The sequence below is a fragment of the Thermobia domestica genome, chromosome 10 (genome assembly GCF_964235325.1).
Source record: "Thermobia domestica chromosome 10, izTheDome1.hap1.1, whole genome shotgun sequence".
Classification (NCBI taxonomy): Eukaryota; Metazoa; Arthropoda; class Insecta; order Zygentoma; family Lepismatidae; genus Thermobia; species Thermobia domestica.
Window position 1 is genome coordinate 97,083,992 of NC_137463.1, and position 144,179 is coordinate 97,228,170.

The following is a 144,179-nucleotide window of genomic DNA, read 5'->3' on the forward strand; positions in this document are numbered from 1 at the left end:
GTTTTTTACTGGTTTCTTTTGTTAGATTGTACCACTGATTATACACGTCATATCTTATGTTCTACATGACAGGTTGAGACTGAATATTGCACTCACTTCATATAGTGCTCTTTGCAAAACATGTACTTTTCATTGCAGTTGGCAACACTGTTATCCCCACTGATGGCTTTCATTTGTTCCCTATTGTGGCAAGTCTCTATACATCACTTGTCAGCATTGTATTTTGCCGTGCCCCCCTTTTTTGCGGAATTTGCACTTTCCCCCCTTTGTTTAACCTTGCTGTTTCCCGAACTTCCACCCCTTATATTTCTTGAACTTATTGCTATGGGCAGCTAATTTTTTGTGAATGCTCATCTCTGTTACAGCTCTTTCAATTGGCATAGGCCACGTCTTTCACTGCAACTATCATTTTTGGAAGGTTCCCTTGTCAGTTGATTTTATACTTCTTACGACTCCTGAAATCTTGCTTCCGATAAGAGATATCTCTCATTATTCGTTGTCAATTTTATATTATATTCTAGTACGTAATGCCAGGTATTCTTGGCACTTTCTGTCTGCATGTGATGTTGGACGTTGTTTTATGCAGTCACAGTTTAGGGGGTCATTCTGCAATGGTTTGCGTGAACGCAACGGAAGATCTGGGTTTAAGTTTGCGACAATAGAGCTAGCAGTTACAGTTGATTTTTTGTATGTTTTGCATTGCGCTACGATCCGTAAGTTTAACGAAGACTGGTATGGAATAAGACTGTCGGTCTTCGAAGAATTATAGTTATGCTTTTCCTTGTCATGTTATGATTATCCAAGAGACTGAGGTTGGAAGTATTTCATGAAAAGATTACCATTCTGGGCAAGAATGTGTGTGATCAGCCCTTCTTATCTATTTGCATAAGATTCTACGGTGGAAAAGAAATTTCCAGTTTTCATGAGCAGGAAGTTATGGTAGATGACTAACCCGGTCGTTCCAGTTGTATACATCATCGAATAAACTTAGCGGGGAGGTTTCTTTCTGTTTAGTTTCTAGACACAATTTGTAAATCTATTCGATCACATCATTTTTAGTGGATCAGCGTTACTAATCATTACTCAACATAGAGATCATGCATTTCACCGACATTTTAAACAACAGCGTTTAGAAATATCGAATTTGTATATGAAATGAGGTTTCTATGAAAATATTTTTATGAGAGCTACTTTTCTTCAAGCCTCGCTGAAATAATAATAATGGAGTCCTGCCAACATTATAATACATACCTTTAGAATATGATTGCCTCAGATATTAGTTATTTTGCAAAAGTAAAGAGTATATTATTTAGGTCTGGAATATGAGTGTTTCATATTACGTATTTTGCAGACAATGCTGTATATCTGCTTGTATTAGCGGTGACAGACACAGACGGCATACTGAGCTACTGACAACGAGGAAGAAATGTGGGAACGATCGATAGTACATGACCCGTACTTTTCAGAAGAAATGAAACTACGGTGAAGAATCGTAAGTATAAAGTATATTTATTCCGTTCTTGACTGGACATCCAATTTACAATAATATAGAAAAAAAGTATCTATAGGATAAATGTTAAGTTTAAAAGCGCTTGTTGTTAATAAGCATAATATATTTGAAAGGGGATAATGTATTGAAGCACCAAATGGTTTGTACTATCGTTTAGTTTCGCAACTTTGATCAGACATTTGGGATTTCTATTTGGAGGCTTTATACTGCGGACAATTATTATTTTAGGTAATGTATTTACGCAGTCAGAGACAACGGAGATGCCAATGCATCTTTAAATATCACTTGAACTTGTATTTCTACCTCAAAAGGATTATACCTTTAGATAAATAAAAAGTGGTATATGAACAATTGAGACTGCTGAAGCACCAAGGATAAGTCCATTACAATTCCAATCTATTATCTTCTTGAGTCGTGTTGCTCTCTCCATTTTGTATTAAATTCTTTCCTGCCTCACGTAGTGGTAGAGATTCCCAGAACTTCTTAGCTTCTGTTATTAAACCTGTTTTCATTTCCACATCCTCATTGGAAGCAATGCTTAAGTATCTCAAATTGCCGCTTGTACGCACCGGTTCCCAAGTAAAATTTCTTAAAGCTGATGGGTTTCTGAAATGAAAAATAAAACCTCAATTAAATATGTAGAGTCGTCTTCAAACAATATCGGTTGTGCACTTGTTGTTGTAAAACAATATTTGCATGCATGCATAGGAGGAGTTACACCAAATAAATTTGGTCCTTCGTTGACAGATACAGTATAACCCCACTACTTGGACCTTCATTGAAATTGGACACGTTTCCTCGAAACAGGACATATCCTTATTTATTTGTATATACACTGTATTCAATCTCTATAATCTGTACACTCAGCTATCTTTGACCTTAGATATCAATTTCCCTATTCTAAGAGCATGAGAAAAGAATTAAGTAAAACATCGAACATCGGATACTAGAAACTGGAAACATAGAACAAAAAAAGTGAGAGAAAAAAGCGCTCTATTTCTTTGTTTTTGTTGTGCAAGAAAATGTTCTTCTAAGCGGAATATTACTTCAAGAAGCTTTAAAATTGCTGTTGGTTTTAATATTAGTGATTTCACGGTGTTGTATAATGAATGGTTCATTATACAACATTCTTACATAAAAACCTAGTAATATTAGTAAAGATGTGTTTAAATGAAACTCAAAGTAAAGTTCAAGTAGGAAAAAGCTTGACCACGAGCTTTCACGTTGAGAGTACCCTGAAACAAGGAGATGTGTAATCGCCATTATTCAATTTTGTTCCGGAACGATAGGTAAATCTTCAGTTAAATGTGTAAAGAAAATTAAAGATAGGTCCAGGGCCGAGAGCTGAATTGCACTAACCAGGTTATGACTTATGCTGATGATGTCAATGTGATAGGAGATATAAGGAAAATCCAGAAGTTTTATTAACTCCCCTGCCGCTCTTGGCGAATAAACACATGCGCCTACGTTACACGAAAATTGAGTTTACACACACGCTTTGCTTTATCTATACAAAGTTGTTCATGACACGGAAACACGCTTATTCGCTTTATTTTAATGCCGAGTTCATAATCCTGCGATCAAAACAGTGACAGCTGATTGTAGAGCTGTCAATCATTGTAATGTTAATCATATTGTTTTCATATTTGCTAGTTTGTATCGTGTTTGTTCTTGAGTGTATTGATATGTAAGGATCATACATCATCATCCATTTCCTTATGTTCTTGAAAAGAGCTATCAAATAGAATAAAATGCGATGATATCTCGTACACTTCAAATTTCGGAAAAATAATGCAAAGAATTGGCATGGAACGCTGAAAAAAAATGCAACGGTAGAAGAGGTTAAACGCCTGCAGGGGTTTAAAAATAAATGCAAAGAAAATTAAATACATGGAAATTCATAGTGATCATAGTACTACAAATTATAGATACGTCAAATTATCAAGTAACACTTTTGACAAAGAGAACACTTTCAAATACCTAGGCTCGACATTAACAGATGAAAACCATATCCACAAAGAAATTAAATGTCGACTGAAAGCGAAGAATTTGTCTTATCATTCGGTCCAAAAACTCTTTTGTGTTCGCTAATTCTGTCCAATGTTTCAAACCTTAAAATACGTAAAACGATAATTATGTCTGTATGCTATATGGTTGCAAAACATGTTTACTTTGGGAGAAGAACTCAGACTGAAAATATTTGAAAATAAAATCCTTAGGCGAGTTTCTCGAAATACGAAATTTGAATCCAATCCAACAGTTTTAAATTACCTACAGTACGGCGTACAAATGAGTTCTCTTCTCTGCTCTGTGTGAAGCAAATTTTACTATAATATTACTTTATTACTATATTTTACTATATTACTATATTTCATATTTTCACTCTTAAATCATTGTGTATTTCTTTTCTCAGGTACTCAAAATTCTTCTTAAATCTTTTGGCTTTCGGAACTAAAAACTCTGTACCGAAAGAAAGTGTTCTATATTAACTTTTTTTTTTTTTAATGTGGAACCAATTTAATGTGAGAATTGAGAATAAATCTATCATAGTGTCACTGAAAACAGTAACGAGTTACCGCAAAGAGCGATTTTGTCTACCACAGCAAGCAGTCAACGAGAATGTGCAAATGAAAATGCGGAGACTCAGCAATCATAACAAGTTGGAATTTTACCGTCCAGCTGAGCGGTAACACGGCCCCTGCGTAGGCGCTCCGCCGTTATATTTGAGACCCACGTCAGTCATAGAATGGCAAGGTTGAGGAGTCAATATCCACTATCGCGTTTGTTGTCTCACTTCTCCTCGCCAGTAACAAAATTCTTCATTTACTGACATACCAATCCATTCAACAAGAACAAGCGGAAATACTGATCACATTAATATTCTTTTAAAATATCGTTATGAATTGTTTAAATTATTATAAATTTCGATTATTTGATTTTTACTTCTTCTTTTACTTCTTTTGTAGTTACTCTACTTCTAATTACTTCTTTTTTAGTGTTACCACTGATAATACTGGTTACATGAATCTGTTGGTCCGGTTCTGATTTATTTATAGATTGTCAAAGTGAAACTGAGATACCATTTTGAATATCAGACCGAGATAGACATCCTTAAATCAAAAGTTTACCAAGACCACATGGAATACCATCTCGTCTGGATTCCATTCTGCTAAAAATATAGTGATTTTTACCAACAAAATAAAGATCATAAAGAAAAACTAGAATAGTGTAATGAGATTAATACTAAGTTTATATTGTGCTCTAAAGCACACCTAGGCTCAAAGTAATTGATTTATATTCCTTCTGCGTTTTTAATAATTCATTTTTCACATATAAAATGTCTTAATTTGTGTTTTACATTTTAAAACAAACACCTAGTATTATGACTATTAAACTGTTGTTACTTACCCAGTTGTTGCAAATCCAATCCACAAGTCAACTAATAATCTAGAAACTTCTTTGTCTGGGCCTTCATCATCAATGTCCTCCATTACACTGACATCGAGAAAGTAGTTTATGTCGTCAGTGTGTGAAACTCCTAATTAAAACACATTTTAAAATGTATTAGAAACTTTTCTTTACACAAGTTATACATAGCTTATATACATATCATAAAACACCTTAAATCATAACGGACCTACGCCACTAGCATTGCCACCTTTTGGTAAGCCTATTACGGGATACATCGAACATATGTAGGCGGATCTTTCATCACAAAATTTGTACATCGAACAATTCATTAAGAATAATAGAAACGAATACGTGTATTCTTGGAAGAAAATTGAAATGAAAATTTAAACGAAAGCTTTAGCTTATTGACAGCTAATTAAACAGAAATTATGAACCATTGAACAAGTGAAACTATGATTTCACTGCTGCTCCTACGTTATTTTTTTTTACCACCATATCGATATCCAGCGGCGCAAATCTGTCTTCAATATTGGGGGGGGGGGGACAAGTTTTTTTCTTTTTCTAAGCAATGCTCAAAATATTTGAGAAGTTGAAAAATCGTGGAGAATCAGGGAGCAAAGTTGTCTTCAACATTGGAAGGCGGGCAGATTTGAGGCTTATTCTGGGGGGGGGGGCATCAATTTTGTCTCACTTTCTTTTGTGGCAATAGGACACAAATCATCACATTTTTCCCAAAGAGCACATTTCAAATCGGATTATTGGGGAGGGACAGTCCTAGGGTTACCACCGGCCCGGGTTTGACCCGGACATTCCGGGAAATAAATAGTTCGTCCGGAGTTCGGAGCAACATCTACTCCGGACGCCAAATGTCCGGGAATATGAAAATTTATAAATCTCCATTTTATATATATATATCATAATACGCAATTCAAGTATAAGCAAACTTAAATGGAAGTTAACTTTATAAGTACTACAAGTAATATGAGCTTTGACATCATATTTGAAGTTACTTCGTAAGCATTTTAGTAATGTTCATATAGTGTGTATGTCTAACGTAACTGAATTTTATCCTATGTACATCTTTAATTTCGATAAACTGGAGTCACAAAGTAAAAGAGAATACGCAAAAAAAAAAAAAAAAAAAAAAAAAAAAAAAAAATTAAAGAGAGGAAATCTGAGGTCGCATTCTTAAAGGGGAATAAGTTTTTTTTTTTAAAAAAGTATTTATTTTCAAGAAAGAAATAGTTGCTGTTTTGAAAAGAAGCATTTTTATTTTCCTTTTGCAATGCAACTCAAGGATTGCTCTCTTTGAAAGTACAATTTCTCACTTATCCTCTTTTTACCTTGTTCCGCTAATATCAAATAAAAACATTTTTTAATATTAAGAGTCTACCCATGCATGCAGGTGTGTAACAGGGATGCATTATGACTTGTTTTGCATGTCTATCTTTTAACTTGACTCCAATTCTCGATATGTCCGGAATTTCTCCAGATGAAAGATGGCAACCCTAGACAGTCCCCCCAGTTCCAAGATTGGAGGGGACATGTCCCCCTCATCCCCCCGGGATTTGCGGCAATGTCGATATCTCTAAAATAATCATAGGTAAACGTCGTGGGTCTAATTACACAAATATCATTAAGAATTTCTACCGCATATTTTATAATTGCCTTCCCGTCATATAACGTATCCCTTTTACGTTTAATACGTAGCTAATTAAAAAAAAAATGTCGGGATGTCCGACCTAATTCGAGACAAGTGGCACTTATGTCAAGTTTGTTATCACTATGATTCCAAACCTAGCAACAAAAAATAACCAAATCGACTCAACAAGAATTTTATAATCGTACTAGCCTTCTTATTTATCAGAGATTTTAGGGAACTATATTCTGTCTATAAGTTGCATTACTCGAAAGTAATAATAATAATAAAACTATGGTAATAATAAAACTATGGGCCGCGGATAGAAACATATTTGTTACTAAAACCACAAACATATCATGAATATATACAGCGAAAATGTTTTCATTCCTACTATAGAATTTAGCCACTTCAGAACAAAGTGTTGGGAAACAATAGGAGATAGAAAACGACACTCACGTGGGCTTCATACATAATTTCCATAGTGACAATTTGATTTAACAATAGCAAAGCATTATTATATTTAGTTACATAAGTTAATATATAACCCACGAGAAGTGTTCAACAATTGTTGCCCTCGATATAAAAGGAGTTCAACAAAACTATTATGCTTGCAATATGTTCTACTGTAATTCTTTGGAAGTATGCATATCACAGTACGGGGCAATGTCGTTGATACTGGTCGTTTCCTCTGTATTTTGCAGGTAGCAAATGCGTCCAGATTATCGAAATGGGAAATACGAACTGCATCCCGTGATTTTAGAAAAAGGTACACCGAGGTGCACACAAAAGGTGCGTGCCGTTTAGTTCTGAAGTCCACACTATTTTGTCACTTTAGGAAAGCAACTGTCTCTATCTTTCGTCTCTAAGCAGTGCAGGTTTCGTTACTAGGTGGCAACAGTCGAGTCATAGTGCCTGAGCAAGCAAGAGGTGTTTCTGATACTGCCCGGGGATTTGGAATTTTCAATTGAAGAGCAAATTCTTTACTGCAGCTGGACCTTGAGCAGCCGATATTTATCGCCAATTGGAAAATGTGTGTAGATAGTGCTCTTGCAGAAAATACTGTTAGGAAGTGGGTACGTGAGTTCAAACATGGTGAACAGCGTGAAAGTTGAACAGACGTCTGGACATCCAAACACTGCATGAACTGACGCCAACATTGCCTATGTTCAAAATTTCATCATGCAAAACAGGCATTCCACCATGAAAGAGATTTGTGATACACTGGGGCTAACAATGGGAACAGCAAGGGCGCCGATCCTGGGGGGCCCGGGCCCCCCCAAAGCTCATGAGGGCTCCCTACTGTATTTGTGAATATACAATATTTGGCATAATTTGAGTGCAATTTGTCTTTAAAATCTATATACCTTCTGCATCTGAATGGGCCCCCCAAATTTACAGAGAAATCGGCGCCCTTGGGGAACAGTAGAACGAATGATTACGAACGAACTGGGCCTAAGGGAAGTTTCTTTTCACTAGGAGCCACGAATGCTTAATAACAGTCAAAAAGAAGCAAAGATTCGATTAAGTGTGGCAAACTTGACACATTTCAGGAAAGAGGGACGCAAATTCTTGGGAAGTGTTGTGACAGATGCATCACGGATTCCATTATTCAACGCACAAACAAAGAAGAAAGGAAGTCGATATAGTGAAAACACAGGTTCACCATTCTAGAAAATTTCGCCAGGTGGCATCCAATAAGAAGGTACTGTATGATATCTTCCGGGGTTCCAAGGAAGTGATATTGTCCCATCTTGTTCCGAAAGGTCATACAATTACGGATGAGTATTTTCGTACAATTTTGTATACAGAATGTTTGCAAAACTTGACTAAGAAACGACCACAAGTGGCAATTTCAGCTTCCACATGAACAATGCACTGAGAGATTGTGCTAATGTTGTGATCTCATTCTTGGCTGACCACGGTATTGAACTTGTGCCACACTCACAATATTCATCAGATTTAGTCCCGAGTAACTTCTAGTTGTTCCGAAACCTCAAGACTTTCTTCGTGGATGACATTTACCAGTAGATATTGCTGGGAAGTGCTATTATCCACTATCTGAAACATACTCTCAAAAAGACTATGCCATATTCTGTACAAGATGGACGGAACGGTGGCAACTTTGTACCAATAAAGATTGAGAGTTTGTTGAGAAATACACACAGGTTAGTTTCCCGTGTTTCTTCACTCTTGGAAATTAGAACAAAACGATCCGTACTTTTAGTGTACACGTCGTAATTTCAGATCAAAGGTCTAACAGGTAACACAGACGGAGATACTGGCTGATGTGTTTACTGTGTTACAATGATGTGATGTTAGAATTTTCGGTAAATATACGTTCAACATTTTCAGCTCTATATGCACCCGTAAATTTAAGGTGTATGAGCTGGACTGTAAAAATGTTACTATAGCTATACGCCGTATACGTCCCATTACATCCCTATGTATTGGGTGATATTACTCCATTCTATTATATGATCAGAAACTGGTCATAGGAATTCCGTTATGGCTTTGAAAACTGTGAACATTCAAATAGTGCTGGTGTTACAACAAATGTGTGTTCGAAAGGAAATATTGATGTTGTGCATGATCTAGTAATGAATAGCAGAACGATAACAGTGCGCAAAGTAACCGAGACCACTTGTATGTACAGTATGGTGTCCTATATCATGTCATGATGTCATTGTCCCTTACTTTTTTGAACGTGAGGATGGGATTGCAAGAACAGTAACATTCGCTCGGTATGTTGGTGTGTTTGAAACATTCTTAATTTTAACCCGGACTCCACAATCTTAATTTTAACATCAAAAACATGTGGTTTCAACAGAATGGAGCCAAGTCACATACGCTTGACGATCGACAGAAGTTCACCAATTGTTTGAAAGGCGCGTCATTTCACGTAACGGTGACATTTCATGGCCTGAGACATCTCCTGATCTTAGTGTGTATGATTTCTTCCGGTGGGGACATCTTAAAGACAACATGTACCGAACACGCACTGCAATTATCCATGCAATGAAACATTCTTTATGGTAGACGAAATAGTTGAAAACTGCCATTCTATGAGACATGCTACACCGAGCATTCCGGAGTTTTCACCAGTTTCCCGTTTCCCTGCGTCACCCTTAATATCTTGTAAACAGATGAAATCCTTTTCTCCTATAATATAGTATCAACTTGATATTTTGCCAGGTTTATTTTATGTAACACAATGCAACAAATTGCAAGGTCACAAAAACTTTTTTTAAGAAAATGCGGGAGTTCTTTATGAATTTCGACCGCCTGAATTCGAAAATGATGCTTAAAATATCTTATCACCCACAGTTTTGGCAGAAATCGCTTACATTTGCAATTGATGACAATGGAATATAATGATATTATAATATATACGAAAACACCATATGAAGCTCAGAAGCGACGCATCGCTTTCAACTGTTCAATAGTGGCTCCTCTAGCGGCACACAGCATACTGTCACATTGGAAATGGCGCTTTCTGTTTGTAGCTGTGCTGTTTGAGGGAGGAAGTACGTGTTAGTGTTGGTGTACAATGTCTACCCGAGGCTGTATAAACTCTCCTAACAGTTTTTGTTATATTTGTGGTGAACTTGTGGTGAAAAAGGACCGAAGAAACATTATTGATTTTGTTAAAAAAGTATACCATACCTATTTCGGAGTGAAACTAGGCGACATCAACAAGTCATGGGCTCCACAGGTTTTGTGTGTAGAAGATTTACGACGGTGCGCGTCAGGAAAGAAGTCATTACGATTTGGCATCCCTAGGTCTGGCGGGAGCAACAGAATCATACCGACGACTGCTAATTCTGCTCTTGTAAGGTTACTGCTTTCAACAAGAAAAACAAAAGACTATTGAGTATCCGAACAACATTCGCTCAGCGATTCGTCCTGTTCCATATGGCCCGGATATACCTATACCACAGTCTCCGCAGACATTAGATACGGACGACAGTGATGACATTAATACTGTGCAGGAAACGGATGATACTGAATTTGAAGTAGGCATAGATGAGGGCCCTATTCTATTCACTCAGTCAGATCTAAATAATTTAGTCCGTGATCTGGGACTGACAAAAGACAAAGCAGAGTTCCTAGGGTCAAGGCTGCGTGAAAAACAGTTGTTAGCACCCGGTACGTCCGTTACATTTTACAAACAAAGGGACGTGATATTCACACAATATTTTGCTCGAAAGGACTTGTTACTGTACTGCATGATGTACAAGGTTTGGTGGGTCAGTGTAACATTCCGTACGCACCAGGTGTCTGGAGACTGTTTATTGACTCATCTAAAAGAAGCCTGAAGGCAGTTCTGCTGCACAATGCCAATGGTAATATGTATGCCTCAATACCTGTCGGCCATTCTGTTCACATGAAAGAAACATATGACAATATGAAGGTGCTTCTTACTACCATACATTATGAAAATCGCAAGTGGATGGTGTGTGGTGATTTGAAAGTGTTGAGTATGCTTCTAGGACAACACTCAGGATGTAGCAAGTTCTCTTGATTCATCTGTGAATGGGACAGTCGTGCTCGTGACAAGCATTGGGAGCAAAAACAGTGGCTCCGAAGGTTGGAATTAGTTCCAGAGAACAAAAATATCATATGTGACACTCTAGTGGAAAGAGAATACTCTTGCTACCTCTGTACATTAAATTAGGTATAATGAAGCAGTTTGTCAACGCACACGTAAGTATGGCAACTATTTCAAATAGCTATGTAACAAGTTCCCAATCTGTCAGATGCTAAGTTGAAAGAAGGTCCCGATATTCGCATACTAATGTTAGATGAAGGTTTCCTTCATTTAATGAATGCCCTGGAGCGAGAAGCCTGGACGACCTTTAGGTGTGTGGTTTAAAAGTTCCTGGGAAACAATCGTAGCCCAGATTATGTCGACATAGTTGAGAACATGCTGACGAAATTCAAAATGAATTTGAATCCTCAATGACTTTGAAGTTACATTTTTTACATTCGTATCTTGACTTTTCCCTCCAAATCTGAGTGCTGTAAGTGAGGAACAAGGTGAAAGATTCCATCAGGATATTAAGGACATGGAACAACGATACCAGGCCACTTGGGATGTTCGGATGATGGGCGGCTACGTCTGGATGCTTCACCGTGAGCACCCGGAAATGCCACATAAGAGGAAAAGCAGGACACGCCATAACCACTAAGAAAGCACGGAATGAATTAGCTTAATGCATGTTTTGTACCACATTCTCTGTATGCATCTGTTCACTGTGTGCATATCTCAATATTTTGTTGTTTTAAATTTATATTCTACTTCAGCATGATTCGTGTTTCATATATATGAATATGTAATACTTCAACATGTGTTATAAACATTGGTAAAAGTATACGAGTTGTGCCAAAACAGTGGGTGATAGGATATTTTGAATGTCATTTTCGAATTCAGGAGATCGAAATACATAAAGAACACCTACTTTTGCGGGAAAAGCTTTTTAACTGTTGCACTGGGTATTATATAGTACTATCAAGGATGTATATTATTCACTGTTTTAAAACAAAATTGTTCTAAATTTATCATGTCCTCGATTTCCATCTTAGTTTTATATAGAATACAGATCAGTTTCAGTTACCTTCCTTGCGGGAGATTCGTCACTATATTTGTTTTAATTATAGATTGTTTGAAATAAGAATATGTACTAAAATGGTACCGAATTTGCCTGTTTTAAATATAATTGTTTATTACACTATTAATGTAATAAAGAAGGGTTTTAATTATAGATTGTTTGAAATAAGAATATGTACTAAAATGGTACCGAATTTGCCTGTTTTAAATATAATTGTTTATTACACTATTAATGTAATAAAGAAGGATAATCGATGTATGAACATATTGAAAATGAAAAACAGTATATGAAGATGGTAACAAATAATAAAATTGTCCAAAGCAATGAATTGTAAATAGTAAAACTTGAGTAAAAAATGAGAGCAAAGCTCCAAAATACTTAGTGTTTACAGCGCCATCTCTTCCAATACAGATCATATAGCATAACGGTGTAGATACAGAATACAAACAATATTTTTTCATCTTCTTCATGAATTGAACTAAAATGGAGTTAAATCGTGAAACAATCTCCCTAACTTTGTGTACAATGATGAAATAGGAGTAATAATAAAACAAAATGGGGAAACAAATAAATGCAAATAAAATGGTTGACATTTGAATAAGATATTTAAACAGACATAAATGACATTGTTAAATCAAAACATAACTTGATAAATCAAAAGACTTTTTAAATTGTTGTACTGTACATTTGTAGTACTGTTTGTATACTTGTAACAAAACGCTTACAGCAGTTAATAACAGAGTTTGCGGTGTATTTCATGAAGTCAGCACTGCAACGTTAATTTTTGATGGTTTCACCTCACCTGAGAAAGACGAGATGGATTACTCGTATCATGGACCACCATAGCAGCAACAACACCTTCTGAGGAGAGAGTTGTTTAAGAAACTATTCTTGAGTTGATGACAATCCAAAAAGGGATAAAAGTGGATCTGAAAAGATAGGGGGACGTTTGATATCACGCCGTCTCCGTGCCTATCTTTGCCTATTGTAATTTTTAGAAAGTGGGAGGACGCCAAAGATTTTGGGGATCGACGTCTGCCCGCGTTCCCTCTCACTTTTAGCCCTGAATCCAACAATTCTTCTGACCTCTTACAATTATCATAGTACCCACATGCTAAAATAAAAAAAATTGCAGGTATAGTAGAACTCACGATTTTTCGCATTTATTCCATTTTCCTTTTGTTTATGCATAAAATTCAGCTATTAGTAACTAGAGATAATAGAAAGCAACCCATCTAAGGAGATGTTTTGAAAAAATGTAATAAAATAATAAAAATATAAGCAATAAACAATATTATGCTCCATTTTGTGTGTACTGGCAATCATGCTTTCGAGGGATTTTTGCAGTAACAGAGCACGATTGCGGAGGAAATTTCAGAATTTCGTAGGAAAGTTGCATCAAGAAACTGGAAAGTGGAGTCAAATATAGCATTTATTGGTTTAAACCTAGTTTCTAGATTGTCTGCCAAATTTAAATTAGCTTCTGTAACCAAGATGTCGTACGAAAATATAGAAACAAACAGGAAAACTCTTGTCTTGAGGTTGGAAGTGACACGCACCATGGCTATGGCGTCGATTTATTTCTTAAGAAAAAGAAAGCAAGAAAAATGTAGTTTCCATGGTTAGGTGGGTAGAGTGATGGTAGTGGTTTTTATACTGTTTTGACACCAGATTGAATTCCATCCCATCCCATCGTTTATTTTTTACAAAACATTACAGGAAGTGTATAATTTTCATATTAATAAGAATAAAAACAACGTAAGGAAATATCGATGACATTTTTCCTTAATGACGTATTTATTCAGAATTAGAGTACTATTGGTAACTGCGATTGTTTCCAGTTTATTGTCTTGAAAAATACATAAGATGTAATTTACTGTATGGGATGCATTCTTTTCGCACAATTTTTCGCAATCACATTTCATAAGTAAACTTATCATTAATAACCTAACTATTTCTTCATATATACATTCATAAGTAGTTTACTCTCAGTGTGAGCTTTTCCCGGACGATTTCCCATCAACGTCTCCGACAATTTTGTTCATATTTCATAAAGAAATGTTTCATTAATAACCTAACATACTGCATAACTCGTTTGTCCCGAAAACATCCAAAAGGAGTGTTTTTCTCAAGGAGTGAATTTTTATGGCAATTTTCTTAGTAATGACTTAGACGAATTTGTCCTAATTTCAGTAATAAATATTTCAGTAGTAACCCTACAATATGGTATAACTCGTTTGTCCCGAAAAGAAAAATCTAAAAGAGGTAATTTAGTTTGACGGTGAAATTTTTCCCGACGATTTGCTTAAAAATAACTCGAGTTACTTGGTCCAGATTTCATAAATAATTTACAAATTACAATAAAGTATAAATCGTTTATCCTCAAAATTACAGATAGAGTAGTTTACCTTTGGTTGGAAGTTTTTTTCCGATGATCTCGCAAAAACAACTGAGGAGATGATTGTTGTTCATATTTCTTGTATAAATGTTACATAAATAACCGAACTATATGTAGCGATTTTGTTCAATTTCATAAAGAAATGTTTTATAAAAACACTAACAACATAGCATAGCTCGTTTGTCCTGAAAATATCCACAAGGGATAGTTTATTCTTGGAGGGACTTTTTTGACAATTTTGTCAGAAATTACTCAGACGCTTTTGCTCATAGTTCACACAATTATTTATTTAATAATTCTAATATATGGCATAAGTTATTTATAACGGAAATATGATGAATGGGTACTTTACTTTTGGGCTTAAAGTTTCTTTGAACAAAGTTTTCCAAAACACATTATTTTATTCGCATTTCCCAAATAAATGTTTCAGTAATAGCCGCACACTAACACGAGTCTGTTTAAGAAATTCAAGCTAGAAAATTCAGTGCGTTTGTTTCGTGCTCTTTCTTAAATATATTTCTAAATTATGCGCCTAATCACAATTTTCCTAACAAAATCGAAACACCTTTTTAAATGTGTCGTGTTGTTGCCAAATGGTTCAAATGCATTGGTTCTTGATTTGATTCCCGGTGAGATCTAGTGTATTTTCATCCAACGTTAAGGTATAGCTGATACGTCGGTGCAAAGAAATAAGAGTTTAAATAATCTAACCAAGCTAATCAATAACACAAAGAAATAATACAATGCCATGAAATTATCAAAGAAACGTTGTTAATATTAGGTAGATGCGATTGAAATGTCCATCCGGTGATTGTCAATTCCAAAGGTAACAACGTGGAAAATGCAATACCAGATTAATCAGTGGTCTCTAGGTAAAGCTATCCTACTAAGAAGTGATTGAGATATCAACAAATGCTGTAATCGCTAGGAGATATGTTAGGAGAATACACTGCTTGAGAGAGATTTTCATACTGCAAATCATGGGTAGTATGCACCTTCGTTTGAGGGCTAGAATTGAAGTCCGTATATAGGTCTGCATTGAAATGAACATTAGAACACAATATCTGTTGACCATTTCTGGGGGCTTGCGGACATGTTTGCAGTGCATTTCACGGGGTTCGATACTGTAACAATCCTAGAGAACTCGTGAGCCTTCCCCACTGTACACTGTAAGTTAAATTTGCGCTTAATTAAAACTATTTGTTGAAATTTAAAACTGTTCATCGTTATAATCTGTAAACCACGTGCGACAATCCGCCAATAATTCTTTGTTTTCGCCTATGTTTTAGCCCCTTAAATGTCTTTGTGTATGGTTTTGCATATATATGACGTGGGCATTAAATTTTGACTTCTACCCGATATGTATCTAATTACATACACACCTATTGAACGAACACAACAGACTTGGAATATATTGTTTGTGTATACACGCGGCGCTGCACGGGAGAGCCGTGTATATGGAATTCCATACAAATAGTAGTCAACGTGTTAAAAAAATGTATAATAGGAAGAATTAATAATAATAATAATAATAATAATAATAATAATAATAATAATAATAATAATAATAATAATAATAATAATAATAATAATAAACAGAAAACAAAATGATCTTTACGTAACTTATAAACATATGTTAACACTCATTAAAGCATGTGAGGGCAAGGGATTTAAATCATTTCTCTCTCTCTCTCTCTCTCTCTCTCTCTCTCTCTCTCTCTCTCTCTCTCTGAACACAATAGCCCTTAGGTTGCTAAGGCGTAGAAGAGGACTTGTGGCACTCACGACTTTGGGGTGGTGTATGGTCAGCACAGCGGGTCTTTTTGTTGTTAGTCCTAGTTTTCTAGATGGGATGCAGTTATTCCCGGTAGAAATACAAGAAAATAGGAGTTTCTATTACTATTAAAGTAAATAATTATAGTCATTCCCTCAATGTGATATTTGTGTCTACTTAACTGTACACAGACAGCTGATCCGTGGAAAAATCGTTGATCATAATAATAAATAAAAGAAAGAAACTCGACAAATATTTCTGTAAATAATAGTTAAAAGTTTGCGTCACATTGTTCACTTTGTTGGGCACACCAGTGTGCCGCATTATACTGATTGTGGCACACTGGAATATAGGGTATTGCTTTTTTCCCAACTATTTCAATTGCTTCAATTGAAATGGATTTATAATGATAAGAGAGTGAATTTAATCTTCTTATCCTTCGATTTAGAAATAATGTTCGCGAGAATTTTATTTTAAAAGTACTCAGACTTTTATAGAGTAGTTTGTTTATTCGAAACTACTTCCTGAAATTGTTTGAAGTTGAAATTATTTGAAATGAAATCTTAAATGAAATGAAGGCTTCGGAAGAAAGCCATAATTATTTCAGAAAGTTTATTGAAAGCACGCCACGACGGCTTCATGCCGTAATTGATGCAGAAGGACGTTGACTTCCTACTGAACTCTTCGTGACAATTAATCAGTCCTTTTAAGGGCTACATTTTAAATTCCAAAGTGATTAATTAAAACACCAATTAATGTGAATCCGTTATTCTAGATAATGATTAAGTTTAAAAAAAAATGAAAAATTTCTGGGTGGATTGGAACCACTGACCTTAAGTTTAAAAAATTCGTATCTTTTCATTGCTTCACACCCCGTTCTCTATAGAAATCACTTGAAGGAGCAGATTAAGGAGCACAAACTTAAGTATAATAATTCCTGTGTTTTAACATTGTAGATAAACGATAGTACTGTAATAGGATTATTCTATTCTCATTTTAGAAAAGTAAACGCAGGGAGGGGCAGATTTAAGGAAAAAATGCACGGAATTGTGTAATATTAAATATAGTTCTGATTAATGAAGCAAGACACTGTAAATAGTTGATTGTTTCAAATATACTGGAAGTGACAGACCCATTACCTGATAAAAATATCGAAAAAGATGTTAATGGTGTTAGTTGCAAACTGCTGTAGAAGTGAAAAATTTAAGGAAATCTCTAAAATACTGAAATCACAGATTCAAATTGATTGATTGTTAAGTAAAACTCCAAAATCTAAAGGAAAAAATGTATTAATCTGTGTTATAGTTTCAGGCATATCATTCTCATATCAAAACTACGATAGAAGTAAATCATGAATATAGGTGAATTTACAGTTCTGGAATACCAACAATTGATGTTGCTAGATGTAAATTTTGGAAAAAAAAAATTATAAGGCTTTAGATTCATTTATTAGTTTGTTTGTTCATTAGCTTTTCCTCTCACACGTGAGGCAGACTGTAATCGGCCAAGGTTGTTTTGAAAAAATGGGGAACATTTTCCGACTTCGACTTCTAAATAATCTGCTTAGGATCAAGTCGAATCAAGACTGTCCCACGTTAAGGTAGGAAAAGTAAGGCAATCATTGCTCCAAGCACAAGGCTCGAGAGACTCCGTCTCATTTAAGACTCAGACTCTTCAGGAAAAGTAACAAGTTTATTACTTATAAGTTATTCTTTGGGTTCAAAATATTTTGCGATAAACCATCGTTTTGTGAGATATTTTTACGATTGTATACTATTAATTTCGAAAATTGTACTCATAATGTAATATCTCATCATGGATTAGAAAAAAATCACAGTTCGAACAAAGAAGGTCTTTAGACGATTGATAAGGAAGTCTCATCTTCATTATTGACCCCCAATTTATTTTAGTCCTAGGCAACGCGAATCGACGGGATGGCTCTAAGTGAAAACAATCATTTAGATAATTAAGTAATCAAGAAATGGCTGCTGCTATTTTCTGCGGGAAACATTTATTTCGTTGAGAAATTTTATACCCCTTCACCAAGCGATGATGGTCTTCAAGATTTTGAAATAACATTGAACATTACACCTACGTTTTGTTATCATTTAATGGAAACATGCTAGATGTCTGGTCGCCAGTGGATAGTTGGTAATCGCAGCAACGAATAGTCAGCGATCAGTTGGTCGTGCTGTGCTAGACCAAACTCTGTACTACGAGAGAAGCAATAAAATGTCATTGTACAGTGAACTAAGCAGACGATGATACTGTGAAATAGGTGACCTCTGTGATTTCGAAAGGTATTGTTGCGGTCGGTTTTGTAGTTCAAGCGTGACAAAGGTGGCAAGTATATTGGGTGTGTGGCGAAAGACAGTGTCAAAGGGATGAAGAGCTACAAACACAACACAACCACATTAGCCAAGAGGAACGGAGTTCGAAGAAACCTCTCACAAGGTACATTCGCGAAGTGTCCCCTCGGGATACATGTAAAACTGATTTAAATGCAAAGTTCTCCTCGGCCCAAAGTGTATTGTACTAATTTTAGCGGCCCATATGGGTAATTTGCATATTTATGAGCCTTCATATACCCGGAATCAATCATATACTACTATAACGCTCGGTCACAAAATTGCTTTTAGTTTCTTTAGATGTAACTGAACATGAATGTGGGCATATGCAAAACAAATTGGATCAAGTATTGCTTCTCTGACACGTGTTATCCCCACCGGCCGCCATCTTGGATCCGCCATATTGGATTCAACTTTCGGCTTTTCAAATGGGAATAGGTGCATGTGATACATCATATAAGATTTCCTCGGAAATTCATTGGTAAAGTGAGTTTTACGGTAGCTTGTACCATTTGCGAGATATTACATGTTAGGCACTTCGCGAATAGACATTGCAGAGTAATATCAGTTACGCTTACGGTTTTGATGTTGACAAATCAAAACAATTTCTAACTGGAAAAGTACTGTAGGTATAAACAAACTCTCTACAACATTGGTGTCAAAATCTTACAACATTTGTGAGTGATTGTTATTACTTCCATGTTATACTATAAGAAGGAAGTATTGTATTACGAACAAAATGCCTAATGTAAATCTAGATACGACCAGATTTTGGTGAAGATCTACCATATCCTATTTACGTCCGTGTGTCTGTATGTATGTACGTTCAGAAAAAAATTCGTCAACAATAAATCACGTAAAAGATCACATATATTTGGTCTAGGAATTAATTCGTGCGGTTGGTACGTACACATTGAAGCTGTAGTACAAACACAAAATACATAAATACCTTAAGAAAAATATTGTCCATCGCTAGCCACCACTTTCGCCCATCTGTCAGGCAATGTACGGATTCCGTGGCGAAAGAAGTCCTCATCCTTGGAAGCGATCCAGTCAGAGACCTATGTTTCGATATCTTCTGAAGAAGTAAACCGCTGCCCAATCAAATCGTTGTTCATGCAATCGAACAAGTAGTAGTCCGAAGGAGCAACGTCTGGTAAATACGGCGGGTGGGGTAAAACTTCCCATCCGACATTTTCTAAATAGGTTTTGACCGGTTTTGCGACATGTGGGCGAGCGTTATCATGTTGAACAATAAGTTTATCATGTCTGTTCTCCCATTCTGGTCGTGTTCTGGCCAGAGCTTGCTTCAAACGCTTTAATTGTCGTCGATAACGTTCTCCATTCATAGTTTCACCCGGTTGCAGCAGCTCATAGTACACCACACCTTTCATATCCCACCATATGCACAGCATAACCTTTGCACAGTGAATATCTCGTTTTGGTTGTGATGGACCTGGTTCACCTGGTTTCACCCAGGCCTTTTTTCGTTTAGGGTTCTCGTAATGGATCCACTTCTCATCACCCGTAATAATTCGATGCAGAAACCCCTTTCTGCTCTGTTGTTGAAGCAGCAATTCGCAAATGGTTTTCCGTCTTTCAACGTCTCTGTCTTTCAATTCATGTGGAACCCAATGTGACATCTTTTGAATCATTCCCATGGCTTTCAAGCGTTTGGAGACTGTTGTTTGATCAACGCCTAATGCTGCTGCAAGTTGTTCCTGCGTTTGACACGAATCCTGCTCGAGCAATGCTGTCAATTCTTCGTCTTGAAATTTTTTTGGCTGTCCAGCTCGCTCTTGGTCTGCCAAGCCGAAATCACCACTTCTAAACCGTGCAAACCACTTCTGACACGTTCGCTCAGCTAGAGCATGGTCACCATACACTTCCACCAAAATACGATGACTTTCAGTCGCACTTTTCTGCATGTTAAAGTAATGCAGCAGGACACCCCGCAAAAACACTTTATCAGGCACAAATTGCGCCATGTTCACTTAACTACAAACTGGTGTTGTTGACGCTTTAATCCACTGCCCTATACTACGAACGATACGCGATGACAGGGGTTTGCAACACATGTGTGGATACACGGAACTGTGGGACGCTCCGTTCGTTGCGCCATCTCTTGTCCACCCGCACGAATTAATTCTTAGACCAAATACATACGGGGCCCTGCACGACTGGTTGAATTTGTGAAGTGCCTCATATTTAACATGCAATATCTTGCAAATGGTACAAGCTACCGTAAAACTCACTACACCAATGAGTTTCCGAGAAAATTTTGTATGAATTTGATGTATCACATGCGTCTATTCCCATTTTAAAAACCGAAAGTTGAATCCAATATGGCGGATTCAAGATGGCTGCCGGTGTAGATAACACGTATCAGAGAAGCAGTACTTGATCCAATTTCTTTTGCATGTGCCCACATTCATGTTTAGTTACATCTAAAGAAACTAAAAGCAATTTTGTGACCAAGCGTTATCGTAGTGTATGAATTCCGGATATATGAAGGCTCATAAATATGCAAATTATCCGTATGGGCCGCTAAAATTAGTACAATGCACTTTGGGCCGCGGAGAACTTTGCATTTAAATCAATTTTAGACGAATCCCGAGGGGACACTTCGCGAAGGTCTCTCACAGCATTAAAGGAGATCATCACTCTGAACCGTCATGTGACTTGGGTATAAGAGACGGAAGACCTCGAAAAGCACCTCCCAAAACATGTCTTCATAATCACAGTCCGCTACGAGTTACCTGGACATGGAAATACGGAGTCGGGTTGCATTGGCGAAACTGTTGATAAAGGACAATAGTGGCTTACCAAAACGTTATTGGCGCTGCGAACACGCAACATAGACTGCTGATGACTGGAAACGTGTAATATTGTGTAATGAGTCATCCCTCACTTTATTTCAAAGCACGGAAAGTGTTTATTTGTGGCGGATGTCCAATGAAACGTATGATCCGTAGTGTCTCTGCCCAAAGGTGAAACGACTCTGTGATACTGTGGGATTATTATATCGAGGTTTTCAGAAAATTCTATGCTGACACTTATTGATGACGTCACTGCCCGTGATTTTGTCGCCATTTTAGGGGACCATGTGTATCATATGAACCAGATATTGTTGTTGCAATAAAGCCATATTTTAAGATGATAATGGGCCTATTCACACAGCGCAAGCTGTTGATGCGTGGTTTGAAGAACATCAGGATGAAGTTGGACACCTGTCCGATCACCGGATCTTAACATAATTGAATATTTGTATTCCATTTAGGATACACGAATCCGGTGCGGATTTCCACCTACATCCTCTCTCAAGGAACGTAGTGATGCACTGCGAGCGAGGCGGTGTGATATTTTACTTGCTACCATTTACGATCTTCAAGACTCCATTTTGCCTCATATTAGATCTGTTCTGAGGGATAGTCCAACGCCTGTTAATCCATTACGATGCACTTTTTTCAATGTGTTTCTATCAAATTAATATCGATTTGAATGTATTATGCATGGGTGTCCATAGGTTGAAATAATTTGTAGGGATTTGGGCGTCTGGCCCCCCATGACCCACCTTTAACTACATTCCTGGCGTTTAGCCCCATTAACAATTTATTTATTTATACAAAATCCAAGTTTAAGCTACGAGGAAGAAAATCGTCCTGGATTTATGAAACCGCAAGAACATCGCCATTGCATCCAAGCGTGTTCCAAAAGACGCACTATACCCCGCAAGCCTACTCGCTAAGAAACTCTTTTTATGACTACCAATCAATTGTGATAAGGCATTATGCATTCAAGTTTTTTTTATTTTCACCCAGCAAATCGGGAAACCAACGCTAGTGTAGAAATAATCATTTCTGATCGTAAAAGATTCTGTTGCTGCTATGGTGATCTATGGTGTTGGTAATTCATATCTTTCTGCATCGGTGTGAAACCAACACTGCGAACCACTGCAATATTGAACGCTGTGAAAAGTTCAAGCCTGTCCGTAAGCATCCATCAATGATCAACAGACATTGTGTTCTAATGCTCACTTCAATCCACTCCTACATATCATCATTATAACTTTAAAAAAAACGCTGTCTAAAATTTAAAATTTTAAAGGAGAGATAAAAAACTGCTGCAGGCGGCAGGAAGAAACTCTGATATGTGCAACTGCTGGACGCGCATTATTGCTATCTTCAAACATAAAATCAGCTAGGTGTCTTTGCGAAGAGCAGAAAATGATAGGAGCAGTTTGACTGCAGAATCACATAGCAGGGATTGTTTTGTGACGTAACAGCCCGTTAAATGAACGATATCACATAACGGTTGTAGGTATATGCTCAATACCAAACTGCACTTACATCTATAAAATCATACTTTGAGCAAAATCTGCATATAAAACTTTTTAATGGCTCAGCAACGATATGCACTTTAATGTAACTCCTGAAACGATGATCTATATTATCTACGATTTGAAGTATAAAACCCTACTCACAATATTATCCTAATCTTTCCCATCGATTACTATGTTTTCTGGTATTTCAGTAACTTCTTGGCAGGGTAACTTTAGCCAGAGTCGGCTGACTAAACTTGGTATTGTAGTTTTCATTTCCTTACCTTTGAAAGTGACTCATATAAGATGGACATTTCAGTCGCTCCAAACTTATTTAAATAACATATCCTTAATATCTTCATAATATTGTAGGGCTTTGTTTGAGTGATTGATTTATTTCATTTGGTTTATTAAACACTCCTTTTATGTACCGATTTGTTATACCTTATCGTGGGAATCGGATTTCGGACCATGCACTTAAGCCACTTTGCCACGAGAGGCACATGAGAGTTTTACTTTCGATTTCCTTAGGAATATTGCGAATGGTACTACTTTTAAAACTATGTTTAAAAAAGAATACACAACGACCCACAAGATGATAATCTGAAACCTAGGAAATATATTGAATTGTTTTAAATTTGTTTTCACGCTACCATAACAATACTTATGTTTTTTTTATTCCAGCCTTTTAATATGAGCATTTCACACTCGCGCTAATGTTTATTCTATGATGATACAATTCTAGTTCATGAATATGCTATCTTTGGAAATATAGTAGAGTTTCGCTTATCCGACATCAGATAGGCACAACGCCGGATAATATGGATGTGTTAAAAAAAGACCTATTAAAAGTCAAACTATGATATAATTTTACACAATAATCATGTTTTATAACAAATAAATGTACTGCACTGAATCAGGGACTTATCCGGCGTGGGGTCCTGGCAAGGGCGCCGATTTCTCTCTATTTTAGGGGGGCACATTCAGATGTGTGTTTGGTTGCAAAAGGCATATATGAGAATTTTAAGAGAAATTGAATTCAATTTATGCCAAATATTGTATATTCATAAATACAATGCGGGGACCCATATGAGCAATGGGGTCCCGGGCACTTCAGGATCGGAACCCTTGGGTCCTGCGGCGGTCCCCCTCCGAAACTCAAGCACTTTTTAATAAACCTGCTTTTACCCTTTTGAGGTTCTTTTATATCAGATTACTGTGAGTAAGTGTCCAACTTTGGACAATGTTTTGCTGTAATGTTACACTCTAAGAAAATACCGTAATGCAATTGATCCTAGGTGGAATTTAAGAACACTTTTAAATATGATTAAAATTTCGTTTCCGCTCTCTTTATAACTTTCATGTATTAGTACGATATGTATTAGCCTTCTTGCTATTTTTGTTATGTGATATACATAGCAAACAGTTTTCCTTAGTTACATGTCTCCCGAAAATATTTTTAATTTTGTTTCTGCTACAAATGCAGTTTATTCAAAGCAAGCCGATTCATAAATGCAAAGTAAGAAAAAAGTTTAAGAGAAATACAGAAATGTTGAATTATTATTATTATTATTATTATTATTATTATTATTATTATTATTATTATTATTATTATTATTGATATTTTATTGATTTTTTAAAACATTAGAATTATGTGCTTAGGAGAATTCGTGTTATGCCTCCTCCGAAAAGAAAACGTGGATACATGCCTGCACTGAATGATAAACATGAGTCATGGTGTAGACGGCCGCGCTAGGCGATAGAGTTCAGAGCATCAAAAAATAGACTAAGACCACAACTTGCAGTTCTTGCCGATTGATTCAAATTTTTACCTGCAATGATATGTCGGATAATGCGGTATGTGAAATAAACAAAGGGCGGACAAGTGAGACCATGGTGTATTAGTGTTTCACGCACATAAACCTGTAAAATATTTGAGCAAAAAAATAATCTTTCACTTCCTTGCTAACTTTTTGGGTATGATCGCACACCTTGCCTTGTCAAGTATAGTCTTATAAAGAAAAAATATTTTTACATGCTGGAAAGTTAAAAAAAAACTTTAATAATTTGCTGTAGCTTTCTTTTTTTAACAATGACAAACTTGTCCATTTCATCACAATAAATCACGTTTCGTACTGAGATGTATATTTCTGTCTGTATATCTTTCACACTTTGTTGAAGACAAAATTGTTCTTTTTCCAAGAAAAGAGGATGAGAGAAGAAGCTATGCAAGAGCATAAACTGAAAACAATCACTAAAATCAAAAGTACTCGAATTCTGAATAAATACGTCATTAAAGGAAAATATCAATAAGTTATTTCCTTATTATATTTTTCGGTTCTTATTAACATGAAAATTATACACTTGCTATAATATTTTGTAAAAGAAATAATATAGGATGGGATGGGATTGGAACTGGTATGAAAACAGTATAAAAATTTCTAGTCAATAACTCTACCTACTAACCACGGAAATTACTTTTTGCTTGCTTTCTTTTTCTTAACAATAATGCTCATAGACATGATGCGTGTCACTTCTAACCTCAAGACAAGAGTTTTCCTGTTTGTTTCTATATTTTCGTACATCTTGGTTACAGAAGCTAATTTATATTTGGCAGAAATCTAGAAACTAGATTTAAACCAATAAATGCTATATTTTACTCCACTTTCCAGTTCCTTGATCCAACTCTCCTACGAAATTCTGAAATTTCCTCCGCAATCGTGCTCTGTTACTGCAAAAATCCCTCGAAAGCATGATTGCCAGTATACACAAAACCGAGCATAATATTATTTTTGCTTATATTTTTTATTATTTTATTATATTTTTTGGAAATATCTCCTTAGATGGATTGCTTTCTATTATCTCCACTTACTAATAGCGGAATTTCATGCTTAAACGTAAGGTAAATGGAATAAATGCGAAAAATTGTGAGTTACAGTATACGCGCAATTTTTTGAGCATGGGGATACATTCATTTCTTCATAAGAAGTGGCAACTTGATACAGGAAATATTCTCTAGTATTCTTTACATTCAGAGAATCCCACACATTTAGGCATATCCAGTGTCAACTCATGTAGCACCTTCGAGTCCAGTTTTTTTTCTTTTTCTTTCTTTTTTTTTTTACCTTACTAATTGCACAAACCGCCAAACGACAATGGTATTGTTTGTACTTACTCCGATGCCACGAACACTTTTCCGAGAGTCGCTTACACGTTACTGTTGAATAGCTTATCTGCACATGAACCCACTGGGTCATTTACCATAACAGCTGTTACTGGAAGGAAATTTGACAAACTAAAGGAGAATGGCGTGTCCATTCGCCATTATTCTCGCCCAAAATGTTTTGTTGATTTTTTTCACCATTGTTGTACAGAATATTTCAGTTTGAATTCGTAAATAAAAATGTTCTTAATTGTACAATTTTATATGATTCTGGTCATTATATCTTGACTCTGTTGCACCCCGGCCTGTTTTCTGGGCATGTACAGAATTTTTGACGTGGCTTTAGTCCATCGCTGTTACGTGTTGCTTTAGTACATAGCTGTCAAGTGAGCTTCCCAACAGATGTCAAAGTGAACATTTCATTCGGACCAACCTAATATATACGGGAAAGATTCAAGTGAAAACCCTAGAAATGCAATACATTTCCGAAAAGTTTTATGATGGTAGAAGTTGACAGCAGTTTTCATCGTGACTGAAGGAAACTGGTAAGTGTCAGTTTGTTGCAGGGATGCTGAAAGCAACATGCAAGGACGCTGAACAAGGAAGCGGCGTCAGTGCAAAAATAATTTTTCCGACTGGCGACTTTTTTGGTGATTTTGGAATGATGATTTGGCGACTTACTTACAAATCTAGCGACTTTTGTGCTGCGAACAACTTGTCCTAAAATAAGTACTATTAGCTCGAATCAGTTCAGATATATGTTTATTTTCCTTTTGCTTATTTGACTCAGTGTAGATGTTGACGAGTGGGCAAAGTACATAACATTTATCTCTATATTCCAGCTTTGATTGCTGTTATCTCTTACCTTCTAACGAGAACCAACTCCAGCTTTTAATGTCCTTTAGTTTACAGAGCTTTCGTTTAGAGGCACAAATAATACATTACCGGCAGCAAACAGATTATATGTAGAAGCGTGAGTAGAAGTGAAGTAAGATTTTTTCTAGACCTTTAATTTTGTTCGTTTTTCTAAACTCATCTTTGATTTCGTTGAAGCAAAATTGATCATCAAGTTAAAAATATATAAAAAGGAAATTATTGTTAGTTATGTATGAGTCTTTCATATACGTTCTTGTAGCGCAGATAGTACTATGGCTTGAATTGACCACACGTACAGTATATTACGCACACATACACTTTATTTATATATATAAGAAGCAAAATTCCACGAATTTTTTTAAAACGACTTTTCACCCAAAATTGGAGTCATTTCATCTCCTATTTAGCGACTTTTTGTATCAATTTGTTGGCAACACTGCCAATTGAAACTCGTCGCAGTATGTAAACCAATTGAAACTCGTCGCAGTATGAAAGTGCAGTCAGTGTTGGGTAAGTTACTTGTAAAAATGTAACGCGTTACAAGTTACTTTACTTTCTCTTAAAATGTAACGCGTTAGTAACGCGTTACTTGCCCCCCAAAAGTAACTGTTACTTTACTTCGAAAGTAACGCGTTACTAATGCGTTACTTTTAGGTCCGAAACTTTAAAAATGTGAAAAAAAATTATGTCTTCAATTTTCCGTACTACTATTACTACCGCTATTATTATTATTATTGTTATTATTATTATTATTATTATTATTATTATTATTATTATTATTATTATTATTATTATTATTATTATTATTATTATTATTATTATTATGATTGCACGTTCTGAATCGCTTTATGTAAATGCAAGGACAAATTTTTACTTTATATATGAACATTTTCACATAATGTAACATTGACAAAATGCCATACTGCGTTCCTCGTAGGGATGGACACGAGCGAGTTCGAGCGAGTTTTGTTTGACACTTGATTCGACTAGAAACAGACATCTGAGCTCGACCCGAGAACTCGACTCGAAAAATTTCCTCCAACTCAACTCGAACTGGGGTCGAATTTCGAGTCGACTCGAGCCAAATCCGGTGTGTAGTTTCGAGTACATTCTTTAAGTATATTACATAGACAGTATAATTATTATCAATGACACCACTACTACTACAACTTTTATTATTATTATTATTATTATTATTATTATTATTATTATTATTATTATTATTATTATTATTATTATTATTATTATTATTATTATTATTACAACGCTGTATATAAAAATGAAAGATAGGCGGTTTGTATTTGAATACTAAAAAACTAGTTGATTGCTAACCTCGGTAGTCGTGAAGTCTAGGAGTCAAGGACATTGTTCACTCTGAATTTGGGTTGAGGGTCTAGGTTGAGTATTCGGGCTCGAGCTAAACACTGTTAAAAGTTCTAGGGCACTGACCAGATATCTCCAAAACTGCTCGGCCTGGGTTTAGAATTGTCAACGACTCGAGCAGCTCGGCTCACAGCTCATTCACTATCGACCCGAACCGAGAAGTGAGCCGAGCCAACAGCTCACCCAACCGACTCGGCTAGAGCCCTCGGCTCAGTTGAGCCGAAGCAAGCAAATGGCTCATTCCTACCAAGCCAACTCGAGCCGATGGTTCACCCCAGGTAAGCCGGCTCGAGCCATCTTCTCAGTTGAGCCGAGCTGAGCTGAGCTTGTTATGAAAAATCTCTTGTGGTCTCGCTATTGAGACGAGACGAAATGCGAGCAGTGTCCCCTCTCTTGAGCAACACTAAAAGATTCCATATTACTGTTTAGCTTACATTTCTCATGGTTTTCATTTTCCAGTGTAATCAGGCCATGATTTCAAGACGACTTAAAACGAACAAGCTATTTATCAAACTCGACGCGAAAAACTAAATCGGCTCGGAACTCGACTCGAGGATATTACCCCTGAATTGATTCGAAACTCGACTTGAATTCGAGTTGAGTCGAGTTTTAGCTTGACTCGTGCTCATCCCTATGCGTTAGAAAAAATGGTTGCTTATTATTATTCTGCTAAACTAATTATATAATAATAATAATGTTATGTAAAATTAAAAATACAGAATATAGAGAAACATTACACTACTCTATAATCAACGGGACTCTAGGATAAGCAAACTGATCTGAAAGAACTCCAATATTACAAATTATCAGCAAACTATTTTCTAGTAATAAAGTAGGCCTGCTCATCAGAACAGAGTTTATTCATATTAACCCCTTACTGTAAATCGTTAATTATGGCACCCTAGTTGTTGATAAATATTTTACGCCGGGACAATTCAGACACTTTACTTTTAAATTCTGTCCACCATCGTCCTCAGCTCTTAAGAAAAAAGTATTCTTTCAAATGTTCGAATGGCAAAATATTTTCGTTCTCCATCTTTATAAAAACAACACCAATCAAAGTAAAATAGACTACCGGTATCATTGCACTCCTAGTTCACTCACTGAATGTATTGATTTGGAGCTGTCAAAATCTACGACAAAATCTTCCAGGTGCTTGCGATCAGTACACGTGATTTCTCTAAAGCTGTCCTCATCTTCAAAAAACAGCAAGTGGCACTACGAACATATCTGTTTCTCTGTGTGTCGGTGACTGTCGGTCACTGACATATGTAGTTCATGCTCGGTTGTCTCATTCTGAGAAATTCACTTACAGGAAAGAAAAATTTGTTTCCAAAAAAAAATATACGTATATTGTAGTTACTCATCCGAAATGTAACGCAAAAAAAAGAACGCAAACTAGGTACGTTACTTAAAAATTTGTAACGCGTTACCGTTACAGTTACTTTGGAAAAAATGTTCAGTGGTAGAGCGTTCACCTCTGGTGCTAGGGGTCTCGGGTTCAAACCCTGCTCCCGCCAAGTGAACTTTGTGGTGGACAAACACCGTGTGCGTGGGTTTTCTCGGGGTTCTCCCGTTTCCTCCCACTTACTTCATTCCACCATTTCATTCATTTCTCATAATCACCGTCTCCTTTAGCCTAACCGGCATAACCGTGGGACGTTAAACTCAAAGATTTCATTTTGGAAAAAATGTAACGCGTTACTAGGAAACGTTACTTAAAAAGTAACGCGTTACAAGTAACGCGTTACTTGCGTTACGTTACTTCCCAACACTGAGTGCAGTACGGTGATTCTTGTGTGCCCCTGTCCTTGCAGCGAGAATAAGTCTGGATACTTACCGAACACTTACTATATGATGCTATTCAAGCCTCAAACAAGAGCTAGTAAAGTAACAGAGGTACCGGTACTCTATAATCTGTTATTAGATGGCGCGAAAGTTTTTATGTTTTACTTCAGTAGTTTCAGGTAATCCTACAGAAATTGGAAATAGACACTGAAGGGCATAATTGCTCAGCTACGTGACCAACTCATTTTTACAAAGCATTTAAAAGATAGCAAGAGGAACAAAACGATAAAGTTAATTACCAAACTTTCTAGGTGGATCTGTCAACCAATCTGTACGACTATATTTCCCACTGTAACAGAACTCGTAGAAGTAGACGGGAGCAGGACTAACTGCAGCTGTAAGCTGAGCGGCGTATATGGCATCAATGATGAAATGTCTATCAGACATCATCTGAAATACAAGAAACAAGTACACCGATACAAGTATGTACAAATTTATTAGTACGGATAATACTATTTAGAATTACTATTATTTATTAGTACTGTATATTTAGAATAACTACTATTCTTTGTTACAGTAATAGAGTGACGCAACTCTGTTACTGTAACAAAGGCTATTAAACGCAACATTTTTATTATTTCTATGAACAAACATGATGATACTTGTTCGGTGGAGTCCATAATATATTTTGATTAACATAAAGCTATAATTTCCATCCCAAAAGAAGCTGACTCAATGAATACAACAATCGAGCGTTACTACAAATCCATACATCATTAAAGCGAAAAGGCAGAAACGTTAAATTCTATAAAACTTCTTATTTTGAGTTAAAAGGCATTTACCACGATTTCGTTAATGTTTGTTCACTATTGTATAAACAAGAACACAATAATATTTTAAATGTTCAGCTCGCGTCGCTAAACAATGCCATCCTTTTTAAATTCCATTAATTTCTTTTGATTTCTATTCATCTGATGTATTCCTTTTTTCAACGAAGTGCATAGCAATTTTAATGCTACAATTACGCTAATAATTCTATATAGCTTAAATGTCCCTTACTTATAAATTTAATTTCTACACAAATGTAATAGTATGCACATTGAAATGATTAAATTTACATACAGGTATTCTAAAGAAATGAATATTAAAGGAATTTCGAAATCCAAATTTATCATATCACTTCCTTGCGAGAAGAAAAGAAAGAAATAAAAAGAAGAGGAAAAGTACATGGCTGTAAAATCCAATTTCAATGTTTACTTCTGACAACAATGAGCAGAAGCACTGATCAAAATACCGAGCTGCGGGACAGCCCCGATTTTGGGCTCGAGTGTCTCGCATTTCCATAAATGTAGTTAGGACATGCAAATGTCCCGTATTTTAATCCTGTCCCATTTCTGCTATAAATATCAGCTTATTCAAAAAGTGAAAAATAAAAAATTCTGACATTGGCTGGGAATTCTGTAATTAGTAAATGAACAATCTGTAACATGTGACAACTTCGAGAAAGTTACCACACCACCCTCTCCGATTTGATAGCAAGCAAGCCAATAAATAGACTTGCAATGCAGAGTTGCAGTTGTCCGTCAGCAGTCAAGGGGATCTGCAATCTATAGGTAAAATGTACGAGCTGAGCTGTCGGCAATACATTACAAGTGAAGTGTTCCAATTTTGTATTAACAAGAATGCCTAAATTTGCAGGTTTGTTTCAATTTGAAGGAGAAGCACCTGTTTCTGGAAGCGACAAAGTTGAACGATGAAGTTGACTGCAAAATTTGAATGCTACATTTTCCATTGCACCTGGTGGAAACTCGAACACTCTCCAACACCAAAAAACAAACGAACATAAAATGGCTTCGAGTGCTTCTAGATCTACAAGCACAGGGAAAATAAGTGGCTTTTTTCTCCAGCAAGACATTGGATAAGTTAACAAGAATTATAAATAATCTCTTTGAGAGGCTAGGGGCACAGAATTGTGCTTTGGTCTAGGGCTTAGAATTATGTAAATCCGGCCCTGAAATTACACACGACGCAAGAAGAAAAATCAGCTAAGTTTTCATCAGATTAAACTGACAAACGTAATTTTGGCAAATACAGTCATGTAAACGTATTGCTAAACGCATGAAGAATATTGAAAGAGATTGTATCATTGATTTAAATAAAACGAGATTTGTTACATATTGTTTTTTCATAAAGCATTTTCATAAGATGTCATCTAAAGTTTTAAGGCGATTCTTTTCTAGCTGGATTGTAAATATCTTCACTCCGTACAGGGCCGTAACTTGAGGGGGGCAAGGGGGAAACTGCCTCCCCAGGAAGCTACCCCTGTTCGAGAGGGACACAATTTAAGACAAAATTTTCTTACTCCATATACAATACGAACAGGAAATTATAAGTGAAGCATCAGAGAGGTTCACTACATTACATAAACAAAACATAACACGAAAGGTAAATAAAACGAGAATGAGTCCTGGGCTCATTTCAGTAAAAAAATGTCTACTATTAGGGAACCTAGAAATGGCTTTGAGGTTTGTCAATATTGTCCCCTTAATTGATTTGTCATGTAAGGAACGGGCCCAGGGGCGTGCGGGAAGTCCCATAGGCTCCGGGGGGCACAAAGAGTAAGAGAAAGATGGAAAGAACAGGCCTATTTTCAAATTTTGCAGGAGGGCCCGAAACAACTTTTTCTAGGGAGCCCAAATATTAATGCTTGCCCCCACAGAAAAAAATCCGAGTACGGCACTGATTTCGTACAATAAATTACCGAACAGATAGGCGTATACAACCAATAAAAGATGTAAATGTATGATCAGGTAATGTTTCTCTTGTAACTTATTAAACCGTAGATCTATATATTATATAAGGTAACCTATGTGTTGTAACAGATAAAAATCTCTTGTAGTATGTAATCACACACAAAGCGATTTTCTGAATGACTAATAGAAATGAAAATGAAATGAAATAATTAAGTTTTACGTCCCACGGTTATGCCGGTTAGGCTAAAGGAGACGGTGATAATGAGATATGAGTGAAATGATGGAATGAAGAAAGTGGGAGGAAACGGGAGAACCCCGAGAAAACCCACGAACACGGTGTTTGTCCACCACAATGAATGACTAATAGAGAGATACGTAGTGTATGTTCTACGTAAAAATATCAATGGAAAAGATATGTATATCTCCCGTACCAGTGATGGAATGAGTCAAAATCACCGGGTTATTTGAATCACGACTTTTGTCAGGACTGGTTCCCGCTTTTCAGTTACGGTATGATTCGGTGACCTGAGCTGACCCGGCGATTTAGAAGTAGCCAAACTATAATTTCTGCAGCATTAGTGAAGAATCTTGTAGTTGATTAATAATGTTCACTACTCGAACTCGAACACTCATTTGCTTGATTCTCAGCGTGACATTTCTTAAAGATGCCATGTTTTGAATATTTCAAAAATAATTTTATGTGTATTCGTTTTCCCATGCTCGGTTTTCGAACATAGCCTCTGCGAAAAGAATTAACAAAGCATTGTTTTGGGTTCAGTGGTATCTTTTATATTCTAAACGACAAATTTTCTAAACACATACTCTCCACGTGTACGACGATATTTCGTCTCGGGTTCGTATCTGGCCACTGGATCACTCTGGGTCATGGCGCATCCCATCACTGTCCAGTACAAATATAATTGGGTTATTTATACGTGTACTAACCTGCATACCACATCCATACTTTGAAACTGTATGCTTTTTTCATATTCATCTTACAGACACTAAATAGTAATAATAATAATAATAATAATAATAATAATAATAATAATAATAATAATAATAATAATAATAATAATAATGAGAGCGGTCCCGGGTTCGATTCTCGGTGGGGTTACTCGGTCGAAGAAGTGTAACACGCTTTCTCAGGCCAGCCACCCTAAATGAGGTTTTCCTGGGGTTTCCTCATTCACACCAGGCAAATGCCGGGGTGGTACCTAACTTATAGGTGCCAGGCCGCTTCCTTCCCTTTCTCCAGATTGTGTGCTCGCCGAGGGACGTCATCCCTCAAATCGTGACGGGCTAAATGGCCTTAGATGCTGAAAGCCCAGATATCTAAATCCTAAATAGTAATAATGAAATATTGTCCACACACGATTAAAGTAAGAAAACTGCACTGGGAAAGAAAAAGAGAAACCCAAGCAAGAAGAAACTGTTCTTACGTTACAACTGAGGCTATAGAGACATAGACCTACAGTTTAACATGGGATCTGTATCTTTCGCATCAAAGACCCAGCACTAAAATTACGAACAAGCAGAATCATTCTGACTTTTCCAATTTCAGTGTGGTTGTCTCCTCGTTAAAATCCCTAATTTCCTTGTTACACAAATAAAATTATACATTAAAACTAATAACTTGCAAGAAAATTCAACTAAAAATTCAAAATATTGCTGAAAATATAATCTATAATTAAATTTTTATTTTATTGTATTAATATTACTGACCTTGTAATATTTCACATCTTGTTAGTATAGCAGACTCTTTTTAATACGCAGAAGACGAAAACAATCGAATTATTCAAAATTTAAAAAACTCAACGTATTTTTAAGAAGCTAAAATCAAGCGAGCAAACAAAATTACTATGAAAAATTAAATACTACTACTACTACTACTACTACTACTACTACTACTACTACTACTACTACTACTACTAATAACAATAATAATAATAATAATAATAATAATAAAGTCACTCCATGTTATTTAAGACAGCATGATCCAATACCACAGATAAACAAACGTTATTAAATTGTGCATACATGAAGCAACACGTGCCATAGAAAACACATATAAATACAGTACCATATACACTGAATTAACACATAAAACCATATAACAACCTTGATTATCCCTTAGTTTACTTTGATTCGATTTTACATGGCAACAAGTATTTTTTGTGTGACATACATTATTAGTAGCATTTGGTTGACATTTGATAAATCCTCATAAATTTTCAAACATTTCAGACATACGCATACGCTCTTTCTTTACTTCATTGCCTACCTAGTCTTTCATATTTATCACCATTAGATTGATTGTGTTTCTGTGTTAACTCTTCTTTACAGCTGGCTCTGGATAACTAAAAAACCAAACGAAATGACTTTCTTCTATTTGCAATCTGCCCAACACTTAAATTTTGTACCGTTAATAACATATTTACTTTGAATTATTCAAACAGGGGCCCATTTCTCAAAGCAACAAATCTTGTAATATGTTTTTGGCAAATAAAACATAAAGTAGAAATTCTAGAATAACAGTAAAAGTCAGTTCTAAATACTAGTGCTAATTCCTCTAATTTGCCATGACTTCATGGTACGCACAATTGTACAATACTTTATTTTGAAAACTTTAACAGTAGTATTACAGGACTAGTAATTTTGAGAAACAGGCTCCAGGAAGTTCAAAACTTCGATTTACTCACGATATTGATTTAAATATAGTTTCCAAGGGGGAATAAACTTTTGTTCGAATTACTCAAGCCTAAATTAAGGAGAGCCCACTATATTTGGAAAATGAAAGCTGGCACTTTTTGCAATACTTACTCTTATCACATTTGGAATAGTGTTCTCCCCTAATTCTTTATCTCCAAAGTAAAATTTCTTGATTTTATGAGTGATATATTTCATATTTTCTTGAGATGCTGTGAAGTTATAATCCAAGAGATGAGGAACCAGTTCATCAAATCGTTCGTTCAACGTCTGAAGATGAGCAGCTGATGCGACGATAGCTATTCGAAAACATTATAATTATATTAGGTAATTCTCAAAATTTTTAGTAGAAATCAATTCTATATACAAAGGTAACCAAAAAAGTTCTTTTGCTTTTTCATCCACATCTTCGAACATGGATATGTCACCTAAGCCGTACATGGAAGATCAAAAATAGTTCCTATCAGCATCAATGTCCTACCAACGTTCTGGAAGGCCATGGGTTTCATCGCGGTAGAACTTGGTGGACCGTGAAGCAAAGAAGGTATCAAGTGCATTTTGCATCTCTACTAGGGATTTGAACTAGCGTCCTCTAAGGTGATTGTCCAAGGAATGAACAGATGATAATGGGACGGTGCAATGTCCGCGGAGTATGGCAGATGCAATAGCGTTTCCCGTACAAGGCGTAGAATGGTGTTCCGGATCATCCTAACCACATGGGACATAGCGTTACTCTGTAACAGGAGGATCGCTTTGCGATTCAGAGTTTTGACTTTTGCCGAACAGGGCTCAACTGCGGACAATACTTAATTGCATTGATGCTCTGACCAGCTGGTAGCAGTTCCCGATGCACGATGCCACAAGCGGTCCACTAAACACACAGCAGGACCTTCTAGTGCAGTGTTGGTTTTGGCTGATTTGGAACCGGTTCATGAAATGGTAACCAATGATGACGGCTTCGTGGAGCTTCGTACAGGACTCACTTCTGATCACATGTCAACACCCGTTCAGAAATGGCTCCTTCCTCAGACGAGACAGCAAATAAACACGGGTGTCTGTTCGCGTTGCCTTCTGGTCCTTAGTCAAATCATATGGGACCCATTGGCCCAAGTTGATAGAACTGCTGCTGCATGGTTTCTCCACTCACACAGAATTGTAGTCCAAGTTCCTCACATATCTGGCCACTGTGCGCCTCAATTGCTTCTGAAGATCTTTATTTTGTACATGTGTTAGTCTTCCGGCACGTGGTGCGTCTTCGAGTGTTTCGTCAAAGTCCTTAAACTTGTTAAACCATCGGTGCACTATCCACACAGTCAGGAAACCCTCACCAAAGGTCTGACATATCTTAAGCCCCGCTGCAGCGGCGTTTGATCCCAGTTTGAATTCGTGCAGTATAATTGTCCTTATGACGCACTGTGGAAGTCCCATATTAACTGTCCTTATGCAAGTTCACGGTGTAACTGAACTGCCACAGCCAGCTAGTATGTTGGATATACCCATACCAATAACTGACCTTCGCCTTATCTCCATTTGCATACCTCTACAAAAAGCGACAGAACTTTCTTGGTTTCCTTTATAAAGTAAAATTATAAAATTGTTTATAAGTGACGAAATCCGTAACAAATAAATCTCCAAATGCCTAAACTCAACAATTTATTTGGTAAAAAAAAGTTTCAGAAGACACACCAAACAGATATAAATAGCAGTGGCATGGTAATTTAAACTTTAAGTGTTGGAACTGCCAGATGACTTCGTGGTCCTCTTACCCGGAATGTATTTGAACCTGGATCCACAAAGTGGGGGTAATGTATATATTTCCTGAAAGCTTGGGTCAAGATAAGATCAAAACCGGTTGCCAATATTGGGAATGTCTCATGCATTCCGCTTGGAGGCAACACTTTTCTCATTTTTATTAACATTTTTAAGCATGTCTATAAAGTCCGTTGCAATCCCGAAAAATCTGAAATGGTGCGACAGATTCGATAACAGAAAAAAAAACATGTCTTTCATCATTTCAAAAGTATAACATATCAAAGCAAAATGAATTATCCCAGGGTCCTCGCAGAATCCCAGACGGGGTCCAACTCAAAATTTTTAAATAGAAAGGGGGGTCAACTTGCATATCGTATAAAATTTGGTGTTAAATGAAAGAAGATAAATCAAGTCTCGACTCTTCATGATAAGCCTATACAAAATGGCGGTGGGTCAAAATGTCAACACACGCGTCATTGAAAAGTCTATGCCCATTCCTATTAATCTGAAATGGCGAGACAGGTGTAAAAATAAAATAAAATTAAAAAAAACGAATGTTTCAACACGCTTGTATTGACATTTTGACGCACCGCCATTTTGCACAGGCTTATCATGAAGAGTCGAGACTTGATTTATCTTCTTTCACTTAACATCAGTTTTCATACGATACTCAACTTAGACCCTTTTCCCATTTGAACATTTTGAGTTGGACCCCGTCTGGGACCCTGCGAGGGACCCTGGAACATCTTTTTTTTTTTTTTTAACTTTGAATCATTTTACTTTTGAAATAATGACATATCTGTCTTTTTGTTTTTACACCTATTCCACTGTTTCAGATTTATACGAGGGACCATAGACTTTTCAATGAAGATTGTCTTGATATTTTGACCCATCGCTATTTTGCACAGGTTTATCGGAGAGTCGATACTTGATTTATCTTCTTTCATTTAACACCAACTTTTATACGATATGCAAGTTCACCCTCCCTCTTTTCCATTCAAAACTTTTGAGTTTTTCCCGTTTGGAACCCTGCGGAGGACCCTGGGACAATTTATTTTATTTTGATGCGCTGTACTTTTGAAATGATGAAAGACATGTTTATCTGTTTTCATATGTTTCACCATTTCAGATTTTTCGGGGTTGCAACAGACTTTATCGACACGCTTAAAGATTTTAATAAAAATGAGTAAAGTGCTGCTCCCAAGCGGAATTCATGAGACCCACCCAATTTTGGTAACTAGTTTTGATCTTACCTGACCCAAGCTTTCAGTAAATGTATATATACATCACCCCCACTTTGTGAGTCCAGGTTCAAATACATCCCTAGTTAGTCATTCGTAACAGTTGTCGCTCTCGTCGCTCGGGATAGATACATATAGTAGGTAGGCCTATTTTAGGCGCTAATATTACAATGGGAAGCAGGTAAACCAGTATCATTATTATTGTGTGTGTGTGTGTGGGGGGGGTGTATGTGTATGTAAGTGAGTGAGTGAGTGAGTGTCGGTGGTCGTGAAAGTAAGATTTTGTCTTTCTCTGGTGTAGTTTAATATAACTACGGGATAATAGTAATTACCAATTCTACACGCATATTAGCATACATTCAACATGCGGAATTATTTTGTTCCCAGTTGTAAATTGGTATATCGTAAAAATGACTGCCGGAATTAACTTAGGCGACCTTATAAAATTACGGGAAGGAGCCAGATTTACTTGAAGTAAAGTTTATTGGTTTGATTGGAGTTTAGTGTCTTTGTCAGCAACGAGACGTGGGATCCGAATTGCCTGAGCTCTCACTGTGAATCGGATCCGCGTTCCACGCACCAAAGATATCAAGTTAATGACGTTTCGATTGGTTTGTAGATATATGAGAGAGGTTAATGAAAGTGAAACCAAGCGAAACTTGGTGACCACGCTTTGATATTCTTTTCTTGTACAGTCAGAAACAATATTAAGTATAGGGTGGAAGTATAAGAAATGATAGCTCCAACCTATACTTAATATTCTTTCTGACTGTACTGTAAAATCATCGATCTAGTGTATCACCATTAATTATGCAAAAATGCTACTCAAGGATTGTAAAGCAAATATATTATTGCAACAAATGTTTTAAGTTGCTGTGGTACTCATGGTGGTAGGCTTAACAAGAAAGTTTCGGAAGAGCTTGATATTTCGGGGAAGTATGACAACGTCAAAACTCTATAAAAATCCTTATGATTCAAGTAGAGAAGGCTTTGTTGTAAATGACATTAGCCATGAAATTAAGTACATGAAAAATCATTTTTAGAAATAATAATAATTTACAATGGAATAAAGCACAGAGTTTGTTTTGGTAGCATCGTTAACTCAGTTGCCAATAGGGTCCCAAAATACTTTCAAAAATAAATGTAGTTTTATATGTTAGCATCGATGACGGTGGCGCCATCTATCGTGTTAGACACAAACTATTTGGACGTTAAAAATAACCTTAAGCTAACAGTACAACTGCTCAGGAATTCAATTGCCACTGATTTACCGTTTCCAGAAGTCCCGCTTTAGACCTGACAATCCCGGGTTTATATTATCTCCCCCCATCCAAATGTTTTTTTTTTATTTTATTGTTCTACTTTATAGCCTTGGTCTAAAGAAGACGGATAATTAATGAATGATTGTGAAATTATATTTTAGGCTCTTCTACCGGCAATCGTGACCGGAACCACGTGTACCAAAAGCACTCGAGCTGCACATTAGACCAACATGAGTCTCCCACTAAAAATAATTGTTCAGAATTCCAAATGTTCCGGTTTTCTCCAGAATGTAAGTTAAAATCATTCGTATGATATTTAAACAAAATTATCCCTCATTTATTACTTATCGATATTTAAATAATATGAAAAATCTATTCTTTCTTACTCACTTTTGATCGGTGTTGACCAATTATTTACGAGTAGTTAATTTTGATATTTCAGCAAAAATCAAGTGCAAAACTATCACAACATTAAATTTCGTAGTGTGTCCCGGTATTTTAGTGGGAAAATTTGAGACTCCCACACTGGTTTAAGTTTCTATAGCGGGCTTTGTGTAGGTGGATTTGAAAAGAGAGAGAGAGAGAGAACTGAAATGTTTATTCGCGGAATGAATAGTGTGTTTGATTAAATGAATTCAAAATTTCCACTTGGGGGTCTTCAAAGAGAAAGTAAATAACATATTTTGAAGAATTTCCATGGAGTTCCTTTCCTTCACGTCAAGAGATCATATTTGCTTCTGAAGAAACTTTAGAATCTTTTCATCAGATGACAAGTAGAAGCACGCTGAACTTGCTTAAAAGACTTCGGGCTTTAGGTAAAACATGCACATTCTGTGCGAGATTTAACCAGAGCCCTGCTTAAAGACACATCAGTCTACTTAGCGGTATAAGTTGTGGCGACTATCTTTCATCAGTCAACTTCTTACAAATTACACTTTTCAGAATCTCTCTCCTCGACTTTTTACGATGTAATCAAATATCGGCTTTTTACGATATACGATATAATCAATGTTGACTCTGTAACAGACAAAAAGCTACACACTCACCAGAGAATCAGGAGCGAATACAGGACGGACTTCTGGGGGAGCTATGAGTTGCAGTACTGCTACTTAGAGCTACTTTTAAGAGCTCCAAACTCTGAAATGGGTTTTATTTATATGTAAAATAAGAAAGTTTCCTCTTCTGAGGGGGGGGGATTATCTCGATCACCCCCTGGATCCGCCCCTCCAAGAATTGACTTATGTACTGCACCTAGTAGATCAAAGGAGCAAGTTTTTCGCGCGCTAAATATAGTGAAGTCTGATGGGCAGCACATAGATTGCCGGCGTTAACAGTCACAGATCATCTTAGCGAGAGCAAGGACACCATGATTGATTTCGCTGTCATGACCGGTTGTGTTTCAGTGATGCAAACTTGCTTCTTCGCTAAAGAACGACCTGACGTGGCGTAAATAGTGGGAAATTAAAACTTAATCAACTAAAAAACGACGACTAATACCATACCTAGCGAATACAGAAAAACTGAAGAGACCTTTCTTAAGTGTGATTATTTGCAGGAACGTAGAAGCGGCGTAATACGGCATTTCAATTAATTGATTGGTTTGATTTTGAGTTTAACGTCCCTTTTAGCAGCGAGGCTATATGAGACGGGGACCTACTGATTAACGTGGAATCAGAACCACCTGAGCTTCCGCCGGGAATCGAACCCTGGTCTCCCACGCTGAAGGCGCGTACGCAAACCGCTTAGCCACAAAGGACCTCAGGCACGTCAATTAAGTTACTCTTTAGTTTTATATACATTTTCTTCCCTCAGTGTGCAGCAATAATTTTTTAAAATTTTTTGTCAATGTCATTTCCCTCAGTGCCGCCACTAGGAAAGAATAAAATGAATTACTAATATAATAGTTTATATATATATATAGATAGATAGATAGATAGATGGATAGATAGATAGACGTAGTAAGTGCTATTCACTTGCTGTTCACTTACCTCCTGCAGCATAAAGACCGTCTTCCGAAGTAACACCAGTAATCCATGGCAACGGCTTAAACTTTCCCTCTTTTATAAGAATTTCAGGTTCTTCCGGCAAAAATGGATCTTTACCAACTCTTTCCACAATAGGGCCAAATGGAATGATTGGAGTGTACTTCCATATCTAAATTTATAAATGAATAAGGGATTAGGTATATACCACGTTACAAGTTTCTCTGAACAAGGCGAATAAAATTGTAATTTAAAACACATCATTCACAAATAAGTGAGTTTCGTTTCATAGTGTGAAACTACGATAGACTTCCAAACTATGCGAATTCAATATTGGAACCAGAAAAAGTAGATTAGCCATATAACTCCTGTCTACGATAGAGGGATAATGTGAGAGATGGAATCTGAATCCATTTATTAAGTAGAAATATTATATTACTATATTTACTTACGTGGTATTATAAGGGTAAGTCAATAAGTAACTGCAATATGTTTCGTTTCAGGTTGGCTGTATGACATTGTGTGTTCACGAACTATGTAGGATTCAATATTGAAACCAGAAGTTATGTTTGTTCCTAATACTTCCAGTTTGAATAGAAGCTTTAAAAAATGAAATTCTTTGTTAGGATTTGAAATCCATACCACAGTCCGTTTGCCGCCTTATATTACCGTTATTCCTCTATGGGAACTTGTCTCTATACATTACCGGTGTTCTATGGCAGTCAACATTGAAATCAGAAATGGTTGATTACCACTTCTGGTTGTTAATGGGTTAACGAAGGCTCTAGATATTAAAGTAATTGTGTATATATATCGAGCCGATATAGACAAGAGATTAAGATCGCCGAATCGTTTTAGAAAGGTGCATCTCCATATCTCTTATCGTTTTACCTGTCCATAAACAGACAAACATATTCGTTCCGTAAAACTTCTGATATTAATGCATAACATAGTTTGGAAGTCTGAGAGACTAGAACAATTTATCTCCCACCCGCCCGTTTTCAGTTTGCGCTATACGGACCTATGTTATTATTATTATTTTAAATAGTAAAACTGTCCGGTTACATAGTAGAATTATTCATGGTTGGTAGGATATGATCTTATGATATTAACGTAAACAAGGAATTTTTATGCACTTTTGAAGAAATCTTATGCTTTTTATAAAGGAATTATGAAAAGCATAAGATTTCTTATAAGCAAGACTTGCAAGACTCTTGCAAGCAGACCAAGACCAAGGCTGGGTGTGCAAGACCAAGGCCAAGACCACCCCTGTCTTTGTCTTGGTCTTGCATTTGCTCATCACTAGCATTTGATCATTCCTTACACGGAAGAGATACCATACTATTTTTCGATCAGTAAGGATCGGTAAATAATTTACCTTAAGTTATTAATTATATGCAGACTTCGATATTTTTAAATGACTGAAACGAGGTAATCTTAGGATGACGTTTTAAAAACTGGTCATTTGGGGAAATCCATAAAATAATTTGGGGGAGCCTGGCCCCGATGGGCTCCCCCGTGGGGACACCCCTGGTACCATAGTAAGATAGATTTGCTAGTGTAAGAATACATTTATGTTAAAAATGGTAAATTATTCAGTAGCAAACGTAGTTTAAATGAGTAAAGACTAAACAATGTTCCATACATTAGAAAAAATGAAGTATTTGACTTGAAAAGATTATGCTTCAGTTGAAGGGTTAAATATATCTATTATTTTTCCTGATGATATGGTCCTTGAAAAATGAAATAGTCTGTTCAACACTCCTATGTTTATTGTCTTAAGCGAGAGGGATAATTATTAAGGGTGAACGATTATGAAACAGGATACGAATCTGAATCCAAACTCAGTAGCAAACGATGCCAGCAATACTGGTTGAAATGAAGTGGGCTGCGACAACAGAAGTTGGAAGGAGTTAAGTGGAGTAATTTTTGGTATTTATTAAGAAAACCTGAAGTGTAAACAGGAAATAAAAGCAAGGATAGAAATGATGAATAACGTATTTAAGTTTTAAGAAAGCGTATTTTGTGAGTCTTTGGAAACATTTCCATGTGAAATATTGCCATGAATGGAAAATAAACGTGGATATGAAGAAAATGTGACGGTAAATGGCTAAAGCTCTCGAAATGTACGCTTAGGGAAAATTAACTGGTGAAGTGAGAAAACAAAGTGTTGTGAATACAATAGTAGGGCTCTGGATATTGAAGGCAATTGTATACATACATACATACTTACATACATACATATATATCGAACCAGTGTAGATGAAAGATTTGTTTTGGGAGAGAACACTCGGGCTCAAACCTCACGACCAAGTTTTATTAACGTTTCCTTGAGGTTTTCAGTTCCAGCAAATCACTGATATATACCTACTTCCTGGTGGACTTGCTTGAGAAAAAATTCTTCTCCTTCTTCATGCCAACATTCCCATGTAAAATGCCTTTCTAGCTATAACTGGAACATTATAATTAAGTAAATAGGAAAAGAAAAAAACATGAGTTATCCCATTGTAAGAAGACTAAAGAGAAGAGAAAACTAAGTTGAGTAGAAATATTACAAACTGGCTAATTTCTATGTCGAGTCTAAAATACTTGTTCAGATTTTCAATTTACGGCAAATGACCGGTCAGCGATGTCCGAGAACTTCATGATCACGTTGATGATGGAAGTCAGCGGCATAAAATTATACATTTTTTACATGTATGGTAGAAGGGTTTCATAGATATATTTAAATTCTAATATTATTCTTTTGTACTTCAATAAGAAAGAACTTTACAAGAAACGTAATTCTTAATTCCACGCGAGAAACTCGTATCTTTCTTCAAATGTCCATTTACAAATATCGCAACATTTACAACATACAATAAATACCACGGAGACGTCATTTGAAGAGGGCAGAGGCGGAGCAATTGCTTCCTTAAGAGTCTTCATCCCGGCGAAATTAAAATACCGCTAATTTTACAGTAATTATGTGATATCTTCAAATAGATAAAAGATAATCGAAATGTGGAACAAGAGCGCCCTAGACAGTATTATTTTATATGAGAAACCGCTATCACGACTTACTTATCTGCTTTCGATTTCGAGCCATTTTGAAAGTCGGCATTTATTTTGGCATTTCTAAACAGCTGAAAACGGAAAGCCACTAGGTGACTTGTGATAACAGCACCTCATGCAAAATAATATTGTCTAGGGCGCTCTTGTTCCATATTTCAATTATCTTTTATCTATTTGAAGATATCACAAAATTACTGTAAAATTAGCGGTATTTTAATTTCGCCGGGATGAAGACTCTTAATTTGAGAAACACATGTTATATATATATATATATATATATATATATATATATATATATATATATATATATATATATATATATATATATATATATATATATATAAATATATATAGATAGATAGATAGATAGATAGATAGATAGATACTAATATACTAATAAACAAGTGAAACTTTTGTGTCGGTGTACAATCTTTCCCCTCCCCCTCCTTCTGATAAAATCTGAAATGATGCTACTGAAATACCTACCATAATTTTTCCAACTTGCTCTACAATGTTCTTTCCTGGTCGCTGACGAAGGCACTGAAGAAGCTCAGTGGAACACGATGTTGGACACCCAAGATTGTTCGCCACCTGGTGGGCTTTCGTACGGCCAGCTTTCTCAGTAGCCCAATGTGCTAATGCAACTCCGCTAAAGGATATTCCGCGGTGAAACAGACCTAGAAGAAAAGTATTGTAATCTGTGTAAAATCATTCTCAGTTGAGAGTTAATTGGAGCAGAATTAACTTTTTTGCATTCGAGACAGTTATATATATATATAAAAAGGCACCATTGTATTAATATTTGGAGGACATAGCGGCTTGGAGCTAAAGGAGACGGTGATGATGAGAAATAAATGAAGTGGTGGAATGAAGAAAGTGGGAGGAAAAGGCAGAACCCCGAGAAAACCTACGCACACGGTGTTTGTCCACCACAAAGTTCAATTGGTGTGAGCGGAGATCGGACCAGGGACCCCACGCACCAGAGGTGAACGCTCTACTAGTGAATCACCGCGGTCCCTGTGAAAACATAGTGGCTAAAGTTTTAAGGGTATTTTTTTAGCAAAATAAATAAATAAAATAAGAAATAACAATATGAGGTCTTAAAGTTATTTACATCTCAGCTGAAAAGCAACATGTCCAAAAACCTTACTTCTCTATTTCGTAGTATCACACACATTTCACAGGTTCTGGAGAGCTATGTTCTATAAGCTGTATTATTACCTTTTGTTTTACAGTTATTTTAAAAGTGCAAATTTTACTTAGAATAACTAAAACTTGGAAGGACGAAGAGTAGGGAAGGCATAAATTGTCCACGCTTGTAAGATTTTGGTATTTAAGTTGTATTATCCCTCACTAAGTGTTTTTATCTTGTGTGAGTAAGATCACGATGTTTTTTTTTAGCACATTATTGTCGTACGTTATCCACTTTTCATCAATCATCATCAACCGCTTGAGAAATGGCTCTAGTTCGTTACGTTTCAGTGGAGATTCACAGATAGAAGTTCGACCGAATAAATGTTTTGCATTTAGATCATTCTTTTTGTGTAGCCAGCTATATCTCAAAATGATTTTACACTGTTTGCTGATAGATGGTCATTGGCAATATTATAACTGCTTATATTACGGTCTTCTTAGATTTTTGCCAGAATACCATTCATTTACGCTGTGATTAGTTGTCTACTGCGATGAGCATCTTGGTCATCGACATTTTCAGAACGAAAACGACTGAACTATCTTCTGGGTTTTGCTTTTGATAACGTATCTTGACCATAAACAGCACAATTTTACTCTGAGCTTGCGCAGCATTTGCGCCTTTATCGAAATAAAATTATAAAATGTAGCACCGTTTTGCAGAAAGTTCATTGACCTTAAGTCTGATTACAAAAATTGCAACGCTCTGTGCACATTTAGTAGCTTTAACTGTAAGTCGTCAAATGTCGTAAGGGTTACCCACTGTAACTCATATACTCTGAGGTTTGGGACAAGCGCAAAAGATTCAATACATTTTAGGCTACCAGATATAATTGTGATAATTTTTTCCCTTCGAAAACAGTTGTTTCCTTTTAGGCGTCTCTTTGGTTCTCAATAACACCTACCAAACCACTATAAAGTACACACTATATTACTGAAAATTTACCATAGAATTGATGACAAAGACACCATGTGCAATTCGACATTTTATAACTCATGAAAAAATAGCACCTCAACGGGCTGAGAAAATGCAAGAACTTAGTGTGTTGTTGGGAAATTAATTAACTACCGTAAATACATGTAGAATTCTGAACAATTCTTGGCAGGGATAAATTATGTAAAATTTGGGACTGTCCGGGTTAAACTGGGACGTTTGAGCGCTCTAAATATGAGTTTGTTACCTGCTGACAATGGAGATAGATAATGATACTCTACACTTGCTCCTCCCGCACTATGGCCAGTTAGAGTAACACTGTTCGGATTTCCTCCAAATGTAGCAATGTTTTTCTGAATCCACTGTAGTGCTGCTACCTGGTCTTTCAGTCCATTATTGCCTGGAAGTATTTCATCTTCGGTACTAAGGAAACCTGAGAAACAGACATCAAAAGCATAATTTGAACATTTTTAAATATTTTCTAAAAATATTTTGAGTTATTTCTAGATTCTATCTTTTCTCTAAATAAGTTTATCTTTTATTGGTATAAAACTAAATTAGAATTCAAGGAATAAATTCAAGGAATCAAGGAATTCAAGGAATCAAGGAATAAAACTAAATTAAATATTCAAGGAATATTTACAATATATTTTTGAGCTAATATTGTTGTTGAGTACCATAATGTTCAATTAAGGGAAGGAATAATAATAATTGTATTCTTACTAGAATATTTTACTTCATAAGGATACTAATCCTCTACAATTAGTCAACACTGGAATCGAATCGAAACGTTTATAATAACAAACTGAAACTTTCAGGATTATTATCCACATATCCTCTAACAATATACTAAAAGTCTTAATATCTTATTTCAGTAAAAAAGTGTTACAAGATAAAAATGATAGCTGTGTTAGATATTGTTGATCAAATGCAACTTTGTCCTTTTAAAATCCTGCCATATATCCTAACGATCTCGATTGGACAAATTGCTTAGACTTCCTTTTATAGTATAAATTTTATTTTTCTTAGAAGACAAATTCGAGCACAATCAAATAAATATTTGTTGTTTTATAAGGTATATACTTTCATACCATCTTTGTCAAGACTTAGAGTGAAGACACATCGTACACTTTCATAAAATTTCCACTGTTTTTGTGTCATGGACGGTTACGTTGAACTTAAAATTTTCTCGTAGCTATAGGGTTAGCCTATGCGTTTTCAGCGCGAGAGACCCGGGTTCGATTCCCAAAGGGAGTTCATGTGGTTTGGATCCAACGTTACGCAGCAAGTCCACGTGTCATATAGCCTCGCTCCTGAAAGGCACGCTAAAATTCAACCAGCAAACTTACGTTATATTTTTCCACTTGTATGAATATCGATATAGCTTTCAGAAAAATTTATTACATTCGAAAAAAAATACGTTCATGTTTTTATATAAAGTGTGATGGAAAAAAAATTCTTAGGAGCATAAAATATTCATTGAAATCACCATTTATTTATAGGCAATTTATCTGAAATATAAAATTATGAGATTCGGAATACCCATACACAAATAATTGTTAATGTATTCATATTTTAGAACTGACGTAAATTCATTATGTTTCAAACTGATTTGAACAATAGGAAATTCTTCCATGAGCGTTAAATCTATCGATGATTTAAATTGTATTGCAATATTTTCAAACAACGTCCTGGAATCTTACTTGGCATGGTCGTTCGAAATTCTTCCATCAGGTGGCAAAATGACACGCTGCAAGATGATTACGTCTTGATTTTGAGTTAGTGTCCCTTTCAGCAGCGAGGCTATATCAGACATGAATTTACAATTTAACTCAGAATTCGAACCATATAAGCTCTCACTAGGAATCGAACCCGGGTCTCGCTCGCAAAAGTCGTGTACACTAACCACTTAGCATCGAGGGAGCTTTATGACTGATTGAGATGCAGATAAACCATTTTGTGTCCCACAATTTCATGTCAGTCGGTTAGTTGTAAGTGTTCAACGTGAGTTTCATACACAATTTCGTCAAAATAATAATAATAATAATAATAATAATAATAATAATAATAATAATAATAATAATAATAATAATAATAATAATAATAATAATAATAATAATAATCAAAGAACTTACGTTCATAAGTGGTATGAACAATTCGAGACAATGGGATCAATTTGCAAGAGAAAACCATGGTATAAGCCTTTCACGTCTGAGATAGATGTCGAGAGAGTTCAAACTTTTTTTCAACGCAGGCCTCAAAAGCATAAAGCGAGAGCTAGTCGAGAACTTAAGCTGTATCAAACAACTGTGTGGCACGTAGTGCAAGCGTTTACAGATGTCTTTATTGAGTACACTTGTTTCAAATTTAAAACTTACTGATTATATATCCGTACAAAGAATTTTGTGAGCTATTGCAAGAGTCGTACAGTGGGGATTATATTTTGAACAAAATGTATTTCAGTGATGAGACAATGGTCGTAGTAACGGGAAGGGTGAACAAACAAAATATTCGTATTCGGGGGGACTGTGTGAGAAACCTTATAAATTCGTTCAAATTTTGCGTGATTCACCAAAAATAAATACATTTTGCGCCATTTCATCTTCTAAAATATATGTTCCAAACTTTTCCTCCGAAGAAACAGTGACTGGAGAAACATATCTACATAATATTACTACGTGGCTTATGCTATAGCTTAAAAGTGCCAGTTCAAACTTTACCTATCAAGTAGATAGAACCATTTCATCGCAATATTAGGATCTACCTTAATGGATGCTGTCACACCGCTTGATTGAGCGAATTGCTTACAATGATTCAATAGCTTTTATATTGGCCACCAAGATTAACAGGTATAATTCCTTACATTTCTCTTCTGTGAGCACATTTAAAAGATTTTAGGCCTTATACAGAGTCGTTCTGACGCGTGATTAGTGCCATACTAACGAGTTCGACTAACATATGTTTCCTACAGTAGTCAGGCCTTTTAATAAGACGCTAGTCATACGTCAAAACGATTGTGCATAAGGCTCATTGTGTAGAAACCACTTCTACTCCAAGATGTGCATGAACTGCAAGAGTGCATTGCTGCTGCAATACAAACTGTTGATGAAAACATGCTGCAATAGGTCTAGAGGAATTGGGTTACCAAATTGATATATGCAGGGTAACAAATCAGGCTCACATTGAGCATTTGGGTGTTTTTGCATTATACAATTTTTACAACTAAAACTTATGTATAAAATGTTAAGTGATTTGCACAATTAATAAAAAATATATGAGTTGAGATTGTTCGAATCATTTTGAAATATCAAGTGCACGAAATTATCAATTATTTTATAGTGCACATTCTTTTCTAATCATTCATAGCCTTTTCTAATAATTATATCGTAATTTTTATACCTCCTTGTAATAAGCCGGTAGCCAGCCCAAAAATGTAGGGTCGGGGGGGACGATATAAAATTAGGGGGGTCGATCCAACCATATAGTTCATCACCATATTATAGTTCATTTGCAAGACTACCGTGAAAATTTTAGGGAGGGGGCAAGTAAAAATTTAGGGGGTCTGGCCCTCCCTAGACCCCACTGAATATGGGCCTGCCTTAAAAAGTTTATATCTTATAAATGAATGTGTCGGTTCCTTGTTAAGTGCCTTATGTAAAAGCTAAAGAAGAAAGCAGAAAAATATGTTCTGAATAACTTCTCATATTGTTTTTCATAGACCACACCAACCTTGCACATAGAAATGTTGTTAGTGGATAAATGTGAAAGATAATTAGATAAAGCGATATTAGATTTTGATTTTACTGACCACAGATCATGAGAGCAGTATTTTCATTAGATATTAGAGAATATATGGAAAATTAGTCCTGAAAGTTTCAGCTTCTTTTAAAATATCAGTGGCTATGTCTTATGTCAATCATAATCTGATACCTTCTACTGCCCATAGAATCTTCCTAATAAAACAACCGATGTGCAACAACTATAACATTAGTTTCACACCTTATCACATTCTAGAATACCTAATGTACCGTAAGTAAAAAATTAAAATGTTAAAGAAATAAAAATCAAAACAAATTATATCAAATCAATAACTCAAGGAACAGTAAATTCTTAAATCAAATTAAGAGTGCAATTAAACGAATGGTTGCAATCTCTTATTGTCATAAAAAGACAATATTTTATTAATGAAACAACTGACTTACAATGGTAGTATAGTGGATATTTTGTAACAATATAAATTATTTAACAGTGAGCATCCAAGAGTACTGAATTCATAACCAGACATAGTATGTCAGATTAATTGTATAACAGATCATTATAATTTTACTCAATGCTTAACCAAACGGAAATAAGCTAAATATTTAAACATTCAAATCTGCCTGTCACTTTCAGAGACCTCCTAATTTCATGTCACATGCAAAATAGACAAAGTTCTCTGTAGTCATACATTACCTTATTGCATATTTCGCTTGGTCTTGACTGGACAATGGTCTTTCTTGCGGTATTTGTAATTTCGTATATACCATTCCATTGCGATGCTGGTTGCAGGACCCAGAATGCAGAATCATTTTTTACTTGCAAACTTGGTCATTTTATATGGGCTATTGTCTTTGTTTGCCTTAATTAATTTTTCTTTTAACTTTGCCAAAAGCCAACATAAAATTTTACAAAATCTTAGGAACGTCCTAATTACATTTCCTGACAAAATATTGTTGTTATCTAATGATGTAAAAATAAGTATTGTTGAATTTTAATTTACCCTGAGGTTTGCTTTCATCTTTTTCATGATTTTATCCGAATTGTTAATTACTACTGACAAGGAATGTTATTTGACTACAGGTGATTCTTGACTATTTTGCTTCTGCTTTCAACGATTTCTTGATTACAAGTACTGTCCTTGTGAGTATTAAAAGTAATGTGATGCATGTATCCAAAAGTTAAAATATTACAGAAAACTTAGTTCCATCTTGACCTACCAAATTGCCATTATATTTTTTATGAAAAAATGATTTTTTAAATTCTCAGTTCATGGTTTCATTACACTAACATAGCACACGTTTTATACTAAATTATCTTGGGGAACAAACGAAAATGAAATGAAATCTTTGAGTTTTACGTCTCACGATTATGCCGGTTAGGCTAAAGGAGACGGTGATGATGAGTAATGAATGAAATGGTGGAATGAAGAAAGTGGGAGGAAACGGGAGAACCCAGAGAAAACCCACGCACACGGTGTTTGTCTACCACAAAATTCACTTGGCGGGGGCTGGGATCGAACCCGATCTTGGGGAACAAGTCAATCTCAAACTGGTTATGAATGACATCTGGAATAAGTCCGAACAACATTAAACTATTGCTAATATACCCGAGTGCACGTGGTTTAAAAAGAAAAGGGCAACATAATGCCATAAAAGTTAATAGTTTTCTAGGACCTCATCCGTCCTAGAAGATCTGCAACATACATGCAACTTATCTTTAAATTTAGATTAAATATGAATAATCATATTAGATATAAAACGTATTTAGGAACATTCAACTCGTAAATCACTAATAAAATCCCAAATACTTGAAGAAAAAATGTGAAGTTGTGATTAGAGCAAACCTTACATATGATTCTCTTTTACGTACAGTTTTATTATACGGATCCATAGTATACAGTAAGTAGTAGTAGTAGTAGTAGTAGTAGTAGTAGTAGTAGTAGTAAGAGGAGGAGAAGTAGCAGTAGTAGTAGCAAAGGGGTTAGAAGCACCTCACGGTTTCGTTGGGTTCTGTTCTCGACATAAAATGGGCAAATTCAAAACTTCCCCAAAAATTTTCCGTACATTTTACAATCTGTGTATAGTAAAACTGCACTCTCTTTTATTTACCTATGTATATGTTAAGAAAGACGAAGACTTAAATTCCGAGGCAAGGGATTTGTCAACGATCTCCATGGATAAGAGGTGAATATAAACCACAATAACGGACTGCCTGACATGAAGACCAAGGACATGATAAATGACATCTTGATCTTGATCACCTCCCAGGAGGTGTTTTATACTGGCGCAGATGTTGAAATCCGTCTCGCCAACAATGCTAGAATGATGTTTCCACTAACACTGTTCAACAACGAAAATGTAAATTGAACAAAATCAGCTAATTCTTATTGATTTTCTGGTGCTGATCACGAATTTGAAAGTTATTTTCGAATATTAGCTCTACTTTTCGTTTTACAGGCATGTCTAATAATAACGCTTTAAAAATAAATATATTCGCTTCGTTTGGAGTAAAATGCTACACTGATCCGGCAACACTGGAGAAACTATATGAACGCTTGGTTTCATTGTGTTCCTTATCTCAGTAGTGTTCTGCTATTGTTAGAAAAGACAGGTTTAGTGCAGTTATCAGCGATTTGGGTGTGACGTTTGTGTAGTGCAGGACATAAAAATACAACTACAAGTACGCAAAAATACTGGTATTTCGAATGTATATTTTTAAATAGTTGTCGGAACTATTTCAAGTGACATTTTGAGGATTTCAATAAAAAATGCCGCGAAATTGTGTAAACAGTGCGGATAGCTTCTGCTACGTGTGTGGGGAAGTGACATTTTCCTCACAAAAGCAGACTATAACACCACTAATAAGAAAAGCCTATCAATATTACTTTGGTTGTAAAATTGGAGACCAAGATAAATCTTGGGCACCCCACATTGTGTGTAACACTTGTGCCAGCAATCTAAGAAATTGGATTAATGGGAAGGGGCGCTCAATGCCTTTTGCAGTGCGCATGATTTGGAGGGAGCCAAGCGACCACATCAGAGACTGTTATTTTTGTATGGTTCCTTCCGTCAAGAAGGGAATTTCCACGAAGAAGAAGCGGGCCTTGATCTATCCTAACATTCCTTCTGCAATGCGCCCTGTTCCACATGGAGAAGGACTACCTGTTCCTGACCCACCTAAAGAATACGATTTTTTTTCTGATGATGATCAAGAAGTTGAAGCTCCTGAAAAGTACTTCGAAGGACTCTACGTTTGTTGTAGAAGAACCTCCATGTGAACCACATAGACTTACTCAAGAGGAACTAAGTGATCTAATCAGAGACTTGGACCTCTTGAAAAGCAAAGTCGAAATTTTAGCGTCACGCTTAAATCAATGGAATTTATTGCAGGAAAAAGTAAATATTTCAGTGTATCGGAATAGGGAGAAGATGTTCACTTCATTTTTTACTATGGAAGACACACTTGTGGCATGTACAGATGTAAATGGTCTCATGAGGGCACTTAAAATTAATTACGAACCTACGGAGTGGAGGCTCTTTATAGATTCGTCCAAGGTGAGTTTAAATGCAGTGCTTTTACATATTGGAAATGAACTTCCTTCAATTCCTGTAGGTTACGCAGTTCATATGAAGGAATCTTATGAAAACTTGAAACGTTTACTTCAAGCCATTAAATATTACGATTTTCAGTGGCTCATTTGTGGTGACCTTACAGTAATAGCACTGTTGCTAGGTATGCAGTTAGGGTATACAAAGTATTATTGCTTTATATGTGAATGGGACAGTAGAGATCGTGGATCTCATTACCTCAAAAGTGATTGGAGTACCAGAGAAACTCTTCGGCCAGGAGTGAAAAATGTGCAGCATGAAGCACTGGTAGATCGTAACCGAATTTCGCTTCCCCCTCTACATATTAAATTAGGTCTTATGAAAAGTTTTGTTAAGAGCATGAACCAAGAGGATGAGGCCTTTAAGTACCTAAGAGGACAATTCCTTTGATTAAGTGATGCCAAAGTTAAAGAGGGTGTTTTCATAGGGCCACAGATTAGGCAACTATTCAAAGATCACAAGTTCGACGAAATTCTCCAAGGTGAGGAGAAAGCTGCGTGGGAAAGCTTGAAGAGTGTTTGTTCACAGTTCTTGGGAAGACACCGAGCAACAAATTACAAACAACTGGTAGCAAAGTTGTTATTGTGCTACGAAAATCTTGGTTGCAATATGTCTCTGAAACTCCACTTTCTTCATTCACATCTAGACTTCTTTCCCGAAGATTGTGGAGCAGTAAGTGACGAACATGGTGAGCGTTTCCATCAAGATATTGCAGCCATGGAGAAGAGATATGAGGGAAAGTGGAGTTCTAACATATTGGCCGACTACTGTTGGACTATTGCAAGGGATGCTCCAGATGTAACCTACAAAAGGCAAGCCAAGCGAAGACGCTGAAAATAAAATAAACTTAATCCTGTACAAGGGATCACTTGAAACTTTTGTCTACATTGCAGTGTAGGTCTTGCACAAAAATGTATTTGTACATATTTTTCATGTTTTGATGTTAATACTGATTTTTATTACGGAATTGTTAATGTTTAACTTGACCACGGTTACTTTATTTTCTGTATCGATGTGAAACTGGTATTTGCGCAATTTTGAAAAAAGTACAAGGGTATAGAAAGCTATAGGTTAGGGTACTTCTTAACTCCCCAGCTTATCACATCACAGTGAAATAGATAAAAAAGTGAAATGTAGGTTTTTACAAGGATTTTGCTTAAATGTTCTATAAATATTAATACATTTGTATATATACAGCTACTGTTGAACAAGGGCGTTTTTTTCACAACCTGAGCTAAGAAAATTCTTCTATTATCATTTCCTTTCATATTATGCTTAAATGAATGTAAAAATCGCAATTTCAAAGAATTTACATACTTTCGATCAAAATTTGTTGAACAATGTAATTTGCAAAAATTTGCTTATCCTGATGAGTTTGAAGTATATCCGTTGGAAATAGTGAATTTGTCATGATTGTTACCAGATTTTTAATTTTATTTTATTTTCTCGCACCTGACGGAATGTACAGAAAAGTTACCGCTTACATGTTGTTATAGTATATATATACATTGTCGATTTGTAAGAACATTATTAGAGCTTTATTGAGTTGTACATTATTTGATGACAAAAGAGTTTGAACCTTATGGGGGCCCATGCCATGATATTTTTGATTACATCAAATAGCATATTTCTATAATTACTAATGTTAGGACAGTTGAAGATAATATGGTTTATATCAGCCACTTCTTCCCCACACCAACAGCCGGGGGTGTCTTTTTTATTAATTTTAAATAATTGAGCTGGGGTTAGTTCAGTGTGTAGATGAAGCTTAAAGAGGTTTACTATATCTAAGCGTTTCCAGTGTTGGGTTTGATCCCAAGGTTTATTACTTTGTGGATCTGAGATGTCTGAATAATATTTACCTGGACCCACCCTGATTTGGTGCCGGTATTGATCTAATAATATTTTAAATTTTCTTTGATAATAGGCATAAAATTATCATATGGAAGTTTTATGTTCGCAGGTAATCCTTCTCTAGCTGCTATTTTGGGTGCTTCATCTGTTATCTCATTAAAAATAATGTTGTTGTACACTGAGAAAAATCCATTATCCGGACAGCGGTATATTGTACAAATACAAGGATTCGTTATGTTTACTAAGGAAATCTGTACGGAGCGTACTTTATCCATATACTACACAGGTACTGGCTTTTACCCGCTTAGATATTAAATCATGTCTCTGCAGGATGTCTGACATCTAACAATCTTCTGTATTTTACATACGTATACGTATGTTAAATACTTCAGCTATATGTTATATACGTCCATCTGTGTGTGAGATCCAGACCGCCTATAGACACTCTTTCGTTCGAAATGGCTGACGTCATTGAACTACCGTCTTTTGCTTGCGAAACGAGGTTGTTTACAAACGGAAAAGAACAGAGGAAGGAAACAAAAGCCTGGGTAAGTACAATAGTTAACTATTACTTTAGTTAAATATTCCATTAATTATATATTCTTTTAGTGTAACTTGCTTTAATATAGTACTAAGTAAGTAATATAGTTTATGACTACAATTCTTACTATTGTAACTTGTTAATGATTGACGAGAATGGAATGGGTGAATCTGAATTTTGAGAAATCTTTGAATATTAATGTTTTGAAACATTTTACGTTTCAAGGTATGAAAATGAATGTTATGTGTTTATTCATTCCGTTTTATATGTGACGATTTAGTACTTGGTGCAGAGTTACTACAGGACTGCTTATCATAATTGCTAAGAAACCGTTTCCAGCGCGAAAATTTCCTTCTGTAGTGAAGATTTAGGATTTAGATTTCTGGGCTTTCGGCATCAATGGCCTTGTTAGTCCGTCACACATGAGGGATGACTTCCCTCGGTGAGCACACTATCCGGGGAAAGGAAAGGAAGAAAGGATTTGGGAAGGAAGAAAACGGCCTGGGACCTATATGTTAGGTACCACTCCAGCATTTGCCTGCTGTGAATGAGGAAAACCCAAGGAAACCTCATTCAGGATGGCTGGACTTAAAATCTTTTGATACTTTTTCGACCGAGTTCCCCCACCGGGATGGAACCCGGGACCTTCGCACCGAAGGCGAGAGCGTTAGCGACTACGCTACGCGGGGCTACTTGTGTAGTCTAAAAAACTCATTTTTACTAGGATATTTGCAAGATTTTTTTTCTTTTAGTTTAACGCCCCATGATTGTACATAAATGTAAGTGAGAAGGTGACGATGAGATACATGATAATGGTGGAATCAAGAAAATGTAAGGAAACTGGAAAGTGTTAAGAATAATCATACCTACAGTGTTCACCAAAAGTCTATTTGTCGGGAGCAGGAATCGAACCAGGGACCTAACGGGTCAGAGGTAAGCGCTCTACTACAGAGCTTTCTTTTTTTTTAAAGAACTTGTTTACATTGAAATATATATATTTTACGAAGATATTGACATATTTTACAGCCTCACGGATTTTTTTAAAAAATAAAGTAGTCAGGGAGAGCTTACTTGTCAGGTTTTTATTTTTTAATTTAATTTTATTTTATTTTTATTTATTTATTTATTTTTGCTTGTTATGTCCCCTAGTTAATCAATGTTTAGGTTACTGAGAATTAAAACCTTTTTTAGTATCATTGTTATGTCATCACTTTGGAACCAAAAAGTTAGAATTTTTTTTCTTGTGTTTTCATATAGGAAGTTGGTGCCTTAGCGTTGGTTTGGTTTCTAGAACGTAATTGAAGGTTATGTTGAGTTGAATCTTGGCAGGTTGGAGTTCGTGAAGTGTCAGGCACTGCTTGTGCCCCTGTCTTCTGTCTGTGATGTTTCCTGGCTTTGGGCTGTGACGTATTTATGTTGAGGAGTACCAACGCAGGCCGCGTGATATAGCTACAACAGCTTCAACAGCTACGAGTGCCAGGGGTTTGAATTTCACCTTTCGTTACGGCGTGACTAATGCAGTATAGTACTAGGTTCAAATTCTATGGCTGGTAAAAACGGTATATTACTTTCGTGGTGTGGTAAGAAATACAACGTTAATAGTTAAGTATACATGAGACCGCCCTTGTTTCCGGTGCTCCAGGATACTTCTTACTCGTGCATTACGTAGGGAAATGATGTTATTTCATGTGCAAGTGGTAATAGAACACATAGGAAACCCAGATCATCTTGTATTCACACTCCAATATAAAGTGTGAATACACCCTGATCTGCGTTTCTTCTGTGTTCTATTACCACTTCCACATGATATACCATTTCCCTACGTAATGCAAGAGTAAGTATCCTGCAGCACAAGACATGCGATATGCGTTAAATCCCCCCCCACACAGTCATATATAAAGTACAAGGGCACTACACATGCACATAGAAAGTACAAGGGCAAATGTGAGGAATAAAAGTAAAAAGACAGTAAGGAGCAGAAGGAGCGCAAGACATGCGATATGCGTTAAATTCCCCCCCCCACACACACACATACACACGCTCATAGATAAAGTACAAGGGCACTACACATGCACATATAAAGTCAAGGGCAAATGTGAGGAATGAAAGTAAAAAGACATAAGGAGCACAAAGCATCATATCGAATCACAATCAAATACTAGGAGGATATATTCGAGCTACTTCCAAGAGAAAGTTATGAAACCGCGTTTGTAGGGGATACTTTTTCTTCAAAAGACAGGAGGCCACGTGTGCTACTACATTATGACGCATCCCTACCACATACCTAACAGAAATTACCAAATGCATGTTACTCGAACGTCCTCCTTTTTCGGGAACTCATCCAGCTTCATGTATTATTTATAATTAGTAATGCTTCTTCTATAAAATATAATATTTTGCACATCGAACTACGTCTTCACCACTTCAGCTTCCATTCTTCTCCTATTTTCGATCGGCATTTTTATAAATGTTGCCAGGTTCATGTAAAAATGCCATCGCGCGTAGTCGGAACCTCCGCCTACAGCTGCAGGACGTTATACGGCCCGCAAGAAAATTCCCGAAAATGGAAATTAGCAGTAAGTGAAAGTAAACAAGAAAAAAACAAAAAAACAAACTTCCCGTTGCGTTGAGCTCACAAAAACCTCTACACAATGACGCAAACCTGTACGGAAAAAACCTCAACCTAATACGAAAAGAACGGATTGTTTGCACAAAAATCGCAAAGCAATCACGCTAGACCTGCTACTACTGCATACATCTCTCAAACATTTGCACATCACTAAACGCCAAATGTCAATAAAGGCAGAAGAACAACAAACAGGTACGTTCTTTTTTATTTTCGTATCACTCGCGAAGTAAATGAAAGTGGATTTGTTACCCCCTTTTTAAGTTCGTAGATACTCAATGAATAATCCCTAAAAGTATGAGCGTCCAGCTCCTTCTGGAACTGCTCCGGTCTTACGTATACTATATCCGTTATTAGTTTAATTAGTGTTTCTTCATAGTATTGTTTCACTATTTCTAGAAGGAATTAAGTATTAACGAAGTAATGAATAAGCAAAAGTACACTTTGATTGACGTTTACTATTTCTCATACTCCATTGAGAATGTTTTAATCCTCAGTTGCGCAAACATCCAGTGTTTTTTGTTGTTGCTTACACTGCCTTACAGATGAGTTCCCTCGTGGCTAAGTGATTAGTGTACACGCCTTTGGCGTGGGACACCCGGGTTCTATTCCCAGTCGGAGCTTATGTGGTTCGAATTCCACGTTAATCTGTAGGTCCGAGTCTCATACAGCCTTGCTGCTGAAAAGAGCGTTAAAATCAACTCCGCACTGCTTTACAGATGCAATTGTTCGATTCCGAGTCCGGGCAGGGGGCGACTTTTATATATACAATCCAAGCATTTTAGTTATCAGTCAGTGATGCTATATATATATATATATATATATATCTTACAAAATTGAAAGTGACTATGTTTGTGATTCATAATCTCTTAGGGCCGCGGTGGCTCAATGGTAGAGCGTTCACCTCTGCTGCTTAGGGTCCCGGGTTCGATCCCAGCCCCCGCCAAATGAACTTTGTGGTGGACAAACACCGTGTGCATGGGTTTCCTCGGGGTTCTCCCGTTTCCTCCCACTTTCTTCATTCCACCATTTCATTCATTACTCATCATCACCGTCTCCTTTAGCCTAACCGGTATAACCGTGAGACGTAAAACTCAAAGATTTCATTTCATTTCGGCTTTTCCCGCAACCAGTGTTGTCAAAATGTTGACAATAAGTTTGCGAAACGAGAGGTGACGATTCCAATTTTGGGTGAAAAGCCGCTATAAAAAATAATCGAGAAATTCATTGTCTATAAGCATTGTTTTAAAGTTGTAGATGTGAACTAAACAATATGTTCTACTCACTGGCGCAAATCCCTGGGGGGGGATGACGGATACATGCCCCCTCCAATCTTGGAACTGAGGGGGACTTCTCCCCAATAATCCGATTTGAAATGTGTTTTTTGGGAGAAATTTGGTGATTTTTGTCGGATTGCTACAAAGGAACGTGAGATAAAATAGACGTCTCCCAGAATAAGACTCAAATCTGCAGCCTCCCAACGCTGAAGACAACTCTGATCCTCCACAACATTGTTTTTCAACTTCATAAGTATTTTGGACATCGCAAAAAAAAAAAAGTATGGTAACGGTCTTACCCTTTCCCCCCAGTGTTAAAGACAGATTTGCGCCGCTGGTTCTACTCACATCTTTGTAAACAGAGTGCAACCAATCCTTGAATTCAGGGGTCATTTCAGATTGTTTCGGGTACTTTTGTTCATATTGTGGAGTCAAAATAGTTCCGAAAGAATTAACACTACAGTACTTACGTTAAGCAATTTTTTGTAAAAAAAAAAAAAAAAATGCAGAATATTTAAAAGACCCCAAAGGACAAATATAACAAACACCCACTTCGCCTTTATTCACGCATTTATAGCTAATCTTGTTGCTATCGGTAATGATGTATTACGTGTGTGTCTCAACGGAAACTGCGAACTAAAGGACATCAAGTTTGTAGTTGTTCTTCGTTAGAGGGCAAGGGTAACATAACAATGCAGGATTGTGGGGCAGTTAGTACGCTGTATTTCCAAACTCATCACTTGCGCTGATTAAAACAAACAGAAAAAAAGGACGTAAAAACTGTTTTGAACTAATAATGCTTCTTTACAGATGAACATTTTGTTTGCAGCAAAAGGTCGCTAAATGTGCAAGTAACTAAATCGTCATTTAAAAATCACCGAAAAAAGTCTCCAATCGGAAAAAAATTTTTTTGTCGCTATCGTAGAGCGACCATACGTCCCGTTTTGACCGGGACAGTCCCATTTTAGGGGCGTGTCCCGGCTGTCCCGTTAGTAGATGGAAAATAGTAGTATTCGTCCCGTTTTATGCAAATGAAAGAAGTAAATAACAAACCCAGTACCTTTACTCCTTTTAAAAGTAATTATAATTAATAACAACAAAGAAGCAAAAATTGAACTGAAATTCCCTATATTAAACATACTCTATAGTTCGCAGTACTGCTCGAAAGGCAGCATAGGCTTTAGCAGTTTGTGTGTTGAACAAACTTCAACGTGTCTTTCCTTTTTCATAAGTGCCCGCTCTGTAACAACTGGGGGAAACTGATATCAAGGCAGGGGGCGCGGTGGCTCAGTGGTAGAGCGTTCACCTCTGGTGCTTGGAGTCCCGGATTTCATTTCATTTCGAACAACACCCCCAGAAACCTACTGTTATACCATTCCCAAAGCACCCTTTTGTACAGTTCTCCCTATTCGAAAAACCTGTAAATAGCAGGGTTCATACATAAATATGGAACTCAATTTCCCTGAATTTTCCAGGTTTTCCAGGTACTAATTTTGCAATTTCCAGGTATAGTGGAAGAAACTAACAATATGAGAACACATAAATTTTGAGAATAATATATTTATATATTTGAGAATGGCCACCCTTCTCTCCAATGAACGATTGCAATTAAATATTGAGTCACAATAAACTAAATAATTAAAATAAATAAAAATTAAGTTGAAAAATATTAAGTTGAGAAGCCTACTAAGGGAATTAATTAAATACTTTTGTTCCGTACTTGAATACATTCAAAATATACAAAAATATTGGGAAAGAAAAAAGTGCCCGCAAGATTTTAACCGATTCTTGTAGCACTCGACGACAGAAATCGATTACTGAAAGAATCTTCAAAATCGGCGCAGGCAAACATGGAGAAAATCGTATTTTCATGTACCGGTTAAAATGGGGAAGAAAAAAGGACCACGAGATTTTAACTGATTCTTGTAGCATTCGACGACAGAAATCGATTACTGAAAGAATTTTCAAAATCGGCGCAGGCAAACATGGAGAAAATCGTATTTTCATGTACCGGTTCAAAATGGGGAAGAAAAAAGGACCACGAGATTTTAACTGATTCTTGTAGTATTCGACGACAGAAATCGATTATTGAAAGAATTTTCAAAATCGGCGCAGGCAAACATGGAGAAAATCGTATTCTCATGTACCGGTTCAAAATGGGGAAGAAAAAAGGACCGCGATATTTTAACTGATTCTGGTAGTATTCGACGACAGAAATCGATTACTGAAAGAATTTTCAAAATCGGCGCAGGCAAACATGGAGAAAATCGTATTTTCATGTACCGGTTCAAAATGGGGAAGAAAAAAGGACCGCGATATTTTAACTGATTCTGGTAGTATTCGACGACAGAAATCGATTAGTGAAGGAATTTTCAAAATCGGCGCAAGCAAACAGAAATAAAATCGCATTTTCATGTACCGGTTCAAAATGGGGAAGAAAAAAGGGCGCGCGAGATTTTAACTGATTCTTGTAGTACTCGGCGAGAGAAATCGATTAATAAAGGAATTTTCAAAATCGGCGCAGGCAAACATGCAGAAAATAGCATTTTCATGTACCGGTTCAAAATGGGGAAGGAAAAAGGGCCCGTGAGTTTGAACCGCTACGACGTATGTCCACGAATGTGCCCGTCTTCTCAAATTTAGTTAATGACTGTGACACTGAAACATGTGACACAGAGTCACATTGTGGATGACTCTGCAATCGGCAACCACTGGACACATGCTCCTCCCGCCCTACAGTTTGATTATTTCGATCCATTCCTCACGTGCTAATGGCATCTGCAAGAAAGATGTAAGTGTAACGTTCAATTGGCAATAGCTTTTCACTACATTAAGCTGCATGAAATCTGATTGCATATTTGACATACTGAGAAAATTCTAACCCGTGGCCATATGTATCATATATCCCACCAGTTCATAATAAAAATTTTAAACACAAAATTACGGTCGTCCGTGTGACGTACTCCCAAAAGGCCTAATGTGTATCACCCATCTCACATTCAATGTAACCACATCCGTGTAGAATTTAGAAAGGAACTTCTTATGATGTATACAGGATGTCTCAAAAGTTCCTTAACATAGGGTAACTCTGTTATCAGAGTTACAACAAAATGTAAGAGGAAAAAAAATCTCGAAATATGACGTTTTCAATCTAAAGTGAACACTTAAAAAAAAAATCGGACGAGATGTTTGTGCTGTATACTCTTTATGCACCCAATTTTAAATGAAAATGCAACGTTGCCATTTACCTGAACCCACAACATAAGAGAATGAAGTTACTGTTTGAAACGGAGGCTGGCCATCAACATGTTAGCGTAAAAGACAGTAACTTCACTCACTTATGTTGTGGGTCCAGGTAAATGGCAACGTTCCATTTTCATTTCACATTGGAAATGAAATGAAATCTTTGAGTTTTACGTCCCACGATTATGCCGGTTAGGCTAAAGGAGACGGTGATTATGATAAATGAAATGGTGGAATGAAGAAAGTGGGAGGAAACGGGAGAACCCCGAGAAAACCCACGCACACGGTGTTTGTCCACCACGAAGTTTACTTGGCGGGATCATTTCACATTGGGCGCATAAAGAGTGTACAGCGCAAACGGGCCATCCGATTTTAAAAATTCCTTCACTTTAGATTGGACACATCATATTTGGAGATGTTTTCCCCTCCGACATTTTGTTGTAACTCGGATAATAACAGTTACCCTATGTCAGGGGACTTTTGAGACACCCTGTATATCTTATTTAATATATGTTTGATGTCACTATAACTGTAGTATAATTTAGTTTGTTTAAATTTACAATTTAATACAAGTAGATTGGGATTTACATGCGTAGGATTTTGTATGCATCTAACTAATGAATTCTTTTATATTCATACTTAACTTAGTGACTTCGCTTTGGACTGCAACTGATTATTGTAACCCATTATTGCTTGAGAAGAAACAAGATATCCGAATCTTCATTTGGAGAAATCAAAGGTCTATTGGAAAGCTGGGAATTACAACCATTAATTTCTACATTTTAAGGTGCGTAAATTATATATTCTGTGTTTACTATTACTATTATTGGGTTTAGAATTAATCAAGCACTTCATGATATTTTAGGGGGATCAAGATGGGTGCCGGATAGATAAGTATTTGAGCGTCAGGCTCTTATTTCTTTTCAATTTAATATTTAATCAATGATTATTTTTCTCCCTCATTATTCCACCAAATTGTATTCCAAGATCATAAATTTTCATTACTCATTTGTGACCGTCAGCCTACATAACATATTCGTAGGACGTAAAACAAAGATTTCGTTATTTTTTGTTTCTATCTCTTTTCTCCATAGCTGTGAAAAATAATGCCTTCAACATCATAAATTTGTATGCCACTTGCCTGCTTTCGCCTTCAGTCGTCTTACTCTTCGGACATCACGAAGCAAAGCAGGTACTTTGCAGTTGGCATAGTTTTGAAAGGATGTGACATAACATAATGATGTTGGTGTTGCGATGTTCAGTACCGTAGATAATTAAACAATGCTAGTAAACAAATCGAGTAGCAATTGTAATTTTTTAGCTTACATGCCTTTCAGACCGGCCATTTTTTTTACAACATATTGTTATTTCTACTCTATATGAAATATATTCTGAGGTTGTGTTTTGGGGGACGTGGTAGCTCAATTGTGGAGCGTTCACCTCTCTTGCGTGAAGTTCCTGGATCGATCCCAGCACGTGCTAAATGGGCTTTGTGTTGGAGAAACACTGTGTGTGATTTTTCTCGGGGTTTTCCCGTTTTCTCACACATTTTTCATTCTACTATTCCATTCATTCTCATCATCATCGTCTCCTTGAGCATACCCGGCATAATCGTGGAACGTAAAACTCAAAAATATCATTTCATTTCATTTCATATAAACTTTGTTGCAAAGTAACCTGATAGCTGAAGATACTTTGCAACACATACAAAAAAGTATTTTCAGCATACGAACATAATGTTTCTGTGCAGTGTTTTCTCTCCTGTATGGATACATTTCACTTCCTACACAAAACTGCATGCAGTCTACAAATATTGAGGTTGGACTTACGGTACCGGTGTCAGTACTTAGTACGAATTATTGATATTTGTAAAGAAAATTATGTATTTTCTGGTACCGACATAGGAATCACATTCTGATAGTTTAGTATGTCCCACAAAAATGGCAACTCAAGAACAGCAAAAATCTTCGAGATCTGATTTGCCTTGGTTGCTCTTTATATCCAAGAATATCATCCCAACCGTAATCAGTGGAAGATTTACGGGATTTGAGGCTTTCAGGATGAAGCTCACCCAAATTACAGGATTTCTTTTTTTAAAAAAATCTGATGTTAGTCATTCCTATGCGTCTACGCTTCAAGCCCTTCAAAAAGTCTAGTCGTTTCTAAATAAAGGAAGTCTTTCTGTGTGAAGTCCCTCTCAAACTATTTTTCTGAATCCGCCGCTGTTCGTAATTTATTTTCCAACAAGAAATCCATCCCGACATTTACCTGAATAGGAAATTTTCCTAAAGTTAGATGGCAGGAGGTACCCGTAGTAATAATTTCCTATCTGAGGGATTACGTTTGATCGGTGCAAAGTAGCCCCGATTAGAGGCTGAAACAACCTTCTCCCAGTTTTATTTTTCTATGACTTTAAAACGTTTCACACTTCCATTTCAACTATTGTCTCAAAGTCCCATTATACACAGAGTATTCTACGAAACTGACTTGACTTTGACGAAAATTCTTGTAGGTGATATCTTTCAAATTTTGTCGGCCTTTACAGTGACTGCTTTCCATACCTCTACAACAAACCCTTCAGGTAATTAGAACTGATGTTAACCGCCAACCAAATAGTCAAAACCCAGGTAGATGTTCTATCTTACGGTGACAGTTGAAACTTTTTCTTTACAGTCCATCATTTTACCGACAGAGGACTGTGAAACTTTTGCCGTATTTTGTGCAAAGTTAATCCTGAAGTGCAAAATAATCCCGTCTTATCGTACTTACAGAAGATTAGTCAGCAATTTTCACATTAATTTTAAAGATGATGACAGTTGGAGCCTAGGGCTGTGTGATATTTAGATCGAACGGTTGACGTTTTCAAATATCAAAACATCGATATCGAAATTTTTGATCGATATATCCATATTTTTTTATCTCTTTCGTATTTCTATATTTTCGATTTTTGATATTGTTTATATTTCGATATTGCTGTATTTTTCGATATTTCGAACAAGTTTCGATAGTTTGTCGATATCGATTATCTATATCTAAATTCGGATATCGCAAAGCCCTATCGAACCCTTCGGAAATGAAGTTTTTGGCTATGGACCTGATTAGGGATGCACACGAGGCAAGACGAGACAGAATTTTTGTTACGAAATTCGAGACGAGACAGAGCTCTTCCACTAGAAACGCATCCAGTTTTCGAGACGATACATACCTTTCGCGGCACCTTTTCGAGAGGAGACAATCTCAAATCTTTTCTCTTGCGCATCCCTAGACTTGATCATGAGTTATAAAAAAAATGTTAATGAGAAATAACATGTAAATACAATATAGGTAGCTAAAACATTTTTGTTTTTATTCTTCAGTAATGCATTGTTATTAATCTCAGTATTTTATAGTGTATGCTTAAGCTTAAGGTGATGTATAATTAAATTTTGAATTCAGTGAACTTATTTTGTTTTTCATATTGTTTTTAAAATGTATGTAGAAACGTTTTTCATTCTTGAGTGTTTAAAGTGACGTATAATTATTAAACATAGTATTTAATATTGTACTCTTAACGTGAAAGTGATATACAGTTAACTTTTGAATTCAGTTAACAATTTTCTTTTTAAAATTGCTTTAAAAAGTATGTAAAAACGTTTTTATTTTCTTTCTTGAGTGCTAAAAGTGATGCAAAGTTATTAAGCTTACTACTTTATATTGTATCCTTAACCCTAAACTGATACACAGTGCGTTTTTGTTAAATTATGTCAAGTTATTTGAGTGACGAACACTGGTAGAAAATCCTGACTACTACTGGAACATTTTGATTTTAAGGTGACGACTACTGGTGCAAGGATTTTAAAATATTGTTTTTCCTTCAACGGCTACTTCTTTTTTAATTCTGACTACATGGTCATTATAGGAAGGATCAGTGAGTCTTTCCAACTATGGTACATCTCCGACAGATGCACGATGCTCAGAGAAGAGACAAAATAGTATGTTTTCAACCTTAAAGTGACAACCACTGGCGTTTTTACACTGCTATGCAAAAGTAAGTGGGTACTCCAATGGGGTTCCAATGCGGTACCTAATTTCTGCATTTTAGATATTTGGAAATACATGTCTCTAAAATGTAAAGAACTGATTATTTTTTAACTGAAAATTGCAACTCGGTAAGCCTTATGGATACCGATATATGGGAAAATAAAGAGCGATACCATAGGTATGTGGGGCTTGCATACTTGACGCTACAATTCGGAAAATGGATTAAAATATGACTAACGGCTATCAAGATGTCAAATAAAGGGAGGACCAACACAGTTACGAGGGTTTCGTGTTAGATGCTAAAATTTCCGAAACCAGTCATGGAAAGTTAATAAACACAAGTAGCAATTTCACCTTAAAGTAATTAGATATCTTCATGGGGTGTTAAAACATCATGGAGTCTACCAAAATTAAATTTTAAAAGCTTTTGAAAATATAATCTGACATTTGTAAACAGTATTTGAAATATGTGTTTACCCAAAACTTCCAGCTAGTACATCTAACATCTGGAGAAACACTGTGAAATAAAAGTGTATGAGATCTTGAAATTTCGGAAACAATTATTGGTCGCAACAAAATTAAATAAGATGGTACTTCTATGGGTTGAATGAGTACCTCAGTACAATTTCGATCGAAAGATTAGTTCAGTCCTAGGTTTTCTTCAGGCAATTCCAAGGGTTCATCGAGCTGTGCAAAAGAATGAAAATTCGCTGTCAATATCTAAGATAGTAACCAAGATATAAGGAATTATATATTTTATGACGTAAAAATAGAGATCTTTATGGATTTGTACTTTTGGGTCTTTCCTATAAGAAAAAGATTCAGAAAACTACTGTATATACCTTAATAGACAATTCAATGGGCGGGGACACAGTAGCTTAGTGGTAGGGTGTTTAACTAATCTTTTTGCAGAAACTATTGGAGTATTCACTTAACCCATAGAGATAGATCATACTTAACTCCCTATTTAATTTTAAAATTAAATAAAAGGAAATATTTCAGAGTAGCGACCAACGATTATGCATTTTAGTCTCAGGGAGATTATGATTAAAGCAAGTGAATGTTGTTGACAGAATTGATGGAATGCAAAGGTGGGAGAAAAGAGAGTACCCCGAGAAAACCCACGAATACGATGTCCACTACAAACTGACGGCCGCGGATCGAACCAAGAACCCAATACACCTGTGGTAAGCACTCTACCACTAAGCCACCGTGCCACCCGCCCATTTATTTGTCTATTAAGGTAAATACGGTTGTTTTCTGAATTTTTTTCTTCTTACAGTAAAGACTCAAATGTACAAAACTATGTGGGTCTCTATTTCTACGACGTCATAAAATACACAATTCCTTATATCTCGCTTGCTATATTAGATATTGACAAAAAAAATGAGTCTGTCTGAGGTATTCACTTAACCCATAGAAGTACCATCTTATTTAGCTTTTGCTAGGATCAATAATAGTTTTCTGAAATTTCAAGATCTAAGCTAATATCAAGATCTACGCTTTTGTTGTATGGTGTCTCTCTAGCTGCTGGATGTACTAGCTGGAAGTTTTAGGTAAATACATATTTCTAATCAGTGGCGTATTTACGATTTTGTTTCGGGAGGGGCTTTGCTAATTTCGGGGGGCTTTTCCTGGAAATGTGAAAATTCTGCAAGATATTTCATTTATTTTACTATACTAAGTCCGAAAGCTTAAGTCCGCTTAAGCCCGAAAGCCACCCCCCTAAATACACCACTGTTTCTAATACTCTTTAGAAATGTCAAAATATATTTTCCAAAGCTTTTAAAATTTAATCTTGGTAGACCCCATGATGTTCTTAAACTCTATGAAAATACCTAATTACATTAAGATGAAATTGCTACTGATGCTTATTAACTTTCCATGACCGGTTTTGGAAATTTGACCACCTAACACGAAAACCCCATAACTGTATGGATCCTTCCTTTATTTGACAAAATCTTGATAGTCATATTTTAATTAATTTTCTAAATTGTACTGTCTAAAATGCAAGCACCACGTACCTATGATGTCGCTTTTTATTTCACCATATTTCGGTAACTGTTAGGCGTACCGACTTGCGGTTTCGGTAAACACACATCTCTAACGTTCTTTAAAATGCTATTAAGACATATTTTAGAATGTTTAGAAATGAGAGTTCTGCGAATGTCATGGTACCCGAAAACCCCCATCAGGGCGTGTGTGTAGTGTATTTAATTGAAACTACTTTTGAGGTTGTTGTAAGCCCTCGTAATTACATTTCCGAAACTGCACCATCTAGTACGCAAACTCCACACTTCTGTAGCGTCGCTCTTTATTTTCCCATATCTCGATATCCATAAGAATTACCGAGTTGAGATTTTCGGTAAACAGATGTCAGTTCCTTACATTTTAGAGACATATATTTTCATATATCTAAAAAATACAGACATTAGGTACCCCATGGTACCCCGAACACCATTGAGGTACCCACTTACTTTTGAATAATAATACATTTTGAGTTGTTGTTCAGCATCAATAAACACTTCATAGTTTTTCTACGTGCAACCCAAAAGTCCATACCTGACCGAACAGATTTTGTGCATTTAATCTCAAAAATGTTAAGATACTTTGTATTGTTAAGTACAACCAAATTAAGCACACTGAATGTAACATTTTAAAAATTTTCTGATTTTTGTTTCAGGTAATTCGTGCATCAAACCAGGATTCTGCTTGAAAGACAGTCAAAAGAAGCTGTGTAGGTTGTGGCTAAAAGTACGTCCTTTCTGAAGACAGACCCAATTGTACTTACATTCTTTTGTACGAATATACTGTATAACTCTAATAAAGATACTGTACTACAAATTATTTCTTTCTTCCATAAATTAGAATAAAATATTATCTCTGTTTAAAGAAAATGTTTGTTAATGTTAAGTCATTTCAACTCTTTTTCTCTGTAATAAGAACATTATCCCTCTCAATATTTTTTATCTTTGTGCTATTACGATTGGATGAAGTAAAATTCTATACGAAGCACTATTATTTCAGACATGCATTAATAACTAATGTATTGTTCTGTATGTAAGACAATGTGTATACTGAACATGTCTAGCGAAAGTGTTGTTTTAATACAGAATCTATAACTCAGCTTTTCAGTAGTCAACTTTATTGGGAATTCGAAGTAAAAAAAATGTTGGACTTACCAACGTATGTGTGTTCGAATTCTGGACTAATCCAAATTATCCAGAGAAATAATTATATATTTCTTTGTTGCTATTTCAGATGTATCCTTTATCCAAGTCGTATGAAACGGAGACTTCATACATCGCTATACTTTGTATGAACTATGTTCCGTATTTACTTAATCACTTTGTAACTTTCTGTAGTGTTGACAAGGCCGCAGGTGTCAATCGAACAGTTTAGTGTTTCACTCATGTCACCTTGTGACTAAGGTACGTCCTGTCGGTATATATATGGTACTGGGTTCAATTAGCGATAAAATACATTTTTAGCATTAAACAAATGCAAAAATCTACACGAAATGAGATACCATGATCTCTGACTTACGGATAACACCAAGCAACTAATGGTACTGAGTGTGTTTGAGTTTACTAGTTACTATCTGGCTAAAATTAGTGTTCCTTTAGCTATACTTCTTTTCGTGCTCTAAATTGCAAAGTTTGAAATAACCGTTTTAAATTATTGTACATATATCTTCCGAGTAATTCTGAGAATCATTGCTCTTTCTTTAACCAATGTATGAGACTGTTAAACTGCTCGTTGCTTAAAATGTTGCACTAAGAAGGATGCAGCCAGGAAAGTCCAAATTTGTAGAATGTCTATAGCAGGGAAGGATAAATATATTTAGTCGATGGCTGCACAACACCTCTGCTGTCACCACGTTGTCACACAGCAAATAAAGCGGATGTTAAGAGTATTCTGCACTTACTATTAGATATCGGCCTGGGAACTTTGGCGCAGCTATCTTGTCTCCTTCTTGGTGTTGCATTTTTAATGGCGAGTACTGAGTAGGAATCATCTTTTGAGCGAACACGTTTTCGGCTGACACCATACTTTTAATTATTGCGACATAAAAAAAAACATACCTGTTAATTAAAATGTACAGAGAAGTTATTTCTGGAAAATTCTATTTAGGCCTCTTGTGGTAACAACTGTACTTTAGAAGAAGATACTATTAAGGAAAAGAATGAGGTAAAATAATCTTTATATCGTACAAGCAATGGATGATAACAGCTTAATAAATGATTGTACGTAAATCTTGTTTGGTTGAGTTTGAATATAGGATTGTATATGGCTGTGCATTTTGCATTATTATTGAAGTGCTGCAACTAACTAACTGCAAACCTATGATACATTCTTACAGTAATATATCACATATTGATTTACTCTGTATGAAAACGAAAATAGTTTAACATATGGTTAACCTCCTTTGTGCCCATAATTTTAAAATTAACGCTTGTGTCACTTTTCAACGTTTGGCTTTGCAGTAGCTTTCCAACGAATTAGCAGGAAGCCCAAACTTATAGGACACCCTGCAGGTAAATACATTCCTTTGGACAGTTTCACTGCTCCAAACTAAGATTTGAAAAGTGTAGTATTGTAAATTTTATTATTATTGGCACAAAGGAGATCAGCCGTATTTTAAGCTATTTTTGTTTTCTTACAGAGTAAAACAATATTTGACAACATTACAGTAAAAATGTATCATGCATTTTGCAGTATGTTGCAGCACTTTAATAATGGTGCACTATACGTACAATCTAGATCCTGCATATGTCCAATCCATATATTACAAGAAGGCAATACGTATGCGATACAGGTAAAATCCGTATATTTCATATAGAGAACCAATTAGCTACATACATCCAATCCATACATTACATATGGCCAACCTGTACGCGACATAAGTATAATCTATATGCTGCATGCAGACAGTCTGTAAGCTACGTATGTGCACTCTGTATGGTGCATACGGATATTCTGTATGTTGTATCTGGACAAGCTGTGTGCGACATAAGGAAAATCTGTATAATACATACGTACAATACGTATACTGTATCTAGTCATGCGTACGGAGCACAAGTACAATATAGATGCTGTCTCAGGGTTGAACGCAAAAAACCAGAACGTATAATGCATACTTCTTGAAATTATGCTCTGTCCTGATAGTCAGTGAGTGTCGTCATTATTAACCCACATGCTAGATACGATCTTGACATCACAAAGCTAGATATTACCTCCGTATATACTTGTTACTACAGATGACGTCACACGAATGACGTCATTACACTTATGCGGACAGTTCGTATAATGCATACTTTTTTAGCTATACGTTTGCTGCAGGATGTTATATACGGTTGTACGTTAAGTCCAGAAACTACAGGAATTACGAATGTAACCTACGTTTTTAAGTATGCCACCTACATTTTTTTCTCTCAGTGTAGGCCTTTGTATATAAATAATTGATTTCTACACCATTATAATTTGTTGATCTTTTGTTCCAATGTGTTGATGCTAAACTTTGTAAAACACTAAGGGTGTCAGAGCAAATGCATGCTTTTTTAATTCGGTTCGTTTTTATGTATAGTAGTTCTTGCCTAATAGCAAAATGTTCTGCTTCGTAAATGGAAGTGTAAGGCGAAAGTTTATACTTTATAGTTTTTTGATCCTGAGGTATGTAGATATCTGCACGCACCATATTCTGAGTTTTAGAACAATCTGTACAGATTATCTTAGTATTTGCTGAAAGTCTGTCAATATGTGCTTGCCAAATTGCCGGTATTATCTTGGAGGAGGTATCAGATTATAGTTTCGTCGGGTACGCTGGGATGATGGGAACGATTTTTGTTGAAACGGTGGTGAACCAATCACAAAAACAGGGCAATAAAGGAACTTTATAAATTTGATCATGTATTTGTCTTAAATCCAAATAAGCCTCAAAAATCCATGGGAGTCTATTATAATAATCATTTAATTTCATTACCATATAACATCTGATGGAACTTTTCTATGAGAGGTAATCCTGTTATTGCAAGACACGAAAGAATAAACTTGTAAGCTTGTTTCCTTATTTGTAAATCTAATGGAATGGTTTGGGCTTATTTGAATGATGCATTTTTGGAGCAGAAATTCGGTTAAAAAAAATAGTTTTAGCCCTTTATATTGAATATCAGTTAACGATTTTATGTTATCTTGTGGTATGGGAGAGAAGAATATCGCACCGTATACCAATTTCGCTTCTAATCATTGTTTATATATTGTGTACAGAATTGAAGGGTGGACACCACATTTTTTTGAAGTTAATCCAATAAAAAATAAAGAATTTGGAAGCTTCAGTTTTAAAATGTTATATGTGTAGCTCCCATTTTAGCTTTTCGTGTAGATGCAAACCTAACTATTTGATGTAATGTGTTTGTTTTTAAATAATACCATTAAATTGAAGTTGTATTGGGTGATTATGTTTTTTACGTGTAAAATTTATTAGACTGGATTTTTCTAATTTATTAATAGGCCATTTTGGTTACTCCAATTATTTAAAAGTTTAAGGCCCTTCCGAAGGTGTTGAAGACCTGATTGTACAACATGTGTTTTCACAAAGAGAATGAGATCATCTGCAAATATATTGCATTGAAGTTTAGTATATTGACTTAGGGTGTTAATTAAATCTAGAATGTAAATATTAAATAGCGTAGGACTTAATTTGCTGTCTTGGGAATCCCATTAGAAGTTTCTCTTGGTGTACTAATATAGTTTCCAATTTTTATGTAAATCTTTATGTTTATGAGAAGATTATGAATTATACGGATAAATGTTTGAGAAATATTAAATTTATCCATGTAAAAAGTGAGATTCTCACGTATGATATTATCATAGGCGGCCGAAAAATCAACTGATAGTAGTAACAGATATTGGCGGGTTTAAATGCGGACCAAATATCGATTATTAAATTTCCTAGTGCATCTAAGGTTGATAAGTTTTTTTCTGAAGCCACAGAAATGTCTGTTTTTGGGAAACAGATTGTTGTGTTCAATGAACCAAGTTAATCTATTTAATAGTAATTGTTCAAATATTTTTTGAATGCACGAAGCTAATGCGATGGGACGGTAGCTATGTGCAGATCCTATAGGTTTTTGAGGTTCTTTTATGGGTACAGTGGCGTAATTTTTCCAAGTATGAGGTATATTTGCTGTGTTCCAAATATTGTTAAATATTTCACATAAATGGCTTTTTCTGTTGTTAGATAAATATTTTAAGTGAGTGTAAGGTATTCTGTCTAAGCCGGGTGTAATATTTTTCTTCAGTTTTCCTAATATATAATTTAATTCATCTAATGTAAAAGGATCCTCGATTTAATTAGGTTCCTTTCCAGTCATATATTGGAATAGGACACTCCGGGAATTGTTAGTATAGGGAGGAGTTAATTTTGTGTGAAATTATAGGTCCCCATTCATCTACATTCTTCAAGGTACCTTGTGTTGAGAGGGAGTCAATCGATTTCTTATTTTTGAAGAAGCGCCAAACTTGAGATGATGAGGTACGAAAACTTAACCCATTGCAAAAATCTTTACAATATTTGCGTTTTCTGTATTTAAGATTTTTTGTTTCTGCATTTATCTTTCTATAATACAAAAACTCTGTTTTAGAATTAGATTTTCTAAAAACACGCAAAAGCATTCATACGTTTATTTACTCATTTTTGGCAGGTTGGATTCCACCAAGTAGGGTGCGGGGATTTGTAAATGTTCTTTTTTCTCTGACTTTTTTTTGTGGTTTTAAATTGTTTAGTTGTGAAACTTTCGAAGCATACAAAATCTGAGATATTAGAGGGTCAATCTCCGTATTGCTTCCCTCAGTGATGACAGTATCTATTTCTTTTTTATATTGTTCCCAGTTTGTTTGAGTAGAAATAGGAGGTGTATAAACCGTACAAATGTTCCTTTTATCATTGGTCACAGGTGTTGAAAACGTTTTATTATTTGTAATAGTAGTTATTATGGAATAGTGATCACTTCCAAAGGTGTCATAATATACTGTCCAATCCGAGTATAAGTACTTTTCATTTTTAATAATAGTTACATCTGGTGCTGCTGAAGAATTATCCTTATTTAGTTTAGTCGGAGTTCCGTCATTTAAAATTAAATAATTAGAGTTTTTTAATGCCGAATTGAGTTCTGATACCGCAGTATTTGTACGAATATTACCCCACAATTTAGATTTTGAATTAGCATCCGCTCCAATTAGGTCAAACTTATTATTAGAAGTAAATAAAGATTGCCAGGCTTGAGTGGTTAGTATTTTACCTGGAGGACTGTATATATTCACGATCTTATATTTTGATAGTTCAATAGCTAAAATTTGTGTTGCATAATGGGTATGAGGGAGAGCAACCGGATATTTTTGTATGAAAGACTTTTATGAACTCCCACAGCTATCCCTCCATATCCATCCGCTCTTACTTGTTAAATAATGTTATATTCAGGTATGATTATCGGGAAGTCAGGTTTGGACCAAGTTTCCTGAAGTAGGATAATGTTAGGTTGAAAAATATTTATAAGAAAATTTAATGCGGTCATTTTCCCCGAAAACTTCGCATGTTCCATAGCAGAACAGTAAATACATTAGGATTTTTTATAGCCATATCGGTTAATCAAAAATTTCATTTATTTGTTGCATGATTGAATTAACAGTGTCATTAGGACAATGTATGCGAAGTGAAAGTTGAATTATTTGTTATATAGCCACTATTTGTTTTTTATTTTTTTAATATTGAAGTGCTTTGAGGTTTCTGCGAAGGATTAGATTTTGTTGCCTGATTGCAAATTGGAGGACGAATATAAAAAAACCGATTGTTGGACGCATAAGACGTTGGTTGGATTTTATCATGTTGTGAATTTGGTAATAAGCTTATTAATTTGTTTTCCCTAGTAATGTTTGTGTTATTTGTGAAAGAAGGACCCCTAACCAATTCCTTATTACTTTTAAATAAGTTATTGAATGATGTTTTTAAAGGTTATATTTGATGTCGTTTTAATTTTTGGTTAGTGTATTCTTTTTTTCGTTTTTTACCCGGAGGACTGTCTAAGGCATTTGCTTCTAATGCTGGAAAAGAAAAAGTTATTTCATTATTTTCCTGCGATGGGGATGGAGATTTCAACTGTGAATTGTAAAATGAAAGTGATGTACTAGCAATAGATGAATTCACATTGGATGTCACAGCAGTACTATACTGCATTGGTCGAGTAGTTGTTTTAGGTATTTGTTGAGAGGCTTCATTAAACGATATATTTTGTGATGTCATAAGGTTCATTATTTGTTTCTGACGTAGTCGTTCCGCACAATTTTGTGCGTTTGCCTCATGTAGTTGGTTACAATGTAAGCATTTCGGTGGGTTAGAGCAGTTTTCCCTAGAATGCAATTCACTGCATCTATGGCATTTTATATTTTGGTCCTTGCACTGGGAGGCCAGGTGTCCATACCTCCAGCATTTCGTACATTGTCGAATAGCCGGTATGTATGACTCTACTTGTAACTTTTGGTAATATAGGCCAATGTCTACTGGTAAGGTTTGCGATCCAAATGTTATGACTATCGTCTGGGTAGGTTTGTTTGTACCTCTGGCATGGTACGGTGGATTCGTCTTACAGATATAATACTTATATCTCTTGATAAGTCCTGTAATGGGATATCAACTTGGACACCTTTTACTACCCCTACACTAGATATAGCGTGGTTTGGAATGTACGCTTGCCATTGTTTTTTAGTTAATTTTTCATGATCGAGAAAAGTGTTTGCTTCGTGGGCTGATAAGAATGAAATTTTCATAAGATATGGACCTATTTTTTGAAATTTTATGATGCCAGGGATGTCTGCAAGATATAAACAACGACTAATCGCCATTGGGTGAGTAGGCCGTGTTTCTTTGATTTTAAGGAATACAAAATAAGGGGGTTTGTGACTACCATTATATTTATTCACTATTGGCGGTTCGTTGTTAATGTGTATTTACCGTGGTTGATTTCCCAGCTAATGCATTGTCTTTTACATTGTTATTTGTGAAAGTTTTAATTTTCCGTTGAGTCTCAGAAATATTCTTACACTGACTATCACGTTTATTTTCTTCCAAGAGTTCCATTGATTCACTCTCATTGTCCAATTCATTTATAGTTTGGTTACTGGTAACCATCATGTCGTCCGCTGTAATTTTGAGAATGTGCGGTTGCATTTCCATATTAACCGACATTCTGAACCCTGCATTTTCTTGACAAGAATTTAAAAAAAAAACTAACCTTATCTTATAAAAAGGGGACAATTTATGCACCAAATATCCTGATAATCAAGCAGTATCACTTTTATGCTGCTCTAACTTACGTGAAATATAATACTAAATTGATAGTTTTTTTTTGTTTTGTTTTGTTTCTAAGGTGTCCTGTCACCTAATTTTAATTGTGAATTTCTGTTTTCACCTTGAACACTACACAGAAATCACATGCACTAATTCTTCATTATTCAATAAAAACTAAATCACTTGAATTACTATACTTGCCGTTAGTTCACGTCGATAAAACACACATTTCCCCACCACTAGTACGAAACGGATTCAACATCTAACACCATTTTCTGTATTTGTATTTTCTTCACCGTTAACGGTGTTATTTAAGAGAGCATCAGCTATATAAGCCTAGTATGCTAAAAATGTGTATAAATTGAAATACTTGAACTGAAATTGTAAAGATTTTTACAAATGGCGGAAGCCGCCATTTGTATTTTTTTGGTCGACTTTCAAGTCGCATTACCTGTTATATATAGTATGAAATTAATAGAAAATTAATGAATGTTAATTATGTCAGTATAGGCATAGAAATACTAATTTGTCATAGTTAGGTAAATAAATGTAAAGTCTTAATCGGGTATAGTAAAATTCAAAATCGTGATGGAGTTCCAACGGGAAGAAGAGGGCCAGTTACCCAGTTGGTCAGGGTGAGAAATTTGGAAAGAGTGAGTAATTAAATGAAATGTAGACGTGTAAGGTAATTGTAGAAGAATGTAGGTGATTTCAAGAGTATATATGTGTGAAAAGTGTCGGTGAGAATAAACCACTTTTTTCCACTTCCTCTCCGTCAACTTACTCTAGGAGATGTTAACACTATCACAATCACCGCGAAACCAACACCATTTTTCCACACTCTCTTATAAATGACCTCCTGTATTTTTCTTTCTTGAAAACCTATTACAGGTTATATTAGTTTTGAGGCAGCAATTTAGGCTAAGCACACTACGTAAGTTTGTTCAAAAGTTAAATATTGTATTACATATAAATAGTTGGTATAGCTATGCTGTAACTAGAATGACAGACACATATCTGAATCCGACAGTCCAAAAGTAAATGGAATTGATCACGTTGAATGTCAATAGTAGGGCTGGAGGTAACCATGATAATTCACGCATGATAAAGAAACACTTTAAATAAGTTATCCAAAATACAGAAGATTATAAATAGAAAGATGTATACTTATAAGCTTAAGAACTCTTGGAATTATATGGACGCCATACTGGCGTCCTATCTTGCCTTCTGTATTCATTGGGCAGCTATTTTCTCTCATATTTCCCCCAGCTGCAAACTCTGCGACTACTCAGTTTTAACCACCAGTGAAAACTTTTCTACTTCTTTCTTTTTTAATTATGGATATACTTATCGTATAGACCCTACGTGTCTAATTGTCATTAAGTATTAGTTATAACTGCTCTTAGGAAGAATATATATTATATAGAGTGAGGGTCTGAGATACATACGTATACATACTTCCAATGGAGGTTATCCATATACTCGTTTTAAATAGGGATAATATGTAGTATAATGTGTTTTTAAACGTGTCTATACTTATACACGGTTACCATAGTAACTGAGTGGTCTTCAGGAAAATCATACAAATGTCGGTAGTATGCTTGCGTTTCTAGCAATGAAATACCACTTTAAAGTGGGTAACAGAAATGTGAGTACAACATGTATCGCTAGTTTGTACAGACTCACCAATAAGTCTCAACAACGATGCATGTTCATGATAAGCTGGGAAACTATGATACAAGCAAAGCGTTATGTAATATTCTTTAAAATCAGACCGGTCTAGATGTTAAGCTTAATTTCTAGTTAAGTTGTAAAATACGCTTATAAGTTGGAAACGAAATCTTACCAAGAGGCCCCAATCTGTAGTTGAAAGTAACAACGACAATATTTCTGTCCATAAGATACTGTGGTCCGTACGCACTACTTGAGCCAAATTGAAACGCACCGCCATGAATAAACACCAAGACATCAAATGTTGAAGGATTCTTCTTATCCAGGGCAGCCTACAAAAATTAAAATGTGATTTTTTTATCCTTTCTTAAAATGTGTTGAAAATGATGACTAGTAATTATCATGACACAACAACATTTAACTTTTTTTAGGAGTGTTTCATAAATATTGGACAGAACGGAATTCGATGCTATAAATACTAGAAATATAAAAATTTATTTTTTTCTTAAACTTGTCTGGATAAAAACTTATTTAAAAACTTCACTCACTTCCTATCTTCAACCGATTTGAAACACATATATGATTGATGACAATACAGAAATAGTTATATATAGACATCAACAAACGAAAATAACATGTTTCATATACAAATTGTATATATAATATGATGTATTCTTTTGTTGCGTACTGTTATGGTATTTTAAAAGTATGGAAAACTTCAAATTGGAAGAAACACAAAAAAATTATCTGTAAATATTTCATAAGACAGGAAGCAAATCTGATAAGGCACATCATCTCCTTGGTGATCATCTTATATTTGGAGTTCTAACAAATTTCTTGTATATCAACTGTAGTTTCTGATCTCTATGAGAGCGAAAGATCTTGTTCAATGTTATCTGACACTTGTCTAACAGAAAGAAAAGTAATACAATGAAAACAGAAAGAAAGAGCACAGACTAAACCTATCACGGGAAAAATATTTTCTAGATATACATTATTTCTAGATATTAATTTGTGAGATACTATTAACAAATCTGAAAAGAGTACCACTATATCTTTTTGTAAAAATGAAAAGGAATACACCTAGAATTGATACATCCGAAGAAATAATTAGACAACTCTTGTGACTATAGATTTCCTTAAAATTATCGCATGCACTATATGGAACGAGAACATTCACTTCTGATTTCTACTTTTGTTTGTATATCTTTTCCTAATTAAAATACAAACATTCGAATATATTATCATTATTATTATTTATTAAGTGTTTACAAATCTCAGTTTTGGGAATGTTCACTGAAGTATTCTTGCTCAACAGTTATAATGATACATTGCTAAGAAGCACACACATTGTTAGGGGACATGGTGGCTCAATGGTAGAGCATTTACATCTGATGCGTGGGGTCCCTAGTTCGATCCCTGCCAGGTAAGTTTGTGGTCGACAACATCGTGCTCGTGGGTTTTCCCGGAGTTCTTCCATTTCCACCCACTTTTCATTCCACAGGTTCTTCGATTATCATTCACTTGCTTTAATAATCATATCTCTTAGCCTAACGGTCATAATCGTGAGGCATTAAACTGAAAGATTTCATTTCGTTCCTTTCTCCTGAAATGCCTAAATTTGTTTTATTATACAGGGTGGCCCAAAAATAGGTATACACCCCTAGTATAACATTATAGTTTATGGGTTTATTTGTTTCAGCTGTTCCGAGGTTAAGGTATAAGCAAAATGACATTAAGAACAAATAATAAAGAAACCAAGTCTAACTGATGAATTGCAATAATTAAAAAAATGATATAAAATGCAATGAACTGATCAGTACGGTACTGTATACCTACTTTTAGGCCACCCTGTATAGTATTTATGAAAAACTTCTTGAAAGTTTACGATTCGAATTTTGGTTGGTATTTGAAAACGTTTTACGAACATTCAAGAAACGCGCTTATGAAAAGAGTCGTGTTTTTACTTTTAAATTATTTTCTATAAACATTTCTAATTAGATGTAAGGCTTTTCGAGTAGTAAGACCGAACTCAAGAAAGGCATGTTACCTAAAAATGTACTCTGAACTATCGACATAATCCTCCATTTATTTTGCAACAGTATTTCTATCCAAAAGACTATCGTATATGTAGGCACAATAATTGGCTGTCTCAGGATCAGGTTGGTATTACCTACTACTCTAAACACCTTAAATGAATGATTATTTTTGGATTGTTCAAATTGTACGCAGTGTCTATTTATTGAGTTTGCTCTTACCACCAGGACAACCTGATATCTTCTGTATGCTCGTGGTTTCATACATCTTTATTCTTGAATTTTATAACTTTCATATTAATGGGGACTTCGAAATTGTAACATTGTTAATATTTTTTCGAGATCATCAATTCTAAAATTAACTTTTTATTTAGTATTAATACACCAAAACCATCACAAACTCTAGATCTCAGTGCAACAAAGACGAGCAGCAGTGAGTACCACTCATTTCATAATTGGTGTTAGTAGACCTCCAGACCAAATTAATTTGCCGACCCTCTGGTTTGCACATTGTTGTTAGATTTATTGTTTTACTACTATGATAAAACATTCTGGTTTCTTCACGCAAGACTTTCACACTTTATCCTACGTCTACTCGCTTCCAAAATTTTAAGTTGTTCTTTTCAATTTCATTCATTTGTTTTCGCCGTCAAATGTTTTATTTTTCGTATCTAACACATTGAGATTTCCGTACGTCAGTGGCAGTAATACGTGGAACACTTGAATTAGCAGAGTCAGCCCCTACCCTTGATCATCGACTCCTTCAGTAACCTTTCCCCCTGGTTAATGACCACAGGTCCCATTGTCCCATTGGCCAATAATCTTCCTGCTTTCGATCAGTGACCCTGCTGGTCATAGCCAGACTTGCATTATTAGGTGACTATCAAAATAATAATTTGGTGATCTTTTAACAGACGTATAAACGAACATTTTAGATGGGTTTATAATTATCAAAATAATACGAGGAATTTGACCACTTTTGACAGGAACGTATTAATTCATTTTGTATTCTGTATCAATAACAATTTGATAAATTTAATCAGTGATGAATATGATTACTTTGTTCCTGAAATGAATGTATGAGGTTAATGATTTAGTTATATTTTGGTAAGATATGTTTTGGTTCAGGAATTCATAGGATTATCTTACGAACTTTTATTTGGAATCTATATATAGGGCAAGCAGTGGCAAAGCGTACTATGAGGCTCTGAGGCCGGGCCTACCCTGTTATCTTTATTTTTCGTTTCTTATAAAATAAAGCCAATACTTCAACATTTCGTGTTTTTTGGTAACAAAATCGTACGTTGGAAACACTCGGAATCCCTTCCGTCTGAGCCTCACTAGCTCGCTGGACAGGTTTACGGACTACTGCTCAGGGAGCGAAGTTTTTTGGCTTGAGATTACAAGCATTGTTGGGAAAGTACGAAGGCTAGCCTCTGGGAGTTTAGTTTTAACGCTGAAAGCATCTTTCAATGCTAATATGTTAGAAAATAATTTCCTTAACACAGAGTAAGAAGTTTCTGTGTATAATTATGTCTTTCTGTTAGTGATAACTTGTTTAATTTAGGTATATGTACTCTCATGAGTTATTCAAAGTAGCTGTTTTTTTCATACATGGGGCGCCTGGTCCATAATAGCACATAGAATATAAGTCTGATACAATAATCATACGTATTAATTTACAAACACTACCGTACAAGATAAAATAATTATATCTGTGTGTAATTTAATTGAGTTTTTCATTTCATAGAATCAGTGGAGTATTTAAAATTTTGTTTCGGGGGGCTTTGCTTGTTTCGGGAGGCGCTTTGCTAACTTTATTCCTGAAAATGTGAAAATTCTGTAATATGTATAAAACAATAGAAAGTTGCGATAAAATTTCGGTGAGTGCTTAAGCCCGGAAGCCATCCCATTAAATATGCCAATCCATAGAATACAATTAAGTATCTTGCGTTGATTCAAATAAAGTTCCTTCTAGTGAAGTCATTATCACATGATGCTTTAATTAAATGCAGTATTGTACTTACTTTAAAGTGAGAGATGCAAGTAACAAACGTTTAACCAAGAGATTTGAAGCCTAACTATAAGACTCTACTTTCTTTTTCTTTCCCTCTATTTTCAAATATGCTGGAAATGAAAGCAGCAACTAAGGAGGAAATTCCCCTCTTCCTTCTGCAAATCCAAGACAGAAGAAAGTATGAATTACACTTCAAAATGTTTGTAGTGGAGGTAAATAGGAATATTCCATTAATACATATTGTGTGTTTTCCTCGTGTAAATATTTGTTGAATAATAATAATAATAATAATAATAATAATAATAATAATAATAATAATAATAATAATAATAATAATAATAATAATAATATAGGCTACTTTCTGTCTAGTTTTGTTTATATATTCATTCTTTCTTGTTAAACAACAAGAACAACAAAACTACTATGTATATATGCACATAATTCAAATCTAAACAGTATTAGAAATACAGCCAAGAAATTTCTTTAAAATAAATAGATTTGGTAGTTTTCTTGTTTAACTCAATAAGGAAAATAGAATTCTGATTATAATTTTAAACATTTTATGATACATTAAATGTTATTTATGTTATTAGTTTGTAGGGCCTACCCTACTTGTCTGATTACGCTTCGCCACTGAGGGCAAGAGCTATTTGTCTTATGACGCCTTGGAAGGTGTTCCTGTTGCTTGAAACCAATTTATCAATAGATAAAATCTTATGAAAAACTCTTGAAGGATACACTTAGTTTACCTGGATCATGGATTTCTTAAAATATTTGACGTTTACTTATGATGCCACAGGAACTTTTTCTATGTAATCACAATATTTATTGTTTTTATCTTTGCTGAATTAAGATCAATTAATTTTATTTGTTAGGTATACTGAACGTTGATTGGTGGAAAACTATTTTGCTAAAATCTGATTGAAGTAGAGCAATTAGAATTCCATTTTTGATTGGTTCATAATAAGAATGATTAATTTATTAATTTATTTGTTTATTTATCAAACTCTATTCATTAATTTCAAGTTAATCAAATACATTGAATAGGACAAAAATGACTTCATACAACAATATTTTGTAGGGCTTACGAAGCATTTAACTCTAAACGTTTAGTGCACAGCGTTGTCATATTTTCTAAAATTCTAAACTATTCTGACTCATTAAAACAGTTCTTTTAACAGTTCTTGCCAACCGTGTTATTAATGAAGAGCAGAGAGGTTACTGACCAATGGGTCACTGACAGGGGCAGAGGGAATTACTGAGCATTGAAGGGGTTGCTGACCTTTTTCCCTCTTATGGGGCGTTTACACTTGGTCGATTTGCGTTCGATTCAGTTGAATTGACGTCACTTTCAACTTAATCGACCGTGTAAACGTAACTTCAACTTAATCGCTTGTTGATCGAAGGCGACTAATCGACTGGCAACTGAATTGAAAGACGTTTTATTTTCTGTGGTTGAAATAATTGAACACATCCATCGATCTGATTCGGCCCAGTTGCTTCGATTTAGTGGCAAATGCAGCGAGTCGATTTAGTCGTGCGACTAAATCGACCAAGTGTAAACGCCCCATTACTTGGATAGTTATACAGGGTCAGACACTACTGTAATCATGCGGTAGACAACGGGCCATAGATATTTGTTTTTCTCTTGGGTTCCTTGTTGATCAGGCATTGAAATAACCCCTCAACTAAAAGTAGAAATCTCCGTGGCCTGTTGTCTACTACACGTCTACCAAATTATGGAAATCTGTGTAGATATGTCAAATCTCAAGTTAGATTAAATTACTTCCCTAAAAGTTTCTGACAACTCTGAGAAATTATAAGAAAATGGAATTATTTTAAAATGTTACTTGTTTTGGGGCATACTCCCCTTGTAACACTTTAGAATATTGTATTCTGGGGAGGGGTCGGGTCACAGTGGGTCAGTGTTAAAATATTTCTGGTGAGAAGATTTTTTTTTTTCTTTCTAGATTCCCGAGCCACACGAAGTTATCGAAATACCATCGCTTTCATCGGACTTTTCGGGTATAATATTGTTGTTTCCCATTAATTTCGTGTCACTAATTATATTCTTATAATTAATTTTAATTTATCATCCGTGTACTTAGTCTAAATTTTAGTATATTTTATTTCTCATCCTATCGTAAATAGCAGTATATCAGTTATATTTCATCTATGACTACTAAACTACTGTAATTCTTCTTGAAATTATCATTGTATCAGATATCATAATTTTGTTCACGAATTTTTGTTTCCTGAACTAGGTTATATAATTTTAAGATCCTACCATGAATCCACCTATTATGTTGATTTATAAAAGCCATAAACGTTTCCTTCCGTTATCTTATATATTCTTACAACTAAGATATACAATTTCATTTACCATTATTGCCAGATATCTTACCTTCGGCGTAAATACATTTATAAATAAGCAATCCTCTTCACCAACAATTCTGTCTTTCTCATTTGGCAAGATAAAATTGTAGTGTAAACAGCTGCTCCCATATCGTGTACCGTCCCATATTCCTTGCCACGAATCCAAAGGTTGTGGAGGCTGAGAATAAATGGAATAGGAATATCAAAATGTAAACATTAAAAGAAAGAAAAGAGAACGTTAGGAAAGACATTGCTAATATACATTTCTTTGTCTGATTTTCGTACGTTTAAGATAAGTCTCGTGAAAAAAAAAATATTGAAATTTCAGAACAATTCAGCCAGCTCAAAACATTTAAACACAGTGAAAATAAAAGTGTAATATACAAATTACCGACAATTGGACGTTACTTAAAAATAGTCCTAGTAATATACAACAAACGCCGCCTGGTGTAATCCAGAGATGGAGTGGGTCAGTGGGTCAAGTTTTCTGAGTGGGTCGTCGGTCAACAGCATGTGACCCACTGCGACCCACCACCCACCATGACCCACTACTAACCACCGACTCAGTATGACCCTCTCTGCTCACTGCATTGTAGACAGTATCTTCTGAAGACTGGTAAATTTGTCTTCGTTTTACTTTCAAGACCTTCATTTCCCTTGCTTTTCCATTTGTTTCTGTCTACTTACCTAAGGTGAGTACATCTAACAAAGTAAAAAAAATGAACTTCAGGCACTTTTGGATATTGATATGAGTAATTGTAATAATAGCAATAGGACTTATACTACTACTTGGCTTTCGAGACCTGTAAGTTTTTAGAGGAGCTAACTACTAGAAAAAATACATTTTTGAATCACTGTAATATATAAATTATTATATAAAAATTGAATGTAACTATGTGTCCCTGATCATCACGGTCAAATTGCAAAGTCAAATGAAATTAGTTTTTTTTATATAGTTAGGCCTTAATCCAAACTGGGATGTTATATTGCTTTTATTATAATACATAATATCCCAAGGAGGTAGCGAGAATCCGAATTTTTGCAAAAAAAAAAAAAAAAAGTATCTCGCAAACCGTTAAACTTACGGAGCTGAAATTCAGTGTAGTAACTCTTTATTGAAAATAAACAGAATGTGTCCTAGCATTTTTTAAAAAAATCTCCTTTATGTGGGAGGGGGGGCACTTTCTATATATGGAAAATTGGTAGTGAGTTGGTTTGTAAAAATGATCGAAAACGATCGATGTTTAAGAAAAAAATCAGAAACAAAAAATACAGTGTTTGGCTTCATATATCCATTGCTTTCTACTATAATAATTGAAGAAGCTTATATTTAATATATGGAGCGCTTAGAGCACAGGGCAATCAGCCCATAAAGTTGTGAAAAAAATAGGCATAAAATTTGTACTGTAGGCTTAATTACACGGAAATTTTAAGTTTGGATTGTACGCATAATTATATGGAAAATTTTACACTTTTTTCCCTTTACGTTGGTCTACTTACCTTGATTTGGAACTTTCAAATTTCATCCTTTTTCCACCGAAAAGTAATTCAACAAGGAAATAATTATAATATGATAATTTAATTGAAATTCATCGTAATTTGGCACATGGTAAACAGCAGTGTTGTAATTGAAGGGGAAGAAGGAGGGAAATTCCCATTCACCACTGAACACTTTCCAGGAACCTCGTTCCCTTTCGCTTTCTAGAGGGGGGAGGAAACTTGGTAATGGCATCAAACCTTCATGTGTAATTACAAAATCTAAATTTATAAACAAATAAGAAATCATCAGTTTATCAGGCTTTAATTGATAATTTATTCACAAGATTTCCTATCGAAGGCGTGGTAGATGAAGTTTCTGTTCTCCATGAGTCGACATTGCCAACTGACATGGTCGATATGGAAAAGATGTTGTATGGTGATAGAGAGATGATACTTCTTCCTGAGTATTTCAAAACTGGCCAAGAAAAATCGTTATCAGACTTAAGTCTAACAAGCAGATTGTCGATGAGGAGTTGCAGAAATCGGATAGAAGTATTATCAATTTCCACGACAGAGTACGAACGGGGATTTCCCCTTATGATTTTACAGATGACTGATATTAGAAATAGACTAAATGCTCAAACATTGTCTAACTTGTTGTTCATCAATGTTAATGACCCACCGCTAGACAAGTTCAAAGTAGACGAGCTAGTTATTTCTTGGCTGAAGGATGGACATCATTCCGCTGCGGATGATTTACCAAGAAAAAGTTACCAGCAGGAAATAAACCCGATTTCAGATTTGTTTTGGCTTATTTGTGTTATTCAATTTTGTACGTAATTTTTAGTAAGTCTCTTCTTTGCTTTAGGTAAACTACTTTGAATAAATATTCATAATAATTGCAATTATGCATATTTGTAAGTTAAATTTAACGTGGTGTATTGGTAATTACACAAATTACAATTATGAGCATACTTTATAGAGATGCTCTCACATAGGGTACCCGAGCACCTTTATACACTATGAAAAACTGATTTTTCAAGTCTTTTGTGAGAAAAATACTGTGAACTGAGAAACCATAACCTTTTCCATATTGTACAGGGGTATTTTCCTGCGAATAGAAGTTTCTTTTGGAATGCGTTCAGAAATTAACACTTGAAAGAATACTCTCTTAGTACAAGTGTATTTTAGGCACAAACTAATTTCTTCCCACCTCGAACTGTTTCAATTTCCTCACTGACAAACACTTTACCATTTTATATCGTAAAGGTCAGATCCACCGTTATTGTAACAGAGTGGTGCTTGAGTGATTGACTAGAAATTCAAACTCCGATTAGTGACAATTTCACAGTCTTGTTTTATTACAAGTGTAAACTCTTTAGTCAGTACAGAAGAGGCCGTGGATCGTGTTCAGAGTTGATGACGATGGATTTTGGTGAGTCAGAATAGGTCACAGTGGATGAGAGTGGTTCATGGTGGGTAGTGGGTCAGAGTGGGTCACGGTGGGTGGGGGTCACAGTGGGTCATGGTGGGTCGTGGGTCAGAATGGGTCACGGTGGGTGGTGGGTCAGTGGGTCGTGGGTCAAGTTTTCATTGACCCACGCCAACTCTGGTGTAATCCTGCAAACGTGGTAAGCTTGCTTATTTTTAATGGGAAGCTACTATTCGAGTTGAGTTGATTTTAAGTTTAACGTCCCTTTCAGCAGCGAGGCTATATTCGAATAACATCATTGTAGAAGCTTAATATATCGTAGATAGTAGAACTTGGATTTGACCTACTTCCAACACCAATTCTCTGATTCAGCCTTAATTTAAGCGCGTTCCACTTTTCATCAAACATTTAGTTTATAATTTAACTGATCTCCCTTCCCCCAATTTGAAATGTCAAGGTGTCACGATAGTTCACTGCTAGAGTGCTCATCTCTGGTTTGATACTAGACCAAGTGAGTTTCTGGTGCACAACATCGTGCCCTTGTGTTTTCTCGGTTTTTTGTTTCTCCCTCGTTCTCATTTCACCGATTCTTTCAGCGTTATTCACTTTCATTTATCATGTCTCCTTTAACCTAACGGGAAAAACTGTGAGAAAAATATATAAATTTCAATTTATTTTACTTCGAAATGTCAATAATACTCTTTGCGGGCACCCCTCTTAAAATATCCTCTATAGTACGTGCTAATAAGGAGCAAAGAACGAAATAGGACTAATGTAAAAAATAATACCCTACACTCCTAAATTTGTCGATAGTTTCTCCCTCAATCAAAACACTAAAAACTAACCTTGTGATTGTGATGAATTCCTAAAGCATTAGGCCTAAGCATTTTAATTTAATAAATGAAAATAGCCATTTATCTGAGGCTGGGGGAGGGAAGTACGGGACGGGACGTGGACAAACGTTGTATGGTGTATGGTGTATGGTGTATGGTGAATGAAAGTATGTTTGAAATGGGAGCTAGCCATCGACACGTTAGCATAAGAGACAGTAACTTCATTCACTTAAGTTGTGGATCCAGGTAAATGGCAACGTTCTATTTTCATTTAACATTGGACGCATAAAGATTATACAACCCAAACGCCTCGTCCGATTAAAAAAAAAAAAACTTTCACTTTAGATTGAAAACATCATATTTGGAGACGGTTTCCCATTCCCTCTTATATTTTGTTGTAACTCTGATAGTAACAGAGTTATTCTGTCAGGGGACTTTTGAGACACCCTGTATATAGAGATAAACACTATTGAGTAAAAACTGTGATTTCATTAAGAACAAAGGTAACAAAACTGATTAAAAAAATAATATTGTACTACAATGGTATGCAGAAGTCTTGCTGAAAATAAACATAAATTAGTGAGATTATTATTATTATTATTATTATTATTATTATTATTATTATTATTATTATTATTATTATTATTATTATTAAAGACTACCTGTAAGGCTTATTCTTCGCAAGGGGAAATAGGTTTATGTAAAATACTGTAACCCCTTTCCCCTTTTCGGACATGCATTTGAAAGAAAATGTAATGATATAAACCCATAAAAGGTATATTTTAGGGATGAATTTTGAACCTGTCTAGACCCTTAGGATCGCTCTTCAAAACGACATCAAAGTACTATATTATTATAACTGGTTAAGAAAAGTACTATAACAATGTTGCAAAATTCATTTGAAATGGTTCAGTAATTTTCCTGCGATGTAATCTCAAGAAACATGCAACGTAAATTTCAATGTGGCAAATATGTATATATATGATTCCATTCCCCTTAAAACAGTAAATTTCAAAGATGCTGAGACCGACGTCTATATATTTTTAATGAGGAGTTTTTATATTGAGTTCCATCTACCTAACATGACCCACACTCGTGAGATATTGTACTTTGGGCATAAATTTTCTACTCCCTGTACCCTCTAATGATCAGCCCTTTAATCAAAATAACTTTATAAAAACAGCTCGATATAGGTACTATGTTCTAAAATTCATTTCAGGCTGTTCAACCGGTCCCTCGTGATGCGGTCACAAACAACAGATAAAGTCGATTTCAATGTGAAGAAAGACATTTTAAGAAAATGCTCCTCTTGCTCCCTTAAAAGGAGTATTTCTAAAAACATTGGAACACCGATCCGTAGTTTCATCTTCTTAACTTGACGAGGTCGTGGGATACTCAATTTTTCCCAAAATTATGACCTCTCGTTCCCCTCCTTAGGATATGTATTTTAATTAGGGATGGGCAAAAGCTGTTTTTATAAAAAACAGAAACCGGTTTCTAGAAAAAACGAAATCCGAAAAAAGACATTTCGGTTTTGTCCAAAAACAGTTCGATCTTTCACCGAAACGGGATTCGATTTTCTCCATAAACCGGTTTCAATTTTCTCCAAAACCGGTTCGGTTGTTTTCACCGAAACCGGTTTCGGTTTTCTTCAAAAACCGGTTCGGTTTTTCACCGAAACTGATTCCGGTGAAAACTTTTGGAAAACACATGAAACTACATATTTCTGTGCAAACGGAATCGGTTTCCGGAGAAGAACGAAACACTATTCTGGTCAGAAATAGAACCAATTTTGAAAAAAAACGGAACCGGTTTTGAAAAACCGAACCGGTTTTGGTAAAAACCGTTAGCCGGTTTCGGTGAAATTCGGTTTTAATTTTCAAAAACCGATTTCGTTTTTCGTAAAAACCGAAAACCGAAAACGAAAAACCCGTTTTTGTGCCCATCACTAATTTTAATCTAAGTAACATAATGAAAAACCAGTTGAATAACTATGTATAAAAATTCATTTCAAACGGTTCAACCAATTTCTCGTGGCAAGATTACTTTGATTTTTATTATTGTGAATGCAATGCATCCAAAATCGTAGAAGGGAGTCAGATAAAAAGCGCGTATGACCAATGTCCGGGAAGAAGTAGCGCAAAGTATTCAGGATTTACTAAGGAAGGGGGGTGCAGATAAACAAAGTTAGGGAACACTGTGCTAATTCAACAAGATTAAAGCTTATTAGAATAAATGTTGATGTGTTTATTCCACGCATTTCTTGCATGAACTTTGCCATAAGGAACAACGTTCATTAGTTTAGAAACTGACAATATTGGCATTTTTTTTTAAAGTTTTAGACTTCTGTCCAGGTTAATTTGATTTGTGGATGCTATTGTGATTTAAATTGTGAATAATCTAATAAATGTAGAGTTATCATACTCTGAAATGCCAGAGTGCTGGCACACTTCCATCTGGATAACTCGTTTCATAAACATTATCTTTCAACACAACAATGATAGGTTTGTCTTTTACTTTCAAATTTGTTCTTTAACTTTTCGCTGCCAACTTGAGTTCAGTACAGGGGGCACGGTGGCTCAGTGGCAGAGCGTTCATCTCCGCTGCTTGGAGTCCCTGGTTCGATCCCAGCTCGTGCCGTGTTGACTTTGTGGTGGACAAACACCGTGCTCGTGGGTTTTCTCGGGGTTCTCCCGTTTCCTCCCACTTTCCTCATTCCATCATTTCATTCATTTCTCATAATCACCATCTCCTTTACTCTAACCGGCATAATCGTGGGACGTAAAACAAAGATTTCATTTCATTTTTTTTTTTTTTTTTTTTTTTTAGTTCAGTACCCCAACCCAGCGTACCACCTACACTTTTGCAACATTCAGCCTTTCGCAACCAACTAGCTAAATCTAGCGGAAACCAAGCACACCACAGAAAATAACAGGTCAACACTGTGTGCCACCACAGTAGAGGTCTGCACGGGCCAAATTTTTAGCCCGGGTTCAGCTCCGGCCCGGCCCGTTAATTTATAATGTGAGGCCCTATCCAAATACGAAATATGCTTTATCCTTTAAGCCCGAGCCCGGCCTGAGCTCGTGTGATAATCAAATGAGCCCGAAGTAAGCCCGAATTACAGAAACTTAATAATTACCGCAAAATAGTATTTTTATTTTCAACAACTAGAGGTTTAATTTTGCAGTTTAAAAGCTTACGTGATTCATACAGAATAATGAAATAAAGCTTATCATTTGCACTTGCTAACTATATGAATTCTCTAGAGAAGATGCTCATTTATATAAATTTCGTCTCCCTTAGCCTCGGTGCATAAACATGGGACGTCAAACTAAATATTTCATTTATATAAATTCTCATGAAATGTCCAACTTGAGATGAATACTCCAAATATTTAAAACAAAGTGTCAATGTGTGCAAATTCTTATGCAAATGGAAATGTACTGAACTCACTCTGATAGTCCTCAAAGCAGTCATTGTCGATTGTTGTGAAGAAAAACAATGGAATCCACACTCTAGCTGCTCAAACTTTCACTCACAGATAAAGTAAATATGCTTATTTCTGTTACTTTTAGTTTTTCTCTCCACTACTGCATAGTTAGCTTTACTCTGAATTATAAAATGATAATCAGATTTTTAGTGTGGGCGTCTCAAGTTAAAGTTCTCCAGGAAGAATGGCCCCATAAATATAGTTGTACAGTATATTTACAAATTTAGGCCCGATAAAGCCGGAAAAATATGGTTGTATATTTAAAAATTTACGGCTCGGGCCCGGCCAGAGCCCGAAGTGATCTATGCTTTCTAGGCCCGGGCCCGAGCCCGAGCCCGTACCGACCTCTATAGAGTATAGAAGCTATATACCTGTGTCCCACTTTACAGAGAATGTCTAGAATGAGAACTACCTCTTGACACCAAATGGTTTCATTCCTTCTTTAAATACAGTTAGTCAAACATATATTTACATGCGAAATGTTCGAAATTCAGTCGACAGTATACTTGAGCTTAGGAAATGCGGAAAAATTAAATAGTTTCGAAAAATGTATGCACCCGGAAATGTTTACTCTCGAAATGTGGGCATGTCCGTATAAATACTGACATATGGTACTCCTAAGTAAGTGAATATATGTCTAGTTTAGAAAGCAAATATTAATTACAATCAAAACATTTTAAGATATGCACAAGAAAATCGGGGAATTTCTTCGCACGGGGAAAATAATTTTATGAGAAGTATTTTGAAATGTTCCCCCATTAGGAAAGCCATGGGAGATAAGTTTTGACTTCAACGGCATCGAGAATGTCACTATTCATCTCAGTTGCACCAAAAACTACTGAGTTGGAACTAATATCAATTGGAGGTCCATTTTTTTTACATCTCACCCCCTTTTTGCACCCAGTCCTCTGTCCCCATACCTATGGAAACTTATGCGGTATTAGAAGTATTACTATTCATCTGAACAACTACGAAAATATGGCTTGGACACTAATATCGTTCGCTTTCGATTATTTTTGACGTATCACCTCCCCTTATCTCTTGCCGAAAATGTAATAAAAAGTTGTAAGTTAGGCTAGGCTCCACTCATGTGCCAAAATTCACCAAAATTAGTGCAGTGATCTAGAAAGTGTGCTGTCAGATATCATTATATTAATTTTTATTTATATAGAGTTATTGAATTTCCCTTATGCTCTAATGCAACAAAAACAATATGAAAGATGGGACACTATTTGCATGGGCTCCGTGACTTGATTCGAGTGCAGGTGCCGCGGTGGCTCAGCGGTAGAGCGTTCATCTGTAGTGCGTGAGGTCCTTGGTTCGTGAGATCACAGTTCGCGGCAAGAAAGTTTTATAGTGGACAAACTCCATGTGCGTGGGTTTTCTCCGGGTTCTCTCGCTTCTTCTCACTTTCTTCATTGCACCATTTCATTCATTTCTCATCAATATTGTCTCCTTTAGCCTAGCCAGCATAACCGTGAAAAGTAAAACTTAAAGATATCCTTTGAATTGAGTGCAGTATACGAGTGCATAGCACATCATGCAAAATTACCTTACAGAGGATAGTCTGTTGCTGTTCCCCACCATACGATCTAGCCTCTAATAGTAAGAGCTGGATTATAGGAGAATAGGATTATAGGAATAATAGGTAATAATAATAATAATAATAATAATAATAATAATAATAATAATAATAATAATAATAATAATAATAATAATACTTACCTTGAATCTGAGTTCCCCAATTGGAGGTTTTGCATATGGTATTCCCCTGAAGCCATAGAAAGGTCGTCCTTCACTTGACTTCATCAATTTGCCCCTCACATATCCATCCCTTATTTTGACAATGGGATAATTATCTTCTGTATGATCGGGAGAAGATTCAGAGAAACCGCTGCATAAGTGATTGGAATTCGTAAAGACAAAAACACTAATTATTAGGCAATAAACCAGGAACTCACTCATATTTCTTTACAATTTCTAGACCCGTAAAGATCTGAATAATTTGGTAGTGACTTTTTTGTATTTCTTGAACTTTACGGATCACTTGGTGAACTTTGTATTACAGAGCAGTATATACTGTAGATAGTCACTCACAATGAAAAAGTAAACTTTTAATATCAAAGCAAATAGTAATAAATATTACACACTTCTGATGTTATCTGAGGGGAAAGATGAATACATAAATTTATCACAGTTTATATGGTCCCTTATCTGGCCGGTTGTTTTGAAAGAAGTAGAATCTGGAAGTCCTGTACTAACACTTTCTTCCATTTGTATTCCATTACTTGTGTGAACACTGCAGAAAAAGTAACGCGTTTCTTGTGGTTCGTTTAGCAAGAAGCAGAGGTTGTGAACCTCTTCGTGATTTGTTTAGCAAAAAGCAGAGATTGCGAATCTCTTTTTCTTCAAAGTTTTAATTGGGAAGCTGCCGAGTTAATTTTATTCAATACCACGTATTTTCGTTCTGTTCGTGAGAGAGAGAAAAAGAAACCCAGAAACCTGTTGAACAACTTACTAAGTATTCAAATGGTGTACAGTAATTACTATTCGAGATGGTAGCTAAAACATTTTATCCTTTTCTTTCATCTTAAATCCACTAGTTTCTCATCAATAGGGTACAAAACAGGGAGGGGCTTTAAAGTTCTAATCCCTTTAAGCAAGGTATAAAATAATAAACATTTACCATATACGTATGACATATGTATACAAACACTTCGAACAGGGCCGGCTCTACCATATGTGCAACACGTGCATTTGCACGGAGCGATAAGTTTTGAGGGGCGGCAAAATCTGTCATAACTATATTATTTAAAATAAATATTTCTTGTTGGAAACAAACTTCATGATGACAGTAGTTAAATTTACTAAACTGACCGTCTATTGAAATGCTATATTCATAAATCATGTTTAGGTCGCATTAGTTTAAGGTCACATGGACAGTGCTAAAGCAAATGGTCAAACAAATTCCAGCTTGAATTCCTTGATTGTTGTCAAATACAAGAACTCAATTCTTGAACACCTGTTCCATTTAGTTAGTTATCAAGTTTTAATACGAAAACTATTCTTGTCTTTGTCACAAACAAGTTCCTTATCCTTGAAGATGGGAACAAGTTTTCTTTAAAAAAAAAAAATGTGGAAGAAAAATTAAGAAATAAAGATAAAAAAAGCTAGTTGCACTGGAATTGGAAACCGATATATTGAAATTGAAGCTCGAGAATTATCATCTTTCCTGTACAGGTGTGTTTGATTTATCTCTCACTAACATAATAAATTATTATTTAAAGGGAAAGAAAAACAGAGAGTCAATAAATTGTAAGCAATCAAGCATGTGCTGCTCGACCATCTCCAAAAAAATCTAATTTTTTCATGAATGTTTATGCTATATGAGAGTACTTCAAACCCACGATCATTGGATTTTTAAAATACCTCGTAGCGACGCAGCGGCTGCCGACATTTTGCCTTTTCTACATTTCAACCGTTTACGTTGTTTTGAATATCTCAATATGTATTTGTCCTAGCAAATTGAAAATTGCTGGACGTCTCCAACTTTCGCAGAGCTAATACTTTGATCTCTTAACATTTTTGCCTAAAACAACTTGAAAGGGGTGAAATCAGGGCCTACAGTAGCAACATTTTTGGACATTGAAGACATGTTTGCGAAGAGGAAGTAACGACGTAGAGGTCTGAATTTCTGTGTGCATTTAGTACGGGGTCATAAGTTTATACACAAAAATTTGCAGACCTGTAGCTGCTCCCGAAGGAATGAAAACTATCGTAAATTTGGGAAATTATGCCAATTCGACATATTTCACTTTCCAATATCTCCAATGGGCCTCGATAAAAAATCTGAAACTTTGGGAATAGTTACTCCTTTAGTATACCATAACACACACAACAGCGCGTTTTATGTTTTTGAGCAGAAGGGATCAAAGTATTAAGGAAATACGTCATCGTGTAGGAGGTGTTTTGTTCACAAATTCAATTAAAAACTCGTTGTTGTGAAGTAAAATAAAATAGTGTGCATTTTGACTTTTCTCGACTTCTCCTGATACAAGCATTCTTCACCAGTGTTGCTGTGGGTGTGATAAGACAGTGAGTCACAATTAGAGGAAAGAAATGAGCTTGAGACCCTTTACTGGACTAACCATTCATCCTACTTTATTTTACTTCACAAGAACGAGTTTCCAGTTGAATTTGTGAACAAAACACCTCCTACACTATGACGTCATTCCTTAATACTTTGACTCCCTTCTGCTCAAAAGCACAAAACGCGCTGTTGTGTGTGTTATAGTATACTAAAGGAATAACTATTCCCAAAGTTTCAGATTTTTTATCCAGGTCTATTGGAGATACTGGACAGTGAAATATGCCGAATTGGCATAATTCCCCAACTTTACGATTTTTTCAGGCCTTTGGGAGCAGCTACAGGTCTGCAAATTTTTGTGTATAAACTTATGACCACGTACTACATGCATACAGAAATTCGTAGCTCTACGTCAATTGTTTCCTCTTCCCAAACATGTCTTCAATGTCCAAAAATGTTGCTATTGTAGGTCCTAATTTCACCCCTTTCAAGTGGTTTTGGGCAAAAATGTTAAGAGATTAAAGTTTTAGCTCTGCACAAGTTGGAGACGCCCAGCAATTTTCAATTTACTAGGGCAAATACATATTGAGATATTCAAAACAACGTAAACGGTTGAAATCTAGAAAACGCAAAATGTTGGTAGCCGCTGCGTCGCTGCGAGATATTTTAAAAATCCAATGATCGTGGATTTGAAGTACTCTTATATCGACTCAACATTTCTGAAGAAATTAGAATTTTTGAAAAGTCGTTTTTTTTTCTCGATCAGTTTGCATGGACTAGACGGAACGAGGTTGTATTTGTGGTGTTTAAGCCTTTCTGAGTGCGAGTGCATTTTCCCTTCCCTTTGTTGTTCATAATAGGGTAGCACACTTAAAATCGTGGCTTTTAAGATTTGTTCTTTCTGGAGAAAAGGGAGGCAGTAAATTATGCCATTTTACGGCCCGGAAATTACCTTGGACCGGCCCTGACCTGGAATAATATGAACTTGGCAGCTTCAACCTCTGATGAAATTGTGCGTACGCCATCAGTTGTTCTCATATTCTTTACCAGGTAAAGGCGGTACATGCAGTAAAATTACGTCTTGTTACACGACATGAGAAGACGCGAAGGAGCTTGCGGACATAAGACACGCACAAGGAGTAGAAGAAAAGTTTACCGCATGACAGAGCACAAAAATAAGATGAAGAAAAACGTATAATGGCTTACGACTGTTATTTTTAAAAGATTTTCCCACGCGTGCACGTCGATTCAATTGCAAACGTAGAAATTAAGAAGCATGGGATAAACTGGTATGTAAATTGTTGCTGGGCAGGCCTAACTCTTGAGCAAGAAGATATTTTAATGGCAAGTGGAAATCTCGTTTCAGTTACAGTATATATTTAAAAAAATAAATAAAAAAACTTAATACACAACTTTCTTCCAATCAGCTGATATGTACACTAATAGGAGGTATGGCTATTGTATCTCACTTTTGCCCCTGAATCGACATCTACAAAGCAACAGTTTCAGTGTGGGTTTCTAACCTGTGGCGGCTTTAGTGGGTAGGCTGGATAGGCATGGGCTTACCGAAAAATTTTGAAAAATATATGAACGCTAAAATATGCAATAAAGAGTATATGTATTTGGGTTTTCACTATTTAGATTAATGGTAGATAACGAATAACATCAACCACTGCTGTAAAAGTAATTTCCTACTGTCATTAATCTATCAAATGTTTATGTGTGTCCATAAGCGAGGGAGCGAGCCTACCCAAAATTAAAATCCTAAAGCCGCCTCTGCTTCTAACTTCCATAAAACTGTTGCATGGCTTTTGCCCTTAACTATTTTCTATTCACGGCTATTCCACCTAAAGTCCTGAGTGAGAGTCTAAAGAGTATTTTTTTAAAAAATCCTTAGCTCTATATAATTCGGAAACAAAAACATCACAATTAAACAATATGGGAAATTATTTGAATGTAGTTTTCCTTAACCTTTAATTGAAATAAAACGGTACTACATTATAGAAAACAATATACTAGTATAAGTGTATTATATTTAGCTTAAGAAGCTATTTACATTTGAGATATATGAGATGAGAGGAAATAATTTTGTCACTCCTATTGGAAATATAAAGTTAATTCCCTAGTTTATAAAAATGAAAATGAAATCATTGAGTTTATCGTCCCATGATTATGCCCTTTGGGCTAAGGGAGGCGATGATTAAAGCAAGTGAATAACGATGGAAGAATTGGTGGAATGAGAAAGTGGGAGGAAACCGGTGGACATGATGTTGTCCACCCCGAACTTACTTTGCCAGGGAATAAACCAAGGACCCCACACACCAGAGGTAAGTACTCTGCCATTGAGCCACCGTGTCCTCTGCCATAGTCTGTGTCAAATATGAGCGAAAATATTATTCCCTTTTACCTTTCGGTTCGTGTTTCCTTCTGTGGTTGCATAAGTTCTTTCATGTTAGTTTTTACTTATCTTTCAGAGTACAGTATTTCATTTCAGTTTAATTTTTTTAGTACCGGTTTTTGCATGTTAAGTGCATCTAGTAGTATTCTTTATATGTATCTTTTAATTCATGTGAAATTTGAATACATCCCGAGCCAGATCTGACAAACAAAATTTCTAAATTTGCGAATCTACGCACAACTATGACCGAAATGGATGATTTTGTATTAAGCACCTCATACTTACAGGAAAAAAATATTCGAATTTCGCTAGTTCCAATCAACAGGTTATTAGCAAAGAAAAAAAAAGAATACTGTTTTTCAATTTTGAGTAACAATTGGGAATTACTTATTGGAAAGCTGTTAAGAAAGTCAAATAAAGTGCTCATTAAATATCGTACTTTCAAGTGCTCATTAAATATCATGAGTAACAACTTGAATAATCAGAGAGAAGCAAAAGCATTTGTTGACAATTTTCAGTTTTGTTCAATCGAAAACAAAATATTGGTTTACATATTCGTATTTCAGCTGTGCCCTCTACCATCTATTGTATTCTAACTGCTGAGTACTATGTTGTTTAGTACAGAAAGGGAAACCTATGCCTATGTCTAATCCTACCACAGGAAGGTTATAGTTATTTTTTTCCAGCTGGAGAATGAAGTGCAACATATTCACTATTTATTTCTATGATACTGGAGTATTTTAACTTCAATCTACAACTCTGGGTTCCTATTAATAGTAATTGATTTAAATGCAATAAACTATTACTTGGTATAAAGTAAAACTGGATCCAGTTGGCTAAGGACAGAGATCAACAGAGAGCTTTTGTGAATGCGTCATTGGATCTTCAGATTCCATAGGCCATAGAGTTAGTTTCTAGTTAAGATTACTTGAAATGCCTGTTCCTTACACGTGGAGAATAAGTTTATGGAAAAGATTTCAATCCACTTTCCGTTCTGCAATGGTAAGAATCTATAAGATACCCTATTTTTAGCATGTATTTTGAAACATTGTGAACGTATTTCCATAGAACATGAAAGGACATCTCCCGTGACTCCCTACTTTCTTGACCAGTGAATACGAGAATATGTAGAGAACCGGTAGGCTCTGTAGGTCACGAATACTATGACTTCGATGTCGCAAAGTGAGGTGTGTTCGAACAGAAGTCGAAAAATCAATCGACGGTTCTGACAGAGTTGTAGTCACTTCTCAGGTCACCGTGCGCCACTGGTGGGGCTTCCAGTGGAGATCTTTGGGTCTATCCATATGTCCTAACTCTGCTGCGTAATTTTATGTCACACGTTACCCATGAAACCACAGAGATCCTGCAGGATCCTAACAAGAAGTGACGAGAAGCAGCACAGAAGCACTTATTGTTTTCATGTGGGGGCGCGTATCTCCGGTGTTGCCCAAATTAGCCAGACACTGCTGATCGCTCTCGGCCATTTCGATCCATGAGTCAGCTGAGCTTGGTTTGTGTGTGTATGTGTGCGTGTGTGTCAGGGAACAAATTGAACTGTGTCTCCCCCATAACATACTCCTAGCTACGAGCCTGTTGAATATCACAACTAAGCCCAAGAATGGGTTCCAATTCGAACCTAACCAAGCTCAGCTGGCAGATCGGTCGAAATGGCTGAGAGCTATCAGCAGTGTCTTGATATTCTGACCCTCGGCACCGAAAGAACTTAAAATGTGGCATCGCAGTTTGAATATTCGGAAACTAGCGTGTCTTCCCATTCTTCCCATACCCACAATGCCCAAGGGGCCCGTGGGTCACCTTCGCCCGCACAAGTAAACAATACGTGTTTCTGGGCTGGTTCTCGTCAGTTTTTGTGAGTATCCTGCTGGATCTTTGTAGTTTCATGGGCAATGTGCGGCATAGAATCACGCAGCAGACTTAGGAGACAAGGATAGGCACAAAGATCTTCATCGGAAGTCTCTTCAGTGGTGCACGATGACCCGAGTAGTGACTACAATATTGTCTGTACCGTCGATCGGTTTTTCGAGTCCTGTTCGAACACACCTCACTTTGCGACATCGAAGCCATCGTATTCGTGACCTACAGAGACTACCGGTTCTATACATACCCATATTGACCCTGATACCCACCGGTCAAGAAAGTAGAGAGTCAACAATGCATTGGATGGAGATGCCCTTTGGTGAAAACCAGGCTTGAGGTAGATACAAACTATTTCCAAAAGTTATTTCAAACGGAGCAGCCCCGAAAACTATGGGTTCGATACAATTCTCTGTCATTTTCGATATGTGTAATTTTTCGTTCAGTCGTGTCTATTTGAAACTTCCCAAGCACCGAATCATGACTAGATACTGACAAATATGAAACAGGTACATACCTCAGGTTATTGATGTACGTAGTGTTTCATAACTTCAAAAAGAAGAGGATTTTTTTTTGTTATTTTAATAAATAAAGATTCCAAAATGATGATACGAATAATTTTAAAGTTTGATTAGTTATTTGCTTAATCTACCATCTCAATATTCAAATGAAACATTACTTTTGAGAAAGATATGAATAGGTTGTAAATTTCGGTAGCGAAAGAATTTAGATCAGATGCATCTATCTCTATATAAATATTGTATTCATGATGTTACATTGAAATATTTGTCATTTCTACAAGGAGTTACAAATTGAATAGAACAATTTTATGCCAGTTCATGAGGAAGACCTCCACGCTCAATGAACTTCTTATATTATGTTCTTTACATAATTAAATTAAGGATTATTTACAGGAAGGATGTAGAATTGAAGACCATCTGCTTTAAGGCATAACTATCAACAACTTGATTGACTATATCAATGTCGTTGAGACCGTTCTGTCGATTCTAACAGATCTGACAATTCTCACCTCTTGTTTATTTCCTGATTAGTTTGTACATTTTTGTTTTTCGGCCTTTCTCCTATATGAGTTCCTGTTTACTTGTCGTATTTTTTGATATTGTAACTTTCGTTTACTTGTTCTCACTTTCTTTAGTCTATTTGTTTAGAGAATTTTGTTTCTGTTTACTTTCAATAAGAAATTTTAAATATGCATTGATAGTTTGGGGATTTACATTACAATAGAGTATCGATGATTGATGTAATACAACACCAGATCAATCAGCTCTGATAAGATGTTCGTCTTGATAAATCTTCGTCGGCACTACTACGACTTCGGAAAGCCTAGTGGTTTTGATTCAGGACTCGAGCTGTGTAAACTTCCTGTATTCGTGGCGAAATCGTAAGGACGTGTACCTATGAATCTACTGCTCTCATCATACTTGTAAATGCATGAGCTTACATGTTGACTTATGCAACTATAGTACTTGGAAACAATTTCAAAGACAGAATTACATAGCAGGTTTACAGATAAAGAATTTATAAATTAATTACAAATTGAGTTTTGAAATATCCAACATTTCCTTTCGCTGTTCATTATATGTCCTTTGAAGAACAATGAACTAAAAGGACAATCAGTTACAAAAGTTTAATAATTAGACTATATTGATTAGCGTCCGTGACAATGCTATAACCATCACTCCTGTTGGTAATACATAGTTAACTTCCTAGTTTGTGTGGAATATGAGCGAAAATATCATTATTTCCTTTGGGTTCGTGTTTCTTTCTTCTATAGTTGCATAAGTTCTTTAATAATGGATTTTACTAATCTTTCAGAGTATTTTATTTCTGTTTCAATATTTTCAGTGCCGGTTTTTGCATGATAAGTGCTTCTATTAGTATTCTTTATAATTTTAATTCATGTGAAACTTGCTTCCATTCTGACAAAATTTCTAAATTTGCGAATCGATGCATAACTATGACCGAAATGGATAGTTTTATATTAAATCCCTCATACTTACTGGAAAATTACTCGAATTTTGCTAATTCCATTCAACACGTTACTGAAATTTTTGAAGTAATGAATAGGTGGATGTTAACTCATAGTTGAATAGTTATTATTGATAGTATGTTTCGTTTTCTTAAAACGTGCAAAAGTATTTTTTTTAAGGAGCTACTATAATGGTTAATTTTGTTGGAGGACGTCATGATCGACATGTTATTGTGAATAAAGGCGTGCATGTAGTTAATGTCTTTGAAAAGACAGGTATTAAAGTTACGAAGTGGATGACGTCCCTCGATGTATTACTTTCCAAATAAATATCAAGTAAATATCATAGTAAGAATGAAGAATTATCTAGCTATGTGCCATTGTTGCTATGTTTGCCAGACGTATACGTATATAGATAAAAAATGGCAGGAGTCTATCAGGTTGTTTGCATGTGTTTCACGTTCAGTGTCAATGATCTCAATGTTCTTGAACATAATTCATCATGGTTGCAAATTTATTTTTGTTACGATGGCTTAAATGACACTAATATTAGAGTATAAATACTATTTTGAAAAATTAAGCAGACTGCGACATTACAGCGTAAACCAATGGTTCTCAAACTTTCCGATAACGCGGACCCCATGTGCATTCGGAAAGTGATCCGCGGATCCCTGTTCATTCGGAAAGTGATCCGCGGACCCCCTGGCAATGCTATCTGAAATTTTACATGGTATTAAAAACTATACTGATTAGAATTACGACTGACAAGAAAAAGATCAAGAAAAATATTGCAATAAGTAATTTATTTTAAAGAAGATACATGATTGTTTCCTGGTGAACGAAATTCCAATGAAAATACAATAACTTTCAAGACTGAAAATCAATGTACTTAAAAAAAAAGAAAAAGAAAGAAAGAAAGGAAATTCTCTTGATAAACAATATTCTCATATGTGGGGTCACTATTATGACGAATGAAATTCTTTCTGTTTTCCATAATTGCACTGAAATCCGGAAGTTACTATCAATCTTACACTGTAAAAAATCGTTGTGTTATTTCCACGACATGCCTATGTGTTAACACTATTGTGTTAGAATATAACACAAACAAGTTGTTAGAACAACTCACTCTACATTTGGAGTTGTGTGTCAAATACCGGTATCCCGGCGGGAGCTCATGTGGATCGGATTCCACGTTAATCAGTAGGTCCACGTCTCATATAGCCTCGCTGCTGAACGAGACATTAAACTCAAAATCAACTCAACTCAACTCAACTCAAATGCCGGTGGTTGAAATGACACACAACCTGTGTTAAATTAACACAAGTGTAGAATCTTCGGTGTTGTTTTCTGCGTGACTACCAAATATGTTGGGTATTTAATTATAAAGGCTTATGAATTGAAGCTACAGACAAACACAGTAGAAAGAAATACTTAAACAAATCCAGATATACGCAAAATTTCATCTCCCACATTTGTTGCATTTATTGCTTCTTTTTCTAAGCGATTGTGTACTAGAAGCAACCAACACATCAACTTTATTAGATGGCAACTGTCTCCGAGCATTTGAAAGTGAATATGGAAGAGCTATAAAATAAAGTAAATAGACAGTCATTTTGTTATAAAATTACATGGCGAGCAGATTTTATCTTATCCCAAACGGTTATCGTCGAATATACGCGACTTAAAGGAGCACTCTGATTAGCAAAATTCAAAAGACTTCAACAACTTATCCCTTTACAAGCGACGTTTTCTTCATCGCTACTGTGGCTAAGTCGGAAGAGCACGCGGCTAGTAATCAAAAGGTTTGTGGTTCGTGCCCTTTTCCTACTACTGGAGTATTTTCTTTACTTGTTTAAAGTGTTTTTTTAGACAGCATAATGTAAACACATTACGCATATAGGCGATTTGACATATTTTGAGGGAGTAATTTTGTGGTTCATTAACGCTTACAGCACGGCTCAACACCGGTTGTGTGTTAAAAACGTAACACACCCCCTGTGTTAAATGCCAACACCACGGGGTCTGTGTTAAACTAACACCGCATAGTGGTAGTCACGCTGGAACCACTGCCTTGTGTTAAAATTGAGTTGAATTAACACAACCATTTTTTACTGTGTAGGTCCGATTGCACATTAAGACGATTTCGCTTTCTATTCAGGCTTTAATATTGCAAAGAGCAGAAAAGGTCTGTTCACATAAGTAAGTGGTAGGAAAAGGCATCAAATGTTGCAATACCTTTTTAGACAACTCTTCATACTCACAAGGCAGAAATTAAGTAAACCAGGAAAACATTTAAATTTACAAACCTAAGTATAATTTCTAATTGGTTTCTTTTTAGTAACTGAAAAAAAAACTTCTTGCAAAACAGCTGAGAGTTCCATTTTATTATAACACATTTCAATTTTTTGGCGTCGCGGACCCCCTGGCCACGTCTCACGGACCCCCAGGGGTCCGCGTACCCCACTTTGAGAACCACTGGCGTAAACAATCCTCCCCCACAGCCGTACCACCTGTGATTTATTTTCATTGTGGCTATATAAGGGGAGAATAAACTTCAATATAAGCCAAAAGAATACAACGGATCAACGCAATCACTGCTTCTTCCGGACATGATTTTGGAGGGATATTGGCCTTCCCGGAGCTCTTGACAGTTCCCCCTCGGATGACACAAAATAATACGTCTATAATATAATAATAAATAGAATAGTACCAGCAGTGCCTCCCCCTCCGGAATATTAAGTGTTCCCCCCGGAACATTTTTTCTGAAAGAACGACTGAACGCAATTGTGTGTTTGAAGTATAATTGCAGCAAGTAAACATATTGTCAGCGGCGTATTTAGGGGGGCTTCCGGCCTTAAGCCCCCCGAAATATTACTTACTATAGTAAAGTATATGAAATATCTTGCAGAATTTTCACATTTTCAGGCAAAGCTTCCCCCGAAAGTTAGCAAAGCCCCCCGAAACAATCACTTTAAATTTACTTTTCTATTTTTGTGTCCTGAAAAGCCAAACAACTCGCAAGGATTGTGAACAGAGATATTTGGGTAGAGCCAAACAGCCTTATGTTGATTAAATTATACTCATATAGTTTAGTTGATTATATTAATAAATAATTATATATAAGTAACTTACACTTTTATTGTAAATTTTGCAGTATAATGAAAAATTGTATTTGTATGGATTGCTCTTTAGTGAACTAAAATTGTATTTTTTTCATTTGTTCGGAATATTATAATAGATGAAGTAACAATCACTGAGACGATGAAAGGCAAGGCTGGTTCGAGTGGAAGTTACTTTACACGATAGAAAAATAAGTTGAATTGTACGGCGCAAACATCCCAGTGCAAATATATAGCGGGCGCATTTGTTCCTCTTTTGGGGACAGGGCGCAAATTTCCCGGGCGCAAAATTCTATCACTGGCTTCCGTCATCTTTATTTCTTGAACTAAATATAACTAGTTAATTTTATTTTTCTTTTAGATATAAAATACTCACCTTTTAGTTCTTAACGAAACAGAGAGCATAGTGCAAACTATCACTATGGCACTACATTTCGTTATATAATGAAATGAAAAAAATATATTTATACTTAAAAGTGTCGAAGATAATATGACAAACTTCTGGGTATTTGAAGTTAGCAAAAATATTTGCCCTTATAGGCTGAAATACAAGTTTCTTGAATAGATAGGGGAACTTTCCTTGAAATATACACCATGAATTTGACTCTCGATAGAATCTGAAATATATTAAGAACTCTAAAGCTTGAAGAACGCAACACAAGTTTGATGTCCTATGGTTATAATATTGTCGTTACAAACTGTCTGAACTAGCGATAAATACAGGGAGCAGCTCACTGAACCAGCTCCTGTTTTCCGGTTTTTTAAAATATAAATTAACGTATCTAACACCGGATATTTGGTCAAAAGGTATTTTTTTCCTATGCATATATCTCAGGGAGAACATGTAACGTCAATATTTCATTAGCAAATGTAGCAACTGATCAAATTGAATAATGCCAAAAGTAACCTACTTTGCTTGGTAGAACCTACATCACTTTTTGGTGGAAGTTCCTACATCACTTTTTTATGTGTTTAAATACTTCGGAAGGTTTTGCAGAATGCTTCTTATTATACATATATTTTTTGTGTGTTTGGTATTATCTGTCAGGAAAGTAAATGTACACCTATTTTTCGAGTCTGGCATTCCTGCGCTCCATCCGTGGAGAGTATGAGAATTAAATCAATCAAATATTTACTGAGGGGCAAAAAGAAAAGTTTAATCTGAATAAGACATTGCAGAGGGGCACAAGCTCTGAATACGAATAGTGCATAGTGTAAATAAAGGACGACACCGAAAGAGAAAGCCAGAAACAGCTGTTAAACTTGAAAAAAAAAGTAAAATTTGTCGAAGTGGGAACATAAAACACAAATACAACAAATACGCCGATAAATAAACGTTCACCATGCCATGATCTCGGTGTAGTGGTTAAGGTGCTGGCTTACAAATGCAAAGGTCTTCAGTTCGAGTTCCCGTGAAGGACATTTTTAAAATTTTTGTTGATAATACATACAGTTCATGAGAGGGCAAAAGAGGTCGTATTTAGTTTTTCGTAGCAATTATTATTGTTAATTTTTAGTACTGATAATACTTTTTGTCTTTGCGTATTGCTTTTATTCTTTTCTTCATTTCGAAAGAGAAGAATATCCGAACAAATGCCACCAAAATTTCTCTTATTTTGAATGTAAACGCCATTTGCGATCAGTGAAGAATAAAAATTGAACGTTCCGAAGTAGCTGCAAAAATTAAAAAGAAAAAAATGGAAATGGACCATACTCATGGTTACTAAAAATACAATTTCTACATGCCTTACACCTCCCGACCACGTTTCTACGTTAGGAGGTAAGAGGTTTCTACGTTAGCAAGTTTAGGTTAGGCTGGTCAATACGTTTTGCAAAGGGGCCCGGTTTAGCTCTGACGCACCACAGGTGCGAGAAGGGAGCAAAACACTTTTTCTCTCTCCCTCTGTGTGTCTATTTATCTATCTATCTGTATATATATATATATATATATATATATATATATATATATATATATATATATATATATATATATATATATATATATAACGCTATTTGTGAATGCCATAACCACCCTAATTTTCAGCGGATTGAGACGAAACTTGGCACAAACATTAATTGTTGAAATATCTGGATGCGTTCGTTAACCAGAATAATCAGATGAAAATGTTCAAAATGGCGGCCCTTCAAACTCTTAAAAAGTTCCAAGCGAACCAAATTTCGCCCATAAATAGGTATTCAGAAAATTTGATTAACTTTTCCTCTTTTACTGAAATTAATCGCCTAAAGAAGGTTCACGCCCTTTCGCTACGGTCAGGTTTTTTTTCTTTTTTTTGCAGGAGGGGGTTATTTTCGTATCGGAACAAGATGATTGTTAGTGATGATATGAAATTACACATTGAAAGTGAAGTAACTTATGAAACGTGGTATTTGAAAGAATAATATAATAAATGTGCTTTCCTCTAACACAGAGAACTGTAAATCATGTATTTCTAGTTGAGTTGAGTTGATTTTGAGTTTAACGTCCCTTTTCAGCAGCGAGGCTATATGAGACGTGGACCTACTGATTAACGTGGAATCCGAACCACATGAGCCCCCGCCGGGAATCGAATCCGGGCCTCATGTATTTCGAGTTCGGGAGCGTGAATGGCAAGGAGTGTTATTTGATTTGCTTTTTAGTAACACATTGCAATGCAAATAAAGGTAGGCAACATTAGTGGTAAGTAAAACAATATTAATAATAATAATAATAATAATAATAATAATAATAATAATAATAATAATAATAATAATAATAATAATAATAATAATAATAGGTGTTTGTGGCAAGGCAATATCTTCCTCAATTCTTGTTCAAACGTAATGGTTGTAACGCCATATCTCCCTTACAAACAAAATATTAGCAATTTGTATCGAGAGAACGGGAAATTGTATAGTGATGGGAGCAACGTTGGACAGTATGCACTCATAGTACTCAGAAAAATAAGCGATTTCAATGCAAAATGAACGAAGAGTAATTGTCATGGCGAGTCGTGGGGCCACGGCAGAGCTCTCTTTAGGCAAAAAGTCGATAACTTATATCGAGAGAACAGGAGGTGGTGGGATGGGACCAACGTTGGACACCGTGGACCTATAAGGCGCATCGAAAAATTTGGGGAGCGGACGCCAGCGAGCCTTACTTCTTTCCACATAATAATATAAAATTATAATGTCGAAATACACACACGAGTTAGCTACTAATATTTCATATTATTATTATTATTATCGACAGCGTCTTTTCATTACGTGAGCATGTTTGACATAAAACCAAAGAGAAGATCCATCATTCGTAGAAAGAATAAGAGTTGAGTTGAGTTGATTTTAGTTTAGCGTCCCTTTCAGCAGCGAGGCTATATGAGACGTGGACCTGCTGATTAACGTGGAATCCGAACCACTTGAGCTCCCGCCGGGAATCGAACCCGGGTCTCCCACGCCAAAGGCGCGTACGCTAACCGCTTAGCCACGGAGGAGCTCATAGAAAGAATAAGAATAGCCAGTTACTTTAATTGTGAGCGATAGCGAAAAATACAAAAAAAAGTGACTACCTTAGCGAAAACGAACTGTACTTTCTCTCAAATGTATAAAAAATCAAGCCAAGATAGATTCGAACTCGCATGGGCGGCGCGAAAAGCCACTGCTTTGTCCACCTTTTTTTTCTTTTTTTAACTGACTCACCGAACGTGTTTTAGTAACTTACTTATTGCTAATTTTACTTGCTTTCTCTAATAACTTATAACGACAGGAACAGGAACACAAAAACATCGAGAACAGTTAAAAATCATAGATGCTCTCCCGCCGGGAATCGAACCCGGGACACCATACACCAAAGGCGCACATGCTAGCCACTAGACCAGCAGGGAGGGCACCGCTCGATTAGGAATTACGACCACTGTATTGCCAGCTATCACTTTTGTGGGTTGTATACTATGATCACATGTTTCTTCTTTGCTGGAAGAGTTAAACTTACATTCTATGTAATACATGAGGTATTTAGACTTACATGCTCTTCATATAATGTAATAAAAGGGTCAAGCTGGGAATAAGAAAAAGAACATTCCTTGGACAAATTGGAAACTATTGGCATCAGAAATATTTATCTACGAGGCATGCGCAGTAGTATATTTCAGAATAGTTACTGTTTAGTTCAGTAAACGAAGAAAGGGGTATAAAAAAGCAGATATGTCGCGTCAACGAGATCGACTAGAATTGACAGAGGCGGAAGCAGATGTGTAGTAATACAACTGGGTTAAATTGATAATTGGTTCTTTATTCTGTAGTAGATCGTATCATAACTTTACGGGAGAGCAGAGACTTACTGACGCTATAATATAGTAAGCTTTACTAACACGATCATATAGACACAATGGATGTAATTGTGAGTACTACAACTTGGATTTAACGAAAGCCGTTTAGATATTCAGTGATTTGCAGGGTTGTATAAGAGACGATACAATTCTTCATACCTCAGCTTCCGCCTTCCAGTAGCTAGATACATGCAATTTCTGGTTAGATACTGAAACTGCTGTCGGAGTTTAATACATGACGTATTGCAGGATACAAAATGCTTTGCATTACTTGTTTGTTTGTAGACAGCTACTAGCATAGTGTTCTGAAAGGTTGTGTACAAACTAAGGATAGCCAATTCCGGAATTATTACTTTCCGGACTCCCGTAAGTAAAACCGGACAAATTCCGGAATTCGGAAAATTCCGATTTTGGAATAATTCCGGAATTCAGAAAAATCCGGAAATTAAAAATTTCTGATTTCGTTAACATTCCGGAATTCGAAAAAATCCGGATTTCTTTCGAAATCCGGAGTTTTTCTCAATTCCGGAATTTTCTAAATTCCGGATTCTTTCCGAGTTCCGGAATTCTTCTGAATTAGGGAGTTTAACTGAATTCCATAATTTTCCGAAATCCAGAAAGTGAAAGTTCCGCTTCCGAAAACTTGTGAACCAACGGTTTAGAAATAACTCAAGTTATTAATGTAAACTTTGCCGACATCATAAAAGAAATACGAAAGACATTTTGAATCGAAGAAATATAACATACAAGTTTGCAAGCGGAGACAAAGAAACCTAACGTAACCAGACTAAAAACGAATTGTTTACCGCGTAGCAATCGTGGTTTAGTGGTCGAGGTGCTTGTACGAATACACGTTGTATTTTTTTCTTTAACTTTAGGAATTTTGATGGCGATTGATCAGCGATAACATACGTTTTATTATATTCAGATATTTGAATACTCGGATGTTTCAATACTTGAACTATCAAATCTTCAGGAATAATAATAGTAATAATAATAAACTAATAATAATAATTATTATCTCGTAGATGATTAAAAGCTAGGAGCTAATTATCGCTCAGGTCATGCCATTACAAGCATAAACGTGACATTTGGAAAGAATATTTCGGTTTGGTTTAATGTTGCTCACGACAAGAGGAATTTCTCATCTTGTTTCTAAAATAAATAAAATAACATGAGAATTAACATTTTACATTCGAGACAGGTCAAGGCTAACTCAAAATTTTCGTCTTTCTTTGGAGATGAGAATCGAGACGAGACGAAAAGAATCGTAAACATTTCCCGTTTTGTCTCGATTCTCGAAATAGTGTATGTCCATTCTTTAACTAACAATTGCTCTGTAGACTGAATCTCATAGGCTATTTCGTTACATTCTATTTCAGAGCTCATTGAATTATGCTCTGTGTAGCTATTTTGTAGCAAAGCTTTTATATTTACCTCTGCATATCCTAAAAACTAGTTTATCATATGCCTTACTGTTGCGTGATATTCAGTTATATTTATTACAGTTATTTTCCTTATAACATACAGTAGAATACTTCCTACATGAAACTTCAATGGAACGTTCTAGTTAAAAATGTTGGCAGTTGCAGAGGTGTGTCTTGAAGGTACGGAACCCTTTTCCCGAAATCTCTACTTTTAAGTAAGTTTTGCCAAATTTCAGAGCAAGTTTAAAACTTTTAATATTATTATTATTATTATTATTATTATTATTATTATTATTATTATTATTATTATTATTATTATTATATCAACACCGTGTATAATCTTTAAAAGATATACGGTTTGTATCTGAATAGTATAAGCTAAGTGACTGTCGATCTCGGTCGTCGAGAAGTCTTCAGGAGGCAAGGACATCGGTCACGTTCTGGGTTTGAGTTCCGAAGAGGCAATTATTCGGGCTCGAGCCAAAAATTGTTAAAAGTTATAGGCTTCAGCCAAACATGTTCAAAACAGCTGGGACCGGGTTTAGGCTTCTCAACGGCTCGAGCGGCTCGGCTTACAGCTCATTTACTATCGAACCGAACAGAGAAGTGAGCCGAGCCAACAGCTCACCCAACCGAGCCGATTTGAGCCATCGGCTTAGTTGAGCTGAGTCGAAACGTGCCGATGGACTAGTTTCAACTTAGCTGGCTCGAACCGGTTTACATGAGCCGAGTAGGTGACCCATCCCAACCGAGAAAGCTCGACCCATCGGCTCAATTGGGCCGAGCCGACGGCTCATCCCAACCGAGCTGACTCGAGCTGTTCGCTCAGTTGATACGAGACGAGCCGGTTGATATCACTACCCGAGTTGGTCTTCTGCTTGGGCTCAAGAATTCGGCCGTGCAGGTCTCAGTCTTGATTTTAAGAACTACAGTATATACTTATATTGGTGATTACGACATTTGAGGCTGTCTCGTAATAATAAAAAAAACTCTTGTCTTCTCGTTATCTAGACGAGACGAGATACACTAAAATTGTCCCACGAGATGCATTAAAATTACGAGACGAGACTCACCCCTGTCGTGAGCAACACTAAAAGTATTCCACGTTACTGCTTAAATTTCTCATGGCTTTCGCTTTCCAGTCTAATCAGGCCATTATTTCAAAACGAGTTAAAACGAGCTGAACGAGCGAGCGAGCCATTATCAAAACTCAACTCAACTCGAAACTCGATCTCGAAAACAGTGACTTGGCTCGGAACTCAACTCAAAAATTACCTTTGACTCGACTCGAATTGAACTCGAGTCGAGTCGAATTTTGGCTCGACTCGTGCTCATCCCTATCCATATTTGTATTTTATGTTTCCACTTCAACAATTTCTATCCTTTCTTCTTCGTTTACCTGCTGTTTCTGGATTCCTCTTTCGGTGTCGTCCTTTATTTAGAAAATGCACTATTCTTATTCCCAGCTTGTGACCCGCTTCAATGTCTTATTCAGTTTAGGCTTTTCTCCTTACCTTGACTAAAAGTGTGATTGATTTAATTCTCACTTTCCGCGCCGGACCGATGAAAATTTATTATTATTATTATTATTATTATTATTATTATTATTATTATTATTATTATTATTATTATTATTAATATTATTATTATTATTATTATTAATATTATTATTATTATTATTATTATTATTATTATTATTATTATACTATTGAACTTGCACGGCGAAATTACTGTATAATACGATATTATTTCTGTAATTTTACTCCATTGTATGTTATTTAGTTTATTAATGGGTACTAAATTGTCTCTAGATCAACGAATAAATTAACTACGACATGCACTTTGGTGGAAATATCATTACAGAAACATTATTGGTTCGCTCCAAACATGTTCATGTAATGATATTGGCTGAAGCCTATCACTTTTAACAACTTTTGGCTCGAGCGCGAATACTTGCCCCTTCGGAACTCAAACCCAGAACGTGACCGATGTCCTTGCCTCCTGAAGACTTGTTGACGCCGAGATCGGCAGTCAATTAGCTTATACTATTCAGATACAAACCGTATATCTTTTAAAGATTATACACATTGTTGATATAATAATAATAATAATAATAATAATAATAATAATAATAATAATAATAATAATAATAATAATATTAAAAGTTTTAAACTTGCCCTGAAATTTGGCAAAACTTACTTAAAGGTAGAGATTTCGGGAAAAGGGTTCCGTACGTTCAAGACACACCTCTGCAACTACCAACATTTTTAACTAGAACGTTCCATTGAAGTTTCATGTAGGAAGTATTCTACTGTATGTTTTAAGGAAAATAACTGTAATAAATATAACTGAATATCACGCAACAGTAAAGCATATGATAAACTAATTTTTAGGATATGCAGAGGTAAATATAAAAACTTTGCTACAAAATACCTACACAGAGCTTAATTCAATGAGCTCTGAAATAGAATGTAACGAAATAGCCTATGAGATTCAGTCTACAGAGCAATTGTTAGTTAAAGAATGGACATACACTATTTCGAGAATCGAGACTAGACGGGAAATGTTTACGATACTTTTCATCTCGTCTCGATTCTCATCTCCAAAGAAAGACGAAAATTTTGAGTTAGCCTTGACCTGTCTCGAATGTAAAATGTTAATTCTCATGTTATTTTATTTATTTTAGAAACAAGATGAGAAAATCCTCTTGTTGTGAGCAACATTAAACCAAACCGAAATATTCTTTCCAAATGTCACGTTTCTGCTTGTAATGGTAAGACCTGAGCGATAATTAGCTCCTAGCTTTTAATCTTCTACGAGATAATAATAACTATTATTATTATCAATCGCCATCCAAAATCCTAAAGTTAAAAAAAATACAACGTGCATTCGCACAAGCACCTCGACCACTGAACTGCGATCGCTACGCGGTAAACGATTCCTTTTTAGTCTGGTTACGTTAGATTTCTTTGTCTCCGCATGGAAACTTGTATGTTATATTTCTTCGATTCAAAATGTCGTTCGTATTTTTTTATGAAGTCGGCAAAGTTTACATTAATAACTTGAGTTATTCTTGAACCGTTGGTTCACAAGTTTGTTTTTTCTCCACACGAAACTACAAATATAACAGATTGAATTCTCATACTCTCCATTTCTTTCAAAACAGTCGACATTACATGGTCAAAGATTTATTTCCGCCACGATTCATATTAACCAAAATAAATTTATTTTTCGGAAGCGGAACTTTCACTTTCCGGATTTCGGAAAATTATGGAATTCAGTTAAACTCCGGATTTCGAAAGAAATCCGGAATGTTAACGAAATCAGAAATTTCTAAATTCCGGACTTTACCGAATTCCAGAATTATTCCAAAATCGGAATTTTCCGAATTCCGGAATTTGTCCCGGTTTACTTACGGGAGTCCGAAAAGTAATAATTCCGGAATTGGCTATCTCTAGTTTATACACAACCTTTCAGAACACTATGCTAGTAGCTGTCTACAAACAAACAAGTAATGCAAAGCATTTTGTATCCTGCAATACGTCATGTATTAAAATCCGACAGCAGTTTCAGTATCTAACCAGAAATTGCATGTATCTAGCTACTGGTATGCGGAAGCTGAGGTATGAAGAATTGTATCGTGTCTTATACAACCCTGAAAACCACTGAATATCTAAACGGCTTTCGTTAAATCCAAGTTGTAGTACTCACAGTTACATCTATTTGTGTCTATATGATAGTGTTACTAAAGCTTACTCTATTATAGCGTCAGTAAGTCTTTCTCTGCTCTCCCGTAAAGTTTTGATACGATCTACTACAGAATAAAGAACCAATTATCAATTTAACCCAGTTGTATTACTACACATCTGCTTCCGCCTCTGTCAATTCTAGTCGATCTCGTTGACGCGACATATCTGCTTTTTTATACCCCTTTCTTCGTTTACTGAACTAAACAGTAACTATTCTGAAATATACTACTGCGCATGCCTCGTAGATATATATTTCTGATGACAATAGTTTCCGTTTTGTCCAAGGAATGTTCTTTTTTTATTCCCAGCATGACCCTTTTATTACATTATATGAAGAGCATGTAGGTCTAAATACCTCATGTATTACATAGAACGTAGGTTTAACTCTTCCAGCAAAGAAGAAACATGTGATCATAGTATACAACCTACAGAAGTGATAGCTGGCAATACAGTGATCGTAATCCCTAACGACAAAGAGACTGCGCTATGCCCTCCCTGCTGGTCTACTGGCTAGCATGTGCGCTTTTGGTGTATGGTGTCCCGGGTTCGATTCCCGGCGGGAGAGAATCTATGATTTTTAACTGTTCTCGATGTTTCTGTGTTCGTTATAAGTTATTAGAGAAAGTAAGTTAAACGAGTGAAGCAAGTAAAATTAGCAATAAGTAAGTTACTGAAACACGTTCGGTGAGTCAGTTAAAAAAAAATAGGACAAAGCACTGGCTTTTCGTGCCGCCCATGCGAATTCGAATCTATCTTGGCTTGATTTTTTATCCATTTGAATGAAAGTATTGTTCCTTTTCGCTAAGGTAGTCACTCTTTTCGTATTTTTCGCTGTCGCTCACAGTTAAAGTAACTGACTATTCTTATTCTTTGTACGAATGATGGATCTGCTCTTTGGTTTCATGTCAAACATGCTCACGTAATGAATAGACGCTGTCGATAATAATAATAATAATAATAATAATAATAATAATAATAATAATAATAATAATAATAATAATAATAATAATAATATGAAATATTAGTAGCTAACTCGTGTGTGTATTTCGACATTATAATTTTATATTATTATGTGGAAAGAAGTAATGCTCGCGGGCGTCCGCCCCCCAAATTTTTTCGATGCGCCTTATAGGTCCACGGTGTCCAACGTTGGTCCCATCCCACCACCTCCTGTTCTCTCGATATAAGTTATCGACATTTTGCCTAAAGAGAGCTCTGCCGTGGCCCCACGACTCGCCATGACAATTACTCTTCGTTCATTTTGCATTGAAATCGCTTATTTTTCTGAGTACTATGAGTGCATACTGTCCAACGTTGCTCCCATCACTATACAATTTCCCGTTCTCTCGATATAAATTGCTAATATTTTGTTTGTAAGGGAGATATGGCGTTACAATCATTACGTTTGAAGAAGAATTGAGGAAGATATTGCCTTGCCAGAAACAACACTTATTATTGTTATTATTATTATTATTATTATTATTATTATTATTATTATTATTATTATTATTTACTTACCACTAATGTTGCCTACCTTTATTTGCATTCCAAAGTGTTACTAAAAAGCAAATCAAATAACACTCCTCGCCATTCACGCTCCCGAACTCGAAATACATGATTTACAGTTCTCTGTGTTAGAGGAAAGCACATTTATTATATTATTCTTTCAAATACCACGTTTCACAAGTTACTTCACTTTCAATGTGTAATTCCATATCATCACTAATAATCATCTTGTTCCGATAGGAAATAACCTCCTTTTGCAAAAAAGAAAAAAAAGCCTGACCGTAGCGAAAGGGCGTGAACCTTCTTTAGGCGATTAATCGGGTCCAATATTTTAATAAAAGAGGATAAGTCCCTGCACACAAATATTTCAGTAGAAGAGGAAAAGTTATTCAAACTTTCTGAATACCTATTTATGGGCGAAATTTGGTTCGCTTGGAACTTTTTAAGAGTTTGAAGGGCCGGCATTTTGAACATTTTCATCTGATTATTCTGGTTAACGAACGCATCCAGATATTTCAACAATTAATGTTTGTGCCAAGTTTCGTCTCAATCCGCTGAAAAATTAGGATGGTTATGGCATTCACAAATAGCGTTATATATATATACAGATTGATAGATAAATAGACACACAGAGGGAGAGAGAAAAAGTGTTTTGCTCCCTTCTCGCACCTGTGGTGTGTCAGAGCTAAACCAGGCCCCTTTGCAAAACGTATTGACCAGCCTAACCTAAACACAAGCCTCTTACTTGCTAACGTAGAAATATGGTCGGGAGGTGTAAGGCATGTAGAAATTGTATTTTTAGTAACCATGAGTATGGTCCAATTCCCTTTTTTTTTCTTTTTAATTTTTGCAGTTACTTCGGAACGTTCAATTTTTATTCTTCACTGATCGCAAATGGCGTTTACATTCAAAATAAGAGAAATTTTGGTGGCATTTGTTCGGATATTCTTCTCTTTCGAAATGAAGAAAAGAATAAAAGCAATACGCAAAGACAGTACGAAAAACTAAATACGACCTCTTTTACCCTCTCATGAGCTGTATGCATTATCAACAAAAATTTTAAAAATGTCCTTCACGGGGATTCGAACTGAAGACCTTTGCATTTGTAAGCCAGCACCTTAACCACTACGCCAAGATCATGGCATGGTGAACGTTTAGTTATCGACGTATTTGTTGTATTTGTGTTTTATGTTCCCACTTCGACAAATTTTACTTTTTTTTCTAAGTTTAACAGCTGTTTCTGGCTTTCTCTTTCGGTGTCATCCTTTATTTACACTATGCACTATTCGTATTCAGAGCTTGTGCCCCTCTGCAATGTCTTATTCAGATTAAACTTTTCTTTTTGCCCCTCAGTAAATATTTGATTGATTTAATTCTCATACTCTCCACGGATGGAGCGCAGGAATGCCAGACTCGAAAAATAGGTGTAAATTTACTTTCCTGACAGATAATACAAGAAAGGTTTATTATGAAGAAAGTGGTCTGCAGAGCTCTTTTTAGAATGTCTATTGTTAGTTGTAGTAGTTGACTTGATTTTAGCGTCCCATTCAGCAGCGAGGCTATATTAGACATGGACTTACAGCTTAAAGTGGGATCTGAAACACATGAGCTCCCATCGAACTCCGTTTTTAGAAAAAAAAGTATCTGACCACAGTCAGTTCTTAGCCGTTGGGGTTGGAACAGACCCTATTATTATACTGGTATTGGGAAGCAGTGATGAAACTGATTAAAAATTTCGTGACCTGGGAGCAGTCACACTCGTGTCTTGGTATGACCGGAACAGACCTGGAGACGACGAAACGTCGTCATAAACACGAAGAATTTGTATGATACTGTTAGTAAAAAATCATATACTTTCTGTTAAATGTGTTTATTCTCAGAGAACCACTAAGCTGAAGATTAATGGTGGATTAAGTGTAGCGATTCCTTTTAATAACGGAATCCTTCAGGGTGATAGCATGTCCAGTATTTTATTTAGTTTATCTCTGGCTCCTTTTTTATTTTCTGTTTAATCTTTTTTACCAGGGGTCCCTGTATATAATACTAAAATTGTCGCACAAAGCCATGTTGACGACACTCATTACTTCGTGAACAGCTCTGTAGAAATTCAACATATTCTGCATTTACTAACTAAGTATCAAACAATATCTGGTGCAAAATTAAATGACAGTAAAACGAAAATTATGTGTTTAAATGACAATTGTACTCAAGAGTATGGGGTTTATTTTGCGGTTGTCGACTCTCTTCAAATACTAGGAATTGAATGGTTTCTTAATACCACACGTACCATTACTACTAACTTCACCCACGTTGCTGCAAAAATTAGAAATATTCTTTATTTTCATAAACATCATCATTTTAATTTATTAGGCAGAATGTTGTTTCTTAAACAGACAGGGTATAGCGTACTCTGGTACCTCACTCAGATTTATCCCCTCCCCCACAATATTGCCCGCTCCTTACATAGTTCTGCGTTGTTTTTCATTTGGCACGGCAAATTATTACGTGTTTCTTCTACTCAGTTACGTTTGCTTCCCAAGGACGGGGGCATTGGCTTTCTAGATATAAACATTCAAGCCAAAGATCTCTTGTGACATCGTAGCTGTCAGGTCGCATGTTCTACTCACAAAACTGTCTCTGCAGCGGTGTTTGCTGCGTGTTTTGCATTAAACTTGAAAGAATGAAACTGTTATTATTAGTGAACCAAATAGGAATTTTGGTGAAGGCTTATAATTTATTAGACGTTGCAAAAGTGGTGTAAATCCTAGAATCAATCCTAACAAAAATTTGGTAATAAGAAAATTTGACCTAATATTGCTGTAATAACGTGTTTTCCTATAATTGCAATTGTCGATTGTATAAGAGGAGATGGAAAAGCATTTATAAAGGCTCTCTTATTCATTTCTGATTAATTGACAAGTAGTATAGAATTATCATTATTGGTAACTAGGTAAAAAGGTCAGATATATAGTGAACTTTGAACCACGACCAGAATACCCTTCTCTCTCAGAGAATCAAAAAATTATCCAATTCTTTAACCTTATGCTTAGGTACTTATTATGACTGTGTGATACACGGACTAGAATCTATCAACTGGGTTTTATATTGATAGCCATGTATTTCACCAAGTTTCTCAGTTATTACATCGATATTCTCTTTCAATATACATTCATATACATATGGAATTAAATCGAGAGATATAATTTAATTGAAATACATACTATACCTTTTACTTCATTTTGATAATATTGTCAAGCATTTTGAAACTCCTGTCGGACTGGATTTTCAACAGGGACACCAGGTGGTACTTCCGCATAACCCTAAGTTATCCCAAGATCTTCTCGTAGAAGCATAGTGTCACAACATCCTAACAAGCATCAGCCTCCGATGACTGTTGATAGGTAGAATCAACACGTTCTCTCAACACGCGATGTTATGTAGATAATGTAACTCCAATTGGACACACATTAATGGGTTGAATCAACCTAGCTTATATTGACCACTCCTTCATCTCCGCCACTGCTTGTGATGTAAAGACTGCGAACTTTGTTTAAGAGATTGATTAGTTGACGATCCGCAACCTTCTTTGCCATTGCCCTAACAGCACAATTACATAGCAGGCATATGCCTATCATGTTCCCTCAGGTACATGGGAATGTGTCAAGTATGTGCTTTATGTAACTCTGGGAGAGAAATCACATGGATGGCAAGTGATAGTCACAGTCTATGTCCGCCCCTAGGCACATGCCTGACATGTACCTGGGGAACGTGACTAGTATGTTCTAGGTATGTTCCCCATGCCGTAAGCGTCAATGAACCATAAATTACTCCCCCAAAATATATTAAATCGCCTATATGTGTAATGTGTTTACAATAAGGTGAGAACACTTTAAACAAGTAAAAAAAAGTACCCCAGGGCGGGCGCTAACCACCATCCTTGGATAACAAGCCGCGTGCTCTTCCGATTTGGCCACGGAGGCGATGAAGAGAACGTAGCTTGTTGAGAGATAAATTGTTCAGGTCTTTTGAATTTGGCTAATCAGAGTGCTCCTTTAACCGCGTATATTCGACGATAACCGTTCACGATCAGATAAAATCTGCTCGCCATTTAATTTTATAACAAAATGACGAGTGTCTATTTACTTTATTTCATGATTCTTCCATATTCACTTTCAAATGCTCGGCGACAGTTGCCATCTAATAAAGTTGATGCGTTTGTTGCTTTTAGTACACAATCGCTTAAAAAAAGAAGCAACAAATGCATCAAATGTGGGAGATGAACTTAGAACACCTAAATGGCGCATGCCTAATACATCTTGTGCTGCTAGGGTATCTGAGACAGTATGCACCTAAAGAACGTACCGGTACCTATAACATGACGGATATATGTCCCAAGTGACGACATAAAAAACAAATGACTGTTAGAGTGCGAAACTGAGCCAGGTATATAAATTATATATTTGTGATACATAGTTGCAAATATCAATTAGGTGTAACAAGTACCTAAGACTGTAGGTAGCTGAAGTATATACTTAGCACATGAATATCATATGTTCCAAGTGTCGGGTACCTAAAAAGTAGCTGGGACATCTAAATTGCACATGTCTAGCACATCTCGTGCTGTTAGGGTTCTTCTTCCTTCTACAGAACAACCAGTATCATTGAGCGTTGATGTATTACTCCGTTACTCTCCATCTCGATTAATAACAAAACCAGATCTGCTCCCCTTGTATTCCTCTTCTTCACTGGCGCCAGGCGGTGCAGAGTCACAACAAGCAGACCTCGAACAAGATTCAAAAGCGGACAGATTATAGCTAATAGGAGATCTATGATCACAATCATTCAAATTAATGTTTATTCAAATTTTATAAAAATAAACATTTATTGTGTAACGTGCCTCGGAGGGCGCCGTTCTGGGCCGCTGGTCATAAGTACCAGGACAAATATATAAAGATTTTAGGGGTTTAGAGATGTCAAACATATATTTTCTTTCTTAAGAAATATACTGGTAAGTTATTAAATTTGTAAAGCATTAATCTTTGGATCTAAAATTATCATTTAATATATATATATATATCTATATATATAATTACCATATATTAACATCGTTCTAACGATCTTCCCGAAACTTATTATTACTATAATAGGTTATGTATAGTAGGTTCTTTTAATGGAAAATCAGATTTTTCTCTTTTATAAAAAAATTATAACAACTATCAAAAATTTAACGATGGTACACATTTAATATGATTACAATATGAAAATATGATTACTAATATGGGTAAGAGTGCACTTTATGCCGAACATTCATTCGGACCGATTCACCTAAACCGATTCCTCGGAACAGTTCAGAGATCAGTTCCCAAAAATAATCCCATGAATCGAAGCAATCGTAAAGTAAATTCTGCACAAGTTTTGCAGACCACCTAATAAACAATCGTAATTTAACTTCACTAGCAAACTAAGAACTATAACAATGATAATAGATTACGATTGTTAACCAAATGATCTACCACACTCACCAAGAATTTACTCTTCAATTACTACGTACAAGGGCAATATCCTTGAAAACTGACGTTGAAGTCTTCCGAGAAATCAATTCAGGTGAAACGTTGACTATCAATTTTCAGATTTAAATGGGGGGCTACTGCCCCCAAACTCCCCCTCTTAAGTACCATAAAAACATCCAAAACAACAATAAATAATTAAACCACTTCTATAAATCTAACGTAATAAGGAAAAAAAGTACTACAAAAATAAATTAACACTCACCACTAATTATAAATCAATCCAGTATACCGAAAAAAAAAGATGCATTCCACCAACCAGCCAGCAGCAGCCGGAACCACCACCAACGAACTATCCACTTCTGACTACGGCGCATTCGACCTACATTAAATTTACGTCTACTGAACAAACTCTCGTCCACTTCAACTGCTATTCCAAGACCTCCGACACGGTCACTAGAATTTCTAACGATTATTTCAAGACACACTTCTCTACAGAAACACAACCAATCCGAAACCGTGTGCCTACTATGTTTCGAGGAATTTCCAGAACAGAACAAAACAAAACAAAACAAAAAAAAAAAAAAAAATGCTTCTCAATGTTAATCAATCCACACACTATTCCAAAGGATTGGAATTCATTTCAGTATCAAACATATTTCAACAAAAAAAAAAAAATAAATAAATAAATAAATAAAAATCAAAAACTCACTTCGAGATCCAAACTCACAACATCACACTTCACCAATGCAAGACAAGACACACATTCAACCGTACAACATTCGAACATGAGTTACGAATACATAACAGCCAATCAGCGACTTCAACACAACCAACCAACCACAGCACAGGAGGCAACATCAGTGCCACCAACCGCAAAACACCGATTGATTACCTGTTCCAGTGACTCTGATTCTGTTCCTCCAATGCCACTTTCACTGACAAAATCACTTGTTCGGCATAAACTGCACTCTAGCCCTAATATGAAATATCTTTGAATATTATATCCTATTATGCAACACAGCATATGTTTAATTAGGTCAAAATGGAATAAAATCTGATACTGCTAATTTCTTTAAAGATATAATAAACCCCAGAAATCTTATTTCTTGTAGAATTCCTCCTGAATTTATATAGAATTTATTACAATTAAATATATCTCACATCTTGTTACCTTATACTATAATTAATAGAATTAATATGAGAAAAGTATAACACTCACCATTTTCCAACCACACTAAATACCCATTAAATACCTCCGGGAGGACTATGTCTCAATTTCGTCTCTATATTCCAGCAGATAATTAGACACCAAATAAATAAATGATAATATAATATATCACTAGAATAACTTCGAGAGAACATTGACACTTTTAAGATATTCTCAAATTTAAATCACTTTAACTATTGAACAATAACGGTTTTCCGATTAGGTTAAATATAAGATATAGAACCAGTATAAATTCGACGTTGCCCAGTTCTACATTTCGTTCCGAATGGCAGCTTAGGTAACCTGCAGCTCATTCGAAACTCAGTAATCTCAAAGTTTTCCACTAGAGGCGCTACATAAGCCAAGTGTTCGGAAAGTTTGCATAACCTCTAGGATAACATTATGCTTAACAATTATTTCTCTTTTAACTTTTTTTTTAATATAACCAAAATTAAAGTGTGATAAAACTATCACACGTAACAATTGGGAATGTCCAGATAAGTACATTTCTCACGCAGGAAATTCAGTCCTAACAATATTTTAAGGATAGGGTGTTGTATGACACCAAACCAAGTGACGAAACGTAGTCCATGAACAAAAAATATAATTTGTACGATTTTGATTTGAATTGATTCAGTATCCAGGATAGTCATAGAATATTTCACCGTTTTTGTGAGTGGGCGATACTTTGCACGAATCTTAATTAAAATATTTTTTGTCTATTTAATTTAATGTAGCCCCAATTTCTATTACTGCAAGATAATTTTCGTGACAAATTGACACCAGCATATGAAGCATACCGTTATTTCTTTCACCATTAGGAGCGCAATATGTGGATCCAATACTTCTTTTAATTTTATTCCTATACGGACACAACCTCCAAGTATGAGCATTTAGTCCACATGAATTGCAGACCCTACTCACAGTTTGAGAAGATTAAGTACACATTGATTTCTTAATATTTGATAATATTTTTTATCATATTGATGATTAAGCTCAAAACATTCCCCGAATTCCATTGATTCCGAATGAGTACGAGCATCGGCGCAAATCTGTCTTCAACATTGGGGGGGACAGGTAAGTCCGTTCCCATATTACCTATATATATATATATATATATATATATATATATATATATATATATATATATATATATATATATATATATATATATATATATATATATATATATAATATGGCGCTAAATTCGTTGTACAGTCACGAACATTAATAAATGGAGGCTGAAACCATTATTTCTTATGGCTCCAACCTCCATTTATTAATGTTCCTGACTGTACAAAAGCAGAGGAGTGATTCCTGGGAGTAAAACAAACAAAAAAGATCCAATAAACATAGGGCGAAAACCCCATCGTTTACGTGTTATAGGCTACCGAAATCATGAAAAAATGAATTTTAAAGGTTCATGGCTTTAAAACTATGGGACCTACCGTGGTCGGGTCAAGACTTCGCTTAGGAACTAGTATGTGCCCTATCAAAAAATGCGTGTTTCAAAATCCTGAGGTGCTTCCACAACAATTTTTATAGGGGGAGTTTGACTACAGGCCTATGATATAAAGTACTCTCCAACTACCTCCATAAAAATTGTTGTGTGAGTAACTTAGGATCAGTAACACCAAAACGAAGAGGAGTTGATAAGCGAAACTGGTGCTCCACACCAACTTGCACGGATATCAACATGAGAGGACTTTAGTTATTATAGCAAAGGAAAAATTATTTCGTTTAGTTATTTTTAAAAGTAGGAAATGTTTGAATTGAAAAAATCAAAACGGGTGAATAATTTGCCCGGGAAATTAGGAAGGCCAAGAGGATGCTTCCCTTTTCTTGTATGAATAGAATAAAGGGTTAGATTCACTCCTAAATTTTTGTATCATATCATATAGGATTTATCGGTGTGCAATTCTTGCCATTATAACTTCAATTTATGCATAAATTAAAATATATATTTAATTCTCAAACTCAGGTGGGCAATTGCCCACTTCCTTCCTTGTGTTGGACATAGCCCCTGGAAACAAAATCCTAAATACTCCATTGATTGTCTTCAACATCGGGAGGTGGGCAGATTTGAGGCTTATTCTAGGGAAGGGAGATGAAACTCATATTACGGTAGATGAATCCGATCAACTGTTGTAGAGTATATTATATATTAGGCGATGTAGATGAAGTAGTAGTACATTTCAGTATTACAAATCAATGCCGTGAACACATTCTGAAATCTGAATACATGTATATTTCTAACTCGTATGTTTCTAATTAGCCATCCACAAATATCCACGTTAAAATTGTTTTATAATATTTTAATATAAATAATGACATCCCCAAAACTATGAAGAAAGAATATCAATTATGTATGACGCAACAATACTCTTTGAGCAAAAAGATGATAATCTCAATAACATTACAGGATTACAGAAATTGACGCATGTCATATACTCTTTAGTTAACATATGTAACCTTAAGATTATGGAGGAAAATATTACAGCAATTGAATTATTTTCTTTGCTTACGAAGCGTCCTGTCTCAAAAGAAAAATTGGGACACGCGGAAATGCGTAGGAATAAACCATGGTTCGAACTAACAGAGAAGAGAAAACAGGCAAAATTACGTTGGTTACAAAATCCGTATGAAATAACTACACAAAATTACGTAGATATCAGGTGGGAAACATCCAAAACTTTTAGAACAAAGAAACACGATTTTTTGAAAGCTGAAATTTAGGAACTTGAAGATAATAGTAAAAATAAAAACATTCTGGACATGTATAAAAGGATCAACGAATTGAAGAAAGGCTATCAACCTTTTGCTTATATTAAAGAAAGCTGATGGAACAGTTCTCACTGATACAGATAGCATTTTAAATAGATGGAAAGATTTCTTTGACGATTTGCTAACACGCAGTCAAAAACTAAAGTGCGTGGAAAAAGGGAGGTACACACCACAGAACCATATATTTCAGAACCCAACCGAATAGAAGTAGAAATCGCTATAAAGAAATTAAAGAAACACAAATCTCCAGATGTAAACGAAATTCCGGCTGAGTTAATTTTAGCTGGAGGAGAAAAATTGTGGAACAAGATACACAAACTCATTCTCCTTATCTACAAGAAGGAAGAATTGCCACAAGAGTGGAAAGAATCAATCATCGTTCCAATCCACAAGAAAGGTAACAGAACTGACTGTAATAATTATCGAGGCACCTCTCTTCTGTCAACATCCTATAAAATACTTTCAAACATTCTATTAGCAAGATTGACCCCGTACGCAGATTAAATTATTGGAGATTACCAGTGTGGATTTAGACGAAATCGATCAACTATCGACCAAATATTTACTATTCGCCAAATACTCGACAAGAAGTGGGAATACAGTAGCCCGGTACATCAACTATTTATTGATTTTATAAAACTTATGACTCGGTTAGGTAAGAAACATTGTACACGTTCTTACAGAATTTGGAATACCGAAAATGCGAATTAGATCAATTAAGGCATGTTTAAATGAATCCCAAAGTGAAGTCCGGGTAGGAAAATTTTTGGGCAAGAGCTTTCACGTCGAGAATGGCCTGAAACAAGATGTGTTGTCTCCTTTATTATTCCTTTGTCCTGGAATACGCTATAAAGAAAATCAAAGATAGCAAATTAGGGCCTAGAGCTGAACGATGTTCACCAGATTATGTGTACGCCGATTATGTAAATTTAATAGGGGATGATAGGAGAACAATAGACAGAAATGCAGAGGTCTTATTAAACGCTTGCAGGGATAAAGGTTTAGAAGTAAATGCAGAGAAAACTAAATACATGGAAGTGCGTCGGGACCGTAATACGGCAAATTATGAAATCGTTAAAATATTCAATAATACTTTCGATAAAGTGGATACTTTCAAATACCTAGGATCAATATTAACAGACGAAAATCATATTCACGAAGATATTAAATGTCGACTAAAAACAAGGAATTCGTGTTATTATTCAGTTCAAAATCTCTTATCGTCGCGAATTCTGTCGAGGAATTTGAAGCTTAAAATATACAAAACGATAATCATACCTGTTGTTCTGTATGGTTTCGAAACATGGTCGCTTACTCTGAGGGAAGAACATAGACTGAAAGTATTTGAAAACAAGATCCTGCCTGAGACGAATATTCGGACCCAAGAGAAACGGGAATGGCGGAAACTTCATAACGAGGAACTACATATATTATACGGCTCACAAAACACTGTTAGAGTCATCAAGTCTAGGAGGTTTAGGTGGGCAGGACATATAGCCAGGATGGAAGAAAGTAGGAACGCTTTCAAAGTGTTAGCGGTAAGACCAATCGCAAAACGTCCATTAGGAAGACTTAGGCGCAGATGGGAGGACAATATTAAGATGGATCTCGCAAAAATAGGAATCCAAAGTAGAAACTGTATCCAGTTGGCTAAGGATAGAAGTCAGTGGAGAACTTTTGTGAACTTGGCATTGAACCTCCGGGTTACATAGGCTATAGAGTTAGTTAGCTTACGAAGCATGAGTAGATGCCTGGGCTGATACTACAAATAGATGAAATGAAAAGATGGTTTCTACTGACATTGGATAGTCTATATACTTTTCGTGTGCTAGGGCCTAGGAGAGAGGAGGAGATAAGATTTCATATCAGTTTACGTCACGCACAGTCGCACGACTTCATTTTCATTAAAAATGGAAAAGCCAAGAGAAACAAATTTCATCTAACTATCGTTTGTGGCAGTCGGACACAAATCATCACTTATCTACAAAAAGCACTTTTCAAATCAGAGTATTGGGAGAACCTCCAGTTCCAATGTTGGGGGGGACATATCTCTCCATTTCCCCGGAACTTGTGCCCGTACCTACAGCTGAGATAACTTTCCAGCGTGAGGAGAGGGGCATATCCTCCTCTGGCATTTATTGCAATTTGTGTCCAAGTAGCGGAAGTGGAATTAATACATATTGATGAGACTACTAAACGCACAACAACACGAAGTTCAGTTTGAAATACTACAGAATACGATTCTTTAAAAAAAATGGAAAAGCCAAGAGAAATCAATTTCATCTTACATTCCTTTGTGGCAGTCAGACACAAATCATCACACTTATCCCAAAAAGCACTTTTTAAGTCAGATTATTGGGGGGACAGTCCCCCCAGGTCCAAGATTGGAGGGGACATGTCCCCCTCGTCCCCCCGGGATTTGCGCCAGTGAGTACAAGGTATTTTACTTAACGAGAATACATTTTGAATCTCTGGTCTTACTAAGTTCGTAACAAGACGACAAAACTCTCTCTCTTTCATCTCTTTGCCACGTGTACGTAAAAACAGATATTTTCTCGAAAATAAAGCTTACAAGGAATTGCGTTTTCTAACATTACGCGAAACATTTTAATTTCATAAAATTCTAATCTCACCAAAAGGGTAATAAATTTCTTAAACGTTCTCTCAACAAGACATTCCTAATGGATTGTTTCCGTAAGAATACTTTGCATCTCCTCAAATACTCTCCTTTTACTTTTTTCCAAGGAAGTAGCAAAAATAGCCAGAGACGGAGCCAATTTCCATAACGTAATAAAACTCACATAATTCTGTACCATTTCTCTTGTAACCTCTGATAAATCTTTTATTTGCAATCTAAAAGAATGAAAAAAAAACTTAGAGAAATTACATTTTGTAGGTGGCTTACAAATACCAGCTGACGGTGACCTTGTGAAACGCCAAGGCTAGTGGATTTCGATGAATTCAGGTTATCATGATTTCGTCCAGCTCCACCAGTACCTTCGATTATCATGTCACCAATACCAACTGACGGGAGAACTTGACGTTGGTTTCCCAGTGGTTCGTTATTTATGAATGCCCTTCCAATATCTACTTCTCTTAAATTAATCAAATCATCCATTATACTTTCTTTTATGTGAGTAGATAATTTCCAATTATACAAACCGAAATGTAGTCACGGTTACAACTTGAGTATAACGACTCGTAGTAGAACTGTCACAGTTGCAATATTTTTTATATCCTTGAGTTTACACAATTGAATCATCCTAGAGTCTACGTGATTCATAGTCAGAACTCATTGCTTTCATTTTCTAATACTACTCGATTTCAATATCTTTTGTTCTTCAGTTTTCCCAAATGAGAAATAAGCGAATGTAATAAGCGAAATACCGCAAAATTCGGTATCATAGTTCTGTAACTTGAAACGTACTGAATCTCTCGTTTGGTTCAATTGGAACTAGAGGACATCAAGAGTGGGTAAATAAAGGTATTTATAGTCGCTTTTTACCATGGAAATATTGCTGGAACTGGAATTACACATGCTTTTCGAAAACAGAACAATTATACATTATTATTGTTTCATGTTTACTTTATATATATATATATATATTAGAAAACGTGAAACAATAGAAACAGTAATATTGAACAATTAGAAGGTTACTACATGCATCACGTAAATTTTTAAACCTATATGTCCTGCGATTGAGTTTAATGTAGTTGCAAGAGAGGACTAGAATTATATATTTCCAAAACGTATAATTAATTCGAGGTTGAATCCAGATCAACTACTAATATAAGCACAAAATAGAGAAATTAGGCATGTTATCAAAATTATTAGGCAATAAGAACCTGATCATGTGTCGAATGGGATTACCATAGAAAACTATGTCTATTGGAAGAATTTCTATATATAAAAAATAACAGTACAAATTATTCTTCATACGCTCAGATACCAATTCTCCAATAAGCTTGTTTTACAAACTCATATTTCAAATCAATTTACGAATTACACTTAATAATCACATCCACTTGCAACATTTAATTGGACACAAAATTATGAACCATCATGGATTATTACCTGAACTATAATACATTGCAGCAAATGTTCGAATAATTCACGTCAATTCTGACAAATAGCATTACCACGGACTTTCAGATAACGGATTTTCAGATGACAACGCAAACCTGCCATCGACACTAAATCATCCAACTTTCTTAATGTCCAAGTCAAACTTTTTCTTGAAGTTCGTTAAAGCTGGTGGGTGGAGTTTCCTCAATGATTTGTCCTATGACCTCAGAATCTGCTACCCTGGCTGTTCTTACCTTGGTTGAATTTCGACTTTATTCCAACGCCCACGAAATTTCTAGAACCATTATGTGGTACTGTGGTTGAATGCACCTTCCACACTCGGATGACAAATCTTTTGGGTTGCTACCGAGTTTGAACTCATGCAGTAACAGTTGACGTATCAGATGTTCCCTGAGCACTCACCGTCATTACCACTAAAAACTGACTGAAGATACTGACGGAATGGTGGTCTCCGTGTTTTATAGTCCACTTGCCAGTTTAGTCTGACCACTGCTACGTCTCAGACCAACTTCACCTTGTACTTACGTCGATCACAGCGTATTCATCCCTGCTGTTTGAGTTGTGAAAATATTGCAAGATTTATGACTTATCCTTGTGATAAAATCTGAATATAGTAAATTACAGAAAAATAAACACACTGCTGAACAAGACTGCACTTATTTAATATAAAAACACATTTATACTAAATAAATGCAGTCTTGTTCAGCAGTGTGTTTATTTTTCTGATTTGATTTGCAAGACGTATGACTATGATTGTGTGTCAGTAAATTACAGTGAGCTAATTTCATTTCAGAGCTCAATGTATGATTATCTTTCTAAATAAACAATATTACACTAATCTAACTACTTTACCTAATCTGACAGAAAATGGCAACTTCTATAAATTTTATCATAGTGAATTAGATTGTCCATAAAGTTATTGTGATATATAAGTACATGTTTCTATGTAAGAAATGTATCACATATAATCCAAATTGCACCTATTCTAAGAAAGATTTTCGCTACATTAACGTGCAGAAGTGCATGCAAACTTATTTGAAGTCCGAAGACGTCCGTTTTTAATATTTTCTATACAGACCATTTCACAATGGTGCTATTTTCAGTACTTAAATAAGGAAACAGAACTAATTAGAAATACCAACTAAAAATTCAATACTTCCAGTCGTACAACCTCTTAGCAAATATTCCTTTAAAGTGGTAGTTCATGTGTTGATCAAGTTAATTGGAGATCGGTGCCAGACATAAAATCTTAAATTTGAACCAGATGTTCTATATCAGACAAATATTAGAAAATAAATGTGAATTTGATTAAATTTATTTTCAGCAGTTCTTCATAGACTCCAGGAAACTGTGAAACTCTGTTAACTGAGAAAGCGTTTCATAGTATTTTGAATTTGAAATACCTTAGAAGATTGTACTAGTGAAAGTATGTTATAACGAAATGACCAAAAACGAAAAGGAATATTTTCGAATTCCTTCGAGGTTCAAAACGGCCTAAATTAAGGAGGGACGTACACATGAACAAACTACGTATTTAAATTTGTTTTAGTATATGTGATGAGAAAAATTAAAGCATTAGATCACTAATATTAGATAACTTGGTACTTGAGTGAATGATATAGACTTAATTGTAGATAACGTACGATCAGAGCTGGAAAATACGCATTTTGTTTTTAACACAAAAATAACAGACTTGGAAGTTAAGATATGTGGTGAGAGGTTGAAACTGCTATAATCGAGATGGCAGAAACGTTGGTAATAAGGTAGAAATGAACAAATTTAGCAATACTTACGTAAGGAAGTTAGAAGTATGTAAATTGATATCAGGAGATACACATGCTACTAGTCCGTACTAAAACTCTTATCGTAACAAACATTGAGGATATTAAAATTTAAAGTTTAAGTTAAAAGTGTACACACGCTTGTTATCTGGTACCCTGGAGATGCAGAAAATGGTCATTCGCACGAGAACACGAATACAAGGTAAGGATATTCGTAGTCTTTACAAAAAGACATTTTTGGAGTCAAAATGGACAAACAAACGAATCGAATGAAGAAAACTGTGCATAATGCGGTCTGACATACCATTCTTATTTTAAATACTTCACGAGGGATGTATAGGTCAGTTGGAAAGCTTTTGGATAAGAGAGCACTGTGTAGATCTAGAAAAATGGAATAATATCAAAAAATAAATTTACACGATCAACTGCTCCCATCGAATTTGACATTCCGTGTGTATTTTGGTATATATTTTTTTTAAAAAAAATAATAAATTATCTTAAATAATCTAGTATTTTGTAATTTGTACTTTACTATCTGGAATTTGATTATTGTTCGAGAATGGATTGTTAACTCTGCTCCATTTGTTAAACAATAAATTTGGTTGATGTGGTAACATATTTACGACTTTACGACATTTGTCCAATGCAGATATAATATAAATCATAAGTAGATTATTTTCATATAAAGCAGATATCAAGCATTTAGGGTAGTAAGTTCAAACTTAACAAAAGCTTGTTTTATGAGAGAGATTTTAGACTGTTTTCATAAGGATGAACTCAACAAAATGTTGCTCTATTAATGTTGCTAATAATATTATTGTTAAATTTCGAATTATTATTATTATTTTGGTACCGAATAAAAGGATCGTTATTGAGTTCGATCTTACTACCCGGAAAGCCTTGTATGAACTAATATCATATATTCAAATTTTGTGCTGGTGTAGCTTCTAAACAGGTATTATGTGAAATTTTTAATGTTTTCATTCTTTATTAAACATTATTATTATTATTATTATTATTATTATTATTATTATCTTGATGTAAAGTTAAACAAGCTTATCTTAATTTGATAGCCGTCTTTAGCAAGTGCATATTACTGGAAGATTATATGACGAGTGTCTAGAATTAGTAGATGAGGGTATATATTGCACTCTTATTTATTTATTTGTATATATTCGTATTATACTCCGATTATCTATCATTTTATACAACGTACATTCTGGTATTAGACATTTAGGTAATTAAAGATCTCAACATTAATCTCAAGAGGGATCATTCGATCTTCAACATATCTTTGAAACTATATGCAATTCAATATAACACTAAAGTATAAAACTTTACTTTAAGAAGATTAAAATTTCCATTAAAGTCTCAAGAAGTAAAGATTTTGTTTTAAATATAAAGCTGTTTTACATCCTTTAAAAGATTAAAGAATTTTTATTAAAGAGAAGTAAAGACATACAAAGGGTTCATTTTATTGTCGAAATGGTGTTATGAAGAATCACAAGGACAATTTACCACCTATTCATTATCGTCCTCTTCAAAACAGTTTCCTGCTTACCTACACTTCGATTGTAACGTTGTCGCCATCGTTGGAAGGAGTCCTGGAACTTTAGTTTAGAAATATGCCTGAGTTACCTCGAGGTGTTTTCTTGACTATTCTGCTGGTGATGAAAATTTTCAATTTCATGGAAGTTGTTTCACTTTTTTCTACGTCATTGTTCTACCGTAAATTTTATTTGTAACGTAAGTTCCATGGGAAAATAGTTACATAAAGTAAAAAATCCAACAATCCTTCGTTTCTGAAAAAAAAGAATTGTGCGAACAATTTAATTCACTTTCTTCGTAGAATTCCTTTTTGATCACAGAAAATAAATATATCAACGTTTTATCGGTTTCATGCGCATAATACAATGTTTTTAAATAGTCTTGCTACTTTACTAATTTACAAAGTTCCATCTCATATATATAATCAACTGCAAGTTTCTCATTAAGAAAAATTCCAAAGTGTAGCTGAACAAAATAAATAAAACAAATATTGAAAACTTTTCAGGGTATAAAAAATATTATATATTGCAGTCGTTCAGAAAACAAAAGTAAATTGTAACTAAGAAAACTGGTAAATTTTTGCTGTTGTTCTTCCATTTAAAAAAGAATATAAAAGAAAAATATGAAGCGTGAAGCTGCAATAAGTAATTCATTTTAATTTATAAAATAAAAAGGTATTTCTTGCTCTCTGCTTATATACCTACGTTTTCTATAATATATAATTACTGAATTTTCTTTCATTAGCTTGTGTACAATTTTTATAAATAATAATTACATATTTTCAATACAGCTTTTTTTCTGACAACATTTTTAGAACTTGAATTTATAATAATGGACCAGATTGTTCTACGGGTTCACTCGAGCACACGGTTCTACCAAATAGAAAATTTATGGGTAGAATACGGTGTAAAACATTTTTAATGAAGGAATAAAAGTGTGCATAAAAGTAATTTCTGTCAGTGCACAGCTTATTGAAATTAATTTTGAATGGTAGTGAAAGTATTCTATGTGTAACTATTTACTGAAGTGGAAGGCGGCAGAACACAAGAATGCAAATTGGGTAGAAATAGACGGCGGGAGCTTTCAGTTCGTACGTCAGTAACGGATGTTTGCGATGGATGTAATACAAACATACGTTTTTTTTAAAAAAATGTTATAAAGAGAACAGGATTTTAAAGTTTCTGGAGTGCCATGGTATGATCAAACCTAAAATAAATTGTGGAAAGTGTGGAAATGAAGTGAATATTTAGAACAGACGTAATACATAGCTACACTTTTTCTGTCGTTAAGATAACAAAGGAAAAAGGTGTAACACTCGTGTATCAGCCGTGAAAGGAATTTTCTCTGAGAGATCGAAATTAACTGTAGAGAAAATATTGGCATTTGTAATGCATTGGTGCATTTTACCATAGCCAAGATATGAAATAATAGAAAACAAATTTGACATACTCTCGTCAACTGTTAGTGACTGGAGCTTTTATCGTAGGGAAGTGTGTATGGACTGAGCACTGCGAAATTCGCGGATGATATGTGAACACGGAAAAGTAGTGAAAATAAACGAAGCAAAGTTTGGAAAAAGGAAATTTAACAGACGTAGGCGCGTAAAAGAACACTGAATGTTTGGTGCTGTGAAGAGAGACAATAAGAGCAAATTCTTCTTGGTTCACGGCGAGACTCGAACGTAGGAGTCATTACTGTCTGTGATAAAGCAGAAAATAGAATCTGGTACGACAATAATTTCCGATTGTTGGAAAGCTTACCTTTGGCTTAATGACGAAGGATTCATACAACTGGGAGTGAACCATTCTGAAGAATTTGTCAACAGTACCAAGGAATGAGGTTCATGAGAACAACGTACTCTTGATGGGACAGAACCTAATTTCAGTACATACATAGTGTATAGAATCCAAGTAGAGGAACGTTCGTTACTTAATCCCAACGTTAGCAAAGAAGTAAGACCATTTCGAAGGTTACTTATCCGAATATGTTTTCAAGAAATCTACAACAAAGTTGACAGTTGTCTAGGGGTGAAATCAATCAGCGACAACTACGGGTCGACAGTTGTCAAATTTCTCCTCACAGCTCTAACCTGAAAATGTTATAAATGTCAGAATTTTTTAGAACTAACCTGAAAGCTCTAACATAAACTAAAAGTGTAAGCCATCTGTAAAAGTTTTGTAGAGCCGTCTGCTCGAGGAATTCCGTTACTACATCAGCATATATACACAAAGTGTGATCAAAAATATGGTGAATGATTTTTTTGACAGCAACTGCTGACGGTACAACCTTTTGATGTAACTTGTCCCATAGCCTGATCCATTGAGACAGGCAGGTCAAGTTAGTACATGATCTGACTTGTCAATCAGCGTCCAGAGCCGCTAGAGTGAGGTTTTGTTTACCGTGTCTGTCACTCATAATGGATTTCGAGCAACGTGTGAACATTAGGTTCTGTTTCAAGTTGCAAAACAGTGCCAAAGAAACTCATGAAATGTTGAAATTGGTGTATGATGTAAAGACTGTCTAAAAGTCAGATCATGCCAATCCCAACGAGTATGAGCGATTTAAAAGCGGAAATGAGTCGGTAGAAGATGAGTAACGTTCTGAACGTCCATTAACTTCAAAAACAGATGAAAACGTGCAAAAACTGGCAAAAATTGTTCGTTCAAACAGGGGAATAACATATGGCATATCATGATTTAGATCCCAATTAGGAATTGAACCATTTCATTAATTTTGCTCTGTGTTCTAGTCAGACAAACAATGAGAATAAGATCTAAAGGAGCTCTTTTGTTATCAAGTTTCAAAAGAAAGAAATACTTTTGTTCCGTTTTTCTTCCATCCACTAAAGGTAATGAATTGATTTCCGTTAACAAAGCTGCATGTACTCCTTCCATAACAAGTTTATTAAAATCAAAGGCGAAAGGAGCACGAAATTGGGGTCCACTTGCTTGTCTATCGGTACAAGGTACAGATCTCGAAAGACCTCTTGCACCTCATATGTAATTCGGAATCTACCTCACGTCTGATTAGCGATGGTTTATTAAAGACATGGGGCATTATGCAGTCATTTTGACACGTGATTAGTATCATACTAAAGAGTTCGACTAACATATGTTTCCTGCAGTAGTCAGCCCTTTAGTATGACGCTAATCATACGTCAAAACGACTCTGCATAAGGCCCAGGATTACTAAATTAAAAAAAATCCATATTTTCTTCATCACTACTAGTTTGACCTGTTTCAAAATTTACAGCCATAATTTTCGTTTGTAAAGGATCAACTGTCTTTGTAGAAAAAACAATAATAATGAGTACAGAATATAAACCAAAACTAAGGATGGCCTCAAGTATTTTCTAAGAGTAGTTTCAATATATTTTTCCACACTTTTAATATAGGGCAAATGTTTGAAGAAATAATTAAGCATAGGATTTCCCACTAACTAGCTACTTAGCAGGACAATTTGATGGTAATTCTGTTTATACAATTTTTTCTATTAAATGTTTCACCCAAAATATAAATAAGTATGGAATTCTGGTATTATTTTGTATGTGACGGGCAGAAATGGAGTGGGTCAAGTTTTCTGAGTGGGTCAGTGGGTCGTGGGTCAACAGTATTGAAAATAAACAGAACGTGTCCTAGCATTTATTACACTTCTCCTTTATGGGGGAGGGGCGCTTTCTATATATGGAAAAATGGTAGTGGGTTGGTCTCTAAAACTAATCGAAAACGATTGATATTAGTTGAGAAACAAATGTAGAAACAATTATTAATTGAGAAACAAAAAATACAGTGCTTCGCTTCATATATCCACTACTTGCTACTAGAATAATTCCTGAAGTTTATGTTTATTATATGGATCGCTTAGGGCACAGGACAATCAACCAATAAAGTTGTGAGAATTATAGACATAAAATTTGTACTGTAAGCTTAATTACACGGAAATTTTAAGTTTGTACTATACCGGTACTCATAATTATATGAAAAATTTTACACTTTTTCCCTTTACGTTGGTTTACTTACAGGGTTTTTATAAAGTCTGGACGGATTTAATTTGCTTATAATTTTCATAAAAATGCTCATAATGAAATCAAATAAAGTGCAAACGGTAGCGGAAGGATTAAAGTTTTAGTTGGCAACACTGTTAGATAAGCGGCAACTCTGAACACGTTGAGAGAGGGAGAGGGAGGGCAAGGGTCAGTTTCTTACCAAATTCCATCCATTGTTGTTTTCATTGTTGTTTCAATGTTGACTGTTAAAAGTAAGTTGTAAGCTGTATTGGTGTGTGTGTCTTTTAAAGAAATAAATAAATGAAAAACTCCTCTGAGAAGACTATTTTTTACCGTATCAAAGATGGCGTCGGTGAAAGAGAAAGCGCAATGTGTTCTGTGGTACGCAGAGCTAAAATCACCAATTCTGGTGTGTCGAAAGTTCACCAAAGAGTTCAAAAAGCCGGCACCGACTGAGAGTGCAATCCGAAAGTGGCATGCTAAGTTCTTGGAGACAGGAAGCGTCCTGGACCGTCCTCGAAGTGGGAAGCCGTCAACATCGCCTGCAACAGTGAGCAGGGTAAGGGAAAGCATCATCAACAGCCCACAGAAGTCGATTCCTAGACGGTCCATGGAACTCGGAATTCCACAGACAACCGTGTTTAAGATAGCCAAGAAGACGATCAAGGCCAAAGGTTACAAAATCAAGATAGTCCAGGATCTGCATGATGAAGATATGGACATCCGGTTCAACTTCTGTGACGCCATGCTCAAGCAGTTGGAACATGGCGGCGTTCTCCTTTCAGCCATCATGTTCTCAGATGAGGCAACCTTCCATGTCTCCGGGAAGGTTAACCGACACAACTGTCGCGTTTGGGGCACGGAAAACCCAAAGGAATTTGAGACACATGAGAGAGATAGCCCTAAAGTGAACGTTTGGTGCGCTGTGTCCTATGATCATCTGATTGGAGTGTTCTTTTTTGAAGAGGAGATCGTGAATGGAGATTCGTACCTGGATATGTTGCAGAAATACCTCATTCCGGAACTGGAGGCACGTGGAATCCAGAACGACATCATGTTCCAACAGGACGGGGCACCCCCTCACTATGCAATCAAGGTGAGACAGTTCCTTGACGAGAAATTCCCTAACCGATGGATTGGCCGCGGTGGCCCGACCGCTTGGCTGCCAAGATCACCCGACCTTACCCCATGCGACTTCTGGCTTTGGGGTCATGTGAAAACGGAAGTTTATGCAAAGAAGCCAAGTTTGGAGAACTTAAAGGACAAAATCAGGGCGTCTGTGGCTGGCATTTCGGATCAAACACGGCGGAACGCTGTGAGTGGATTCCAGCGCCGCCTACGCGAATGTGTGGACGTAAATGGCGCCCAGTTGGAGGTGTGGCGGTGAATGAACTGAGCTGGTGCAGATTACAGGTAAAACTTTAATCCTTCTGCTACCGTTTGCACTTTATTTGATTTCAATATGAGCATTTTTATGTAAATTATAAGCGAATTAAATCCGTCCATACTTTATGAAAACCCTGTACTTTGATTTGTCACTTTCAAATTTCATCGTTTTTTGCTCTGAAAATTATCGATAATTCAACAAGGAAATAATCATACCATGATAATTTAATTGAAATTCATCGTAATTTGGCCCATTACAAACACTTTACCATTTTATATCGTAAAGGTCAGATCCACCGTAACAGAGCTGTGCTTGAGTGATTGTCCCTAGAAATTCAAACTCCGATTAGTTAGAATTTCACAACTTGGTTTTATTGCAAGTGTAAACTCTTTAATCAGTAGAGAAGAGGCCGTGGATCATGTGTCAGAGTTGATGACGATGTGTTTTGGTGGGTCAGAGAGGATCATGGTGGGTGATGGGTTATTGTGGGTCACCGTGGGTCATAGTGGGTGGTGGGTCAGACTGGGTCACGGTGGGGGGTCAATGGGTCGTGGGTCAAGTTTTCATTGACCCACGCCAACTCTGGTGACGGGACATACACGGAGTAAGAATTCTCACTTCTGCTCTGGAGAAGAGTAACCAGCCTATGACGATGACTATCAATGAAATATTCACAGATATGTGAATAAATTTCTTCCCCACAACGGAACTAATCCCAACACTTTCGGACGACACTGATATTTCTTTTACTTGTTTACTGGCAATATTTTTCTCAAAAAAAATTTAAAAGCAGATACTAACTCTAAATACTATCCAAACTTCTAGGCAAAACTTGAACAGATTTCTACTCAATTTTTTAATATAGAATGATCGGAAAGAGAAACTAAAATTTCATTCAATTAACAATTTATTTTATCACTTCGACAAATAAATTCAACAACAATTGTCTGAACTTTTTAAATAAAATACAAAAGAATTTTTCTTGGAACAACTTCCAAATAGAATTCATGTTAGTTTCTGCTGTCTACAAGTTCCTTTTGTTGATATATACAGGCCCATATTTAGTAAGTGCTATTCTGTGCTCGAGCAAAGGGCTGCAGAATTTAGAGAGCAGCAAAATTTTGGACTTTTTTTTAAAGATTCACAATACAGTAATATTTAAAACTAGTAATCCGCGCAAGCGCGAGAAAATATGTTAATGTGATTAATTCGCTCTAATTACAATAGTTACTAATTGGTTACAGTAGCTTATCTGATTATTTTTTACAAGTCATTTTCTCCCACCCCAAGGGAAGAAGATGAGCTTGAACATTATGAAAACTGATACCGTTAAATTCAGCGATCTCGAAAACTATGAATTAATATTTATCGTTCTCGACTACTTTTAAAATCTCGCCTCCTCCCTTTAAAATGCTCCCATGTTATTCGTATGGGGAGTTTGCAACCCCCATATCTCAGTTCAGGTGTGACCAGGGACCTGACACAAGTCATCATTTATTATTGAAGTAACCTAAAACATGAGAAAGGAAAATGCATACAGGAGAAAAAGTTTATTTGCAAATACTTTGGAAAGAGTTTCTCTTGTTCGTTCGAGTAGCTTAAAAACATATGGAAGAATCCACACTCACTATGTAAACTAATATAATTTTTTACATTTGAAGTTTTGTAAAATGCTTTTTATTAAACTCACTATAATCTTTAATTATGTGGTAAGTTCAAAATTAACAATGTCATAAACACTTCCTAGTTTTTTTTAATTACATATTTTACTATTAGAACGATAAGAGTAAATATTTAAGAAATTCAATCATAATTCAAGTGAAATTATGAAATATAAAAATGACGTAACTTTTGTTTAAGAGTTAATGCATTTTCTCCGGACAGTAAATTTAAACCTACATGAATAAATTACATGCCGGTATTGAGAGAATGTATCCGCAATGGATGAATGGTTAATCTCGTTGACTTGTAATCAAGGGATTCGTGGTTCGCTTCCCGGTGGTGACACAAATGGTTTGGATCCCAAGTTAAGTTTTAGATCCCGTCCTTAATACGTCATCATCATCCCATGGAAGCCAACGATAAACTACCATGAGTTCAATTTGCCCAGGGACCTTCGGGTCAACGCCTACCTTCGGGCAAAACACCACATCACAATCATCATTGAAAGAACTAGGCCATTTAAAATTACGTTGTAACTTTTGTAACTTCTAATACCTAAACTGCTACTTAACAAGAGCTGGTATGTTTGCAAAATCAAGGGGCAAATTATTAAGAGCACGAGAGAGCACAATATAAATACGGGCCTGGATAAGGTCAAGTGTCCAAATATCGTCTCCCATTATATTTTTCGGTTTTCTGACAAGGTAGTTAGGAGAAAATCTGCTATTGTACCACCTATAGTTAGTATAAACATTTCTTTTATACAAGTGTTAAACACAATGTGGAAAAACTATATTTACTTAAATTACTAATAAAAATTTAAAAAATGCAAAATTCCAATTTTTTAAAAAAAGTGTCCAAATACCGTCCCTTGTGTTTTCTTAACACAAACACACAGAATGAGGTGAAAAACGGTGAAATAAAACAAAAAAAAACGTTTATTTAGTTTTCTATAAGTCTTATTTTGCGAACATTTACAACGATGCTTTAGTTTAATAAGCAACCTGAAGTCTGAAAACTCTTTATATTGAAAATATTTAAAAGTCGCAAAGTTCCGTTTAAAACAATATTAATTTTGGTTCCATGTTCATAATAGAGATTGAGAATCACGTTTATTCATACAAACATATATCACAGATAAACTTTTTACTTTCTTTAGATGAAGAATATTCTTCATGACACCACACAAAACACTTAATGCACCTAATCGACTTTGTTGCCATCTTATCCTGTGAAAATGAGCTTTTCATACATTGAGCATGTTGCGTCATTCTTGCTGTCTTTCTCATCAGTGGAAACACATTGCTCTGCTGCAGCTTAATTGTCACTTTCACTTGATGAGCTTGACGAAAGTCTTCTCATCCTTTCAGCAGGGCCAATATTCTTCTTTCAAGTTTTTCTTTGCTTCTGTATTCTAGACGTAGATGGTCTAGCAGCAGCAGATGGTTGTTCCTGCGTTTCTTGGAAATTACGTTTCCTGTGCAAGGTAGACTGAACACTGCTTTGGTGGATTGATTAATGTTTCTTTTTGTTCTTATCTGGTTCAATGATTGTTTCTTTGTGCAGTAAACAGTGATCAACAATGCAGCTCCAGCACTTTTTGACATTGAGGGAATGATCACTGGGACTGTCCTAATAATTAGCTTCGGTACTGATGATTTCAGGGATATTATGAAGCATATGTTAGATCGAAAGTGAAATGTTCGAATGAAGTTCTGGCCTGCTTGCTGTTTCCTTCAGTTATTTCTTGATGGTCTCCTGCCTCCTGTTCCCATGGGAATCACAGGGTATCTTATAGCCTTAATAGCAGAAAAAAATCATGTCCTCTTTCTTTCATTTCATGCGGTTTCTCATCTGAAAAATGTAAGAACATATAGGTCGTAATATCGTCCCCGGGACGATATTCGGAACCTAATAGGGGGACGGAATTTAGGCGTACGTATATTGTGAACATGGCTTCATTTTTCCTGACAATGACCAACGCTATAGTGTATCCATGATTTGTAACATACATATAATACTATAATCTACGGAGAATGCCATAACT

The 144,179-nt window shown here is 35.7% G+C and overlaps 1 protein-coding gene across 1 annotated transcript; it reads right to left on the reverse strand.

Annotated features, from left to right (window-relative positions):
- Nucleotides 1–1,493: 1,493 nt before the first annotated feature.
- LOC145662589 (esterase E4-like) lies at nucleotides 1,494–95,757 on the reverse strand. The gene is made up of 10 exons (XM_081728307.1): nucleotides 95,434–95,757; nucleotides 86,500–86,649; nucleotides 80,218–80,374; nucleotides 47,349–47,534; nucleotides 45,463–45,653; nucleotides 41,929–42,094; nucleotides 35,800–35,984; nucleotides 30,523–30,673; nucleotides 4,919–5,048; nucleotides 1,494–2,116 (listed from the first exon to the last, which is right to left on the reverse strand). The coding sequence occupies exons 1-10, from the start codon at nucleotides 95,671–95,673 to the stop codon at nucleotides 1,894–1,896; spliced, it is 1,779 nt and encodes a 592-aa protein (XP_081584433.1). The 5' UTR covers nucleotides 95,674–95,757; the 3' UTR covers nucleotides 1,494–1,893.
- Nucleotides 95,758–144,179: the final 48,422 nt, after the last annotated feature.

Coding starts and splice junctions, on each gene's coding strand:
- LOC145662589 (XM_081728307.1), bottom strand. CDS start 95,673: ATGAGTGAGTTCCTGGTTTATTGCCTAATAATTAGTGTTTTTGTCTTT. Junction 47,535..80,217: donor CTACAGATTGGGGCCTCTTG/GTAAGATTTCGT, acceptor TCTGTTTCTCAG/GTTTCCTTAGTACCGAAGAT. Junction 30,674..35,799: donor CTATTCCAAATGTGATAAGA/GTAAGTATTGCA, acceptor CTTGTATTTCAG/ATGATGTCTGATAGACATTT.